Below are 144179 nucleotides of genomic sequence, written 5' to 3' on the forward strand. Positions count from 1 at the left end.
AGGAGGTACCTATTTAATATATATATTTTGTTTATTTAAATTGTGTTAAATTATTTTTAATATATTTTTATTACCTGTATAATATTATAATTATACTTAATATGATGTTAAAATATATATCTACTGATTGGCATATTACAGAATATTTATATAAGTATCAAACAATTTGAACACAAGGTTTGACTTATATAAGGTTTCTATATCATCGTACTTTGTATTTAGTTTTGACCTCTGTTCTAAAGCCATGCATAAGTATTGATATTTAGTTAGGTATAACAATCGATAGATATCTCCGTAGTATATGTTACGTACGTGCCTGTACGTCCGTACAATATTGTAATCGATTCGAAAGATTACCTTATATTATTATAATATCTATTTTTTAAACAAGGGTTATCCTCAATCCTAAAGGCTAAAGTAGACAAAATAATATGGAATTAACTATATTTTTAGTGAACAAAGATAGCGCATTCAATATAATTGGCTTTTGTACCTATGTATTTTGGAATTTATTTAAATCGTGTAGTTAGATAGTGTATTTGTTTAATTATAAAATTGAAAAAAAAAAACGATAATGTTATAATATTTCAAAATTATGAATATTAAGAGGATGTCAGAGCACTATTTGTTTTCTCTCTCTAGCCCACGCGCAATATAGACAAAATGTAATTCCGCAGAATCGTTTTTTCTATGTTTTTAAGTAATCTTAGAGTAAAATCACACATTACAAAAAAGATAGAGGATAATATTTTTGAGGGAATGACATATCGATTTCTCTAAATATTGTTTCAAAACGATTTAAACATAATTTAAATTTACAAAATTTTTTTGTTTATTTTGAAAGTCGAATACAAAGTCAAATAACAATGAAATATAAAACCGATATGTCATTCCCTCTAAAATATTATTTTCTATCTTTTTTTTTGTAATGGGTGATTTTACTCTAAAATTAGTTAAAAACATAGAAAAAACGATTCTGCGCAAATGCGTTTTGTCTATGTTGCGCGTGGGTCAGAGAGAGAGAAAACAAATAGTGCGCTGACATCCTCTTAAATTTTAGATTATACTGTTCCTACCTACTCTGTAGATTAAAATAATATTATTCTACATAGGTATTTTATACCGACTAATTGGACTATATACCTATGACGGTCTTGTAGAGGAAGTTGTACAGATTAGGTACCTACATCAATCACCCAATTGGCAATAACGTTTGTTATAAATTATAATAAATATAAATAATTAGACCGTCTACAGGCTGTTGCCGGCGGGTTATCGCAATATACGCAATAAAACATTATTATACATTAATTATATCCCGATAATACAGTATTATACATTAATACAACGTTGAACGCTATCGATTAATAAAAAAACTAATCGATTCCGTGCTACATATAATAATATCGATCTATTCGGTCAAAAATTAATGGGAGAACGTACGGGACGGGACGTCGTCCTCCAGATCGCTAGTATTCCGTGATTGTAGGCGGTAGACAGTAGTGTTGATAAAACCTTGGTCACGTGATGACTGATGGGTGATAGTGCGCGCCAATAACTGGAATTTTGTATTCTCCAATGTCCCGTCGGTCGTCCCGAGTAGGTATGTTGTATATATATATATATTATACTATTATAGTTGATAATTTGTATTTTAATACTGTTACGTAAGATACGTAAGACCGGTTGTACATGTTTGATCTGTTTCCATTATGTTTTTTGAATGCTTTTTCGTATTGTTTGTTCGACTTTCGTGAGTGGGCACACCGCGTTTGTTGTATTATCGATCCTAAGTATGTAAGGTTTGTTGTTGTTTCTTATTATACAGATTTCCACAATAATTACAAACCTATGGACCATTCAATACCTATAAAACCGTCAAAAATACATATATTCTGGGAGGCTTATTTGAAATGCAACAGCATCGTGGGAAATGAACTTAAAAACGATTTTGTAAGTACCCATCTACACAAAATTGTACTATAATATTTAATGTTTTCTCGAAGACTACCTATTATATTTTTCGAATAGGTAGAGAAACATTATTAATCTCAAAATAAAAGTGAATTGTCCTATATAAATTATATTTTTTTAATACAGAAAATTGCATGGTTTGATTTACTGCTATCCGAAATACTGTCTGTACATGAAAAAATAAAAAAAATTCCTGAAGATATTCAAAAAGCAAAGTAAGTTTTGGTAAAAACATTTTAGGGCTTTAAAGAAGATATTATGTTCTGTTTGGACCTAATTAAAAATATATAATCAACGAGCATAGAAGTAAATAAAAGTTTAGTTCTTTGGAATAGGGAAAGTAAAGCATATTTTATTATTACTTTTTTATTTTCGTAACATCTATTTATTTTTTTGGGCATGGGCATTGGTGAAAGGGATATGTAGTTTTGGGAATGCTATGATTATTAAGTTATCTTTGGTGATGAGTTGCAATATTTTGTTAAATTATGTTCCTACATTTTTAGATTACAATGTTTTAATTTTACAAGTACCTATACAAATCTTATAGACTTCTGCATTTTTTTTTAAATTAATACAATTTGAATGCAATTATACATATAATATTTTCTAAATCCATAGAAAATGCATCATTTATTTTTATTAAATTCTATATTATATCTCATGGTACAAAATAGACTTGTATAATAGGTGTTATTATGTAATTAATATTAGTTTCTGTTGTATGGTATATATATTCTATGCATAAAAAATAAAATGTTACTATTTGAAACCATAGTAAAATTGTTTTTTTTTTTAAATATGACTATTAAAAATTGTGATAATATATTATAACATTTTTAATAAACAGAACATAATATTATGTAATGGATTTTAAAGATATTCCTATTTTAATTTTGAAGATCATATTTAATATTTTGCCTTGAACTACTCATACATTTTACATAAATACAAAGAAAAATAGAAAATAGTAGAGTAAAATTATCATAGATGATCTAAACAGGCTTCTATCAATTCTGCCGATATAGTATTGATTCCTCCAGCTATGTTTATAATATTGATTCTGCCGGATCTGGTTCACTGTTTATATTAAGTACCTATTGAGTACCTACATTTTTTAAAATATACATAAAAATAAAAAACTTAAAATATGATACCAATACAAAATTCAATTTTTTAAGAAATATTTAATTTTTTTTTTCTTACAGTATTATGTAAACAAACATTTTCAATTATTTTAATAGTTATTGTAATAATGAGTGATTTGTCATTCATGAATTATGATAAAATTATGATAAAAATCCTCTGTATATTAATACTTAATATTTTTTTGTACATTTTAAAAAATGTGAGACTTAGTGGAATCAACAGGTATTTAATATGAACTGAATCCGGCAGAAATAATTTATATATTTTATAAACAGTGTGGAATTAATATTGACCGTTTTCCTAAGCTGGTAGTTTCAGCAGAATTAATAAATCCCCATCTAAACGTCATATCCATATCATTATAATTCATAAGAATCAATATTAAAAATTATAGTTGGTTCTATCAACAATATATGTCAGATAGTCCACTAGAGATTCAATTACTATAGTTCACATTATAACCATAGTCATGATGTATGTAATAGTGAAATAGTTGTTCTATTAATTATGAATTAAATTAAATTGATATTTCTTATAAACAAATGCAATGTTATATTGCCTTTGATTAATTTAAATAGAAGTTAAATTTTGTGGTTCATCGAATAACATTAAACCTTTGCATTGATACAAATATTGGTAGCAGTTAAACTTGTGATATACTATGTTCCATCTAAGAGTGAACCATTCGGCTAACCAAAACACATTTTTTCCGCGCATTCCCACCACACTCCGGACATCGATGAGAGTTTTAACACGGGCGCCTAAAGACGGCCAGCAATGACTGTCCGCCAATCACAGATCGCATGGGAAGTCAGGCACTGTTCGGCGGCTCAGTCTGCGTGCGCAAAAGCGGTTCACTCTTAGATGGAACAGAGTATAATAATATACTAATCATCATGATTCATATTAACCAGTAACCACCTATAATTTTCAAACCACCATGATATATTGATCATCCCGGTGTGTTTTTTTTCACACCAGTTTAGTTAAGCGAATTTCTAGTCATAAGCTTATAGTCTATTATGAATTTAGTTGAAGTTAAATAAGTAAGTGATAACTAATAAGAATTTATAGATATCATTCTTATCATAATATTAATCCAATTAACCAAGGAAATTTACATGAATTAAAATTAAGTGCTTGCAGTAAATAGTACTTAACAAAATTGTGGCTTTTGGATTTTTGATTATTTTCTAACTCAAATTAGGAACTTGAATTACAGTTTTTGTCATGTAAAAGAAAGATTAAAAAAACTTGTATTTAGGCATTTACATCAATAGAGATAGAAGTATCAAATACGTAGGTACAACAATTTACTGTGTTCAATAGAGGCTATTATAGCCACACTTGTAAGTTGTAGGTACTATGGTGAAAACTTTTGCAGAGTCAATGAAATACATTCCAAGCTAGGATTTGAAAAACAAAATACAACACCCAGTACAAATATTTAAACAAATTAAAAATAAAATGCATATCGGAATTATTAGATAATCCAAAATATTTTGTATATTTACCGTTTTTTTTAAATTAAAATGTATTTATTTTTATTTTTTGTATCAATGATTTATAATTTATATTCATCTATTCTTATAGACAACATAATCACTAAAAATATTTGTACGTTTAATAATTCTTACTTTGTAAGTAAGGAAGTGCGATCACTGGATGGCTTTTTCCCTCACCCTTTTCATGTTCAAACTTATTATAGCACATATTCTTATTATGCCTTTGTGTATAGATTGTATATCATCTAATAAAAAATTAAAAAAAAAAAAAAAAACTTTGTAAGTTACTTAGTACTTCAAATTAGTTTCTATTATAGATTCTGAGCAAAGCAATATTTATTTGTATTTATTTCTATTTAAATTTTCTTTTTTTTTTATTTTTTGTGTCTGTGTACACGATAGGTAGTCAGGCCCGGCTCATAGGCGACATAGGCTCACACCTAGGGCAGCACTTAAGTAAGAGGGCGGCATTTTTAAAATACTGATAATATTATATGGTTAGGGGCGGCAAAATTTGATTTTGCCTAGTTCACTATTTTTGCTTGAGCTGGTCCTGTAAGTAGTCGAATTAATGGTTTAATTTTCAACATCAGTATCTTGTTTGATTGGAAATTGAATTTAGTTGGTGCATTAGGGTGGTCAAAATCCCATATTCCCATTAGTGTTTAAAAGTGCCGAGAAAAAAAAACTAGGAATTTTTATGCAAAATCGGCTTTTGACAAAATCAATTTTGGTTTTTGGTGTAACTCTAAAACAAAAGACCGAAGATACTAAAATGTTCACTAGTTTTTTATATTAGCACTTTCTATACACGATAACATTTTCAAAATATTTGGATTTGTTTTAAGCTGTTTACAGAGTTTCCAATTTTTGTAGTATTTTTTTTTTTTTAATTTTATTTGTTGTGTAGAAAAGCTTGAAAATTTAATACAAGGCTCTTAATATATTGTTACAGTGACATTTAAAAAATATTAAAAATCCAGTTACAATTTTTTTTAAAAGCATTTAAATTTAGAATTTTGACAAAAGGCATAGAAGTCAACAAAAATATGCAAATTATTTTGTGTTAAAAATTTCTAGAAATTTTAGTTTCTGAGCGAAGCGATAGATGTATTGATTTTACAATGATGTGTATTTTTTTTTATATATTTTTGTGCCTGTCATCACCTTTTAGGACAGTAAAAGTGCTTGGATTTTCTTGGACAGTAACTTTTCTGATAGGAAAGTGAATCTAGTTGGTACTTTGGGGGGTCAAAAGTAAAAATTTAATGTAAGGCTCCTGATATAATGTTACATTAGGAGTTGAAAAATACATAGGCACAATTTTTTTTATTAGCATTTAAAGTTTGAATTTTGACAAAATTGAATGATTATTTTGTAGTTTTTTTTTTTTTTTTTATTTAAAAGCCGCTAGTATAGACTATGATAGCTTAACAATTACATAAAATTGTAGTTAAAAATTTATAAAATGTGAACATTTTATAGCTAGGGATTGAAGATTTAAAACAAGGTTCCATGTAAATAGGTTATATATTTTTATTTATTTTTTATTTTTTAGTAGAATATATACAATCTGTAAATTAGATTTTTTACAATAAGAATATGAGCTATAAGTAATAATAAGTTGACATGAGTTGCTTGATAAAAAGAGTAACCCAGCGGCTACACTTTACATTATGAGGTTATATATAAATTACTTTATTTACAATAATATCATCAAATATACTTAGTAATATCATAGGCTGACTGACAGTTTTCGCTCAGAATCGTTTTTCTTATACAATGATATTATATCATTGAATTCAAATTTAACACCATCCATACAGTAACCTTTTATACGGCAGAGCGACACCCACCTTTTTAATATTAAATGTGTTATTTATGATGACAAGTATTAAGATAATAATTATTTTATATGTATTACTTATTGCAAACATATTGTAATATTCACTTTCTTAATAATAATAATAATAATAATAAAAAAAAATATTAATATTAATTAGGTAGTGGTTAAATTAATTATTAAACAATTTTTTCATAATTATCTTTTATTGAATAGCAATGATTTAAAAGTTCTGTTTTTATAATTAAGTCTTTTTATGTTTGTAATTAGTTAAAAATTATTTTTAAGTTTTATCTTATTGATCAAATTATATCAATATTTTACTCATTACCGTAAAATGGGGTAACTCCGGACAGAAATTACTATTTTTTTTGAATATTTCTGAAAATAATGAATCTAAAATTCTGTAGAAAAATATTCAATACATGTTAGAAAAGAATTATAATTTCCTATAAATTATAATCGTCTTAATTTGAACTTTTATATAAAGTTCAAGATTGTCCGGAGTTAACCTCAAAATAGCGTAACACCCTATAAATTACCCATACAAATTCGTAGAAAAATTATGTTATTATTAAAGCAATTATCTCCGGATTATATTTCACTTTTTGAAAAACTATTTATTGATGTTGAACAATAAATTTTTTTGTTAAACTTTGTTAAACACATTTTAATAAGAGCAATTTACAAATTCTTATTAATATAAAATAAAATAAAAAATGGATTTATTAATTCCAATCATTAACAAAAACATTTTGAATTAAATAATTAAAACATTTAAGAAATACTAATAAATATTATATAACAAAAAAATACAATTTGTATTTATTATTACGCACTAAATCAATTTTCCTATGGTTTCCTCTATAGTGAGATTTCTTTGGACAAAAATAAATAATATTTGTCAGTCATGAAAGTAGTTTCCCCCCCACTCCCATATTTAACACAGAATATGAATTATTGTTTAATTTTTTAAACATTGACTTCATTTAACATTTTTATAAAAGTAAAATTTACTCAGATTTTAGATTTTAAATGAAAAAAATATGTTAAATGTCTATTAAATAAGTGTTAGGTATTTGAATGTTATTAAATAAAAAAAGTATTTAGTGTAGTAAACTGATTTAGTGATGGATTATTTTTATATCAGTATTACATGTTTTTAAATGAATTACAACAAATAATGTTTGTGGATAAAACTAATTAAAAATTAGTGTATGTATTGAAATAATAAATATGTGGTATGTAATATAGTTGTATTATGGTAGAATAATTAATAATTTTGTGTAATGAAGTAATGATATCAGAAAAGATAAAATTGTCTAAGGTCATTCACATATACAGATTAGTATGTATAAAAAAATAATAAATATTAAGCATTTATCTGTCTTTTGTTACAAATAATGAGGCTTTTTATTATGGCTTTTTCACTGGCTTTTTCAAATGTGTTTTTTTATACAAGTAACAATATAAATATTCTACTTCAATCTACTAAGTTTAAAACATTTTTATATTATCTTTGTACATAAGTTATTGAAATTATCAAAACAGATTCAAAAATATTTCTAATTTAATTAAATTTTCAATATATTTGCTTTTGTAGTATAAAATTTCTATAAAATACTATTTTAGATATTTTAATTCTTTTTTTTTGTTTTTTGTTTATTATGTATTATATTATTATGTATTACACAATCTTGTAAATAATTATCTTATAATAAGTGCAGATTGTATTAAGTAGTTAGGCTTGAGTGAAGTAATCATCCATGGAATTTCATTGCGTTGAGAGGTTAATTTTAGTTGCTTATAAGGTCACGACACCATTTGTGTTTTATTTTAGATATTATCGTTTGATAAGTACTGATCGCTGAAAATGATACACTAAGAAGTTTAGTACCTTTAATTTTGTATTAGATTTATCTTCGTTATTTATTGTACCTCTTATTTTTTAATTAAATAAACATCCTATAATTATTAAAAAGATCATTTTTAATCATTAATAATTAATATTTCAATTAAATAATATTTCATTTTAAAGTATAAACTGATATAGTCAAATAGTATTATTGAATCAGCATTATTTAAATTGTAGGTATGCTAAACTAATCAATAATTTTGTTACATTTTGTAATTTTTATCAAGTTTTTGCAAATAATAATCAAAAGTCCAAAGATGGCCAAATCATACTATTTATCTACGTTATTACACTTTTAAATGTAGCACAAAATATGTATAATACAAACAATTAATAGTAAATTTGCGTCTTTAAATTAATTTATACTATTCTCTTTCATAAATATTGATTTTAGTTATTTTAATACCTGTTATAAACTTAAGTCAGTAACGGTAGCCAGTAGGTACCTTGTGTTTCAGAATGATGTAGCATAGCATTTGTTATGTTAATTTTATTTACATGTAAATATATTTGATTCCCTTGGTCAACATTTCTTGGTAGGAAGTGATTTTAACGCTAAACATTCATAATGGGTCTGTATTTCAGAAACCTAAGAGGCAAAATACTCCAAAAAATTATCATCAATATACCATACAAGTTTATAAGTCCAAAAGACTCCACTTACTGGCCCCAACACCAAAACAGATACCCAGATACATAGGCGTATTTACAGCATAGATTGGGGATGGAATCCCCATGATTTTTTTTTTAGATTTAATTTTAGTGCGGTAGGCATTACTTTGCAATTTATTTAAGAAATAATGAATATATACACTGCTCAAGATCTTGCAACTTCAATACAATCTACTATATTTAAATCTATACATCCAAAATACTAGTCATAGAAAACCAATACAAACAATCAATCTCCACATCTTGCAAATATTATAAATCTAGTTTCTAAAAAACGGGGTGTGCGCTTTAAGTGGTTAAAATACTAGTATCCATTTGATAAAAAAAAAATTTAATCACCTAGTAAACACTTAAAAAAAAATGAATACTAAAACACAAATCTGAAGATTTTGAAAATAAAAACTTATATTTTAACCTAACAGACGGTTCTCTTTGGTAAACAACCAAAAATGTAATTATAATCAAAAGAACAAATCCCACCATTAACTGGTTCTTAGGCCATCTCCGATAAAATATTAATAAATATTCATGCCACATGCTGACATACTACCAAACACTGAACACTTAGAAACTATCAGACAATTCTGTCTATATCTCTCTATGCTTTCTCTCTATGGCATTACCTGATGAACATACCTCATCAAATGAAATATTATTTTTAATTAAAAAATTAAAAGATGATCTTATTAGGTACCAATAAAGTCCTCAAAAAACTTCCTCACAAACCATTATACTAATTACATTTTCAATGGTATGCTAAGACTGTCATATTTCCCATTAATATGGAAATTGTCAACTGTAATACTTATACTGAAACCAAATAAACCAAAGACTAGCCACCTCCTATAGACCAATATTTTCCGACTCAAGCTAAACTGTTCAAAAAAAATAATACTCAAAAGTATCAGACCTATAATGCAAACTCACAACAAGATCCCTAACTGTCATGAAAATCAAAGCTTTCAATCCTCACCAAACTTATTATGTATAAATCTATTTTGCAACCCATGTGGGCATATGCAATCCAAATTTGGGGCTGTGCTAAACTGTCCCAAATTTGCACTATACAAGCATTCCAATTAATGACTCTTTTTGTTAAGTACCTTAGCTTGGTTTGTATCTATCTCCACACTACACCTTGACCTTAAAATTGAATCAGTTGACCAAATAGCCACTAATCATTACAGATCTTTTTACTCCAAACTACATTCCCATACTAAACCATTAGTATCGCAAATTTCATCTAATACACAACTCATAAATCCCCCACCCCTTGAATATAGAGAACATATTGTAGAGATTTATTAATCTAAAGTGTATCACGTTGGGTTCCATCTCTGGTGGACCTCCCTCCTAGTATTATTCACAGTTAAAATGTATTTTAATTTTGGGGATGGCAAATGGGACGTAATTTTTTTAAATGCACTGCTTATAATGAATACATCTTAAATTTAACAACATTTTGCTCACAAGTATTTTTTTAGAAATTATAAACTGAATGTACTGAGGTTATTTTTGTACCAATGTAGTTCATGCAAACTATATATATTTCAATAATATATTTGTTTGCAAATAAGTTGTATATTTTAGATAATATATTAATTATATAATGTAAAATTAGGCAGCCAAACTTATATCTTGTTACATCTCTCTCTGATAATTGAAGTATGACTGTAAGTGCTGTAAATTTAAATAATTGTTGTTGTTTAGATACATAGACATTATTTTTAGGACCAAAAAAAAAAACTTGCAACATTATTTATTCATTTATATGCATCTAGTAGATATGAATATAGTATAAGATAGGTCACTAGGATTTATTTCTGAGTTATAGAGAATATTTTTGGCTTATGACTTATTGAAATTTCATATTTCTATAATATATATATATTTACTATATATTACATAATATTGTTTTTAATTAGATTGAATTATGCATAGAGATCAAAATGAAACGTTAAAATACTGTTAATATAATATATTTAGTTTAAAATAGTTTGGCTATATTATAATAAATAACAAATAACAATGTATTTAATTAGATGCATACAAATTTGTGTTTTTAGTGTATCCAATGCAATAGTAGATCAATTACTTTTGGATATTGATCATGTATGTTCTGTATCTGGTGAAGAAGATTTATCTAGTTTGAAGAAATATATTTTAATTGAACGAGGATGGAGGTGTCTAACAGTTTTACATTTGCTTGGCACTCAAGTATAGTTATACATTTTCATTTGTTTATATTATATTAAATAAATTATAAAATACAATACTATTATATCAGTTTTATAAAGCCACGTCTGGACTCCAGACCAGAATATATTTTTTGCTTGTATTAGATACGTATCCCTGCTTAATGTTCAAGATGGGAAATCAGAAAAAATTTTTCTTTGGTCAAGACACTGCTTAAGGCGCCCGGTGCCGATGCCTTTTTGACCTCAAAAATACACTCATTGGGAATAACACCGCCTTGTAAAACCAACCAAATTTCAACATTTTTTTTTTTTTAATTGCTAGAGGGAAATATTCTACAGCCTGCATCAATCTCTGTTTTTCAATATTCTATTCTCAAACTTAATAATATGTCTAAAAAAATACAATATAAAAAGCATTTTTCTACAAATTGTTTAATACAATTATTTGAAATAAAATACAAAATCAGAGATTGATGCGGGCTGTAGGAAGTCTTCTTCTTTCAGATAAAAAAATAGTCATCAAAATCCGACAATCCTGCAAAGCTTGAGAGTTATTCTTGTAAAGTCATTTTTTCGATATAATACACCCTATCAACCCTTTCTTAAAAAGCTTGAGAGTTATTCTTGTAAAGTCATTTTTTCGATATAATACACCCTATCAACCCTTTCTTAAATAAATATCGGGTAGTAGATTAGTGGAAAAGTCTTATAATTAAGGTGGCAACTAAAATATAAAATTTAATTTTCAAATTTTATAGAATTGTGGAAAAATTTGAAAAACTGGCACCAGGACCATTAAGAATAAATGAAAACACTTTTATGAAATTAAAGTTTCAAAATACTAATCAATATTTAAAAGAAAAGAAATAAATAATCACTTTACAATCTCCAAACCGTTTTTATTGCTACTATAGACAAATTCATACTTTATTAAATGATGTTCATTAATTTTTATACAATTTTTATGTTTTTATCAATAGTAAATTAAGTTTTGTTATCGGCGTTAATATGGATCAATTTTAGAATTTTCTAAATATTATAAAATATTTTTTAACATAAGATTCATACAACACTTCATTTAAATAATATTTATGAATTTCTAAAATTATTTGTCGTTCATTTTCAGGAAGTTCAACAACTAAAGGAATTGGCTAATGTCTTAGTATCAATTTTTACAATATTTAATGATGATGCTGATTGTAAAATAAGTTATGATGTTAAAAAGATCAATCCTTATATTTCTCCAACAGATGAAACAAATTTAAAACTTGATGATTTAATAAAGTTAACAAAATTTCAAGGGATGAAATCAAAATCAAAATCTCAACTTAATTCTATGTATGATAGATCAAGTCCTAGTATACCAAGATCTCGCCGAGTGAGCTCTGTGTCAGCAAATAGGTATGTTATTTATTATTTATAACTTAAATATATTAAAATCTTGTTATATTTTTTCATAGGATTAAAACTCATTCGTTGGAAGGGGATAAACCAAAAATGGTTGAGGAATCAAGCGAATCGGAAGCTCAAACTGCATTAGACATGATGAAATCGCCTAGTACACTACGTATTAGATTTAACCCAATGGACTTTGATTACTTCACAAATATTGTACGTAGTGAAGATGAACACAATGGGTCTGATGAAGAAGAAATTAACTTGTCCAAAAGAAGAAATTTGTATCCTGGTTATTTTTATGACGAACATATTAAATCTATTACCAGTCATACTTCAACTCCAAGCCAAATAAAGTTATTAGTATTAGATTTATTAACACAAATTGTATTGTTTGGTACACAGAACCCTTTAAAATATAATTTAAAAAGTAGTCACCAGTTTGTACCATTTATTGTTATGAAGTTTTCATTAGATAGTATATGTTTATCTCAGTTTGATGTCAGCAATAAAGATGATGATGTAATACAATCAAAAATGTTGTACAATATGGTTTTGGCTGTTAAAAAATTATATCAGTATCAAAATATCAGTGAAACAATTACTCAAGAAGGTATTGTACCATTATTGTTGCAAATTTTAGAAAATATAATGAACAAATCGAGAATAAACGAATTAAAAGAATATCCTTGTCGTCAAAAAATTCTTTTTGGTGTTGTGTGTGCACTACTGATGTTGTTCACATTGATGTTATTTGAGTGTAATTCATATAATAGTCATTTCCATTTTTTAAAACAAATTCGGGTAATGCTTGACTGCCAACGTGGCAAGCTAATTGAAAAATGTATTTCAATAATACTTAGTGTACGAGATCAAGACGCAGAACTTTCCACTAACCATGTTAAAATTGTTATAAATTTACTTGGTTTATTAGTGTTGAACATGAAGAAAATAAGACAACGTATGGTACATTTACAGCATTGTAACAAAATTAGACATAGACATTGCACTAAATCTATGTTGCATCATCATGACAATCTCTTTGGAGAAGTATATGTAAGTAGTTTAGTTCCATCTCAAGATACTGGCCAAAATTGTTGTGTTACTTCATTGTCAATGATTCTTATACGCCTTATGATCAACTTAGATAGTCAAGATAAAGAATTATGGTTTTATTTGGCTAAGTCAATTGGAGTAATAGGAATATGTTGTTGTGTGCCACTTTCTATAATTTTACCAAAGCTATTAAAAATGGTAGGTGACCATGACTATAAAAAGAGTTACATAATATTACAACTGATGGAGAAAACTTTATATCGAGATACAGGCGTTGCATACAAAGATAATTCTTGTAAGGTATGTTGTGATGGCGAAAACACTTCAGAAAGTAGTATGAATTCTTATGAAAAAAATAAGAAAAAGAAAGAACAAAAATGGATTACTTTTGAACTGTTTAGAAAATTATTAACTGGTTCAAGCACTAAACTATCATATACAATTGGATTACATTTGTCAAAAAATGCTTCAGTATTTATAAAGGATATTCAACATGTTATGTTGTTTCGTATATTTTATCCAGTATTTAAAACGAGTGAAAAATCATACAGGGAAAATAAGAATGATTCTGATCGTTTTTTAATAAATGTTTCGTTAAATATATTCAACATACTATTAGCTTCTCTAGATTTTACATCAGAATTTGATTCATTGAACGGTGTTAAATACTTAAAAGGTTTAATAACTGATCCAATTTTTACGAAATTGTCTTGTAATGTGTTGGAAACAAAAATCATGTCAAAAATGTGGACCTTGAATCAAATTAAAGCAACTCCAATTTTAATTACAGATAGTCAAGCAGAAGATTTAAATATTATTGTAACTGCAGTATTTAATTTAGTTGAATTATTTTGTGGCTATGTAATGAAACCACAGTCCATAAAAATTAATTTGAAATTTAAATACAGTTTATCAGCTTTGTCAGAATTCTTAAGAGAAGACTTGACTTTCAAAACTATAGATGAGTACCATGACTATAATAGTGTTATAATCAGATTGGGAGATTTATTTCAATGTTTAGCTAGACTATCATTGACATGTCCTCGAATTAGAAGTTATTTAAAAGTTTCATCTGTTGTATATCATTATGACACTCTTCTATCGGTTGTGTCTTTACTATTAACCAGGCCAATTAATGTGGAAGGTCAGTTGATTTTGTTATTTTACTTTACCTATTCAGTTTACTATATTTGTTTTCTATGTTATTATTTTCAGGTATGAATGTAGTTACACTTGAAGACAAAAATGTTATCAATTTAAAGCTTATTGAATGTTTACTAGTCTTAAATTTATCAATTTTTGAGGATAAAAGTAAGTGAAGGTATTAAACTGGACTTTGCATCTGAAATAAGGATTTCAGGCATTAGTATCGGGTATTTAAAACCAATATTGATACACTTTTAAATATTTAGGGTACCAACTACCTAAATTTAAACTCAAGTATTTTGTTTTGTTTGTAAGCATGTTGGGTATTATTTTTGAAAATATTTTTTATTTCACGTTTCATTGACTAATTGGTATAGTCCAGTAGCATCTAGTGAGTCCAGTGAGTCTAGATTGGAAGGACATTGAATAAAATGTGCATAATGACAATGTTATTAATATTCATATTTAGACAATATCATACCAAAAATAAACAAACCATAAATTAAAAATCACTAATGGATTGTAAAGAAACGGTAAGATAAGTCTCTCACAATAACCCTACCTGTTTTCCAATTCTACACACCACACTTGACAGAATTAAACAAATTTAACATTGTCTCATATTCATTTTTATATTGTAGGTATTTGAATGTTAGATTGAATCACCACACCAGGCACCACCAGCCTGCAACTAGTCTTTACTCTAAGAATACTAAAAAAATAAAAAAGATGTTGATAAATATATATTATTTATTATATTTTATTACATTAAAGTTCATAGAAAAATATTTTATTTAAATATAATTTAACCAAATTATTCGTCCATATTCTTAATGGGTAGACAATGTCTTCTCATTGTTTGCTATGACGTTTTTCCACTGGTATTGTCATTATTTTGGATACTTCATGGCATCTGTTTAATTTGGGTGCAAAGTCTCGGTTTCAGACATCTAAATAAATTATTGTTTTTAATATATTATTAATTATTTTTACCATCATATTTGTATGTAGTTACATTGGATTCTCATATAAAGGATTTGTTGATTGAAGCTTTATCTAAAGGACACATTGGAATTAAACAAGTTTGTAGCTCCTTAATTAAGTGTGCTACAGTATCTTATAATCGACAAACTTCAAATTCTCTAACGACTGATCAATCATTAACTAGGGTATATTTTTATTATTTTTTTTTTAACAATTGATTTACTTTTGTATAATATAGTATAATTATGTGAATTCTAAATAGCTATTGGAGATAGAAACACCAGGCAAATCTGAATGGTTACCATTTGATGAAGATGATGATTTTATCTCTGGTGACGAAGGTTATGAAGCAGATATTGAGTTTCAAAGTTGGATAAATATTGACTCATCTGACAAGTAAATATAATTTTTAAACTGCATAGATTATTTTGATTTTGTCTAGTAACACACTTGGGAAGGGTTTTGGGTAGAAAACCTGGTTGTACATGTTACGATTTGTAGTAATCGCTGATTAATTATTTTATTCAAAATTTTTTTTTGATTTATTTACTGGTGGTTAAGTCGGCTATTGATTTGGATAACAACAATAAAAATAATAATTATAACTGTCGACTGTTGATGTTGTAATAGTTGAATAAATTTGTATGCCCCCCTCGCTGACTACGTGCTTGATTATATTTTATATTTTTTATCTTGGCTAATAGATAAGTACCAATGCAATATACTTAAATATTTACCAGTTATAAATGCATTACATTATTATATTTATAGAACTGCAGATGAGACGATTTCCTATAAAAATATTCACCCAGACACAAAAAAATTGAATATTATGCATCCAGCATTGTGTACTTTGGCTATAGACCTTATGACTTTTTCCAGGTAAATTTAAATTATATTAAAAATATTCCATCTTTTAATCTAATTAAATGTACAATCTTATTTTCTTAAATCTAGGAATCTTGATAATTTAGATGGAATAATTTATTGTTTACAAAGACTAATTGCTATTTGCAAAGACAATGACGAAAGTTGTATAAAACTCGCGAAAGAAGGACTTATTTCTAAATTGTTAAACTGTATTGAAGAACATGTTAATAATAATGAACGAACTGAGATTTGTGAGTATATATTTTGTATCTATAATTTAGTTTTGCTAATCTTTTATTTGACTAACCTACCTTTTTTTTTTTATACAGATGATTCAATTTATTCTTATATGATGGAACTTATTGCTTTAATGGCTTGTCATTATATAGAAACTTTTGAACTTGAGATGTACTTGAACTTGTTTAAAACATCTAATCCACCTCTTGTAAGATAACTTTCTAGTATAATTTATGTGTAATAGTAGTTCATGAAGTCTATTATTTATTTATTTAATAATAGAAGTTATTACTCCTGCCATTAATTTACGTGACTGATCATATACCAATCGCATGGCAACCATATTACAGTATTCAATTTCCTGCAAAATTAATCTCAGATTTGCCAATCAGTGATAGACCTGCAGAAGCATTAGCAATTTTAATTCGAGAAAACCATAAAGAAATTAGTATGAAAAAACCAATTACGTTTTAAATAAATACTAATTATTAATATATTTTATTTTAGGATTACTGACACCATGGTCTGTATTTGCTCTAAGCTTACCTATAAATACAGATCTTGGGTGGTCTGTATTATCAACAGGCTTTTCATTATCAATGTGGTTACGTTTAGATCATGTGCATAAATGTTTAAGCATAAAGAGAAACAATTCTGCAGAATCTATCGGAAAGAGTAATGATATAACTTAATATTACTTTTATTAATATGGTTATAGTAGTATAGTATATTAATAAATAAAATGTATTTTAGCTCAACATTTGCAAAAAGAAACAAACAATTTAGATGATCTAACTCATGTATTTTCCATTGGATTTGATGCAATGCTTATAGAGTTTTGGTTGAACCCTTTAACCGATGGTTTTGTTGTAAGACTCACAAGACCAAATGAAAATAAATTTGAATTACTTTCTGAAGTAAACTTTAACAACTGTTTGGGTTCAATTGCCTGGCATCATGTTGCTATCAATGTAAATGGTATTAAAAAAGGAGACAAATTTATTGAGGTAAAATATTTAAAATTAAAATTTAATTTGTTCAATCTTCAGTAAATTGTATTTTTTTTAGATAACTCTTATAATAGATGGACTGTGTGAAAATAAAGCTAATCTATTGTTTAATGGATTTCTTATTAAGAAACCTCGGCCATCCAATGTTCTCTTAGGCGACACAAGAGATAATGCTTCCCCTTTTTCAATTGGAAACATTTTAATGTTCAGATTGCCTGTTCTAACAAAAGAATGTGCTAGCACTCTTGCAGCTTTTGGACCTGATTTAGAAAATTTGGCAGATTGTTCAAATAATCCATTAAAACCAAATTTTAGCATGTTGTTCAATGATTCAGTTTATAATTTAAATACATCTTTAAATTCTAATTTGGATTGGAATCAAATGTTGAAACAAAGTTTTGAAATCATTAAACCCCTGCAGGTAACTCAAATTAACTAAGATGATAGATTTGTTACGTTTGGAAATTTAATCTCAAGATAATTAATAAGTAAAATTGTTGGTATTTTGTTTAGGACGTGATATTATTGAGTTTCACTCCAAGACAACCACTCACAGTTTCTTTGTATTCTTTGACTCTTCCAAATCCCACTGGTAACATTTTTATTTAACTTTCATTTAACAAACAGTTAAGAATAATATAAGAAAAATAAATTTATAGCATTGAATGCTTTATATTATTTTATTTAGTAAACAGACTATTGATTATATTTTTTTTCTTTACTCTGCACGGAATAAGACTGACCTGCGCGTAGCGAACCGGTTTTGGTCTGCCACCTCGGTACATTGTTATTCCGCGCAGAGTATATATGGATATATTTAAATAATATTATACTTTATGCTTAGTAGGTACACAAACAAACTTATTATAATAAGTAATAAAATATAAATTATGAATAATTGATAATAAGTGTTTGATAATAGTTTTTGTATTATTTAGGTTCTTTATTTCCTCCTACTCAACCATTAATGTTCAAGATGACTGCATATGATTTACGTGCATGTCAGAGCCCGCCTCAGGTGATACCTACAGTAATTGTTAGTTCTTTTAAAGTGCTTGAGCCACATGGGTTACTGACTGTAGTCAATAAAATAGGAGGCATGCCTCTAATATTATTTTTATTTGCAAGGGTAAATAAATTATAATTTATATATTATTTAGTTCAAATACTTGGTTTTATGATAATTTATCATTATGTTTTAAACAGGTTATAGAATTTCATTCATCTTCTAATGATCAAGTAAAAGCGTTAAAAATTCTGTTGCATTTTGTACAATCTGATTCTAAATTATATTCAGAGTTTATTATACTTGATGGTTATAAACTATTAACAAAAGCTTTGATTTCTTCAAAAATTCAACCTAGTTGTCCAATGCTAATGGTATATATATTTAATACTATTTACAATATCATAATAGAAATGTAGTTAGTGCTAAATAATTATACTTACATTTTATTTGATGGACAGGTCCTCCTGGAAGCAGGTTGTAATAAAAAGGGATCATTTGTTTATGTAAATGATGAATGGATTGTGAATATGTTTTATGAAGGAGTTTTGTTAAATACTTCTTTTATAAAAGAAGTAATTTTGCCATGTTGGAAGATATGGACTGCCAATAATCAACAGATTATACAGTATCTTTTTAAATTTTGTAAACATCTTTTGTCGTTGAACCATCCACATAGAAAATTTAATTTGAAACAAATTCAATCATCTGAATTATTAGAATCAATTTTATTGCAAATTAAGGTAGTTTTTTTTATAAAACTAGTTTTGTTATATTTATATTTTAAAAGATTTTTACTATAATTTTTTTGTCCATAGTGTCAATTATTGTTAGAAGATTCAAATGAAACTGCATTAATAGGATGTGTTCAAAAAGATATGGTTGATTTTGTACAAAGTATTTTTGATTTACGAACAAATAAGAGTTATATTACTTTGATATTAGACTTCTTAATTGCTGTACATCCAAGTAAAAATTTGTACTTGCCTCATTTAAAAGCATCAGTATATTTTGTTCTATCTCCTCAATCAAGAATGTATGCCTCACCTGATCATCACATTCATGTATCGTCAGGTATTTGTTTACTTTTTATACTAAAATATAATTATTTACCTTTAATTTTACATGTATTGTTTTTAGAATCCGAAGAGTATGATAGGAAATTTAATTTAAACGATTACTCAGAAACTGACTTTTCTGGTTCTATTGATACTCTCAGGTTAAATACAGAATTATTAAAACTCCAGGTAAAATAATTCATCTATTATAATATCCCCTTGTAATTCCTTAATAAGTTTATAAAATGTTTTATATTATTTCATTAGTGCAAAATTAAATTTCTGATTTGTTATATTAATTTATATTTTTATTGTAGGTACGGCAAGAGTTGTTAAAAAATAATAAAATAAATTCATCAAGAGCTAGTGAAGAAACATCAGAAAGTAGTGACCATTTTGTTCCAGAAGAAACTGGCCAGGATTCTGGTATAGACGGTAGTGTGAATGATGCCATAGCTATTAAAAACAATGAAGGGAATTTGTCTTTAGACTATGGTAATGCCTGTGAAGCAGAAGTGTACTTTGGAGCTCAAGTAAATCTATCATCTATAAATATTAAGTATTTCAATTTCTTTTAATATTATTAACATATAATTATGTTTAATCCAGAAAAAAATTAATGAAAAACAATTTAAATCTTCTGATTCGGAAAGTCACAGTGAGATGATTGAAGGTTTATTTTCTATACTAAGAAATGTCATAATTAATATTTCAAATTGTGTTCCCGGTAATGTTATTGATAAAATGTTTGACGCCGAGAAACTGGTGGTTTTACTCAATAATCCTAGTCCCTCAATTAAAATTATAATTTTAAAAGTAAGTTTGAAGTTAGTTTTGTTGATATTAACAGTTACGTATTATATTCATTAAACATTTTTAAATCTTGTTCCAGATAATAAGTGTGTTCTTACAACGATGTAGTTTATCATATGCTAAGAAATTTGTCACTAAATTTAAAGGATTTTATCAAATGGCAAATATATTGGCATTACATCAAACTACTGTGAATTTAGTTGACACTTGTGCTTCAATATTTACTGGTAGTTATTGGCTTCCTTTGGATCAACAGCTGCATTGGGACCAATCTGTGGAAATGGGTTCTTTTAATTTTTCGGCGGTTCCATTATTACTCTCGCTGTTACCAAAATCTACATTTAATTTGACATTGTGTACAAACATAGTTAACTTCTTTCTCAAACTCGTAACCAAAGTAAGAATTTCAGTATCAGTACAGTTAAATTTAAAACAAAACTATGGTTTCATGTGTGTTTATAGGTTCCGCAGTGTTTGCATACTATTTTAGAGTATGGTTTGGTCGAATGTCTATTAAAAACATTATCAGTAATAGCTAGTATTTACCCTACTTCTCAAAGCCATACAGACTTAAATAAGCAAGATGTACTTGTTGATGATATAAATTCATTATTAATAACATTGATTACTTCAGCTATTCATACTCCTGGTATACAAAATATTCAAGTGAGTTTTAATATTTCATCTAATTATTATTATCATTAATCTCATCATTAATTTCATCTTATAATATTATCATTATTATTATCATTAATGAATTAAACTAAATTATTTTTATTATTTTTCAGATTTTAAATGATTCTGTTTACCAGTGTCGTTATTTACAAAAAGCAGAAATACAAACATCAAGTGAGGGCGTCAAGTCTAACTTAACCTTAAGGGAAACTCAACGTTTTATTTTAGAATCTGGAATGGACACAATTCAAGACCTCATACAGACTCAACCACCTTTAGTTCCTGCTTTATCCCGGTTGAAGAAGAACCTGAGTTCTGGTATTTTACTTATTAAATATTTAACCATTCAAGTTGATTTTGTTATATTATTTTACATTTTAGTGTTATCTTTGAACAACCCAAAAGAAACAAATAACGTATCATCCATGTCGAACAGCGAATCAAGTCTTTTTAGTATCGTATCTAATAGTAATCGTCAAAGGTCTCTATCTAAAGCGGAATTAGTTGAAAGATACAAAAATATAATCATTCGTTCTGTTGAGTTTATTTTTGCTTCAAGTAAGTCAAATAATGTTCATAAACATATATAAACAGGTTGTTAGTTTTTATTTTATAATTTAAAAAAATGTTGTATAGATGAAAAAACAAGTGATGAAGTTACTCCTGAAGTAGCTTTTGGATGTCATTTATTCACAATTCTTCTGTACAATCTTACTAGTATTACACAAAACACAAGAGAACAAAGGCATCATCCATGGGTGTCTATTTACGGTGCTGCTCGTGATGTTATAAGGTAGGTACAAGAATTTAGTTTACATTTTCAATTGTTTTTTAACTATAGAAACCCTATATAATATGTAAATATGTGATATTAAAATAATTTAAAACTCAGTGGCAACCTTTATTATGTTTACCAATTTTTCGGAGACATTAAGTTACCAGTAATATGTTTTGTATCAAATGCTAGATTATCAACAGATATCAACAATTTAGATTTTTAACTTATTTTGTAACAGAAATTGGCAAAATGCATGATTTGTGGAGAACAAAAGTTTCAAACTATTGCATCTATGCCCATATGCATAGTCAAGTATGTGTTACATAAGACATGTTAAACTATGCCTTATGTGACATACATTTACTATGCATATGGACATAAGTCTTTCAATTCATGTTTTAATACTTAAAAATTAATTAATTTCAATTATTTTATCTGAGTTTCTCTATTTTTTTAAACATTAGATCTTTATTGTACCTATATGTATATAAATAATTTAAGTTAAGTTCATATAGTTTGTAAAATAAGTATAAAATATAAGTTAAAAAAAAACTTTTTTTTAGATTGCAAGGTGCCAATTTATTAGTATGGCTTTTAAGTCCACATCAAACAACAAGGATACGTATTTTTGCTGTGAAATCATTATTAAATGAACCTAGATCTAAAGAATTGTTCAAAAACATAATATATATAAATCCTCAGGTATGTTATGTTTTTTGTTATTGATGTATATTGTGTACACAACGAGTGCTGGTTAACAACAGAACTTTATTGTCAGTACTGATAATAATAATTCAATATCTCTCTTTATCCAATATTGTTATTAACATTAAATAAATAAATTAAAGATTTGAAAATAAAAGAACACTAAGTCTTAAAAAAATCAAATAACTATATTTTATATAACTATAAAGTATCAATAAATTATTAATAAATAATACATTTATGACAAACGTAACATTAGGACAATGAATATATAACTATTAAGTAACAATATTAAACTATGAATTAATTGGTTAGGTTAGGTTGTTAGGTTAGGTGCTATGTTATGTACTTGTAAGACGGAGACAAAACATGTGAGTATCACTTTCTCTTAAGAGCTATATATTTTAGGTGATTTTACACACCTACCACTTCTTGTATAGATTTGGTCCTTACTATTTTATTTTTGATTAACTTTCTCTCTTACTTCCTGATGCCTCTCGTTCTCTGAATTTTGTGTTTCACCAGTTCCCTCTATAACATTGTTAGATGAATCATCACAATATTACCGCTTTTTTGTACACATTTATTTCTAAAAGGTCTTAAATTATATAAATTCCTTTTAATAATTCTCCCATTTTCTTGTTTTATTTTGTATGATCTTAGCGTTTCTGCCTTCTTAACTACTATACTCATATAAAAATGTATAAAACTAAATGTATTGATGATTCAAAAAAGAAACCTTTATATTTTATAGTATTACAATTAATATATCAAAAATGTGCCTTTAAAGATTGTAATATTTGTTGCAAAATAAAATAACTTCAGAATAAACTATAAAGATTAATAAGACAAATATAGGTACTATTCAACTATTTTTATCCCAATAATAAAAAAAAACAAATGTATACGTTATCGGCACCTCATACTTCTAAATACATTTTTAATTTGATTAAAATTTGAGTAAAATAATAAAATTTAAATTAATAATTAATTTAAACATAATATTTATATTTATTATTATATTATATTAACGGTGTTATTGATGATTTCATATTATACAAATTAATAATAGTTTCAAAGAATTTATATGTATTTTAATTTACATTTTTAGATTGAACAAAGGTTTTATATTTATTTGTATTCATTGATGAGTGCTGATTTAACAGTACCTCTTACTGAAGAGGAAATGTGCACATGTGAAGCATTGAAGGAACACTTGATTGAATTAGAATTATTAACTGCTGACAGTAATGGAATTGTCTATGAAAATGAATGGATGAACCAGATAGACAAAGTTTTAGGACAAATGAATGTAGAATTAAACGGAATGGATATTAGTCAAAATGATAATATCATAAAGTATGTATATATTATTATATTTTTAATTATTTTTTAGGTTCTTTAAAACACTTAGCTTTATGTAACTCTTGTTGTAAAATGTCAGTTCATCTAGCAATGTTAAATGATTCAATTTAAATGGATTGACTGCTTTGGTCCTGTTATAAAATATAACTTAATTCAAGATTTTCTTTAGACCAACAAAAATGACAAATTTATCATAGTTTTTAAATTTTGTAATATTTTAAAATTCTGTTATATTTTTACAGAAGTGTTTGTAAATGGGACAACACAATAAAGTTGATTTGTAACTCTGCCATAGCAATTACAACGATTGTGTCAGATGAACAAAATTCCCATAGGAAACTTGTACTAGAAAAAACTAAACATAATTATAGAAATACTATACAAGCCACAATACGATGGAAATCTATTATCAATCAAATGTCCCACGAAAAGGCGCCATGGTATTTTCCAGAGTCATATCCAACGTAAACAGTATATCTTGTAAACAATATTCTGACATGATTTTTCTAAAGTTTATGTTCACATAACATATATTTTTAGATCATGGGAACTTAATCCAACAGAAGGACCTAGTAGAGTAAGAATTCGCCTTCAAAGGTGTCATTTAAACATTTTAAAAAGATTCTTTAAACCTGAATATTCGCAAAAAGCTGGTTAGTATTGTATTTTCATTTGTTATTGAATTTGAATTATTGTTAAAACTTAAATTTATTTTAAGAAAAAAATAATATCAAAGGACCTCTAGACTACTTAATATCAGATGATATGGAAGTTCCTGTTTCTTCTGCTGTCGTTGAGAGTTTATTGTCTCAAGAAAAAATATCGTACATGTGCACTGCAAAATTAGTACACCCATGGCAAAAAATTAAATGTGAAGTTCTAATCAGTGAAAATGCAATTTACATTGTTCCTACTGAAAACATATCAAATGTAACATTTTACAAAATAAATTAAATGCACAGACATTTATTTTTGTTTATATTATTATAGTTTCTACAAAATGATTATTCACATGTGCTTAAATTCGACGAAGTCAAAGAAATACATAACCGCAGATATTCACTTAAAGAAAAAGCTGTAGAAATATTTCTTACTAATGGAAAAACATTTTTAATTGCTTTTCATTCTCAGAAGGTACCAATTTATTTTTATTTTTATGTATTTCATTATGTAAAATTGGCATTTGTTCTCAGGAAAGAGATGAATTTGGAAGTTATTTATTGAATTTTCCATTGCCAAATCGTATCACCAATGAAATACTGAGTGAAACAGTTGATTTATGGAGGACACGTCAAATCACCAACATGGAATATTTATCAATTCTGAATAAAATGGCTGCACGTTCTTATAATGATTTAATGCAATATCCTGTTATGCCATTTGTTTTAGCTAGTTACAATACTACGGAATTAGATTTGAATCAGTTATCCACGTATAGGTAAATTATACGATAATATACAATAAAGACTGATTATACATTCATCATAAATAATTTAAACTATACATGTATTTTTCAATACTAGGGATTTGAGACGGCCTATGGCAATTCAGAATAAAAAGAAAGAAGCTCATTATATTCAACATTACAATGTAATATTTTTGATCCTTATCTGTGATTTAAGTTTACATGTAATTTATTTCATTTCAGTATTTGAAAGAAGATATCCATCACTTTGGAACTGATCCACATCACTATAGTTCACATTACAGTAATTCTGGTACAATATTACATTTCTTGATCAGAGTCCCTCCATACACACAAATGTTTATTAAATATCAAGTAATACAGTTAAATGTTCTCAATAAAACTATAGTTTATCCTAACATTTTTTTTGCTACAGGATAATAACTTTGATGTACCAGATCGATCATTTCATTCAATGGAAATTACCTGGCGTTTGTCGTCTGACGAATCAACTACTGACTTGAAGGAACTTGTACCAGAGTTTTACTACTTACCTGAAATGTTTATGAACTTTGAGCAATTAAATTTTGGAGTTAAACAATCCGGAGAAATTGTTGATTCTGTTAAATTACCAACCTGGGCTCAAAACAATCCAAGATTATTTGTACTTATTCAAAGGTAAATTAAATTAAATGAAATATTTATTTATACAACAATTTGATTTAATATTATTGGGATACTAATTAATGTTTAAAGGCAACTTCTGGAATCTGAAATAGTTAGTGAAAATTTACCACATTGGATAGACTTAATATTTGGTTACAAACAGACTGGTAAAGCGGCAATTGATGCAATCAATGTGTTTCATCCAGCTACTTATTATGGATCACATATAGAAGAGACAGAAGATCCAGTTGCGAGATCTGCTTTTAAAACTATGGTCAGCACTTATGGACAAACTCCAAGACAGTTATTTCGCTTTCCACACCCAATGACAGTTGATGATTACTCTCCCAAAAATGTGACAAAAAACACAAACTGTCGAAATGTTATTACAGGTAAAATGTTTCTTAGACTCTTTGATCATGTTTATTTTCCATTTGTTTTATTTCATATGTCTTTTATAGGCTTAAAAAATTTAAAATGGGGAAATTATGTCGGATCACCAGAGGAAAATGTCCCCATGTATATTTGGAAAAGAAAACACAAGACTCTGGTTACTAACTTTGTGCCCTTACTTACCAATGATGTATTTGGACTATCAAACAACTCTGCTTTACTCTTGACATATTCAAAAGTAATTATAATAACCATTGTTAAGTTAATGTTTATTTGAAAAACTATTGATTTTTTAATTTAATTTTTACTTATTATCTTTTAGGAAAAATCATTAACATTACTAAATGAAGGAGTTACTGTAATGGCTGCAGCAATACTTACTTGGAGTGAATTTGACAGTGTGGTTAGAATTAAACAGCGCAAAGAAGCTCCCTCTAAACCAGCGTTCAAATTTTTTTCTACAGACAACATCAGTACTATAGTCACAGCACCACACTGTCCTTATGTTTGGATTGGTTTTGAATCTGGAATCATACATGTATACAAGTAATAAAATACTTGATTAAACTTATGTTTGATTTTTGTAGAGTCTGTTATAAAATAGTTTATTAACAGTGGTGGTTCTAGTGTACCTGTGTACGATCAGGGTGGGCGGCAGCTGCCTGTACCAACATTTCTGGTGACACTTATTGAAAAATTAAAAAATATACCCACTTTTAATATTATTGAGTATTTGTGGAAATAAACATAAATATTTTATTATGAAAATATTTGGAGCAGAAGGAATTTTATTCATAATTAAGACCTATTTATAACTGTACTGTTGCGCATATGAAACTTAAGTCCTATATTCTATTCAAGTTAAGTAACATAGTTAGCGGCTGACTTGTGCTTAAGAACGTGTATTACACGGCAGGTATATAGAATATAGATAGTTGACTCGGTGGGGTTACAAAAGTTGTTGCCTGACACCGCTAACTATGGTTCATAACAGAGTATAGAACCGAGCCTGCTTATTTTAAGTGGCAACGTAACTTATCTAAAAATGAAATATTGTTTAACTTATAAATTGGAACTTAATGTGTGATCTATTTCAGATTTTATTTTGACATAATTATTGGTAATGTTGAGATATTTAAAGAACCGACTGTTCTTGTTGGCCATCGAGCAAAAATATCTTGTATAGCGTTGAGTCCAGCATTTAGTATTGCTGTTAGCTGTGATAGCGAAGGAACTGCAATTATTTGGGATCTAAATGATATTGCATACGTGAGATCATTGGAGCCCATGACGTCCCCAGTAATAAAATATTTTGAACATTTTGTATTATGATTTAAATCAATACTATCGTTTTGTCTAGATAAATTTAGTTTCCATCAATGAAATTCTTGGTGATATTGTTACAATTGCCTATAACTATAATAGTGGAAAATCAATTATGACACTTCAAACTATAAACGCCTCGTATATTGGAAGTATAGAAAGTGATAAAAAAATTACAGCAGTATGCTTTTCCAATGCTCCCGAAGGAATATCGGTTAATATTATCGCAACAGGATTAGAAGATGGGAGTGTTAAGTAATTACAGCTGAAATAAGTAAATTTTACATGTGGTTTAATATGCGTTTATCCCTTATCAGATTATGGAGCACGTGGGATTTGTCTTTTGTTAACGAAATACCAATTATTCATTTTGATGGAGCAGTCATAGCGTAAGTTGTGTAAATAAACCTTTTAAGTTTCTATTGTTTAATTTGAATTTTGGTGATCTTGTAGTATTATCTATTCGAGTGATTCTCAACATTTATACATATCAACAGAAGATGGAACAGTGACAATTTGGGAGTCTGCTGGCGCTAAGCGAATTAGTAAAACGCCCAAATTTTTAAATCTTAGCATGCAATAAAACAAGATGGGTTCATGTATTGTGGTCTGAGGCTCTTCAACATAGTATTATAATAAGACTGGTGCACCTACAAATAAGTATAATATAATGAATATTTTACAAGCGAAGAGATTAAGAGACAGTTTAAAGTTTACGTATTGATATTGGTTTTTTAAAAAATTTTCCTATTTGATTTTATTGTAAATACATAATTGAATTGTAGATTTATATTTATGTTAAAAATAATTTTTTTTTTTTTTACTTTTGAATGTTTAGAAAAATTACACCTTTTGTTTTTTTTACAAAGTATTAATATAAACATATTACATTATTATTTATATTTTAAGAGTATTTTATATAATATACTGTTGATTTTTGGTTTAAGTTTCAAAGTGTATAAATCTGAATCGATTATTTACATATTTTTACATGAGAAATCAGGTATAATGATAGAAATTATCTTGTGGCCCCACAAACAAACCATTCATAAGTGCGTGTACTATAGTTTCTTTTCAGGATTTACGTGTAGGTACAAATAAGTGCTACAGCAATATTATAACTGACACATATAAAAGTTGTTAAAATGGTTTCTACTTTAATGGTATTTGTTAATTGTATCTAAACGTGTACATTCAAATTATTATTGTGTATGTTTTTAGTTTTAAATTAGACCATATTTATTTAAGTTATCTTATTTAAAAATATATACATTTATAAGGGGGTGGATTTTATTATTATATAATATATATATATTATAGTTATATTCCAAATTAAAATTTTTTTATTTGAGTTTTATACTTAATTTTAATTAAAATTTATGTTATTACTTATTATATAATATTAACAGAGAAACAATTTAATAATGTTTTAAAGTATTATTATTGAAAAATATATTTAAATTAATTATACTTATTTTATGTTCAATGTTTTTCTTTATTAATATTGGTTGTAGATGTATTTTTTGAGTGATTTGTATTACTAATTATGTGTGAAAACAGTTCTGTTTATAAAAAATTATTATATATTCTTATATGATTCTGTGGAAGTTTAACTCCAAGCATCACGTTTAAAGATTTAGGTGGCTCATTTAAATTCATAAATATTAAAATATAATATATTATACAGGTATCCTCTCAATTACAACTTTTCCTTCTTATGACGGTAAAAATGATAAATCGGCAATCAGTAGCCTACATTGATTAACCGTGCACATACATATAATATATATTATGGCTTATGGTATGACATATCTCGTATGTGATAATGCAATTTCTGTATAATAAAAAAAAAACACTCAACATAAAAATGATAAATACATTTTATTTTACTATTTATTGACAACTACTAAAATTAAACATATTATTAAACATTAATAATATATTATTATAATAAGAAGCACAAACTTAATATATATTACGATAGGTACTAAAAATGATTTAGATAAATCTGATTCCGCCGTCTATTCTAATAACTTCTCCATTTAGAAATGGATTATTGACAATGCTTACAACAAGATTTGCAAATTCTTCTGGTTGCCCTAATCTTTTAGGAAATGGTGTCATATCTGCAAAATAGTTTTTAACTTTGTCTGGTAAATGATTTATTAAAGGAGTGTCGAATAGTCCTGGAGCTATTGAACAATGTCTAATGCCTTGAGATGCCATATCCCTTGCGAGAGGTAATGTCATTGCAGCAATAGCTCCTTTGCTGGCTGCAAAAGCAACTTGGCCCATTTGCCCATCATAAGCAGAATATCCTGATGTATTGATCACAACTCCTCGTTGACCATTTTCGTCAATTTCGTTATTTCCCATCAGAGCGGCACCTAATCGGATAACATTGAAACTACCTACAGTATTTACCATAAGTACATCGGTAAATTCTTCTAAGCTGTGGGCACTGCTTTTGTTGAAATTAAATACTTTACGTGCAATACTTATACCAGCACAATTGACGATTAAGTTTAATTTTCCATGGAGTTTTTTACACGTGTCAATAGCATTCTGAACATCAGTTTCAGATCGTACGTCAGTTGGAACGAAATTAGTGTTGGGACCAATTGTTTCAGCAACACTTTTTCCTTCTGATGACTGTAAGTCACACATTATTACTTTGTATCCATCTTTTACAAGCCGTTCAACAGTGGCTTTTCCTAATCCGGAAGCAGCTCCTGTGACTAAACTTACAAGAGCCTTAGACATGTTGAATTTTATACTATTCTGAAAAAAAAAAAATTGTTGATTAAAATATTTATAAGGACATAATAATAATATTTTATTCAAATGAATTCAAATATATAGTGTACTATATAAATAAAAATGGGCCTACGCCTAGTGTTACAGAATATTTATATACATAATAGATTTAGATTATAGGTACATTACAACAAATAAATATAGAGTAAGAATATATAAAAACAAAGTAAACATACAATTAATTAGTAATAAGTAATAACAGCTTAAAAGTAACTGTTGGTATAGAGCATACCACAATACAAAATTTAAAATTTTGAATAGGAGCGCGAGGAAGTTGATGTTGGTGTTCTTGTTGCAATGGGGGAGTTAGTGGGATAGTTTGTGTAGTAATGTGGTATATAAACAATATGATTTTTTAAATTCTGATGAAAAGGTGTCAGAACTAAATCCTTAAACTTTTAGAGCTTTTATAATAGTGCTCTCTATATGTTGATTAAAATTATTTGAAAAGATAACACACTAAAATTTTTGATACATAAAACTGATTCGAGTTGATTATTATTTATAGAATATGCAAATTTTATAGGTGTTCATGACCCATAGAAACTTATCGAGTAGAATTTAAAAATGTTATAACTCATGCCTCGTTTTTGACCACAATCAAATAAAATATTCAATTAATTTTGTAAAATATAACAGTTATCAATTGAGGAAACACAAATATACATTTTTGAGTCTTTCACAAATAACAGAAATTGACTATTTAAGAGGGCTGAGGAGATATCATTACTACATATAACTATATTAGGAATAAAAGTGAAGATAAATAACCTTCTTCGGGAGTGCCAAATGCAACTAGCGCTGTGATAGAAAAGAAATATTGCGCTCCAGTAAATTGAAATCTATTAGTTACTTAAATAAGACTTGAGGGGATGTTACAGTGTACATTTGTTGTCTTTGTCTTACAATTGTGTAACATAGTAAATGTTACACTCTAAAGATCATGTTTAGCTCCGTTAGTTTAAAAATTAGAGTGAATTGAACTCTTATAACATTTAAAGGTAAGATTATTATCTAAGAGGTCAATTTGGAGAACGGAGCTTCCCATATGTATATGTGGACCCAAAATACATCCAAATACAGCGTAAAAATAGAAATAATAGTTAAAAAATAAATAAAAAAAATCAATTATTGTTAATAAACATAAAAATATCTACATCATATGTGGTAGACAGCATTAAAAAAAAATATTTCCCTTCCACGGTTAGGCCTATGAATAGCCTTAAACTATGATAGTAATGGGTCACTAAAGCCTACCCGCTGAAGTGCAATAAACAGTAGTTCATAATTCATAAATCATGATCAACCCGGTCGAAATGATTATTCTTATATATGAACAAAAATGTATGGAGAATCAGACAGTGTAAACGTGTAGTGTCACTAAATAATCGGGTTGTTGGGACTAAAATAAAAGACATGTCGGAATCCGATACAAATTTGAATAGAAACTTATTGATACTTCTAAAAACTTTAGATCCATTATTGTCTGAGGTTTTGGGCATGTGTGTGTGTGTGTGCTGCTATTGAAACAACTGACTAATTTATATTAGAAAGTACCGTAAAGCATCTATAAAAATCGTTGTTTTAATTTGAAACTGGACAAGGGTTTACGTTTGGGTTTTCGGTAAATTCGACCTTTGCATAAGGTACCTTATGTATATCACTAACATCAAACATTAAAATGTTTAAATTGGTACTCACATTTTGTGTGGGAAAAACAACTGTCGTAAACAAAAAACATTTGAGCAGGCATATGGTACGGGAATATAATAAATAAAATCTTAATTTTCAGTTAATGGCCATAGTGTATAGTATTTGCTATAAGTTATAACCGAGAACTCACTAGTCACTATACTATTCACAATTCGTTATTACATAGAAATACATCTAACGCACGTGACCAAGTCCACTGGCGGCCACCAAAGTGCCATTTCTTATCTACGAACTTATGATCGCCGGCACGGGGAAACGATAAGAAAAGAATTTATTAAATTCGATGCTGAAATCAGACTAGTAGAATGAATTATTTTTTGACTGACCGACTGGATTTAGGTTGGTAACGTGTGCCCGTCGTCCGTCGTGATCGGCACACTGCGCGTGTTCGCGACGAATCCGCGGTCGCAGACGCTCGGAAAATATTTTCTGTATTCACGGAAAACATTAATCGTATTTGTTTTTGTCGACGGCTGTTCGTGGATCGTCGTTTACTCGTTCCTTCGTCTTCCCTCTGCGCCTGGCCGTCTATTGTTATTATTTATTATTACTATTACTATTATTATTTTCTTTTATTATTATTACATTTGATTTACATTTTACAATATTACATCGAATACGAACACCTACATCGCCATTTCTCGGTTGTCACTTTCTCCGCCGTTTATTGAATCGGTTTCGTGTTTTATACTTTTGCGTTTTTTTTTCTAACCGTCGTGCTCCTTATTGTTAGTTTTCAATCCGTTCACCGTTTGTTGCGACACCGCCGCCACCCAGAAATGTCTTTTACGCGGTTTACCCCACATCTGTCATAGAAAATATGTGATATCCGGTCTCGGGACAACGGTCGTCCCCGTCTGAGTGGACCGGTGTCTCCCCGTTTTCGGCCTTTGTCGTCAAAGCGGACACCGGCCCGACCACCGCCGCCGCCGTCGGTTTCCATCTTGGGTCACGCGAGCCCGCATTTGCGCCCTCTGAGTGTGCCTAAACAAAAACTCGAGTGGACAGCCGTCATCGCCATCTGTCCACCTCGAGTTCCGACGTCAAAACTTCCCTCCAGTCGTCTTCTGCGGCACGTCTGTTGCGCTCAACGATAGGTACACCGTCGACACTCACCGGCGTTGTCGGCACGGTCTTCTCCACCCAAAGAAGAAAGCTTCAAAACCTATTGAAGCTTTCGAATCGGCATTCATGGAACTATGAACCTGGATTCATTGTCATATACGTTGTCGCAAATCAGCTATATCGTTGCTAATTTGTCGAAAAAAAATTACAAGTCTAGCGTTCAAGAATTAGTGGACGTAAGTAGTAGATGTTCAGTCTTATCGTGATTATAGTTACTTATTTATGTTATGTGCATTGCTAGCTGTATTGCATAGTTAATCTACAAGTACCTGTTAGTTAGTACTGTCTATATAAATTATATTACATTTTTTCCTTGTTCTCGATAGCTACCTATTTCGATTCAAACATTGTGACTAAACACCCTAGGTAGTCAGTCGGTCAATTAAATTAAAATGAATAATATAGTCATCATGTTTTGTCTCTAGTTTTTTTTACTAATGTTGAATATATTTTATTAATATTATCAACATTTATAACACAGTCTATGTGGAATATAACCTTATTCGGGACCTTATTAGTGTAATTGTTTTTAATGATAACCAATTATTACATATTTTTACTGAATGACTAGTTGACTTAATCTCCAACTTAATCGTAGTTTATATCAGTTTAATCCATTGTTTTCGAGATTGTTTTATTGGTCAATTTTCTTTGTTACATATTGAGTATGAGTGGGAGTGGAGAATCAGGAAATTAGCTTACTTTTATAAAATATAATAAATTATTGCGCCTTTGGTAATGCAACGCTGTAGATACGTATTGTCATCGAAATTATAAAACATGTTCTAAAATGCATTGCATTTTCAAGCTATAGCATTCTGAAATTCAGCGCACCAAATGCGTTGATGCATCAGAACATCGTAGTTTCAATGATAACTAAAACCTGATTGTCTGATTAATATGCGCTTTAAATCACTGATAAGGCCCGTTATCACTACGGAATAAATGAAGTTGATCTGAAATAAAGCGATTTTGCATACTGTATTTCCATCAAGAATTGCAGCGTTGCATTACCAAAGGCGCAATAAATTGGAATAGGTATCAAAAAAATTTAAGATTATTGTGCGAGTTATTATAACTTAAACAATTACCTTCCTTCACAAATCAAGTATTTTGACACTTTCACTGCAACCTGTGTATGCTACGTAAAAGAAATATAAAATTTTTTTAATTTAAATGTTGAGATCTATATGATATAATAATTTAAGTTTAAAATATTGAGATTCAAGGTTTCCTTAAGTTCTACGGTTAGTGGCAAATGTTAATATTATAAAATGCAGGAAAGTAATAATACGTCTGGAGCAGTGAAAGGGTTAATAGTTACTAGTTAGTACCTATTTACTTTACCAAGATATAATTGAAATTTGAATTTAGGTACTTGATAAGCATTTAAAAATTTTCATAGACAGTAGGTTTTTTTGAAGAATCATAAAGCTAGTCCTAAGTAGGAAATTGTGTTTTATTGTAACTTAGGTACCTTTTTTTAAATAATAAAAAACTAAAAAACCTTGTTTTGACTGCTTATTTCATTTGCATGTTATTAAATTGTACCTATTAAAAATAAGTAAACATAGTGTGAATAAAGCTTTTATATATTTTTTCAATAAAAAGTGGTATATACATTTGTGATTGAATCACTTTTTCAGACGTGAATACAATAAAAACTGTTGTTTTCATATATTAACAAACATTTAATGATTGCATATAAACCAATAAACCTCAATATAAATTATAAACCAAATCATGCATGTTATTGTTATATGAATATGAATAACATGTTTGTAAGAATGTAGGATGTGTTGACATTTTTGAAGTAGAATTTTATTTTTTAGGTATTTTCTTAAACAAACAGGTAAATAGATAATTTATCATCAAGATATTTAAACTGTTTTTAGTTAAAACATTAAATCTTAGTTAGCATGTCACTGCAGTTTATATTTATATAATAAATATATAGGTACCCTATATATTCTTGTACGAAAAATAATAAATTGGGCTTTTTAAAAAAAATAATTATTTAGGTAGGTAGTAGGTACCTATTATTTATGTATAATTTTTACACATACATGAAATAATAAATCATTCTAGGTGACTAGTTAAAAGTACAATTAAACAAATAATTTGTAATAGATTGTAATTGTTCAATTGTAATTTATAGTCAGCTAATATAAATCATGTCCCAAAAGCCCTGAATCACCCTCAGCAATTCCGTGGAAAATCAATATATTTAAATGCAGTTTTTTTTTTAAGTAATAAGTATGAAAATTCTGATTGAATAGCATAATATTTGATTTTTTTTTCAAAAATTAACAAATACGTTTTTTAAATTTCTAAAGTCACACTGGTATATGTGGTAACAAGATCGCTGATAATTTGGCTAAATCCACCTCCCATCTAATTTGTCCCTCTCTTACACATCTACCACAATCTGACTTTATTCCATATTTAAAATGTTACCTATCTAGTCTATGGTCTTCTTATTGGCATAACTTACCGGCTGAATTCGCTTCGAGATATAGACATACAACACCTGATATCAAAAAAAAGACCGGGTTTAACAACCTAAATTTACTAAGATCACATATAGTTTAATTTAATCGTTTACGTATAAGACATTCCTTATTATCTAGTCACTCTTTCAAACTTGGACTAAACGACTTGCCACTTTGTACACTTCATTCAAATGAGTGTATCTGTGACCTTCCTCATATTTTATTTAACTGACCTGCCCTCCGGCTTAAAAGACAAACTCTATTTAACACTCTTATATCTCTAAATATTCTTCTCAATCTTTACTCCATTTTAAACACCAAATCTTGAAACAGTCTTTATACTGGAGGCTGGCTTTATTATATAGTATATAAGAATTTAATATGATGTTAATCTTAATTTAGTATTGTTTTGTTTTTATTATGTAATTGTCAAGCTATATCATAGTTTTTACTAGAGGCTTTAAAAATAAAAAAAAATTAAAAAAGTGCATAGAAACATAGTATCATATAGTATCTTAAAATATCATGCCTAAACAAAATTATCACACACATTTGATTTTAGATTTTATTTCAGTTTAGGTACCTAATAATATTGTAATTGTTGCAAAGTTAAAGAAATATTTATCAAAAGAGTCGAACAAGGTATAACCCATATTGGTATATTGTGTGTAAAATTTGCATAGTTCTATGGTATATTATGATATAAGAGTGAGTGGTGGTGATCAAACAATTACTATTCGTGCGGTTTTGTAACCTAATCTCGTTTAAAATGAAAATAAGTTTCACTAATCTTTATATTTTTTAAAAAATGTTATATTTGTCTGCTCAGATGTTGTCAATAGCTTAATTGTTAGTTTATGCAGAAAATGTATTTTTTATGCCACCCAGAAATTCTTCAAAAATAGTTTTTGAATTTTGGTGACAGGATTTGCCTAGAAGTTGTTGATCTAGTAAAGACGACGCTCCATTTTTTAATATTGAACTTGAATTTTATAATCATTCACAAACTGTAACTAATGGCCTTAGATGCCGGGTTATTTTTGAGATCAATAAAAAAAAAATCATTCACAAACCTTCAATTTGTGTGCTCCTGGTTATGGGTTAATATACGGATTCACTGTTTGGTGAAGTGACTATTTAATGTTGAGTATCTACATTTATCGCTATGTATTGTTCCAGTTTTTATTTCATTTTTTATAATTAATACAGAAGTTCTTCAATTTCATTTTTCTACGATAAAAAATAGTATATACCTATATGTCCATAATGACAATTTCTACAGTTGAGAACCGGTAGGTGGACACAATTTTCTTGGTAGATCGACAAACTTGTACATCACGTATTGGACTGTTACCAGATTTTTTAAAGACTAATTCATTATTTTATATAAGATAATTAAGCTTTTAAAATTACCATGGCAGTATCTGATATTTGGATCTAGATTAAAAATAGTACCTATCTATTATAATTGGCATTTAACAGCCATCAAGGTTACTCATCGGTGGTGAAATGTTTGTTTTACCTACAAAATTTAAATATAAGTATAATGCATGGCTGTATAAAAAATTGATCTCCTAATTTAATGATTCACTAAAGTTTAATGGACTATACATGTTTGTAGGACCATTAGCTCACTATTGGTTAATCAAAGGTTTAGAGATAGTTTATACAACCATTCATAGGTATGTAGGCACAATTGTTTAACATTTTAAGTAACTGACTCTTAAAATATTTTTTTTTAGATTTTGAAAGTGAAATATTAATATGTGGCATAAATTGATATTGAAAATAGTCATACCCCACTGAATGTAAAGAATTCTTATGATCTTTTTTTAAATTTTTTATCTTTTTTTTTTTTATTTATTTAATTAATTTAGGTACAATCTAATATACAACATTATGTACAATGAGCAAATAGGATATTTAATATAATATAAAGTAACAGAATTTAACATTTATTTAACCAAATACCTCGGAGTTCATCTAGATAAAAGACTTACCTGGGCCCAACACACAAAACAGAAAAGAAAATAATCAAACACACGTCTACATCTCCTCCGTCCATTATTGTCTTCTTTAATGAATTTATGAATTTATTAATATACAAGACGATAATTACCCCCCTCTGGTCATATGGTATCCAAATCTGGGGCCAAGCTAAACCATCCAATATAAGACCCTTACAAGCTTTCCAGTCTATATGTCTTAGACAAATAACTGGAGCCCCATGGTATATGACCAACGACGCATTACATAAAGATCTCCAAATCCCAACAGTCAACGAAATAGCAACTCGTCATTACAAAAAGTTTCACTCCAAACTGCACTCGAACCAAAACCCTCTAATTTCCCGCATGTCCTCTATAACCATCCCCAACAATCCTCCGAGGAGGTTAAAAAGAAAATGGCCAAGAGACGCTCTTGCCTAACGGTCTCCATATTATATGAACCCATCAAATTGAATAGGAGGTACTGTTGATGGATGGTTTTCCCCCCTCAATACATTCAAGTCATTTTAATTACCTATGTTATCAAATTTACTTATTGTACAAATTGTATAGATTGTAAATATGCCTAAATAAATTAAATAATAAAAAAAAAAACATTTGTGGGCGCCACACTTAGCAGCACCACCCGAAATTTTTTTTTTTTTTTTTATCTATTGCTGTATTATTTAAGAATGTTGTGAACAAGTTGAAACATGATCATTTTATTTTATTTATATGATATTTTTCATGAATCGTGATAAAATTGTGTTTACCTACCAACTTTTATTTATTATTATGTTTAAATAAATAAATTAATTTATCATATTATGATATTCAAGGTAACAGAATTCTGACAGTGGTTCTTAAACTGGTCTGCAGCTCCCTGGGGACCATGAAACTCATCTCGAGGTTCACAGTGGCTCTATTTAAAAATAAAATATTACATTTTTATGGAAAATTATAATATGTATCTAATAAAAATAATTATAAATGTGTATGTTTTTATGTACCTATTTATGTAATTTGTAATGCAAAATAAGTATTAAAATATTGATTATGATAACAAAAGAAGGTATTTGATAAAAAATTTATTAGGGGTCTGCGATTTCAAAAAGTCTTCCATTGGGGGTCTGTGTTCACTAAAAGTTTAAGAACCTCTGGTCTACTGCATAATACGGTAGTCGCGGTAACCAATATTATAAGTACCAGACTTAATTTGTACATAAATAAATTAGTGTTTGTAAATTCTTATAAAAAAATTTTAGGTAGGTATATACCTATATACCTATATAACTTCGAGGAATCCACTTACAATAATTAATAAGAATTTTAAGTTTATAAGCACTTAAAAATTTGCAATGAAATCGAAATAATACTGAACTAGTTTGTGTCAAAAATTTTTGAACTGTTTTTATCTAGTTTTTTATATACATAGGCAATCCAGTTGCAAGGATTTGAAGCAGATCGACATTTATTGCGCTGTCTTCTATCTCACATAGATCTTAAAGATATTGAAGGACCGCGGAATATATCACACAAGGATTACTACCAAGTTCAATTGTTGGCACAACAGTGTACAACTCTTTTAAATAAGCCTTCACTCACTTCAATTTTGTGCTTTGCACTTGACAACCCACTTCATATACATAAGGTAATTAGATAAAATTATTTTTTAATATCTTAAGTTTTTGAATTTACTTTTATGAAATGTAATTGATAGCCTCTTAAATCATCAATACAGCCACTGAAACCATCAATACAGCTGTTTGTCCAACTGAGTAGGATATTACATCTTAGCCTTGTTCAAGAAGTTGTTTTTGGACTTGTTTGTTTGGAATCATCAAATTATTCAACATTTGCATTACAATTTGTTAAGCAAAAATTGCCAGAGCTAATCAAATCTTATATTAACTCAGGTATAGAAGTACTATTTATATAGTTTAACATTACTTAAAAATAATTTTATATTTATTTCTTTACTTAGATACTAATACTGAACAAGTTACTGGAGGAGGATTGCACGATTCTAGTCCTGAAGTTTTACATTTAATATTAAGTCACGTATTTGCTGTTGATGATCAAATATTTGGTACGTTTAAAAATATTTAAGTTAGGTTTATATTTTTCTTATTTGCTAATTAGTTATTATAGTTTTAAAATTTTTATTTTTATTGATTTTTGAGTTTAGGCATAAGCAAAGAAATCAAGGAAGTTTTATTAAAAAATTTACGCCGTGATTTTCCCCTTGAAGTTGCTCCTGTATTATTGGCTCCTTTAATATATTCTGATAACCCAGACCGTCCAATGGATAAAATAAATCAAGATATGTCATCTATTTCCAACTCAATGGTAACTTTGAAAAGATGATTATTTTGAAATCGACAATTACATATGATCTTAAAATATTTTATTTTTGTACAGTTGGATCCATCATTAGCTGATTTAGTTATGGAAATGGGCTACTCTATTTGTTCATCATTAGAAGAGTGTCGTCGAAACTTGTTATCTGTGATTAGTGGAAATGGTTCTTCTGACATTTTTGGCTCTTTATCAATTGCTAAAGTGTTATCAATGATGATACGAACACATACTGGGCTTGATACTCAATCTAATTTGACATACTGGCCTGGTGACAATGCAAACAATGATCAAGAGAAAAGCTCTATTAATTGCACAACCTGGAATGTTGAAATTTTTGTACAAACAGTTAAAGACTTGGTATTAATTTATTGCTTTTATTTTACGTTCCTTCAGAGTTATTATGACTTACATTAATATATTTTTGTATATATTGTAGAATCCGTCATTATCTTGGTCAGATGTAATCAAAGAACTTGACCATAATGATTTTATTATTAAAGATAGACAAGGTTTGGTTCTTCTTTTTACTGCTTTGCGACTTGGTTTAAAAGCCCAAGGATATCATGCGGATAACTTTCCTGTTGAAATGATCTATCGACATTGGTCAAATTCTGAAGCACAGGTAATATTTTCCGCTGTGTTTATACACCCAACCTTGTTATTGGGAACTTGTTATAAACTATGGAATTAATATTATGTAGTATGTACCTACATTAGGTATATTAACTAAGTTATAGTATCTGTTATGGTTACTAAATGCGTGGCGATATGTATTTGATTAAATTATTTTTATATAATCATGATGTTCTTAGTGGGCTAGACTATAATGGTGCTCAAGTGCCCTCCATAGTTGAATCATCTTGAGAAAACCCAATTAATCTAATACATTTTATATTTAACTTAACACAATGTACAAATTAAAAAAAAACATTGATGTTATTGAGGAAATATACCGGGTATATCTTATGTCATTGTACGTGGGGTTTATTTTTTAACAATTATATGGATCGATGAAATGGAATTTCGAAGAAAAAAAATCAATGTGTTTCTTTATTTTCAATAGGCAATTTTTGTACAATTTCAAAATGTTTAAACATGAAGTCGTACTAATAGCAAAATCAACTTTATTTTTAAAATGGTAACAACTATTTTTAATAGATTTTGGTAAAGCTATTTTTTTGAAAATGTTGACAGTAATAATTCATCAATTTTGGTTTGCAAGTTTATTAACTATGGTCCTCTAAAATGAAGTAAATGCATTAATACTTTTAATTTAAATAATTTGGTATAGGTTTAATTTACAAAAGCCAAATATTTTTTTCTTTTAACTATATTTTTATACACTTAAATCGGTAATCTAATGACACGCTCCCCTAGTTTGTATAAGTCCCCATGCATGCACACTTGATAACAATATGGTTGGGTGTATGTACCAGTGGATATTTTTATATTCTAATCTTTTATATATTATCTAATAATTTCCATTAAAATTTTAGATGTCTCTTGTCCAACTTATATTACAAAATTCTGATGTTTTCTGTTTTGCTGATTATCCATATCGTTCTGTGTCTATTGATTTGCTTAAAGTAACACCAGAAGCAGACAATAAAGATATTAATAATTGGTAATATCTCAAATTTTATTTTTATTGATATTATTTGGTTACCAATTTTATTTTTTGTAGGCGTTCGATTGAGCTTGTTGATTTAATGTTGTATTTGGCTGAACGTGGTCTTTATTATCAAGTGCAAGAGTGTTTAAAGTATCCAGCTCAAAAATGTCCCGATCTATTAGCCCTTGCTCTAATTCAGTCCAATGGTCCATTAAGTATGGTTAGACATGAAATGATAAGTGGCCTTATACCAATATTTCTTGGAAACCACAGCAATGCAGGTGTCATTTTGCACCATGCATGGAACCATCAGGTATCATTTGATTTTATAAATATCTGTAACCGTTTATAATTATTCTTTCATTTATATTTTAGAATGTCGGACTCAGGCATACTTTAGTGCAAGCTATGAGCGAATGGTATGTGCGTAGTGATCACGACCATGTAAAACTTTCCCGAATTTTAGATATAGCTCAAGATTTAAAGGTAAGAATACTTGTTTTAACAGTTATACATAATTGCATTTGATTATTAATTATTAACTTATTTTATTTAGGCATTATCTCTATTGTTAAGTGTTCAGCAGTTTGTATTTGTCATTGATTTAGCTTGTTTAGCTTCACGTCGAGAATATTTAAAACTTGATAAATGGTTGTCCGATAAAATTCGTGAACATGGTGAAAACTTTGTTTCGGCTTGTGTTAAATTTTTGCAGGTACATTTTGTTTAAATGTATGCATCAGACAAGTATACATTTTAATTTATTGTTTATTTATATAATGTTATTAGAAACGATGCCCTCAATTAGCTGGATCTTCAACCAAAGATGAACATTTGTCTAAATATACTCCATTATCATCTGAAACTGTTCTAACAATCTTAAATTGTCTACGCAATGTTACTGGGTGAGTTTTAAATATTAAATTCTGAGCGGAGCGATGGATGTATTGATTTTACATTGATGTGTGTGTACACGATAAGTAGTCAAAATAATACCTTGGTTTTAACTTCAGTATATTCCATGGGAAAAGTGAATCTAATTTGTGCATTCAGGAGGTAAAAATTTAAAATCCCTAGTAGTTTTCAAAAGAGTCCGAAAAAACAATTAATGAAAAATGGGAATTTTCGTGCAAAATTGATTTTGGGTTTTTTATGTAACTAAAAAAAATAACCGTAGGTACATTCAATTTTCACTGAATGTTTTCTATACTTGATAACATTTTCAAAATATTATGACTCGTTTGGAGCTGTTTATGTACATTTTGAACTAAAATTTTTTGTTTAGTTTCTTTTTCTATGAATGTTAATAAAATTTTATTTGTTGGGTCAAAAAGCTTTGAAAATGTAATACAAGTCTTCTCACACAAGATTATGTGAGTAATGAATACACTAAAAATACATACGCAAGGTTTTTTTTATAAGCATTTTAAGGTAAAAATGTACTTATTATTTTTCAGTTAAAAATTTAAAACAAGGTTCCACGTAAGTAGATCATACATACTGTAAACAAAAAATCTGAAAAATAGTTAAGCCCAGTTTTTTAAACAGTTATTATAAGTTCAAAATAGATGAAATTAGATATTTAAATGAATCATAACAAATCTAATCTAAAAACTGAAGAGTTTTATTTATCATTTATAAATGCTATCATAAAATTTGATTACAGAACAATTTCACAAGAACTTTCAGATGCCATTTTGCAAATGGTGACCAATTGTACCAATATGTATATGTCTAAAGTAGTATCCGCTCGTATTAATTCAACAGCTCCACCACCAGCTATCCTCCGTGCTTCACAACATCATCGACCGAATGAAGGCCCATCATCACAAGTACTAGTTGATCAGCTTACTGGACTGGCCACTAGTCTTGCTAGTCTTGGATTGAATTCTTCAGCTCAATCTGGTTCTACATTCAGTTTACCTGGTTTGTATTAATTATTCATAAATTATTCGTTTAAATTATAAGTTTAAATTGTGTACATTTTATAATTTTGTATATTACTTAGGCTCCTTAGGGCAGTTAGTTCAAACACCTGGATCACCATCCCGTAATAATATTGGTAATACATCTGGACATGGAGGCTTCTCTATCATGACTCCTTCATCTTCAAATGCTCCAGGTCCTGCAGTTTCCAGTCAATTGTCTGGACCATCCAATATGTTAGGTCGCTTACCACCTCACCAGATCACACCATCAGCAATTGGAAAATCTAATCATCCAAGTAAGTATTTTATATTTATAAAAAAAAAAATTGAATAATAATACAGTGTTTTATTTTTAGTTGACAACAGTTTATTTGTTGATGGTAACATGCCAGTTTCTGTACCTAAAGATATAGAAGATGAAGCAAATAGTTATTTCCAGCGTATTTATAATTTGGCACCCCATCACTCTCTATCAATTGATGAAGTTCTAGAAATGTTAAAAAGATTTCAAGAATCTCCAGTTAAACGTGAAAGGGTAATTGTTTTTATATAAGTGTAGTAATGTGTAATATAATTTTTATTTTGCCATGGTTGGTAATATATAGAGGAAACCAGGACACATTTTATAAATTATAGTTTCCATAGAAACACATTAATAAGAAGAAATATTTTATACAATATTTAAATACATTTTACAAAGTTTTCATATCAACAGTTACTATTAACATCATTTTAAATTTGGAAGAATAAATTAATATTGTTGGTCTTGTATCCATGTACAATATTTAAAGAATTATAGTTTATTTAATTTGTGTGATACAAATGTTTATCCATAGTAGGCTAAGAAACCTTTGTATTTGAAGCCTTAAATTAAATGAAAAAAAAAAATGTTTATCATTTGAAATAATTTTTGATTTAAAAAGGTTATTTAGGGTGATACAGTTATTATTAGTCCATGGAAATTCCCAATGTATCCAATATATCTCATCTTATTTATTTGGGCAATTTTAAAACAGTGCAATAATGTTCATAATATGAAGCCATTATAGTTAAAGCCACATATGTTATGTTAAGACATTTAATGTTAAAAATATAAAAAAAAAACTAAAATTTTAAATTAATTATAATTAAATACTAATATAAAAATTAATAATAGACTTATAATTATTAACCTAATTAACAAAGCCCATCAAGTAAATATTTTGAAAATTTAATTATTCAACCAAATTAATATACTCTTATTAAATATGAAGTAAATTTTTTGTATATTATTAGTTTTTTTTTTAATAATGATACCAGTGGTATTTTAAAAACAATGCTTTTAGTGTGTTTCATAGCAACTGCGACTCAATGTTAACGCTCTTCGTGGCGGTTTTGTCTCAAACCAGGGGTTTTCAACTAGAATCGAAAAAAACACCACGAGGCGCGTTAACGTTGAGTTGCAGTTGTTTTGAAACGCACTATAATAATAACTTAAATACTTAAATAATGTGTGATGTCTGAGATGTCTTAAAAAAAGGAAAATAGAAAAATAATTCAAAATATTTTTGATTTTATAGGAAGTATTTTGTTGTATGTTAAGAAACTTGTTTGAAGAGTATAGATTTTTCCCAGCATATCCAGAAAAAGAACTAATAACAACAGCTCATCTTTTTGGTGGAATTATAGAGCATGGCCTTGTTTCGTAAGTAACATTTCCTTAGTTCTATTAACTAACAATATTTGTATTTAGTATTTACTATTATTATTATTTTTTTTTAGAAATTATAAAGCTTTAGGTCTTGCGCTTCGTTTTATTTTGGATGCGCTAAAGAAAAGTCCAAATTCTAAAATGTATAATTTTGGTATAACCGCTTTGGATCGTTTTAAACATCGTTTAAAGGATTACCACCAATATTGTTCTCACATTTCTACAATCCCTCATTTCCAACAGTTCCCACAACATCTTATTGAGGTATGTTAATTTTTAAAGTTTTTATTAAGACTAAACTTGTAGACATATTTTTTAAAATACTTCAGGACACATTTTATAATGAAAACTGGTAGTTACACATTTATCAAATTATTATTTTAATTTTATTAATTCTCTAAATTAATTTATTATCTTAATAATATTTTTATAACTATTTTTATTCGTATTAATTTAGTCCTAAAATATCGTTGAAATATTCCTTAGAAATGGAGAACTTCTTAAACTACATTTTATTACTATTACAGTATGTTGAATATGGCAAAAATTCACAAGAACCACCATCTAGAGTGTCAGATTTAGCTGGAGCAAGTAGTAATACTATATCACAAGGATCATTCATGCCAAATCCACATAATGCTTTCAAAGCTCAAAGTATCACTACTACTACAACTACTACCACAGTATCATCTTCATCTTCTAAACTTACTACTACCAATGCTGTGTTACCATCCAGGGTTAGTAAATACTTATTATTAATTAAGTTACATAATTAATAATTTTTTTCATTTTCAGCCATCAATTGCAAACACTACAAATATTGATACTTTGTTGGTAGCTACAGAACAAGAGGATAAAATGATTGCACCAGCTGAAAATGTTCAAGATAAGATTGCTTTTATCTTTAACAACCTAAGTCAAGTGAATCTGCAAACTAAGGTTAAAAAACAATAATTTTTTTCAAAATATTTACAGATTGAACTGGTTGTTTTACCTTAATGTATTTGTAATATTTTTGCTTTACAGTGTGATGAAATTAGAGAAATTATCACCCATGAATGTTTACCATGGCTATCACAATATTTAGTCATGAAACGTGTCAGTATTGAATTTAATTTCCATTCACTATACTCAAACTTTTTGGATTGCTTGAATAATGAAGCCTTGAATTCTTTAATAATTTTGGAAACCTTCAGAAATATTAGAGTAAGTATAATAATATTCAACGAGATCATAAAAGATAATTAATGTATATTTGTGTAATATTTTTAGGTTTTGTTAAAAAGTGACAAAGGAATGGCCAATTTTTCTGATAGGTCACTGTTGAAGAATTTAGGTCATTGGTTGGGAATGATCACATTAGCAAAAAATAAACCTATACTATTAGACGATATTGACCTAAAAATGTTATTGGTAGAAGCATATAATAAGGGACACCAAGAACTACTATTTACAGTACCATTTATTGCCAAGATACTAGAATCATGTGCTAAAAGCAAAGTATGTTCTTATATTATAATTTTTTTAAGAATCTAATTGTAGTATTATTTTATGTACATTTTTTATTATTTATAGGTATTTAAACCAAGAAACCCATGGACAATGTCTGTAATGAACTGTTTAGCTGAACTTCACGAAGAACCAGATTTGAAATTAACTTTGAAATTTGAAGTTGAAGTGTTGTGTAAAGCTTTAAACATAGAGCTTAAGGCGAGTTCTTTTAAATATTTCTACTATATATTTTATGCAGAGTTAATTTTATATTAATTAGCCCTTTCATTGCTATAGATGTATATACTTGTCAATATGACAAAATATATAGGTATCATCACAGTATTTCAATATGTATTCTTTCACCTGTTTGTTACTTTTTGTGGGGAGGGGTGATCAGGCTAAAAATAGTTATACAGTTAAAATTTTGACCATAGAACATTTAAAATAATAATAAAAGTTTTAGTTATTTTCTTGTAACTCAACAAATATTTATTGTAAATCCAAGCACATTTTTGGAGTCCTGACTTAAAATTCAAATATATAAATTATTAAATTCACATAAAATGTTCTTATACAATAATTATATTTGATTATTATTTCTACAATTAACAGATAATACATAATGTTCCGTATAAAACTTAAAAAATTTAGTCTAATGAAAAATATAAGTCAAAATCAAAAAAGAAGGAATTATGATTTAAATTGTGGTTATAATAATTAGTATTGATTATAGCCTATAGGTAATCTTATGAGTTATGGAAGATTAAAGCATAGGTAAGCATGTAAGCATAGGTTTAGGCTAGACGGGATAAACATCAGACGGATATCCCTATTTCTGATGGATTTTGTTGAATTTTTATATTTTTATATTTTCATCTTAAACTCGACAGTTGTAATTGTATAGGAATAAAAGGAAATGAAATAAAAATCAATTACAATATTGTAAAAGAAATGCAATGGATCCATTATTCCACCCAATGGCAAATTACATTCAAAACATACCCTAGAGTATACTCTGTTCAAATTGAGACCAGTACCTGGCGGCGACCAGTTTTCATCTGGCGGAGGTTAGGCACTGCCTTCAACATCAATCATGTGACTAAGGCTCCAGTCGCCTGTGCATCGCTGCGCTAGATGATTGTGCAGGTGAATGTGCGTCGTGCGTTCAAATGCATTTTAAATTATTTGAGCACATCGGAAGTCGACTAATGCGGCGATCACAACAGCGGCAGGCGCGTCAGGCATTGCCACGGAACAAAGCCGGCGTGGGGCTCAACACAGCCACTGGGTACTGATCTCATTTTGAACAGAACAGACTATAGAAACTAGTTTCCTGGTTTTTAGTAATAGATTGTCAATAAAAGTGACATCTAATTGTTTATTTCCTTATATTTTAAAATGTATGTATTATCCAAATATTTTTCAAATTAACACGTATATTTCTATTCTGGTGCCACAAGCCGCGTATCTGCTGATAACATACGCTGGACAATATAAGCAATAAAAGTAAATAAAAAAAGCAAGAAACAGAAATCAACTGCAAAGATTTTGCTTTTTGTATGGCCGTGATAAATTATATAGCGGTGCCGCCTATATAGCCGAATTATTTTTAAGCAAATTTTCAATATGCACTAGTGACGATCACGGGTCGGAGGCGGCCTGACGGGGCCTACTACCAACACCGACCCGTGATCGGCATCAGCGGAGAACGTGTTAATAATATAAGAATGTTATTATCTTTAAAAAATCTCTTTGTAACAATTTTTATTATATATTTTTTTTGACTATTTGCCAACTTAAAATGTAGGAAACTAATATGTGTATTTATAATATCAGTTTATTTATTCATTAATATAACTAATAATACATTTAACATTTTAGGATTTGACTGCCGGATATGTTCTTAAAGATCCAGAAGTAGCAAAAAAATTAGAACCTCAGCTGTCTAATACTGAAAAATCTAAACCACAAAGTGCTCCAGAGCCACCAAAAGTTTCTGTTCCTACGCCCCAACGTCAAACACCTATTATTCAAAGTAATATATATTTTAAATGAATAAATATCAGCATTGCTTAATGTTTGTTTTACCTAGTTGGATAATGTTATTTAAAAATCATTAATAGCAACTAAATTAATTCCACGGTATTATGGAATATTTTGTAAAAGTTAAAGTTATTTTATAACTATATCCCAATATCTAATGAATCTTAAGTTGCTTATATATTTAAATTTTTATCTGATTTATAGACTGAAAACTATTTTTTTAAAGTATAAAGCAATAAAGTTATAAATCCAAATTTAATTCTAAGTTTTTTAAATTAAAAGTGAATTTTCTTTAATTAAATTTTAAAATATTAATACAGTATACATAGATAGTTAGTTTAAATGTTATCTGAACTCATCTTTTAATAGTGTATGAGTTTGTGAATTATTTAAAAATTACCGTGATTAGGGGTAATTATATATTGGAAAATGTTGTTAAAATTATTATTTAAACATATTTTTAATTGAACATTTTATAATGATGCAACAAATTATATTTTTAAAATTGTTAAAATATTTGTACTTATTTCTTTATTTGTTCGACTAAAAAGAGCGGTAGCACTAAAATATTTCCTTATTAGATAACAGGTTAAATTTAATTATTCTAATTATTTTTATAACTAATATAGATAAACATTTTAGGGTATAAACAAAGCTGTATCAATGTTGATAAAAAAACCTCATTTAAATACATAACTGATAAATTTTTAGCCAGTTAATCTATTATTCTCAATTAGTTAATATTTCATCTTTCTACAATTGTGAAGTAAAGGAAAGTGCATTGTACTATTTTTGTAAATAGTTACACCACATGACCACCGGTGGCTGTAAATTAATATTGTTTTATATTACTAACGTTATTAACGTTTCCATGGCGCTACAATAAAGCTTTAAAAAAAAGCTCCATGGCGTAGCAGGAATCATTAAAAAATTTTTAATGTAATAAGCCTATTTTAAAATTTTATTTTAAATATAAATAGTAAATACAAATTTGGAATGACATTGAAAAATATACTGGGCGTACCGATGATACATATTGTGTGACGGCCGGCGGTCACATGACAGTCAACGTGTTAAACACAGAAACACAGATAATGTTCTTACCTAAAAGATTGATAATAGGTCAATTCACTCTAATATAAAAACTAACAGCACACTATTTAAACTAGTGAATAAAAAATTGCTAAGTCGTTCTTGTATAACACTGGGACCACAAATGCATGGGTAACATCCTCTTAATACATGAGTTGTAAATTGGCTTCAACATTTTGATTTAATTTAATAATTACATGCTATTATCCGTCTACCATAGAATATTACCGTATTCCAACCAAAACGCGTCTGATTTCGCCCATCCCTAGTTTGTTATAGTGGGAATATTGTGCCTCGGACCTGTTGCTGTTGTCAGTATAAATGCGCGAAACAAATGTTTTCTTGTGGGTCAGAGTATAGCTGATGTACAAAACATGTTGCTATTATACTTATCATTATAAACAATCCATCTCTTTTTCTGTCAAACACCAAATTTCTTTATGGGTACCCAATTATTTAATCATCTACAGTAGTGGTTCCCAGTATATTTTCTCATAGCACAGTAGTAGCTACTAAAGATGTAGGCGGGTACACTTTTGATAAATATTTTGTAGTTCTCTTTTACAAGTACTTTTAGGTTTGGTAAAAATATATAATATTGTGATTGATGTTTAAATATTTCTATCATAGTTATTGAGTAATTTTATGATAATTATTGTGGTTTTGATTTGGTATCTACTGTGTTTACATTTGGTTACATACACCAATTTTTTTTTAAATATTAGAGGTATTAGTGTCCAATTAATTGTTTTATTAGTTTAAATTAAGAAAAAGAATTCCAACACTACAATACTTTTTAAATAGCAACCAATATTATATCTTAAGTAACAGTATTTAACAGTACTCTTGTTGACTTAAATTATTTATAGATTTTGTGGACTTCTTTCTCTTACTTTTTTAAGTATATAAATATTATCTTTGTTTTAAACTTGGTATTGTCTTTATAATTGCATGTGAATGTTTACAAAAGGTATTTAATATATTTATCATTTAAATTTAAAATGTATAACACTACATTATTGTTTTTTTTTTTTAGCAATAGTTTCTTCCCAAGCCCAGCAACAACAGAATAATAATTCAACTATTCCATCAATAAGTTCTAATACTCGATTCAATGATGAACTTGTTGGCCATGTAGTGGCTGCTGGTGGAGTTACAACATTGACATCTACTGGTAGCATGGGCATTAGTGGTACACCAGGCATGTCTCCACCATTACCTTTGGTTGAGCCTAAGTTTAACTATGTCACATTCAACACTACTAATTCATCACAGATAATGTCTATGATTGTTATTAATTCACAAGTAAATTATTTTCTGAATAATGTTGATTATTTATATACTAATTTTGTTTTTAAAAATATTTTATTTTAGATTCCGCTGTTTCACAGCCAACCAACACTAAAGACTTATGTACGTAATGCCATAGAACGGTCTATCCAAGAATGGATAAATCCTGTTGTTGAGAGGTCGGTAAAAATCGCAGTTATTACTACAGAACATATTGTTAAAAAAGTTAGTCTATTATTTATTTTAAATATTTAACACGAGTAGTTAATTTTATTCACAACTTTGAAAATTTAGGATTTTGGTATGGACCCAGATGACACTCATTTGCGAAAAGCAGCGCATTGTATGGTAAGAAACTTGACTTCTGGTTTGGCAATGATTACATGTCGAGAACAAGTCATTCAAACATTGACAACTAACTTGAAGCAACATTTTATGAGTGTTTTGATTGTATGTATTAACATTAACATTGTGCTATAATTGAGAAGGTTTCATAATATTTTAATTTCCCAATCAGTCTCCATCACAATCTCAAAAGGAAATGATTGATCAAGCTTGTACCATGTGTGCAAATGATAATTTAGAATTAGCATGTGCGTTTGTGCAAAAAACCGCAACTGAGAAAGCCGTGATAGAAATTGATAAATACTTAAAAATTGTAAGTAATTTTTATTATTTATGGTCTTGGTAAATAGAGTGTGGCCTAAATTAAATTCATGTAGATGTAAAATCATATAAAAATTTTAAGTTAAATAATTTTAAAAATTTAGGAATATGAGAGGCGCAGTATGTCAAGAATGGAAGGTCGTCGTTATTGTGATCCCCTAGTACTAGGTGGCCAAGCAGAATATCTGCCAGAAACTCTTCGTAATAAAGTTGGCTTACCACCACCTCAGATGATTGGAGTTTATGAAGAATTTGCTAGAAACATACCTGGTTTTCAACCATTAGATCGGGAAGCTGTTTCATTATTCATTCCTAAATCTGTAATTATTTTAAATTTAATTTAACTTTATTGTGCTTAACTGTTGTTTATGATGATTTTTTAGGGCTTTCCACCTGATGAGATGACAGTAGTATACGAAAAACTCATCAGTGAAATTGAGTCACTTTTACAGCTGTATATGGCCAACCAACGAATTCTATCCAATACAACTCAACCATCAAATTTACATGGTGTTATGGAAGCAATGACCACATTAAGAAGATCACGTGATATTGTTACTGCAGCAAATGTTGTTAATAAAGTAAATTATCCACTTAATTAAATATCCTACTTATAAGAAAATGTACTTAATTAAATAATTTTTACTTTTTATTAGACTGTAGAAAGTTATTTAGATGGGCTTAGTTCACCAGCCAACCACGATTTGGATATGAGCATCAGATACCGTGATATGCATCTCAGTATATTTAGAGCTTTCCAAGATCCTCGCGCTTACAATTTACAATGGACCAATAAAACTCTAACCAAGTATGTTATTTAAAATCCATTTGTTTTGCATAAAAGTAATATTTGTGTTTAATTATTCTTAGAGCTCTCATAGAATCTAGAGACGAGTTACGTTTTAATATTGACGCAATTGATGTTTTAATACGTGCCGGAATGGTGAATATTAGCATGTACGACATGCACTTGGCTATGTCTATGGATAATGGTGCAAATTATGTATCCATGGCATACATTAAACAATTTTTACAAAACTATTTAATAGATAATCGTTCTAATTCACCAATAACTGAACATAATCTCCAAGCAACTATTGATGCATTAAATAGCATTGTACTTAGCGGTCGCCCTGTTCCTGATGGGTAAATTATTATATTGTCAATATAATGGTATTATATTGTTTGAAATCTATTATTTTTTAACTTGTTTATTTGTCTGTTAGGTTGGCATCACTTATGGAAGTAATTAGACCGCCACAAGCAGAAAATAATGCTTCAGAAAGAATAGCTAGTGGCAGTAGTAGTTCTTCAGCACATATTCAACATGGAATGCTACAGGTGCGGTTTATCAACTTTAAAATATTAATAAATTATAAAGAGTAAAACATATTAATGTTGCTAAATTTTTAGGGTAGAGACTTTGATGATCCTCCTGGACTGTTGGAAAAAACTGAGTATTTGCTTAAGGAATGGTTGACTATTTATAGTGCTGCACCCAATAGGGATCCAGGAAAAACGTTTAGTGTATACATCCATCAAGTTAGTTGTAATATACTTGCTGTACTAATACATTTTTTAAACCATTTTGTTTAAATTTTTTATGCAAATATAGATGAATGTCCAAGGAATTTTAAAATCTGATGATATTATAACTCGATTTTTCCGACTCAGTACACAAATGATGGTTGAACTATGTTATAGACAGATACCTGATCAAACACAGTCTCCTTCCACTGTACGTGCTAAACTTTTCCATACAATTGATGCCTATGTTAAACTCATTGTATTACTAGTTAAACATTCTGGTGATGCAACTGCCATAACTACCAAAACAAATCTTTTGAATAAAGTAATTAACTTTTTTGGCTTTTAAAGTATTGTATTTTTTATAACCAAGTGTTTGTAAATTTTTTAGGTTCTTGGAATTGTTGTTGGTGTCTTGCTTCAAGATCATGATGTCCAAGCCACTGACTTTCACCAACTACCGTACCATAGAATTTTAATCACTCTTTTCCTTGATTTGAATGCACCTGATCCAGTACTCGAATCAATCAATTGTCCCGTAAGATTTTAAATCAAATTTAGCTATGCATAATCATGAATATAATATATATATTTTTTAAATTTTAATCTTATATTTAATATTAGATACTCGCTGCTTTTTGTCATACTTTTCACCTGCTACGGCCAAGAAAAGTCCCAGGCTTTGCATATGCTTGGCTGGAACTTATATCTCATAGGATATTCATCGGTCGTCTTTTGGGATTAACTCCGCAACAAAAGGTAAGCTTTAATGATATATTAGCTATTTAAGGAAAGGCTAAAATAGAGTTATGCAATTAGTAAATTATGCATTGCTTTTTAAAAGCCTTCCATTATTCGCTTTTCTATATGAAATTAATTACATAAATTTAGCGACAGCGTGCTTACGATCAAACTCCGGTCACTGATGTTCAGGGTTGGAATTTCTATGCTCAATTACTCATTGATCTGTTCAAATACCTGGCTCCATTTTTAAGAAATGCTGAACTTGCCAAGCCTGTTCATTTGTTATATAAGGGAACATTGAGAGTGCTCCTCATTTTACTTCACGATTTTCCTGAATTCTTGTGCGAGTTCCATTATGGTTTTTGTGATGTGATACCTCCAAATTGCATTCAGGTTTGTTCTTGTTAATTAATAAATAGTAAATGTAATATTGGTATTAATCAATTTGATTTTAGATGAGGAATTTGATACTATCTGCATTCCCACGTAATATGCGTTTACCAGATCCATTTACTCCAAACTTGAAAGTTGATGTGCTTCAAGAAATATCTTTGGCTCCAAAAATTAGCCCGGACTTCCAGTGTTATATCCAACCAGCCAGCTTTAAAAAAGTAATTTAATAATAAATGTTTAATTACAAAATAATGTTTTAAATGTTTTTTTTTGTTTAGGATTTAGATTTGTATTTGAAAACTCGAGCTCCAGTTACATTCTTGTCAGAGATCCGTACTACAATGCAACAGAGTTGTTGTGAACCAGGAATGCGATATAACCTTTCACTTTTAAATGCCATTGTTCTGTATGTCGGTACTCAAGCCATACAGCACATTCGCAGCAAGGGCTTAGTGCCGAATACCTCTACTATTGCTCATTCTGCGCACATGGATATTTTTCAAAATTTATCCGTAGACCTTGACACAGAAGGTATATCTTATAGTTTTAGTTTTATTTATATATATTAGGCTTCTTCAACGATATCGATATCGCAAACTTTTTTTTTCAGAAATTTAGGTATTGATAATCGAAATATATCGATAATTGATGTACAGTAAGTTGAACTGATTTTAATGCCAAAGCTCTTAAATAATATATTTTGAAACAATTAATTGTTAACTAATATCTACTAGTTACTACCTAGTACCTAGTCAATTGAGTATTGGCAATTATGATAGTCATATAGATATCAGAATATCGATACCTAAATTTTTTTTTCGATATTGCGTTTAAATATTACACAATTCAAAACGATATATCAATATTCAAAAATATATCATTGAAGAAGCCTAATATATATTATGTATATAATATATGACATTTTCTACAAATTGATTTTAATATTATTTTAGGTCGCTATTTGTTTTTAAATGCCATTGCAAACCAATTACGTTTCCCCAATAGTCATACACATTACTTTAGCTGTACTCTTTTGTATTTATTTGCTGAGGCTAATAGTGAAGCTATTCAAGAACAAATAACAAGGTTAGTATCTATTTTAAATATTATTTAAGAATTTTGTTTGGCTAAATGGGTTAATGGAATTTTTCCACTATGCTTAATTTTATTACAGAGTTCTTTTGGAGAGATTGATCGTTAACAGACCTCATCCTTGGGGCTTATTGATCACATTTATTGAGCTAATAAAAAATCCAGCCTACAAGTTTTGGAACCATGAATTTGTACATTGTGCACCAGAAATTGAGAAGTAAGCAGTCCTTTGTTATTATTATGTAATATTACATAATAGTATTACCGAATTTCATATACAGTGGAACCTCGATTATCTGGGGTAATGGTGGGAGGGGGTCACTCGGATAAATGAAAACCACGGTTAATCGAGACTTTTTATAATAATGAAGTTATACCGCACGTTACGTTCGGCGATAGCGAAGGCCTAAAGCGAACTGGTGATTCGATAAATATAATAATCGATGTACAATATTGCTTATCTTCATATTGTTATCGTCAAAAATTTCATTAATACGTTTGTCGATATTGTGTGTTATGTAATATAAAATGTTCGATTATAACTACATATATATATATACAGTCCATACTTATTTTTAAATTTTCGGAAGAGTGAGCACAGTTAATTGCGAACACGGATAATTGAAGTTCTACTGTATATTTTTATAACGCCTCTAATAATTTTAGAAAAAAATATTTTTATATTTTATACCTTATTATTATTGGTCTCTGCTGTTATATTATACTGTTTGAAGTTTTTTTTGTTTTTTTTTTTTATCGTTTATTTAAATATACACAATCTGTTAAAGTTGTTTTACAATAAGTGCATGTGATGGAGGTGATATGGCTTGAGTGGCTGGAGATAAGAAGCCACCCATTGGAGGCACTTAAGATTAGGATTTTAGGCTAGGATTTTAATTTGCTAGTAAGATAGGGTAGGATTATAAGATTAGGGGAGGTAGAGGTATGAACAATTTTAAATTAGTAAGTCACGACACCAGGTACGTTTTAGACGCCTTCTGGGGTCACCAGGAATAGCGTTGGTGGATAGCTGGGAAATCAGGAGATTATGATGGCTGTGGAACTTGGAGTGTGTGCGTTTGTAGAAAGTTTTTGCAACATTTTGAACTGTTGGGATGGCTAGATCTTTATGTAGAGTGTCGTTAGATACATAGTAGGGAGCTTTAGTTATTTGACGGAGACATTTTGATTGGAAGATTTGAATTTTGTTTAAGTTGGACTTTTTGGCTGCACCCCAGAGTTGGATACCGTGTGTCCAGATCGGTTTGAGTAAGAGTTTGTATAATAGTAGCTTGTTTTTTAAATTGATGTGTTGTGATGTAGGGGATATCGTAATTGGCGAGAGCGGTTATTTAAGGCAAGTCTCTTGTTGTGGGTGTGAGTTTCCCAAGTTAATTTGCGATCTAAATGTAGACCTAAGTATCAAACATTTTGGGCGGTTGGGAGAGGTATATTGTTGTTGTTTGAAGTTAAATTATTTATATCAATATTATTGTTAAACTTAATTTAATAGTTTGTTTAAAAATGAATTTTTAGGCTTTTTGAATCTGTTGCCCGTTCGTGCATGGTTCACAAACAACCCAATACTTCGACAGATAGCGGAGATTTACCGGATTTATAAACATTCAACTTTTATTGAATATATTTTGTTGAATAATGAAGACATATATATTTTTATGTTTTATAATTTTGTAAGGAAAAAGATGAAACAAATTTTTAATTAATTAAGAATATATTGTATTAAAGTAAGATCAAAGTAGCAAAAAACAAATCAAATATATATATCTATTAATGTATAATTATTTTCCTTTTTATATTGTTTATGCATGTAACATAATATGAAGTATACATATTTATTAAATGTAAAAATTAGAAACCAAATATATGAAAGGGTAGTGAATTTTTAATTTTAATGTACAATATTAGTATTACTTATTATTATAATTATAAATAGGATTAAATTAAATTTAAATAATATGGCTTAGTTTTGGTATAATTTTGTGTTCTATTGATCCCATTCCCAAATTTTAATTTTTCAATGATTTATAATGGCCAATAATATTAGCCTGTGGCATGATATAATAAACTATGTATGATATCAACCACAATTTAAGATGTACCATTGCATGTCCATTAGTGATAATCTGACCTACAGGTCAAAATTTTTGAATTGTAATCATCGTTCAAAGCGGATAAAATATTCAACCGTTACTAAGGTAGTACTACAATCATTATAGACCTATAAACTATGACTACAAGGGCCAAAAGGACAATAGTGAAGTTAGCCCCACCGACTCGTCTGATCGACTCCAAACCGGTATCAATATTTTACAAATTAATTGTAAATTGGATTTTTAGAATTTGCAAATTAAAATTGTAATTTTGGTAAATTTTTTTGTTAAATTTAGTCAGCCCCACCAACTCGGCCGATCGACTCCAAACCGATCTCTATATTTTGCAAATTGGGTTTCGGTGTTAATATTTTTAAATTGATTTACACCAGTTGGCAACACCACTCATTATCCGAAAAATATGATTTCCTGATGTGGGCGACAACTTCACACAGCATCCCTCTTTAAATCAATGAAAAATAAATAGTTTCTATAAATATATTATACGTAAATTATATGACACTAATTGAAGTACAAATGGGTATGCTGGATTTATACATGTTATGCTAAAAGCTTGACTCTTGTATCAGTGTTGTATAAAGATAATTTTTTAAATATTTAGATAAAGATAAAAGATAATTGCGAGAATAGTTATCTAGATGGAGATAAAAGATACATAATAATTTAATTATCTAGATAAAGATAAAAATCAACATTTATTATCCAGATAAAAAAAAATATAACATTTTCTTTAATATTATGTACCTACCAAATAATAAATTGCTTAAGAGGACGTGATACCCGTATTTATTGTCTCCGTCTTACGAGTGCGTAACATAGCAAATTTTACGCTCAGCAGAACACGTGTAGCTCCGTTATATAAAAGTTATAGTATAAAAATTGGAGCGAATTGATCTCTTATAAAATCTAAAGGTAAGATTATTATCTAGCCAACCTTATGGGCTTTTTATTATATTTTAATTTTAACGCGTGTTATGAGTATTTTAAAATTGTAAATTATGTTACGCACTTGTAAGACGAAGACTACACATGCGGGTATAAAGTCCTCTTAATTATTTTGAAATATATTATTCAAGAGGCTTTGGCATGAAAATCAGTTTAACTTGATGTACGTCGATTATCGATATATTACGATTAATAACGATATATTACGATTATCGATGGCTAAATTTCTGAAAAAAAGTTCGCGATATCGATATCGTTAAAGAAGACTATAGTTTATACTACTTACGCCGCAGATCAAAATACACCGATTAAAGGCATTAATGCCGATCGTACATTCATAATTATTAATAATCGATTACGTGTTTTTTATTTACAAATTTACTACGCTTACAGCTAGTATTTTTTCGTCCGTGAATGTTTTTAATATCAACTGAACGAAAATGACTTCTTATAAAACATTTATATGTAATAGTAACATTGATATTGATTATAAACATTGAATACATAATTAATACATGGGAACGTCAAACCAATGGTTGACAGGATAACACAATACAAATTAAAATAGTTTATTTGTCAATTATTAATCTTTCAATTTCATTAATTGAACGTAAGCTTCGGTGCCAGAGACCGTTAGGATTTATTGACTTTTGATATTGAATTAGTTCTAATTAATATTAACTGTCCAAAATAATACCAAAAATACAATCTTAATGATAACAATAATAAAAAGTAACAATGACTGATACAGTGATACCTACTGTTATTTAAAAATAATAATCAACAAAATATTATACGCGTACCTAAGCATGTTTATTGAACATTTCAACTATGAGATTTCTTAATATTCTTAATATGGTTTTATCAGAGGAATCGCTGTAACCCAAATTATAAACATTCTAGTAATGTTTACATATTATTATCATGGAATAAAATAGAAATTTATATAAATGATGAGTTATAAAGCTTGTTAATTTCCATTTTTTTTTTTATAATACTGAATTCATTTTAATTCTGATTTTTAAACCTTAAGTAGTTTTTATGACTTTATTTTGGAATACCTACTATTTTTATGCAATTTTTTAGAAATATTTTGATATTATACATAGACTTGTAAAACCATTTTTAAGGTCTGCTATTCTTAGTATTAACATTTTAGTAACCTTTCTCTTTACAGTATCTTGTGGTTTTTGATTTAGGTACATCATCATTTTTAAAAAATTCACCGGCTGCTCCAAACTTCAGAATAAAATAAAGGTTGTATCTATATCATTTGACAATAAAAGTTTGTATAGCCTCAGGAAACTAATATAATGGTGTAAAGTGTAGTTTTTTTAGAAGTATGGAAGTATAATCCTTATGTACTTGATTTAATAATTCAGAATTTAATTAATATCATTACTACTAGGCAGTATTTGATTATTTTTCGAGTGCTTAAATAAATGTGTATGAAATATATGTTTTTAAATATATTCAAATATATATTTTGAATACTTTAATACACATTTATTAGAATACGTATTACGAATACAAAATATCCACCATAAATGACTATGAAAAACCATTAAATATTTATTAGAAATATAGACAGAAGTGGGAAGTTCCTTACTATAGTTACTTCTGAGCTCATCTTGTTAGTTAAGGCTTTAAGAACAGGTTATTTAGAGTATCCAATATACAATTCTGGGTGCATGGCGAATAGTTGAACAAATGCAGTTACTAACCAACAGTATCGCCGACCGTTAAAGTCGTCAGATTGTTAGTTAAGCTCACAACTTGACCAATACGAAAAAAGTATACCAGCTAAGCTTAAGTTAAACTTGACAAAGGTAATATTTAAAAGAAATATGAAAGATTTAATTATAATTTTTATATTTTAATATAGGTTAGGTTATTAACATAAATATTATTATTATTTGCAAAATTTCAAACTTAAATATTTAATTTACTAAATACAATTATTATAAAAATGTGCTTCGATCAAAGCCTCTTATATGTTGTGAAAAATTAAAATATTTTTTCGGAATGCAAATCGAGGCAATCGTTGCAACGTTATGCTGGAGTTGTTTGAATAAAAAATAAACATTTTTTTCGTGATCAGAAAATTATTATCCGACATGTGCGTGTGAGTTCCCTCCAGTATACCGCTACCATAAATATAAACGCCGTCGCGTTCTAAGAAATTTAGATGCGGGTTACTGCCACTAACGATAATATTTACGACCAATGAAAAGACAAGGCGGACTGTTAAATGTATAACGAATTGCCTATAAAACGTTCCTTAGAATCTAGTAATATGGCCTGTAGTATGCCCCTTAAAAAAACATAATTTAGTAACTTATATTTGTATTGCTACATAGGAAACATAAATACTAATATTAGTGTAATTTAAACTACTAATTCTGGGGCCCATCAACAATCATTAAACATGCAATGAATCAATAGTGACCTAAATGTCCCTTTAACGAGATTTACTGGCCCATGATTGGTCCATTCAGTTGTATTGGACCATCAAATGAATACACATTGCATGCAATCCGGCATAATAACTATTGTAAAATATTAAATAATTCAACATTTAACTAGATGGCAATTAGATTCCAATTCCTTAATTTATTTAGATTAGACAATGGTCCTTATCTGGATAAGGCATCTAATTAATTATGTGTACCTTTCATTATTGTATTTCACCGGTCATAATATGAATTATTTGATGCATAAAAATGTTTTCTACACAGTAATTGAGTAATGTACCTATATTGCCTACTCATTGCGCCGTCCAACAAATTGTGTTAAATAGAAATACTGCCAAAAATATTTGTTGACTTGGAAACCTTAGAAGTACTAATACTTGTACTGCTTGTAAAACGAAATGAAAATACTATTCAAATTAATGAAAGTCTTATTTAATTACACTGTATTATAACCTAATAAATAGGGCCCGGATTTATATGCTCTAAAAACCTCAGAAATATGCACTATAAAATATGCGTTTGTGCTCTTATTTTATAGAAATATACCCTATAAAATTATACAATATTTTTTTGATTCATTTTTTGCCTACTAAATGTAGTTGCACTGATTTTCGGCATTTTAAATAAAAATAAATAAAATCGAATGAATTTTACGCGCGCTCGGATCACGACAAACACGACTAATGTATGATTCAATAAAACCTACTCAATAACAAATTATACTTGTCCCGATAGGCTTCAGATAATATAAGAAAACGACTTCGTCCAATTACATGGACTATAGTCAATGTAACTATAAATACATTATTTTAATTAAAAAAAGCAAAATATTACATATTATGCATTTAAAAACCGTATATATGCAATAAAAAAATCGAAAAATACAGAAATATGCAAAATAAAACTTTATATTTCGGATATATTGATTACAAATCAAACTTGTAGCTTACCTAGCTATTTTTTGGACTGTTCAGAAAAAACATTCTAATGCATATAAATCCGGGCCTTACTAATAAATAAAATATACACCGTGTCTATTTAAACAGTATCAGTAATTTTCCGAAGCAGAATAGGTCTATTATAATTTATATTATGTACGAAAATTGTATTATTATGAGTTATAACTTAGAAGTATTTAAAATATTGGCGAGTAGAGTGACATGGTACAAGGCCACAGCTATAGGGGTAATATCGGTCCATTCCCTCACGGATTCACTCATCTAAAATCTAAACTTTTAATACTTAAAACTAATAATTAATGCATTTCGATTCGTTTATGTACGCTATATTGAGATTATTAGAAATTGAGAAATTAATTATATATGTTGCTGTTCTAAACAAAAAGAAACTGTTTTTTTTTAAGATTTTTACCAAATTAAATTTTTTATCTACAATTATTAAAAAAGAACTAAAAAAAATTTCACATGTTATTTAGTTTTTTCCTTCAAATACTTGATGAATTATTTTCGACTAAATAATTTCTTTAATAAGTGTCGTTCACACAAATTATCGTCACTGAGCCAAATTCCAATGAAAATTGTATTATTTATTTTATATTTTGAGTATACTTACTAATCTTACGAATACAAAATACTTGAACAATGTATTTAAAATACAAAATACAAACTGCATTTCAAATGCATTTAACTGCCTGAAATAATTGTATATTATAATACACTGATGGTACCTATCTATATATAAATATGCCTATTATATTTTATATGACACTTGGCCTTTTTTTCAACACTTAGTATTACTTTTTTTCAAGTTTTCCTAGTTTTGAAAATGTTGATATAAAAATTTAACATTCCATCCATTCAGATTCAATGACAAGTATAAAAAGTGTTCAAAATAACAAAAAACACCCCCGTAAAATTAAAGCGCATACATCCGTCAAGGATCCAATCGGAATTTTAAAACAGATGTTATCGACATAACACTGTGAAAATAATATTATTTTCACGGTAATAATATTATGTGAATAAAACTCTTAATTACCATAAAATATAATTGGCCGAGGAACAATGCGACATGTTGAAAATCATGCAGTGAACGGGGAGAGGGGTTATAACTTATAGCGGGTCAAGTCTTTTCGTACCACTCCGGCACGTCATATCATGCGCATTGCAATCTACTTGACCTTTATTTTATTTTTAATTATTAAAGTTTTGCTTTACAACAATTCTATAATAAACCATGTATAAACTAATCATCAATGTCTACCTGGATAATATTGCGAAACGAAATTAGTTGGACTTATCATAATCTCTACATATTATTATATTTATAGGAACGGATATCACGGATATGACTAGTGTATTATACGGTTAAAACTAACTGTAAAATGCTATGCCTGAAATTGTTGTTATGAATTAACATAACACCGTGATAAACACTTATATACACTGTTATCGTCCGCTGCGACGGACTTTGAGTCATCGCAACACTTATAATAATATTTTGTACGAGAGGTTAGCGGACAATGTACTCATAATTGACGAGATGGCACAATTATTATCACGGCAATTCACTGTTATGGAATCGTACGATTAACGGACGATAATATTATATTATAATATATCAATTAACGGGCATGTCAATATATTATTACTTTGATTTTTTTTTTTTTTAATCGTATTATCGATATAATCAGATTTTAGGAAATATAACAAGATCAAAGTTTCAGCTGCATAATATTTTTACGACTAATCGTAGAAGACTAGTTTTATTACTACGATATTATTAAATAGGTAAAATTAACTTTTGCGTCTCTTAAATTTTACGTTTTATTAAATGGTGTATTTTTGTGTGCACGACTTAACTAAAACAATTATTATTATTATTTATCAGATATACGGTCCGTAACATAACGACGTATACATATTATATAGACACCTAATTTAGGCCTAATTTTTTAAGTGTTTGTGTACCAAAATGTTTTCGAGAAATCGTCGCGTTCATTACGATTAAAGACCGGATTTAACGTCGCAGGTTTTTATTGACATCGGGTAAATCGAATCTGATAAAATATAATATACGCTGCATGAAAAGGACTAATTACCGCAGTCTTCCTATTTGATTTTATATTTGCAATTTTTTTGTGATTTTCAACGATTTTCCAATTTTTGTATACTACAGATGAAATAAACAAATTATTTCATCTCAGGTAATTTTACAATAAAAACATAACTACGTTGTAAATTTTCACATTATGGTGTTTCCTAATATTAGAGACGCGTTCTATAGAAACGTTTATATTATTATGATAGTGTCGTGATATTATTATTGATACATTGATAATAATAAATGATTTTCCCAACGTATTCTAGTGCCCCATTGGGAGGATCAATTTAAATATATCAAAAATATATAAAATTATTGAAACTTACTCAGAGGTTATGTCAGGAAATCAAAATGTTAATTTAGATAAAACGCCAAATTGTTTAAATTGTTCAAATTACATTCACCGATAACAAGACAAGACAGTGTACGTTGAGTACTTTTTCATTATATAAACATATTTTAAGTAACAACGAAGATACGATTTTCTAAAACACAATTTAGATAATATGTAAATGTATTTTAATTTTAAAACAATTTTTTACAGGTAATATATATATTTTTTGATACGATTTTATAATTCTGTAATTATTTTGGAGTAAATATGCAGTCGTCCGAAAATATGAAAACTATAAATATTTAATATTAAAATATTATACATCTGATTAAAACAGCTATCTATATAGTTGTTCACCATATTGTGTTATTAAAAGCGCAGTTCTAATCATATAAAATCGATTTTATAGTCGACACCATCCATTAATATTATTATTTACTTGTTATTAAATACTTGTTATCTACACCATTAATTATTCCAACTTGCAGTAAGATATGTCTTGCAGTTTGACAATCGAAAGAGCATTTTATCTGACATCAGATCTTTTACAAATGTCTGATGCAAAAATCGGTTTAGGAAATCGGAGCCTAAAAAGTATACGAACAAGAATCATACGAGGTTTGTTAAAAATGTTTTTTCTATATTATTTTCTATTTCATTATTTTTAGCACAGTCTTTATTAGTACATTCGTTATTCACTCATTGGCACATCTGAACTCTGTCAGTTGGGGGCCCCGAGTTGGATTGACAATAACGCATTATTATATGTTATCACGATTTTTTTTTTAACAGTTTCATTTATTTTTATCGTAATAATATTAGGATATGATATTAGTCAATGTTTTATGGTGTTATACTTATATTATATTATGTCTCCTTGAAATATTGGCAACATGCATCGGTAATAGTTCAATTATTATTGCAAATTCAAAAATTATTACATAATATTATAACGACGCGTAGCACTAAACACGTGAGTTACAGCTGACTCGAAACCTGTCAAAAGTTTATCACAATTAAATCAACGCCTTCGCTGTACGAGAAGTAGTCGAGGTCAGGTGTGTGGTCGGCCGTTGTCGTTGCCAAATTATTACGCGTAGACTTTCGGTGGCCACTCGATGAACTTTCGGCGTCAAACGTAGAGACTTTCGTTGGTTGCTCGATGAATGTTGCGCGGAATACTTTCGTTGTCGGCTGATCGAACTTGGCACTGTGAAATAAGAGTTTTATTGGCGGCTCGTCGTACGTCGCCCATCAAACATTGACTTTTGTTGCCCAATCGGTGAACTTGTCACAGAAATCGTGGACGGTTTTTGGCATCTCGGCAATAACAAAAAGTTAAAAGTTAAAAGTTAATTTAACTCTAGGTTAACTCAGTTAAGTTAAAAACTAATACACACTTTTTATTAAGTTAAAAAAAAGTTAATTTGTTTATACCTACAACGCTAGCGTACTTAATTTTTTTCCAACCCAAAACTAAATTATAGGAAATAGTGTTAATACTTCACACAGTATTTCCATATAAGTTAGATTCGAATAATATCAATTTTTAACTTTAAACAATTTATGATACATATTTTTTGTTATGAAAACAAAATAGACTGAAATAGTGAAATATTATAAAATTAAAAACAAAATAAATTAACTTAACTTACTTCTTAAAATGAAAAATTAAGTCGTTAATTTCACGTTAATTAAGAAAGAAATTTAGTAAGTTAATAGTTAAGTTAATGAAAAGCCAAAAGTAACTAGTTAAGTTAAAAAGTTAAAATAAAATTAACTTTTTAACTCGTTAATTCCCAGCCTTGTGTACGTGGCTCGTTGAACTTAGAATATAGAAGTATAGATATATATATATAATATATATAGATTGTTGAATTTTACTTCTCGGTACAATTCATATGTACACGCCGATAAAACACACACAAAATAAAAAAGTCCGGTTGCAGGTAGCTTGAAATCCACAGGTTCTATAGATACTATCGCGGTCAGTCACGGGAATACCTGAAATACCCGAAATACCCCCATGCAAAATTTTATACGTAAGTAGATAAGCTTTATTTTTTAATTTTTCAAGAACTTTACACTTATTTTTTACTTACAAAAGTGGTAATGAAACCTTCAGCAGACTATCAGGTATAACAGTAAAACAATTGGTGACGATACGTTGAACGGTGTGGATTTGTATGTGTTACAAAAAATTGGGGCTTGCTTTTATTGTATAAATTAGAGCAACACATTGAAGGAGTTTCTGATTTGAATTTCAGCGCAGAACAAAATGGACAAACAATGGTCATATCTTCAATCAAAACCTTAATACTTAGACTTATTTTTTTATTTCTTAGCCTTTAGCTGACCCCAGATTAATAACCCCTCGTTGGCATCGCTGCAAATACATGTAATTAATTTCACTTTCAACTATACTGTTCCTAGATAAGCGCATCCTCTTGGCACCATTTCTAAAGTGGCCAAGGTTTGATTTTCTCTTTATAGGCATTATAAAACAATACATTTTGACCAATAAACAAAAATTAATCAAAATGAACAACTAAAACTATAACAATCATAACCAATAGCAACCTTACAATATACAAAAATATATTATTAATATGTTTATTTTTCTCCTGAACAGATGGCGCCACTTTTATATTTTTGACTTCCAGGTTCCTACTTTTCCGGTGGATTTTTCTAAAATTTTCTTTCATAAGAACCTTGTCCTGACAATTACGAACACAACAAATAAAGAATAAACAAAATCGATCAAGACGTTTCGGAGCCAACCCGTAACGAAATTTCTACTTCGCTTTTATAGCATAGATTATAATATTATGTTCCAAAAGTATATTTTCAGAAACATTGTAAAGACGATTTAATGACGATTTTTTTAATTGTTTGAAAAAAAAATCAAAAACATTATCATAATATTAATATTTCAAGTGTGTGGAAATGCATGGAACAATACAATATACTTGTGAGATAATATTATTATTACAATATTATTATGAAATACCTTGACTGATGTGTAGCTAAATTGCCTATCCAAGACGCCGCGTTACCATTTGAAATTTTGCTTTTAATTAAAAATGTTGCAAACTATGTTGTTTGAACATCGATTTTGATAATTTAAAAGAAAACTTGATTGGGATTATATTGTTATGACTTACTTAATATTTTTTTTACACATTATATACGTATGAAATAATAGTCACATCTCCAATAAATTAATTCGTAAATAAACCACGTACAATATGGTGCACCTCTGCATCAGGACCGTGCCTCTATAAAAGTTATGAACAAATTGAATTAAAAACAACATCAAATTAGACTGTAAGTGAATAGTGGCAAAAGAATTTTCGGTGTTTTTCGAAAAATTTGGAAAAGAATCAATATATTTTAAGTTAATTGTTCACGTTTGTTGTCAACGATGAACTAATGTGACACTCTCGCCGGCACCACGTTTGTTGTCCGTGATCATAATGAAGCCACGCCCCCTGAGCTCAAGTCGACCTATTGTTGCGTCACACCGAGCCTCCACCAATCAGCACGTCAGCAGCGCTACCGTTACGCAAAAAAGGTAACGCTCGAATAACGCTCGAAAAATAACATAGAATAATCTGATATATATTTTGTCACACTGAAAATGTGTCCAGCGATGCGTTTTCGCCGAATTGCTGTACGAACTGGTGTTTTCGACACTGCTACCATAGAACGGTGTTTACAAATAAACTAAATTTAAAATATTCACTATGATTTTATGTTTTTATTACACGTCTTACGTATATTACCCGTCTACACTACATACACAAACGTTTCATCACACCCAAGCCCTCCCCCCTAAATTGCGCCTATGGACATACTAAAAGTTATATATTTATTTAGATATTGTAAATCACGATCATGATTACTGTAGAATTCAAGATGAAGCTGGTAAGTTGATTATATATTTAATTGCATGTATTGAATCAAACTCACGTCTCACATAACACATTATTGTGATTTGTGTCTACCCAATAATAACTGTGTACTTGTGCGGTATGTATTCAATTGTTTATCTGTATATATGATAGTAGAACCTCAAGAACAATTAGTACTCTCTGTTCTTCCTATGCCCAATGTCCAGCCACATAGTTACACCATAGTTCATGGTACACAAAGGAACACAGAAGTAATTTGTGATAATTTGGGTAATATGTACTACAAAAACAAAAGTACTGAAAATAAAATGTGAGATTAAAATACATTTAAATAAAACTATTAATTTAAAGTTACACAGTAGCTTATGTCTTATGATTGTATTAAACGACGTAAATTAATATTTTTGATGATCAAAAATATGATGTTGAATTCAAAATGGTATGTTTTTAATATTAATATAATTTAATATTAAATAAATAATAAAAATAAAAAAATTGAATCGTAATAAAAAAGGCCGTAGCCAATTTCCTTCAATAACGAGATACCGTTTTCCCCCACTGTCCATTTTCCTCCAAAGATATAAAATATAGTTAATAATATAATATGTAAAATAAAAGATATAAAATATAGTAAAGTCACTGCAGTAAATAATATTAAATTTTTTTATAATTATAAGACATCTCAGCAACAAATAAATACCTGTTGGAAGAAAATAGAAATTAGATATAATATTAGGAAGTGCGATCACTGGATGGCTTCTTCCCTCACCCTTTTCATGTTGAAACTTATTATAGCACATATTCTTATTATGCCTTTGTGTATAGATTGTATATCATCTAATAAAAAATTAAAAAAAAAAAGATATAAAATGAATAATTATTTCACTTTTTGTAATTAGGCACATAGTACATACCGAGACATTTCTCCATTTTGTAATTTAATAATAGCATCGTCAATTGCTCCACGACGCTTGTTTGCTAGGTAATCCTTTGATTTTTTTGGTACATGTATACTTCTTATTTTACAATAAATATTAGTTTGAGTTTGCTTAATAATATTAAGCCACATAAATATACTAGGCTTTTCTTTATAAAAGTTTTCTTTGAAATGAGAGTGGAAAGACTCGCATACATTAGTGGTTCTTGATAACGAAGAAGACGATTCTGCCCAAATAACTGGTGGAAATATAGAATTTTCTGAAATATACGTATCGGTTAAATAATCAGCGTACTGACTCACTCTTCGACCGTTTGGTATAATACTCATAAAGTCTTCAATAAAACATTTGGAAACTTCTTGTGGACTTAGAAATGTGAGTCCAAACGTGTTTCTTATCCAAGACCCAATTTCAGAGTTTTTTTCTTTATAGTATTGAACTAAACCGAGATTTTGGATTTTCTGAAACCATGATTGTGTCAGGTGAAACCTACAGCCAACTATTAGTGTATCAGGCCATACTATAGAAACAGCATCATGAATAGCTTGCTCGAAATAAATAGTGATTGATTTTGGATTTATTGTCAATTTTAATTCAATACATTTAAGTAAAATATGATTAAATGTATTAACATATGAATCAGTGGATTTATTAACTAGAAGACAAAACACAACTGGTATATAATGTCCGTTTTTAAAGCCATGTATTGTAAACATTTGGTTAAAATGTTTAGCACTGTATGTAAATGTACCATCGCAATAAATATTTTCAGATTGACATAAAAATTTCAAGTTTTGGTAACAAGAAAATATTAACATATTTTTAGTATCATCATTAACGAGTAAAAATTGTTCTTCGGAAGAAGTTTTAATGTCCATATTGTTGATTGCTAAATGTACCTCTTCAATATTTTTCGGTAGGTTCGGCAGCAAAGATTGACGGGCTGCATAAATATTTTTCCTGATTTTATGAATATCGGTATCATCAAAATTTGAACAGTCGGCAGAACTTTGTCCTAATTCCTTAAGTATCACCTTTTTCGGTCGTGAGAATAAATCGTCAATTGCTTTTCGCTTACATGCATTCTTTACTATTTGTCGATTTACTTTTTTTGGTGATGGCAAATGATTATGTACATTTTTGTGTAATTCATTGGCTACTATTTCTACATTTTTATTAGTGTATATAACTGCTTGACAAGTCGTTAAACAACATCGCCAACGTGATAATTCAGATTTTGACTTATATGCTAAGAAATACTTGTAACTATCACGAATTATTAAAGGTTTTCCTCGAGAACTTTCAATAAACGTCGCTTTTTCAGACATTTTAAAAATTAAAATTTGCTAAACTATAAAACACACTATAGGCACTATTCGGCGTACGGTAAACTACTAAAAATATAGTCTTATTGATACGAGTATTTAGTATATTCGTGTGTCTGTCTATCTCAATGTGTATAATCATAATAATCAGTGACAATTTTATTGATGATACACAATATAACAATATAAGTATATACGTATATACCCGTATGTTGTATGTACGTATCTTTATTAGGCTTAATCAAAGTTACAATCGGCTGGTATAAACCGCGTGTGCTGTCGGACACGTCTTGGACTAGCGTATTTCCTTAGCCGATAAGAACGCGACTAGAATTTAATCAACAGATACGCGCAAAATGTGATCCTATCCATACTCTATTTTTATAATAAAAACACTGACTAAAATATTGGAGGAAAATAGACATAATTTTAGTCGAAAATAATGTGGAGGAAAATGGAAACCAACCTTTTTTTGTTTTGGGCGGAAAATGGACAGTGGAGGAAAACGGTATCTCATTTTTGGAGGAAAATCGTCCCGCCCATAAAAAAAGCGGGTAAATGGATGTCGCTTTCCTCTACAGTGGGTTACAAGTGGGTTAATGTATAATGAATTGTATTAAACTTGAATTCAATGATATAATATCATTGTATAAGAAAAACGTTTCTAAGCGGAGATGGTTTGTCAGTCTGGATATTTTATATTATTATTATTTATTATGGTTTGTAAGTTGAATTTATATCATAATATTATAATTTTCTATTTGTTCCTATTGTGATAAACAAAGCGTTAGAAATTAACTTCCCCTTTTTACCGTTTTTTCGTAATTTGTCGGTGGTTTTTTCTCGTAGCATTAAATATTAATTGAGAAATTTGAAAAATTACTTCTCTAAAGTACTATCTTGATCCAATTTGCTAAAATATAATATACTATATAATGTGGAAATCGAAGCACACCTTAGTCTCTTATAAACATAAGGTGAGTGGTTGGTGATGATTGATGATTAATTTGATTTCATTGATGTTTTTGTAGAATCCGTATTTTCTAATAAATATAAAGTTAATTAATGACAATTGCATTTAATATATATTGTAATATTTTAGAATATTATTTGTAGTGTTAACTGTGTACAAGATCGGAAAAATATTAAACGACCCAAACTCAACCAACTTGTACTGTAAATATTAAAATTATAAAATATATGGTTAATTATCAAAGTAAAAACTTCATAATAATTATTATTATTTATCATCAATTTATTTATTTTTTATTATTAGCTTAGTTTAGTTAGTTACCTAATTAATAATTGGTTACCAATTTTAATTTTTTGATGCACTTTGCCACCTTGCGTCCTCACCACCACTGCCGTAGTTTGGAACTTACTACTACCGATGCGGCGATGCCCGATGGTAAGTTGGTAATAACTAATAAGTAAAAAACAGAAAGTTGGAACAGAAGCACTATCAAATTGGTGGATTAAATAAGTACTAAAATGTCTTCTGATTGCGTGCAAAATTATAAGCAAAGAGTTCCGACCTTATCATCTAAGTTCATGCTATACATTAATATTAACCAACCTTAATTAGGTATAGGTATCACTACTAGTGTTATTATTATTTAATTAGTAGCATGTTAAAATTGTCAAGAAAAAAATTGTGATTCTGTAAAATATGTAGATATAGATAGTCTACATAGGCTATGAAAATCTTATTATATATAATAATAAGAAAAAAAAGCTCTAAGGCAGTTGATAAGGTATTTTTAAGAGATCGTAATTATTTAAATAGGTCGTCCGACTTGAAATTTGTCTCTTATAAGGTGAGTGGTTCCGGTGAAGATTGATGATTAATTTGATTTCGTTGATGTTTTTGTAGAACTCGTTGAGATTCCATTGTATCATTTTGTTGTGTTGTAGTTTCATATGTTTTAAAAAAATATTTATGGTAGGGATGTGATTTGGTGTATTTGTTTCATGGTTGAATAAGGGATTGGAATAAGAGGTTAAATAATTTGGTGAGTTTAGATTTAGTTATACACTATTACTTTCTTAATTATTATAAAATACTCTCATAAACCTAAACAGTTTGACTTAAGGTTTAATATTATTGCCACCTCATTACATTTTTTAATTATTAATTTAACATAGAAATTAGAAATGTATTAATGAGTAAATAGTTTCACGTGTCTACCGATAAATTATAAATAACACTTAAGTCTACATGTTGATTTAGGTTCAACCTTCACCAAATATAATCAAATATCAGAACTATAGAATACAAATTGCATTGAATAATATATAAATTAAGTATTAAGCATACATTTAACTAAATTATATTTGTTTTTGACTTCAACCATTTTTCGTAGTAATAATTTTTAATTCATTGTACTCAAATGTTGATGCATTAAAAGCTTAAAACAATCACTATAATTCAGTTAACATAAATTAAGGCCACACTCTATAAATCCTAAGAAACTAACTAAATTATCATTTTTTTTTTCACAAAATTTGTAAATAAATGTTATAATGAATGTAAGATCAGTATTTAATAAATTTAACAAAGGTTTTTTGATTTGTGGTTTTGGCAGTATAAAATTCAACCAGGGAAATTTTAAGACTTCAGTGTTGTTTTACGTGTGGCGATGTTTATTAATTTATGCTGGTTTGTATAACATGTACAAGGCCAACCTATGGGTAGGTAAAAACTTTTTTAGAATTTATTTTTTGATAGTTATGATAAAACATAAGTGATAAATTGAAAATTCATGACGCGGAACTATACTATCACTTTAATGTCACTATACTATTATTAATATATATTATTTTCGAGTACACTTTATAAATTCTTAAATTGTAAGAACTAACTTCTAATGAACATGTTAAGTGGACCCATTTTCTTTATCGAAGAAGAAATACAAATAATAAATATATATATAATAATATGATGTAATAATTGTAAATTGTACAGATGATACTTTATTTTATAGGCCAAGAAAATTAATCCAGAAATGTCTGAACTAACGTCTATAATAATGATCAGTTGTTTTGAATTAATTTACATTGGAAAATTTGTATCTCATATCTGGCGCATACTTTTTGATAGTCAACTATCCATTGTATTGACAAAACTTGAAACAATTCACGAAAAATTGATACACTTGAATGTGGTCGGTCCGATAAATATAAAAATTTATTGGATTTACATTATTGGATTTATTGGAAATGTCATGGGAGTTGTAACTCAAACCGTCAGAGTGCTAAATATTGTCGAAAATCTTAAAACACAAGAAATGGTAACATTATTATCTACAAATATCTTATGAGTTTATAACTAACTTTTAATTTTATTTATTAACAGTTAATATAGATAATTTAACTGTTGTGCCTTTCTGGGTATCCTAGTCTACTCATTTATCTAATGCATGTTAAAACTATTTGTTGGTGCCCGATAAGCTATCATGGCTGGAATACGTGGTTTTTGGCCGAGCAGGAGTCAAAGTCTCGTTGCTGCGACTATCGCTCTCCCGCGCGTCTGCTTGCCCTACCGCTCGCCGTGCATCATACGGCCGAGTCCCCCGCGACATTTAGTCTGGTCCGATTTTGCGAGCCGTTCGTGTCGTCGTATTTACTCTCGTGACGACGACAATTGATACAATACGGTCGAACGTGCTCCACCGGCGAAACTCGTGCACAATTCTGTATGACCGTTCCCCATACATGTTTATAAATAGGTGTAAAATATGAATTACTTCTGATTCCTTGTTATCAACTACAAACGTATGTCGTATTGACTATTGTGTATTCCCTACATTATTTATGGCCCTTCGTATTGCTTGTACATTACCAGTATGTAGTGTAACCACTGAAAGAACTTTTTCTAAATTAAAAATGATCAAAAACCGGTTAAGGAGCACTATGAAACAAGATCGTCTTGAGTCATTATTAATAAAATCATGCGAGTCCGATGTGCACATAGATAATGATGAAGACGTGGTCGATGTATTTGCAAAATACAGTTTAGTACTAAGCATTTAATGGTTGAAACTTAAAATGTAATAATTAATTATATACCTATACGATATACATATACATGTATTATATAGATAGATCATAGATGTATCGATTTATGTATAAAATAATATTGTTGACTTTGAACCTAATTGGAAATAATATTTTTGGGGGTGTCTAGGTAGACATCGGTGGGTGGGTGTTTAAAATTTGAGTTTGCACCATCTACTAAAAAGTATTTGAGCGCCACTGCATAAAGGTTAGGTGATAATATTATAATATTTATGTTCGACGTTCGTTATCGAAAGTACGATATAAGTACATAATTTGAATTAATAGCATATATTTTTTTTACCATCAACATTTGGTGTTATAATTATTTCTTTATCTAATTATTATTGTTTTGTAAGGTTCTCACATTCCTATATATTTTTTCCGTTCCCACCTTTTATATTTTTATACAGTCCACTGTCATCGCACAGCTAGTGCCCGTACATTGCCAGGGCAGTAACCGTACACCAGCAATCGCCCGTGAGCGGGCAATACCTGACGACAATTTACGCCGTCAAATTGCACGGCTGCTCAAACCAGGTTGACACACTATGTGGGGGACACACTATTAATGTTAAAAAACTTGAGTATAAGATTTGTATCATATGTAGTTTTCACATTACACTTTACAGCATATTCATTGGACATTCTGTAATTCACTACCGTCCATCTTTTAAGAGTACGTCATACCCACTTTGGTTGTTCCCATGTTACACGTGTACAACAAAACCTGGTTAATTCTCTGTTCAAAGCTATAAAAAACAGTTACCCCATTATGAAACAAAAATTTAAATACATTATCGGTGGAGGAATAACAGATATTCTTGTTTAATAATATATCAATTCATTCCTAACTTAACCTAATATTAAAATAGTGTTTTATATTGTATTTGTACATGGATACAATATAAGCAGTTGTGACGTCTGTATATCACTTATTTTCAGATTATTATATCGGTTTTAAATACTTGTCAATTAGTAGTATTTTATGAATATATACTACTAATATTATACACACAGTGGATAGTGTACAAGATAAATGAACAAATTCCTGAAATAAGGTCGTGCTTAAGTACATTCAGAGATATGTATTTGGAAGTTTTAGAATGCTTGAACGATGTCAACAAATCAATATATGGTTTACCGGTCATCATATTTATTGCAGCAAACGTTTCCGATATAATTTATGTAATATACAGCCATATATTATTTCCTAGAAACCAGTTTTCTGTATTGCCAGTCATAAGATTATTAGTGAGAGCATTTAATATTCTGATATTATACATGATTGGGAACGCCACGGAAAAAGAGGTATTTATATATTATTTATTATCCAAGTCTAAAGTCTTAAAGTTCTTTTTTAATTAATTATTTTATATTTCCTATCAATACTTAGAAACGCCAGTAATTAAAAACAAACTAAAATTTCATTTTTTTCCGTAGGTACCAATAATTAAACTTTCGAAGATATATTATAATTATGTCAATGAAGTTAGCCTCCAACTTTGTTCGATCAATTTCAAACCTACACAAATATTTTGCAAATACTTTGCATTAATTTGCAAATCACTTTTTAGAATTAGCAAACTTCGACTTTAGCTGGGAGTTATTTTAACATTTTTGGTGCCAACTTCACATAATAATTTGCGAATCAGTCGCTGCCTAGTAATTTCCGTTTTAGTATTGTTGTGGGGGGGGGGGGGGGCAACTTTATGTAGCCCCCAACCATTGTCCATTAATGTTTATCTTGTATAAACATAATCAAGAAAATTAAGTGATTATCTATTCGTAGGGATTTAAATAGTCAACATTGTGTTTATTGAGTATATTCAAAATATTTAAAACTTAATTTTTGAATTTTCAGATAAATCGGATGAGTTTTGTATTAAATCAACGATCCGTAATCGAAAGAAACCCTAGGATTAAACGTCAGGTATAAATATAAAACTATACTACTACATTTGATTCATTTCAAATTTAAATTATTTTTAATTCTATTTAGATCAAGTTTTTTTTACTACGAAGATTGCACGAGCACTTCCATTTTCAGTTGTATGGAATATTTTATATCAATATAAGACAACTACTTATCCTAACAAACAGTGCAATTGGTTATTTAGTAATTCAAATTCTGTTCAGATTGAATAAATAATAAACAGAGATATTAATTGGCATCCCGTGATATTTGTTTAACGTAAGACACTCGAACTACGATCATGTTTCATTGATAATTATTGTTATTTTATATTATCATAATGTATTATTGTTTTTAGCTAACCGACTTATTGATGGATCTTATAATTATATAGTAAATTGTTAATTATATATAGTTTAAATATTTTGAAAATTTCGTAGAGTTTTGAAAATAATTATATTATAATATGTGGTATCAACATTTTAATTTTTTTATTTATTTATGTAGTTTATGGCAGGGGTGGTTTATAACCTTAATTTTGGGTTCCGAAAATGTATAAAGCTTTTTTGAGGTGAACCACATCCTGTTGTTATCGTTATCATCAAGTAGTGGAAAATAAACTATGTTTTAATGATTTTAAAAATTGTTTATTAACTAAAAAACCAAAATATGTTAAACAAAATTTATTTAAAACTAAGAAACATGATATTTTTACTGTAGAACAAAATAAAAAAGTATTAAGTGATATGATGATAAAAGATTTATTTAGGAAAATGGTATTGATACCATTATCTTATATTATCTTGGAGACATTATAAAATAAATATAGATAGAAATGATTTTGTAAAACATCTCAATTCATTAATTAGAAATCAAAATAATTTAGATTGTAAATATAATAATATTTACATGGATTTTTTCAATAGAACAATTCTATTAAAAAACTGATAATGATTCATAAATTTCAAATAATTTTCAAAACATTTTGCAATTCAATTTTGTGAAAAATATTTTAATTATTAATACAATTCACGAATGTATTATTAATAATATATTATTATTATGCGAATGTAAAAAATATTTTAATGATTATGGCATTTGAATTTTGTGATCTTTTTGCACATTGTTTTCTTTGTGATCTTTTATTGATGATAAAATAAGGTGCGCCAGGAATGGTATGTATAGTATGTGATATCAACATTTTCAATTATTTATTTATTTTTGTAGCTTATTGCAGGGATGGTTTATAACATTAATTTTGGGTTCCGAAAATTTATAAAGTTTTTTTGAGGTGAACCACACCTGTTGTTATATTTATCATCGAGTTCTTAATTAGGTAACTAACTAAACTAAGCTAATAATAAAAAATAAATAAATAATACAAATAATATTCTAAAATATTACAATATATTAAATGTAATTGTGATTAATTAAGTTTATATTTATTAGAAAATCAACATAAACGAAATCAATAATGAGGTTAGGGTAGTATTTAAAAATGCTAAAAATCAGAATTTGAGTATTATATCGCCTAATTATTAAAGGAAAAATAAATGATGTGATATATGATAAAATATAATATATTGTGCGTATTTTCTCCGACTCACGGAAAAACGTTGAATCATGGATATGTTTTTGTGGATAGCTGCTTAATATACAATAGAATTCGTAATGAGTACAGTATCCTACTCGTCTACTCGTCCGTAATTATGTCCTGCCTACAGATACGATGACTCTCGACATCATATTATTTTCCATCAATTTCGTTGGTTTATTATAATCTCGTCGTCGAAGCCATTCCTCACTGCTTCAACGAAATCTTTCGTTGTCGTAGCTTCGCTCTCGACAAACTCGTAAGCTTTCGCATTTTCACACCTACTCTAAGGAGAAAATTCTAAATGTGTTTTTATAGGCTCCTTTACGCGAAATCGTTCATAAAAATTCGTGTTGAAATTAACGATGTTTACCAGTAGTGAAAACATAATGACATCCATGTTGAAATGGGGGTGTGAACTTGCTCGTATATTATAAACGATTTACTCGATTTTGGCGGCTGAGGAATATTATTACGCGATTGTACGCCCGTGTGGCGTTTCGCTGCATACACGCGCCACATATTCACAAACGATAAAATATTAGTCCGCGTAAACCCCCGGCAAAACCTATACACTGAATATTATTACATAATATTATGGTGTAATATGTACCACGTGTATTATAATTTATAATGCACTAGAGGATTACAACAACGCGTATGTAACAATAATAATTTATACTATAATATATACCCTCCGTCTGTCTGCAGTCTGTCTGTCTTTATCTAGTCTCTTTCGGTCCATGTTCAGCCATACGCGTGCATCCCTATAACGCGTAGATGTGGACAGGTGGTTGCTCTCTTTCTCACCGGCTGGTCGGGAATATAATTCCGAACATAACACACACACACACACACACACACACCATCACAATCATCAGCGCGGGAAAATCAAGTATTTTATCGTCCAACACTGAGGACAGTAGTACGGCCGCTGCATATAGTGTTGCGTACGTCGGCAGCCGTTGTTCCTATAATAGGGTTCCGATGGATTTCCGGACGAATCACTTTGATTCAAATTGTTATTTTCAAACAATGGTTTATTGGTGATTCGACTCATAAACGATTGTCTAATCCTATCAGTGAATCGGTTGTAAATACAGGGTGATTCAATAAGGAATATTATCCTTAAAACAAATATTTTAATAATAAGAGAGACTACTAAAACTAATTTTAAATTAGGTACATCAACATTTTCAAAATAATAATCCACTTAATAATTCATAGTAAAAAATACTTTAAACTAGTGAACTACTGGACCGGTGTAATTAAAATCGATAAAAATACCAAAAATAAATTAGTCTTACCGTTAAAATACAAATACGTCTTCTAACATTTATAAGTCATAAACAATAGTTGTACGTTATCTAAAGTTTGTTGATAAAAGTCAGTTTTTATACTGTGAACTCACCATCTGTTGACTGAAGGCTGGTATGGCCTTGCCGACGGTCTTGACAGATTGGATTTGTCCGACGACAACGATTGTTCATGGATACCTTTTCAGCCCCCATTTTTGATTTAATGGTTATTGGTTTTTGTGGGAAACTGTAATTGGGAAAATAAATAATTATTAATTTTAAATCAAAATTAAACAGTGGTTGTCTTTTTGCTCTCACCTGCAAAGAATATATCTGCACAAAAATTTGGGTTATGCCGGAATTGAGGTCTAGGACGCCTGCCGAGCTAATTTGGGCGACGTCGTTGCGTGATCTTCGTGATAATATTATAATATATGCACACATATAACGATGTTTTTTATCTAATGACATTTTAAAATGATGAGTGTTTTTTTTTTGTGTCTGAAGATCATTTTTTATATAGTAGTAAATATTCTTCGATTTTTAACTACTGGTAGGAAATGAAATCAAGTTAGTACTTTCACTAGAGGTCAGAAGTACAAAATTCCTAGTTCTTTTCATAATCATTTGGAAAAAAAATATGAAATAACGGCAAATTGTATACAAAAGTAGTTTTTGACAAAATTGATTTTTTTATTTTGTTTTAATTCATAAATTAAGTAACGAATAACCTTAAATACTTTACATTTTCACCAAATATTGGTAATGACAATTTTTATACATGTTATAATTTAAAAAATATTTAGACTCTTTTTGAGCTATTTATAGGCGTGATAAATATTGGATTTTCTAACATTAATTTTCAATAATAATATTATAAACATTTATGATGTTCACTTAATTATATTAACTATTAAAGGATGTAATATTTTATTACTCGTCGTCAAAACATTTGAAACCCAACTACAACTACAAACTCGTATGTTGTCTGCTTATCAAATAAATGTATGAAATCGAATGCATTAATGATGAAATCTTGTCTTAAAATACCCATCCGTGAACATATTTTTTTCTTGGAATACAAATTACCATTAAAAATAAGGACTCTGCTTTGAATACGCCACTGCATACAACCATATTAAGTATAGTAAGTGTATTGAACATAAATTGTGGTACACGACTATAATAGCCGTGGATGTTTTATAGTAAATGTTGAACGCTGGGTCCGGGGTAACTTGCGTTCGTTATATAGTATATACTATCAATATATAAATCAAAATGAACACAACCGTTGAAAACTTTTGAGTGTTTAATAAGGCGATGCGCGGATACGAGCCGCCGTTCGCAACATAAATAAAATGCGAATGGAAACAATTTAAAAGTCAATTAATAAGTTTTGTTTATTGCTTAAAGTTCGATGGAATATTAATACTCAAAAATATCGCACAACTTTTCGCCGGCTGAGCCATAATTATGAACTTGGTATTATTTTACCTATAAGCAAACAACTGCGGCGTTTGTACAGTATTTCGTAGTGTAATTATTATTAATATTATGTCGGATAGCGTATATCAGTGCTTATCAACCTTTTTTTTTGACGACGACGACGACCTCTTAATTTAGATCCATAACAATTTTATATGTAAGCGACACACTCAAAATAACTGAAAGATTTTTGAAATAGCAACACTCATAAGTCAGAAACCTAATTGTAAGTTCAGAATGAGACGATCATCACAATTGTTTTATATTGTCTTCGGTATTTACCATTACGTCGTAATGCCATAATAATATCATATATTTATGTTCCTATAGTGAGATAAAATAACGAAGGAGTGAGTAGGAAAGTCGCGGAAGTGCGGAGTAAGGCGGCAAATTACGAAGGGTATGGGAAATTGTACAAGAACCGTACTCTTGTATTGTTCCTTCTGCGCAAATTTTTGGCATTGATATCTGGTTATTTAACCGAATGTCGTACAGTGCGCATATGCGTACATTTTATATCGTATTTTGCACATTGTCGTTGTTTTTTGGTAATATTGGTACGAGAAAAGTATTTTGTATGTGAGGAGCTATCGTATTTTTCTTGTTGCGCATAGTTTTGGCACTGATATTTGGTTGTTGGACCAAATGTCGTACCGTGCGTGTAAATATTTTATGCTGTTTTTTGTATTGGTGTTGCGTAATGTTCTTTTATCTTTATTATTTCTTTACTTCCAGATATGAACATTTTTTTAGTGTACGTACGTCTCGTTATGTTAATGTTAAATTGTGGAGATGTGTTGTTTTTTAAATGATGATGAAATCGTTAAGGAATGTATGGTTAGTGGTTACCTAATATTATTTTATATTGCGTAGTATATTTTCATTTTATTTGAGTTTTAACACCCAAGTATGTTCGTTTTGTTATGTTCATTCTATACGTTCATTTAAGTAGGTATATAAGAGTATATTATTTATAACCTAACTTTGAACACTTTGGTAATTTTTTTTGACGATACGCATGATGGTAATTTACAACACACGCTAATGTGTCGTGACACGTTGGTTGAGAACCACGGGCGTATATAGTCAGTGCCGCCAGTGCCGGCTATTAGAAATTTGACGCTCCGGCCTAATAAAAATGTAGCGCCCTTACGCGGGTGGAGGTACCAGGTTTGATGGGTGTCGGGGTGTCAAACACAAAACAAAATGTGTAAATACAAATCAAAAAGTATATTAATATATTACAAAATCTGCAATAAAATGACCATGAGTAAATAACATATTGGTAAAATTGTCAAGCTTTATTATTATTATTTTCTGGATAATAATAATTATTATAATATAATAACCCAAATGTATTTACGTATTGGGTAATGAGTTTTCGGAAAGTTGTTTATGTTAAAGTTCAATGTTTGCTCAGTGACTAACCAAACATTTAAAAAATAAGTAATAACCTTTTTATAATATCAACTCGATAGTTCAAAACAAAATGTTTTAAATATCCCAACCACAATTAAATTTAAATAAAAATATATACTTTAATTTGCTAACCATTGGTTTCTGTTTTTGAAAAGAAATTGAGGGATTTCAATTAAAAACAAATCTTTTTATTTTTTTTAATTTTTCAGGACAACTTCTTTTTTCTTTCTCTAAATTTCTGATATTAAAAGTTTTCTTCTTAAAATGTTAACAGTATATAATATTTAAGTTTAAAGAAAGTGATTTTGGACAAAGCGTTCCTTTTCCAGGAATCCTTTTTAATAAAACACTGGAATAAGTGCCTTTTGAAAAAAACAAATCAATTAATATCCAACATAAAAACGTTCCTGACTAATATTGTCCTAAATCGATTGTTCCGAACATTTCCCCAAAAATTATGTTCCAACATTGACACCGGCCATGGGCAGCCAATTTATTACTAGTGTCAACCACGTGTTGGCATGGCGTTCAACGTGTTAAATAACGAATGACTGTGTAATAGGGTATACCTATACTGCATTACCTTTAATATTATAGTTTTACATGTTTTTCTTAAACAAAAATGCCGTAACTATGATTATTTATTCAGAATTTTATGTTCATAAGAAAACAATATTGCCGCAATAGTAATAAAATATAATCGGTGCTCAGCAAAAACGCCGTATCCACAGTTTACTTAGAAAGATTGCCGTAAGTTTTGCTTAAAATACGGCGTTTTTACTTAGCACTTCCGCATAATCTATATTTGCGGCGTTGTTGTTTAGGAAACCGGTTTCCATTAAGCCGTATCGCCCGTATCTTATAATATACAATTTTAAATTACTGATAATGTTTGGAAATTTTGATGTCATTATACATCGGACACATATTATTTTTCGTTCAGTTATCGATGTACCTCGTCGCGAATATTTTACGCACAGTTTTAATTTTTGCCGTAATCAAAAGCTGTAATCAGAATTACGTCATTTTTGCCAAGTAAAAAATTCTGAATAATTAATAGCTTACTTAGTATAAATATCAAAACAATGATATTTTAGTAAAAGAAAAATTGAAAATTAAATTGAATAGTTCCATTGCATTCATCAGGTATATTTCCATAAGAAATTATGTATTTTACTTTGAAAAATATTATATTTATGAAAATAAAACTACCAAAAACTACTAAACATAAAATGTAATTTTTCTCAAAATGGCATGGAGGGAAATTACGACGTTTTTTCTGAGGGCGGCAGTATATAGGTACCTATTATTATTTTTTGAAAATATTATGTTATGATTTAGACATATTATTTTATGTTCGTAACTTTTTTATTTTTCATAAACTTAAAAGCGCTTGATGCGCCATAACTATTATTATACTATATTATACAAAATACGCATAAGTATAAAAATGTAATTCATAATTCATTACAATTATAAACTATATTATATATTAGGGTGTCCCTTATTTAACTATAAGCATTTTTTTTTCGCATTTTTGTTAGTCCGACGCACAGAATTTGTGTGTATGTAAATAATTAATAAACGTCGATCTATTAAGATTAACCCGTGCCGAATTGAAATTTGAACACATTAATTCATTCATAATTTAATGATCTATATTTTTATAAATAATATTATTATGAATTTTCATTAATACATAATAACACAACTACAGAAATTTCAGATAATTTGGACATTATAACAAACATCGTGCAACTATACATACAAATATACAATGCATATTTTTGTCATAAGTTATTTCATCGTCGAAAATTAATTTATTATAATTTAATGAAAATGAATAAAATTGATATTACAATGGGAAATGTCAAGAACGCGTTCTGAATAAAAAATGAATCCTGTCTTATATATAATGGAAATTGTCGGTGCAGAAAATTAAATATGATTTTTTAATATCTGCAAAAACGGGTGAAAGTTGTTCCTGACAGTTATCACTGTTATAACTTATTGCAGTAATACAAGTATAATAATAATAATGCATTTTTATATGAGTGAAAATATCACATTAAAAACCAATAGAATAAGATGCCTTAAATAAAATCTCAAAGGCACAGATTCAAATTCAAAATTGGTCAAAAAATAATATCATCCTATAATTTAACAAATATTATCGATTAAAGTGTATAGTATATTTTCACACAAATCATCATTACCATGAAAATAATATTGTCATGACCCAGTCTACCCCACATCATATGCATGAATAATAGATGTATAAAAATTAAAAAGTTATCTGGATTATCGTGACAGACCACGCCATGAAGGATTATTCAGAAGCTGTCGACCGGTGCGTGGCGTGCGTGACCGCAGGATTGCCGAGAGTGGAGCCAGGGTCAGGTGCCTGCGCTGCCAGGAAACAGGAGGCCAGACCGAACACGCCACCGATTATCACCAAAAGCCCAATCAGCTGAGCAGGAGTCCGCCATCCGAAAAACCGCACCTTAGTTAAGTCATTTTCAAATGTAGTGGAAGGCAACTTTGGAGATTAGAGTCTCCTATTTTGTTTTGTTTATAATTGTATTATATATTGCTTGTAATAGCAAGGGAGTGGGAGACTGGCCCACCTCTGCTAAATGTTGTTGTAATTGTTAATTGAATAAACGATGGGGGCCGTGGGAGAAGTAGTGCTAACGCGGTTCCTCCTCAGGTTGGGTTTAGGTTAGGTTAGGTTAGGTTAGGTTAGGTTATTTTTTATTAATAAACGATGGCGGCGTCGCGGAAGTAATATGAAAGCAATTCCCGCGGCGCCGTCGGTTCAAACTGAAAAAAAAGGTTAGGTTAGGTTTTCAGAGGAAACACGGTGAAGTGTCATTCCACCTGTGCCAAGTGCTAACAAATCACGGGTGTTTCAACCATTACCTGTGCAAGTACGGCAAGTGAGAAACGGACGAGTGCGCACACTGAGGGGCAAGCCCCGACAGCGCCGAGCATGAAGTTTTTTCGTGCGATGCGTGGTTCCATTGGTGACGTGAAGCGTGCATCTACCTGGGGGTAGACCAGATAACTCCAGATAATATGTTCGGCATCAGAGTAAAGCAACTTCTCACAAAAATAATGATGTGCTGAGAGGAGGAGGAGAGACGGGTGCAGCACGGTGGAATTGCTGCAGACCGATGACAAGTAACGAGAGTCCAGACCGGCTGGTTCTGGATACCGGGTCGTGAAGTCGCTGCCTTGAAGCAGAAGCAATGGTGAACGATCCAAGGCATGTGATACCAGACCAGCTGGTACTGGATACCGGGTCGCGAAGATGCCGCACACAGGCTGAATTAACAAATATATTTATTAAAATTAGTTAAGTTTTATGTACTATAGACCAATCCGGTAAAAAATGGAAGAGATAGAGCTCTCCACTATAATGTGAGAATTTATCGTAGTGTTACAAGTTGTTGTTATGTAAATAAACGATGGGGGCCAGGAGGAAGCATCGATAACGCAGTTCCCTCCAGATTTTCGATACCACAGTGAAAAAAAAAAAAAGAAAAAAAAGGTTAAGTTAGGTTGCCCCTATATAGGCCCATGCACTTGAATTTGACATAAACAAATCGACACTTCTGAAACCACAAAGATTAATAGCTCTAAGAATCGCTATGGGTATAGAACGGTTTCCACACAAGCCATATTAGTGGTCACCGATATCATTCCTGCACATCTGATGGCAATGGAAAGACTGAAATCACACAAGGATAGGACTAGAAAAAATACATCACGAGAAGAATCGTTCACAAAGTGGCAAGACGAGTGAAATGAAGCGGAGGCGGGCAGATGGACCAGAAGGATGATACCAGACGTGAAAAAATTGTCAAAAAGGAAACATGGAGAGTTTAACTTTCACCTGACGCAAATGCTCACCGGGCATGATTGCTTCTGGGAGTATTTACACAGGTTCAAGAGAACGGCGGACCCTATGTGCGTGGACTGCTTTGCTCCGAGAGACGATGCTGAGCACGCAATCTTCCATTGCGATCGATGGTGGAGGCAGAGACGGACCTAGAGGCCAAGATGGAAAAGGCGCTGGAGCCAGAAGTGATGGTGGACTTGATGCTAAAGAACTGAGACAACTGGAATGTGGTCGGAGAATTTGTCAGTGGCATATTTTCAAAGAGGGAAGAAGAGGAAAGACCACGTCAAAGGACAGAAAGATACATGATATTACCATAGTTAGAAATCAGTTATAGGCCGAAGGCCACAGCAGGAGGGATAGAGACCTCCAACTCTTGTAAAATATTGCCAAGTTGTTATTTAATTTTAATCAATGATGTGGATGTAGAGGGAAGGATGACCTACAAGGCAAAGTTCCTCTCTACAGCGCCACGATTACGACACACAATAAAAGGTTAGGTTAGGTTTAGCCGGTATGGCAGAAACCTACGGGTGCCCAACTTGAAATTCTGCCAAATCTATAATTTTATTATACAATGGCACGTCGTAATAAACTCTATTTTGTTTGTTTGTGTTTTTAATCATAATAACAGAACTATTCTGAGATATTAATAATATTTTTTTACATTGTGCCGTTCCACTCATATTATATTGAATTTAATAATTTAATATTATGGTATTTTGTACGACCAAGTTTCATTTACGGCATCTTAGGAGTAGGACATAAATACCATTATAATTCGAGCACTGTGCAAACATTAAGCCCTCCTACTCCTACAGCAGCCACTAGTGAATAAATTACATTTGGAAAATTCGGCTCAGCACAACACGGTTTTTTCACAAATCAATTTTTTGACGAGTATGAAACGAACCAGGAATTTGCAACAAATACACAATGTTGTTTAAAATATTGTGTAAACATTGACATTATAAATTATACTATATTATGAAATCTTTAATGTTATATTTACATGAATAATAACAGTGGTGCGGTTGTCGCAGTTAAATCTTACCCTTGGATAATTTTTATCACGATAGGTGGAGGGGGTGGAAAGATTTTTTTAGAATCATTTTAATAACTTACCTATAACTACATTTATAAATTTAAAAAAAGGTGGGTAAGTGGATGTCACTCTGCTGTACAGTAGGTGACAAGTGGGTCACTGTAATGGATGGTGTTAAATTTGAATTCAATGGTATAATATCATTGTATAAGAAAAACGATTCTGAGCGAAAACAGTCAGTCAGCCTATGATATTACAAAGTATATTTGAGGATATTATTGTGAATAAAGTTATTTATACATAATCAATTTACGTGGAGCCTTGTTTTAAATTTTCAATCATTAGCTATAAAAGTTGAACATTTTATACATTTTTAACTACAAAATAATTATTACATTTTAAATTTGATACATTTTGTCAAAATTTGAACTTTAAATGCTTATAAAAAAAAATTGTGCCTATGTATTTTTAATATGTTTCAACTGCTATTGTAACAATATATAAGGAGCCTGCATACAATTTTCACGCATTTTTACCCAACAAATAAAATGTTATTGATATTTATAGAAAAAAAATTAACAAAATTGAAAACTGACAATGTCCGTAAACAGCTCAAAAAGAGTCAAAATAATTTCAAAATTGTATGGTGTATAGAAAATGAAAATATAAATTCAGTAAAATTTTCATGTATCTACAGTTATTTGTTTTTGAATATCAACAAAATAGCAAAATCGTTACATGATAAATTGAGTGAATATCAAATGTTGTAAAAATATGAATTTCAAACGCTCATAAAAATTTAATTTGACTTTCTTGTATTCTTAACTCAAAATAATTTGCCAATTTTCGTGATTTTACCGTATTTTGTCAAGATTTGAACTCTAAATGCTTATAAATAAAAACTGTGAATAACGATTTTAAATTTTTTTCATCTGCCTTTGAAACAATAACCTAGGATCCTTCTATTAAATTTTGAAGCTTTTTTAACCAACAGATAAAATGTTATTGATATTTATAGAAAAAAAAACTAAAAAAAATAGAAACTGAAAATGTCCGTAAAGAGCTCAAAATATGTCAAAATATTCGGAAAATGTTATGGTGTATAGAAAATTCTAATATACACATTCACTCAAAATTTGTGGCCATTTGTTTTAGAGTTGCACCAAACACCAAAATCGATTTTCTCAAAAACAGATTTTGTGTAAAAATTCCCGTTTTTCCTTAATTTTTCTTTGGTTTTTCACGTCGCGTTTGAAAACTACTGAGAAATTTTTACTTTTGACCCCACAAAGTAACAACTAGGTTCACTTTCCTATCAGAAAAGTTACTGTTGAAGAAAATCCAAGCACTTTTACTGTTCTAAAAGGTAATGACAGACATTTTAGCAATAAGCACTAAAAGTACACTTCTGTACTGATTATTCCATAAAAGCATAAAACAAAAATTTGAAAAAGTATTATGCAATGAAACATTTATTTCTATATGAAACTATTTACCTAACTTTAGTATACTGTAAGAACAACTAACTTCAAATGTTTATAACTTCACTTATGGCTTTACTATCGATTACAGCATACCAAACTGATAACTGTAACAATGTTCAATAATTGTATATATAGATATAGTTAAGAATCATAACTGTAATTATATAATCATATTGGATCTTAATGTCCTATTCTAATTCTATGTAAATATAGTAAATCAAATATTTATGATTTTGATTGTTGAATAATTTAATCAAAGGTTAAATATTGAACATATTTTGTTAAAAATAGTTTATTACAACTACAAATTAAATGTAGAGAAATCTAAACTAATTAAATAATCGTAGAAAATAAACTATCGTATAGTTATAGATGGTTGTATGTAAATTTGCCGTACACACGTTTATAGCTATTTTCGTTGGGAAATGTAATAAAAAGTTTACTACTTTCGGATGTCAAAAACTATTATACAAGTTTATTGATACGCTGCAGTGACGAGTAATCATGATTCCCCATCCTTTTAAATAGGCATTTGAAAAAAAGAAATCGAAATCAAATAAGTTTGTTTATGTAGGTCATATAGGTCAACTATGTCATATATATATATGTATTATAGTTAATAAATTATGTATAAGTCCTACTATTAGTTTAATAAATTATTCTTATAGTAAACGGTTTCACATTATTTGTACACAATATTTTATATTTTGAGCGGAGCAACAAATGCATTTGGTTTATAATGATCCCTGTGTGTTTTTTAAATTTTTTGTCCAAAGGCACATTTTACAGCAGTAAAAAAAAACTAATACAACTAATAAATCTAGACTTTATGAGAACATTACTAAATCAGAAAACGCAGCTAATAAGAAATGTTCACCGAATATGTATAAAACACTTGCTAGAAATTATGCAATTTTAAAAATATGTTGTTCCATCAATTCTATTAAATTCTATTTAAAATTTTCCACTTTTTTTCCGAATGATAACATTTATATTTTTTAATTGTTTAAATTTGAACATTTGACAACTCACGAAATTCGCAAATAATTTTGCTGCAGTTAAAAATGTATCGTATCCATTTTCAACTTTAATACCTTAAGCTTGAAAATGTATTTCAAGGTTTCTCATATGTAGTATTATAAAAAATAAAAAAATATACATAGGTAGGTACATATAATTTTTTTTAGACATTTTAAAGTTCAAACTTTGATAAAATTGGATTTTTGATCTATGTACAAATAACGATTTAAATTTTGTTTTTGTTTATTACAAAATGTTATATTCGTAGGGACTCGAAAGGTTCCTTCTTGGCCATTAGGAATATGTGTGTCATCCTTGTATGGCCTATTCGCATATAGCGTACACAAGAAATATTCTTAGATTATATAATATATAAAGCCGCGGTTACGCCGCGATACACTGGTAGACAGAATCGTTGCCGCTCGTATATCGCTGAGATGACGAAATCAGTAAAATATTATTAGTAAAACGAAACTTTTCTCGTTTCATCGTGACAATTGTCGTGCCTACCTATAAGATTTTGACTATATCTATAGGCTATAGGCATTACTAAGCAGCAGTGTTAAGGGAGTTACAACTTTACAAGTCACTTGTTTCTATAACGAAATCACTTTTTAAGTCATTTGATAGTAATTTAATTACATTTTATTGTAAGGGATTTAAATTAAGTTGGTAACTTTAATTGTTACTTTTTAAACACAAAATTAATGTAACTAGACCAAATAAAATTGCAAAATAAATATATAAACAAACGTGTCGTTTCATTTTTCGTTACGACTTTTTTTCCACCCAGACCTCAAGAAAGAAGTTTTAATTCGAAAAAAGTAACTTTAAAGACTAATTTAATTACAAATTTTTAAGGTAATTCGTAGCTTAATGTAATAATTACCAAAAAGAAGTAACTATTCCCCAATAGGAACTGGCTGCAGCATGTAAGTTATAACAAAAAAAGATAAACTCGCAAAACTACAAAAAAATTACCTAAAAAATTCAAGTGATCTATAAAAATGAAATTAATTAAAAATTAATCGTACAAAATAAGTCGTATTATTATTATTATTATTATTATTATTATTATTATTAGATTCTTATATTATTGAAACACATCACAACAACTAAGACATCATTCGTTCTAAAAAAAAGTCTTAACTTCCGGTTTCCAATAAAAAAATTATAATTAATAATAATTGAGATATTTTTAAACGCCATTCGCGAACACGCATCCGACATACATATTATTATTACGATGCCTTGACATGTTTTCAGTCGATAATAAATCCGGAGTAATACCTATTAACGCAGCCCGTCACGTGTGATGTTTACATATTGTTATGTTATTATAATACGCATATTACCTATTTTGACGAATTTGACGGGAAAAAAGCGTAAACGATTGCGTTAAGATAAATAATATAAATAAATACTATAGTAAATATAATTTGCATACAGCGTGCCATGCGTGGTTTAACTGCAGTTTATATTATTATGGACACGCGATATTGATAGTATATATAATATTACTACGGGTTTATACCTGGTTAATACCAGGTTTATAGGTATATATATATATACAAATTCGAGCAACCAGCTACGTGGTACCTATAATATAATAAAAATAATATTATGGTTATGGAATGCGGTTTATAAATTGTATAATAACAACTACTACCTAACCTAACCTTTTAGGACAGTTGTAAAAGTGCTTGGATTTATTTCAACAGTAACTTTTCTGATAGGAAAGTGAATCTAGTTGGTACTTTGGGGGGGGTCAAAAGTAAAAATTTCCCAGTAATTTTCAAACGTGATGTTAAAAACAAAAGAAAAATTAAGGAAAAACGGGAATTTTTACGCAAAATCTGTTTTCGAGAAAATCGATTTTGGTTTTTGGTGTAACTCTAAAACAAATGACCGTAGGGACATGACATTTTGACTGAATGTCTGACTGAATATTAGCATTTTCTATACACCATAAAATTTACAAAATATTTTGACTCTTTTTGAGCTGTTTACGGCCATTGTCAGTTTTCAATTTTTTTAGTTTTTTTTTCTATAAATATCAATAAAATTTTATCTGTTGAGTAAAAAAGCTTGAAAATTTAATAGAAGGCTCTTAGGTTGTTGTTTCAAAGGCAGATGAAAAAAATTAAAAATCCTTAGTCACAGTTTTTATTTATAAGCATTTAAAGTTCAAATTTTGACAAAATACGGAAAAATCACAAAAATTAGCAAATTATTATGAGTTGAGAATTCATAAAAATTTTTCTTTTTAAATCTAAGATTTGAAAATGTAATATAAGATTACTCATAAGTTTGTCTACCTTTATCAAAAAAAAAAAATGTCTACAAGAAACTTAAATTAAATTGTTATGAGCATCTGAAATTTATATTTTTACAACATTTGATATTCACTCGATATATCATGTAACGATTTTCTTATTTTGTTGTGATTAAAAAACGAATGACTGTAGATACTTGAAAATTTCACTGAATGTTTATATTAGCATTTTCTATACACTATAAATTTTTGAAAATAATTTGATTCTTTTTGAGCTGTTTACGGACATTGTCAGTTTTCAATTTTTTTAGTTTTTTTTCATATGAATATCAATAAAATTTTATTTGTTGTGTAAAACCTTATTTTTGGGTAGACATTGTCTATCTTTCAGAGGTCATCGAGAAGGTTGGAATGAAGAAATATGTGGTAACTTTAAGGATCTGGTAGTTTTATGGGCCAAGTACTCGCCTGTATTAGCATCTCATATTACTGAAATCCAAATCAAAGGTAGAAAAGTGAATAATTTTCTTTCGTGGCAGCGTCAAAATCAGCTAATTAAAGCCATTTCAACAAACATATTAAATGTTATTAAAAAAGAATTAATTGAAGCTAAATATTTTAGTATTTCTTTAGACACTACTTTTGATGTTTCTAGAAAAGAACAAGTTTCATTAATATTTCGGTATGTTAATAAAAATACTTATATTGTGCATGAACGTTTAGTAGCTGTTAAAGAAACCATATGTACAACAGGTCTACATTTATTTGGTATGTTTGAAACAATATGTCAAGAAATGTCTATAAATTGGAAAGAATTTTTAATTGGCCAATCATTTGATGGTGCTGCTTCTATGAGAGGCGAATATAAAGGTTTTCAGAGTTGTATTAAAGAACAAAATCCATGTGCAACATATATTTGGTGTTGTGCCCACCGCTTAAGCTTAGTCATTGTAGATGCAGTTTCAAGTTGTACAGAAGCTCGTGATTTATTTGGAAACATGGAAACTCTATATGAATTCATAAGCTATAGCAAAAAACGAGTTGGTTTGTATTCTGATTATCAAAAAAAATACTATCCAAAAAAGCAACTTCGTCGATTAAAAAGAGTTGAAACAACGCGGTGGTCTTCACACGCATCAGCACTTCAAACAGTTTTTGAAACATTTGATGCACTGATTGATACATTGTTTGATCTAAAAGATGATAAATTTACTGATCGCATTTGTAGTGTTAAAGCAGATAGTTTAATAAACTATATGTTAACAGAGCGTTTTGTTTTAACAGGTCTGATATTCTTGAAAATATTTGATATGACAAATCCATTAAATAAATTTTTACAGGGTAAAAATATAGATTTATTAGGTGCTGTCAATTACATTGAAAATGTGTTATTTAATATAACAGAACTGAGAAATGACAGTAAATTTGAATTAATTGTTTTAGAAAAAGACAAATTTATTGAATCAAAAAAAGATAATCTTTTGTTTACACCTTTGGTGCGTTCTAGAGTAAAACGCATTAAAAAAATGCCTGGTGAACTTGCATCTGATGAAGAATTTGCTGATCCAGTTCAGAACTTTAAAATAAAATCATACTATGTCATATTGGATATTGTTTCTATACAGATTCAGGAACGATTCAACGAAAGTTCAACACCATTACTTAAAGATATTTCTCTTTTTCAGAGAAAACGTTTAAAGGATGTTTCAAGTAATGCTTCAAGCCTTTCTGTGGATGCATTCCAAGGATTCGAAAGTATATATGGAAAATTTGTATCAGCCATAGATCTAAGACGGGAATATGTTCAATTTTCAAAAGCATATTTTAGTTTTGAAAAATTTATACAACTTCCAAAAAGAATTCACAATGTCTCAGATCATATTTTTCATGATACTGACGATGAACAAGGTTTTGAGGAATCTGGATTTGGACCTTCTGAACAATATAAGGATTCAACACCATTACAAACAATATATAACGTATGTCATATGACCGGCTTAAAAAATATTTTCCCTGCAATATCTATAGCATTAGAAATTGCTCTAACACTTCCTGTAACCAGTGCATCACCAGAAAGAGCATTTTCAAAGTTGAAATTAATTAAAACTCGTTTACGTAGTACAATGATCGAAGATCGTTTGGAAGCGTTGATGATAATATCTTCCGAAAAAGACATACCAGTTGATAACACTGAAGTAATCAATATTTTTTCATCCTATAGTAGTGTACTCCGTAAATTACTTCATTAATTGTTTACGTTGGTAATTATTTGTTACATTAAACTTAACGTTAACTTATTAAATAACATATTGTTTACATCAGGCACCGGCAACCCGAGGCCCACGGGCCGCATGCGGCCCTCGGAACTTTTTGCTGAGGCCCTCCAAATATAATTCATGGAATTTAAAATTTTAATTTTGTAGCTTAAATTGTTATAAATATATAAATAATATTTAATCAATGCGAGATAAGCTATGATCGAAAACGATTTTTACGTACAAGAGAATAAAATCAAATTGTTTCAAAACCCTTTTTCTGTCGACATTGACCATGTTGAATCTAATTTACAGATGGAAGTCATAGAATTGCAAAACAACGATATTCTTAAAAATGCTTTTAAAGAAAGTAATGACCTAAAAATATTTTATTCAAGTATTTCTGAAATAGATTTTAAAGGCATTAAAAGTTTTGCTAAAAAAATGATTACTGGTTTTGATAGCACATATATTTGTGAGCAGACATTCTCAATACTTAAATTCCGAAAAAATAAATATTGTTCACGGTTAAGCGATGAACACTTGAACGCTGTTTTAAGGATATCAACATCCAATTTAAAAGCGGATATAAATGAATTGGCGGGAAAAATTCAACCTCAAAAATCACACTAGTAACTTAATATTTGTATACTAAATTGCATTCAAGAATTAATTAATAATTATTTTTAAACTTTTAAATTGTCTCTACTAATGTATTTAATTAAAAATTAGTTAATAAGCACAACTGAAATATTAAATTCATAATATGTTTGTTGCTATCTGTAAATATATTAGTATTATTTGTTAAAATTATATTTTTTAATATTTTAATTTTGTATGCGGCCCTCCATTAAAAACTGAAACAAATTATAACCCGTGTAGGTAAAAAGGTTGCCGACCCCTGGTTTAAATGGTAAGCTCCATTATGGTGTAGTACGTACTCGAACCAATAGTTGACCATTTCTGGTGGTCCTTGAAGCGTTTCGAAACGATTTTTACATGGAGAAAGTACCTATATAAAGTAAATACAGACAAACAGTAATGTTGTAGTTTAACCTTTTTTTTTAAATTAGTATAAATCAAAAATATAAAAAAATATAAAATGTACCTATTGGCTATTATAAATGAAGTTGGAATTAAATATTCATTAGTTTAAAGATTTAAGGTGCATATAAATTAAAAATAAAATAAAATGTTTAACAAGATTGTAAGTTGTAACCATTATTTACTACACATTTTAAGATAATGTATGGTCGTAAAAGTTAAAAACTCGATTATATATTTAAATTTGAGCAAATAGACTTAAAGTTGAACGTGTTTATTTTTAGGAGCTATTCAAAATTCAAATATAGTGTATTTGGGTATGTTATATTTATGTGATCGGAATTTAATTGTATTTAACTATAAAATAAAGTATAATGCGATTATATTATATTATATTATTGTATATTGATACAAGACTAAAATAGTTAATTTATATTTGAGAAATAATACGTAAGTAATAATGTAATTTAGAAATATTTAAGTCATAAGCAAATATGTTCTTTGATCCATAAACAATTATAATAATATAGTGGTTAATATTTACAATTAAGATCTTCAACGAATAACATAATGAATTGTTGGAGTACCTATTGGATTATATTATATAGGTAATATCCATTGTTTATAAGGATCATGTTTAAAATAAACAACTGTTTCAAGTCTTACTGTCTATTGATCAAATAAACACAATCGGTGTTTTATCTAAATTATTCTTTATTTTGAACTGTAACCAAAAAGATTATTTTTATATTGAAATTAAAATTAAGATAAATATTATATAAACTATGTGTTTATTTATTATTTTATATTAAAATGAATACGACCTGTTATTGATTTATTAATGGTACCTAATTATAATGGTAATTGGAACGAACGACTGAATATTATTATATAATAGCCATTATAGTAAAACCATTCATAAAAAATATAAATAATGTATACAAAAAGAATCCACTTATAGAACTAGGTGAGTAAGTATAATTAGGGCGATGATAGTGTACAGATCAAAGGGGAATTCATTTTATTTTATTAAATTCACTTACTTTATATCATTTATGAGCTCGTTCATTTTCTCCAAAAACGCAATCTTATTAACAGTCAATAAGTCCATCGATAACGCCATTCTTGCGTCCACCAAATTACCCACATTTATTGGTTGGTCATAATAAAGAGGGAATCCGAGAACTGGGACTCCAGCGTCTACGGCTTCGTACACTCAGATATGCCACCGTGGCTTATAAATAACTTTACATTTGGATGAACTAAAGTGTAATTATTATGATAACTTATATTTGCTTTGATGAATTTAATATTTTGGTAACTTACGAAGAATATCTCGTTGAGGGAACCATTTTCTCGTCATTATATTTTCAGGCAAGCCACTAATTTCACCGTCATACTTCCACATCACTCTTTGAGGAACTTGTGAAAACGCTTTAATGAATGTTCGTTGAATGTGCTTTGGCAGGGTTGACATTGATGACACGGATCCAAATGTAAAGTATATTACTCCATGTGGTGAATTTTCAATAAACTCTAATATGTCCTGAAGTATAGAAATTATATAATTAAAAAAACTGATGAATAACAGTGTATAATAATTATAAATATAAATATGTTACATGACACATATGTATATAATACAAACTACACATTGATATGTACGATCAACTGCTTACCGTCACAATAATATTAACACACACATAATAATTGTAAGGCCTATGGCCAATATACACCATGTATAAGTACCTACTAAATTAGTACCAACTTCACACCATTTTCTGTTTAAAAAACACATCCTCAAAGTTCTCACCCTCTTAAAGTTAGCTGCATAACCATAACAGACTCTTATGGGATATATCCAACAAATTTGTTGACAACTTATTGGACATTGTTTGATCCTAAAACTCCTAGACTTTGTTGGATTTTATTTTCAGTGGTTTTTTTTTTTTTTTATCTTTAAGCCCGGCGACTATGGCCATTAGCTGATTGTGGGATTTTTATGATTGTAGGTAGTAGGGCTTGTAACAATAGGGTTTTTACACGTGTGTGTTGTGTTTGGCAGAATTTCTAATGGGGCACCCGTAGGTTTCTGCCATGCCCCGGTCGGAATATTTTAATATGAAATTTTATTTTTATTGTCGATTAATAGACAATAGTTTAATAAAAACATAGAATATATTTTAACGTTTAAGATTGATAATTTAAAAAATGATTAAGATAATATTAATTTAACATTTTTTTTTAAAATTCTTTATTACAAAACTAAAAACAAATTAATTCTATACGAAAATTATTAAAAATATATATGTATACCAGTTTATGTACTTTTTTTTTTTTTTTTCAGTTTATAACCGACGGCGCCGCGGGAACTGCTTTCGCATTACTGCCGCGGCGCCGCCATCGTTTATTATACATAAAGTTAATACAATTTATATAATGTTTTACACCTGTTTTTTTTTTTTTTTTGGGTCCCCTAAGGGCGCACATTTAAATTAATTTTATTATATTTTATCGGGTAAGGAAATAACATTTTGACTGAAGGCCTGCTGATTTCGTTTGTCTGTTCTCGACCCGGCTTCGCTGCCCGCCAGTCTTGACTTCTCGTTCGTCGCGTCTTCTCCTTGAGCTGTTGTGGAGTTCGCGTGTCGCCGTTGTTGGTTTCCTAGTTTTCCTTCTGTTTCCTCCGTGTGTCTTGCTACTGCTGCTCGGTGCGTTGGGTCCCCGGTTCGCGGAGACTTGAGGCGTTCGGCCCGAGCGCCCTTCCACATCAATCACGATCACCCGGACGGTGACCAAGCCGTGCTGCGGGTGTCCTACTAATGCCCCGGGGCGCACCTGCCGCTGTGGGGCAGTTTCGGATGATGGTACTGAGGCGCTGGGCGATCTAACCGTTTGGTCCCCGCTTCCCGGTTGTCTTCGCATCGAGCCTTCGGTCTGTTGTCGGTGGTTGGAGGGCGATGTTGGCCCTCTCTGGTCGCTGGTGTTGACCCGCCGGTGTTCGGTTTTATACAGTTTGCCTTCTGTGCCTCCCCCGTTGGCCGGAACAGGAATTCCGTTTCCAGTCGGCACCGCGTGGAGGTGGGGGTAGGACTCTGCCGACCACCAGTTTATGTACTTACCTTAATTGTACAGAACGCAAAGAATTAAGAAATACAAAAATTAATTATGAATCGAAGTATCTGGATTCTTGAATGAAACACTTGTTCAGTGGAGTATGGACGAATGTCAAAATATTTAATATGACTTGAAATGAAACATTAAACGTAAATAGTGTAGGTACATACTAAGTATATAAGATAAAAACAATCAACCGATCAACGTGCAAATCTTAGTAGAAATCTAATTCAGATAACATTACTTATATATGTATAAATGTATTAATTTATTGCAACCAACAAAAATGCTGGTCAATGAACCTACCTAAACCACTATCATAATATTGGTATTAATATATTTTCTATTAACATATAATTAGAATAAACGTATTTACTTTTTTTCCATACAATTGAAATTTCAACGTTTAAATAAACTTTTGCCTATACGTACAATGTACACAATGTTTAAAATAAACTATATTTATTTTATATAATTTAATGTAATTTTACTTAGCTAACTGAATTGCTACATTCTTGATGGAATTACAATCTTAAGATATTTTATTAAAATTAAATTTTGGTTCTACGTCTATGCGTATTTCAATTACATACTTGATAACACACAAATTAAATAATTATAGGTAAGCTAGAAATAATATAAAAACAATTGATTTAGATTTCATAACTTTTGACTTTTGAGTTTTGGCAAATCTATCAAAATGTATTGCAAAATTGTCAAATGTTTAAAAAATTAACTGCACATTATTTAGTTGAGAATATATATAGTACATAGAGTAGTATATAGAGTTCAATAATTTTACCTAGGTAATAGGTATATAATATTAGGTAAACATATATGTATAATATAGATTCAACTAGATATTAATTAATTTTCTGCATGTCGCGTACTCACGATTAGTAATTACCTACTAATTTTCAGAGTTGGTCAGTATCATGATACATACTTTTGAAGTATCAACATATTTGTATTATCACTGAGAAGAAATTACCATTCCACGTCAACATTATTTGATAGGCGCGTACTTGCAATTGTATTAAAATATCTCGTATATAATATTATGCTTCTAAAATATCTACAATTAATAATAAATATAATTGTTTAAAAAAAAGTTTGTAGATATTAAATCTAGACTTCATTAATCTAAATCATGCATAGCCGTATTATAGGTACATGTAAAAATGTAATACGATTCCGATTACGCCGAAACCGGTAGCATTTTTAAGACATTCGTAGGTTTTACTTGATAAAACTATATTGTTTGAGTATATGATTTAATTGTAACTATTTGCTACTTACTAGCTGGCCACAAGCAAACTATACTGGCCACAATATAATACTACTGTCAACTACTATAGTTTATTTTTTTCGGTAACAAATAGTTTGATGAAAACCGTCATTAAGTGTTTGGCTCTCATCCTTTTCGCCCGTCCGTTTACACGTCATATAATATATACAGAGATGGACGCCACATCGAGAACTGTCGTATGCCGACAGTCGTATGCAAATAACGAGGGTCGATCCATAGTAGATGTTCTGGATTTGGCAGTTGACCCTAAGAACACAGCCGCGGTCGAGACATCGTTACTGCACAGCGGACACACCGCAGAGAAGAGAACGCGGTCGTCACCGGAATTGAGAATAATTAACTCAACCGTATACCAGCAGGACGATACAGAGATGGACGCCACATCGAGAACTGTCGTATGCCAACAGTCGTATGCAAATAACGAGGGTCGGTCCATAGTAGATGTTCTGGATTTGGCAGTTGACCCCAAGAACACAGCCGCGGTCGAGACATCGTTACTGCACAGCGGACACGCCGCAGAGAAGAGAACGCGGTCGTCACCGGAATTGCGAATAATAAAGTCACCCGTATACCAGCAGGACGTAGTTATAATTGCACCATCATCGGAGCCTGCTGCAACTTTTTGTGTGACATCAAAGACGGACGCACCCGGGGAAATCTCATTGATTGACGCGCTGGACCTGGCCGTCGATCGTAGGATCACTCCCACGCCTGTCCTGCAGCTACCGATACGGCGGCGCGAAAATTTCCGGTCGTCTACTGAGCTGCAAATCCAGTCGCCCGTGTACGGTGGCGTGAAGTCTGACCCGCCGGTACCCGCGGAATTCCCGGCAGCGCGGTCTGTTGGTCGGCGGAAGTCTGCCTGGAAGAGAACGAAAAAATTCGTTTGGAAATCCTTGGTGAACGTGGCACGCAGGGTTTGCTTTTGTCAAACCTTCGTGGACATAGAATAATGTTCGCCAAGTTTTCCCCTACCATCACCGTTGTACGCCACAGTGGTACCTGTAGCAGTTTCCGCCGTCAGCCGCCCGTCAACCTGCAGTTTTTGGCGTACCACATGATGGTGCCAGGCCGGTCAAAACGCACCACCTGTTGTTTCCGCCGGACAATTCGTCCGACACCGTTAAAACTAGTAATTTATTATTGTGCGCGTTCGCCAGTCCGTCCGACGTTTTTCGCCCCCGCTTTTAGGTCCGTTCGTGCACGCTGTTTTTCGCATACGTACTTTGTATTACATTGTAGGTACTCTGCCGTTCTCCTCCGCGTGTTTTGTTTGTCGGGCTCCGTCAGTTCTTCGAATAAATATTAAATTGTATTACTTCTCGGCGCCTGATTTTTTTTATATGTTAGTTTTGTACAGCTTTCGGCTCCTTTTCGCTTCGTTTTTTCTTGCAGCTGAGTCAGCGTCTTTATGTTCCTGTTGCAGCCCTCTCAAACCACGTTGTATACCTATGTGATTTAGTGAATATCGTTTAGTAATTATCGTTCATTGCAATATTGCATTATAGTTTGCCCTCATTAAATTTTTCTTTTCTCCAGTTAATATGGCGGTCAACTAAATGTGTAGTTCGACTGTCGTGTAAGTCAATTATCAATTATTCATGTTTATTCTGGACGACGAGCCCTAGGTTTATATTATTATCACGGTCCATGGGAAATTATGTTTTATTGTGTATTGTTATATGGGACTGCTGTCTAAAAATTATGTATTGCTATATGAGACTGCTGTCTAAAAACCATGTATTATATGAGACTGCGTATTATGATTCCACACATTATGTATTATTAAATGAGACTGTTGTCTAAAAATTATGTATTGTTATATGAGACTGTTGTCTAAAAATTATGTATTGTTATATGAGACTGCTGCCTAAAAACCATGTATTATATGAGACTGCGTATTATGATTCCCCACACATTATGTATTATTAAATGAGACTGTTGTCTAAAAATTATGTATCATTGTATGAAACTGTTGTAAATATATATTTAGCCATGAATTTATTATTGTTTATTTGTTTATGGTAATACGCACAAAGTTTTGTATTTCGTTTTGTGTAGCTAGCGCCCTAGCGGGTACATCATATTATTATACCACGGTATAAGTACTGGCATTGACTTTTTATTGATTTGTTTTTTTTTTTTATTAAAGAAGATTTTTATTATATTATGTTATTAACAATAAATGATACAAAGTATTAAGGGAAATAATAAAAATTACCTACACCTTTAAGCTAAGCTTGTGGTGGATGAAGCGAGTCACGTGATTGAATTAAACTACACAATTAAATAAATGATAATACGAATAATAAGAACAAAAGAAAAAATATACAAATGTTACTTATACTAGATTTTGTAATACAGAATCATAAACATAATCACTGACTTATTTCACTAAATAAAACATTTCTTGATGTTGGTATAAAAATATTTCTTTTCACATCTATTAGCAAAGATTTAAAATTAACAGGGCCCAGATAGTTAACGAACTTTTGTCCAAAACTCGTTTTTGTATATTCCACTTTAATATTAAATTATCTTAGTTCCCCGATGGGCTTATTATTTTGTTCAATAAAGAAACAACACATTATGTGTGCGCTCACATCGATATGCAATAATTGAAGTAAATAAAACAGTAAGTTCATTATTCGTATATTATTATATGACTGAACTGGACGCCCACGTGAGAACTCCAAAATTCCAGCAGAAAGTCAATCTACAGTGAACGATGGATTTCACCGCCGTTAAATAAACGTTGAATTCAAAGCGTACCTACTGTATGTAGTGGTAGGTAGCAACCTACTGTAATTTTATTATCATTTATTTTTGTATATTTAATAACACCTTCGCCGAGCCGACGGTGAGATGCCTGCTGGATATACACACGCACACCGTGCATTCACATCGATCAAAAAATATTTCAGGTAATGACTAATGTTTGGTGTGAATTGTTAAGTTAATTGTAGTACAAGATTATAACTTCATCTGAATATGATGGGTACCTATTTAATAATAATAATAATAATAAAACCAAAAATTAGTATTATATCAAGTAGTCAAGGTTAGGTAGGTAGGTCGTTCGAAAAATGAAATTAAAATGATAAAATATTTCACTTCGCCACGCCACTGACTGTACACAACGTAATATGCGTATAATCCTATAATATTGAATGTATTATATAGGCACAGCAGCATTTAATTAAATTGTTTTAACATATATATTATATAATATTAAGACATAAGTTTTCTGTAACTTTTGCGGTTTTATTTAAAAATGTTGTAGCATATTTTTTTACACAATTTAAACTGAAGTATATATCTGAATTAAATACCTAGCCTTATAAGCACTTGGAAGTTCAGATAAGACTATTTTCTATTGGCATCATGATGGACTATTAATTTAACTATTTGTGCAGTTCAGCGAAAATGTAAATTATTTTTTTTTTATTGATCTTGAGCCCGTTAGCTGAGGCCATTAGCTATTTTTTAGTTTTTACTGTAGGATATTAAGTCGATAGGGGGAGGAACACGTATGTGTTTAGTTTGGCAGAATTTTTGATTGGGCACCCGTAGGTATCTGCCATGCCCGGGTGTGGGATGGCGACAATTTTATTGTTCTCCGGACACCGTGACTTGTCCGAAGAAAAACGCCGCCCATGGCCTAGGAATCGAACTCGGGTCGACTGCGTCGCAGCCGACCCCTTAGTCCGCTCGGCCACTCCGTTCCCCGTAAATTATTATGATAGTTTAAAAGCATAAATTATGTGTTCAATATTAATTGTTGTTGAATCAATTAAAATTTTAGAGTACGGAAGACGACAAAAACATTGGTTACTTATACCTAACCGATGAAAAAAATTCTTGAAACATCGGTAAGTCTTACATAGTAAGATTAATATTATTTAAATATAAGCCACGTGTATAACTGCCCGGGTGTGGGATGGCGACAATTTTATTGTTCTCCGGACACCGTGACTTGTCCGAAGAAAAACGCCGCCCATGGCCTAGGAATCGAACTCGGGTCGACTGCGTCGCAGCCGACCCCTTAGTCCGCTCGGCCACTCCGTTCCCCGTAAATTATTATGATAGTTTAAAAGCATAAATTATGTGTTCAATATTAATTGTTGTTGAATCAATTAAAATTTTAGAGTACGGAAGACGACAAAAATATTGGTTACTTATACCTAACCGATGAAAAAAATTCTTGAAACATCGGTAAGTCTTACATAGTAAGATTAATATTATTTAAATATAAGCCACGTGTATAACTGCCTCGTACGTGTCTATACTTGCACCCTAATTTGCATTGGTTCATAACCGATCAAATTAATTCAAATAAACAAATGAATATAAAAAAGGTGTAATATATTACAGAGGACAAACAAACAAATATTCATTTCATAGTATGTACATATTATAGGTATATTATTATATTATAATATTGATACATTATATTTTTGCATGTATATACACACACGATACACATTATGTTCGTGTCGCCGTGACATTTACGGTTTTTTATGTTTACAAATGATATAATATTATATCGTCTGTACGATATTTGTATGAAAAATGCGATCTAAATATTATAAAAATGAAAAGAATCAGCGGCGTTAGTAGTTGTTGTTGCGGTCGTCTCTCGTCCGTTGTCGCGTGGAGACTGCTGTGCGGTGGTCATCTTAGTTCGGAACGTCCTTTACAGGTAAGCCGGAGCGGCGTACGGGTAGTAACCGTAAGGAGAGGCCCTGTATGGCGACGCGGCGTAAGGAGAGGCCACGTAAGGAGCCGCGGCGACGTAAGGTGCGGCCGCGTAAGGCGAAGCGACGTATGGTGCCGCGGCGTATGGAGCGGCGGCCACGTACGGAGCGGCCGGTACGACCGGGGTGGCTACGCTGTGGGCCACGCTGTGTGACGTGAATGAGCTAGCGTATGGCGTAGCAACAGCCACTGGAGCGATGGCGGCGGCGGGCACGAGTTCAGTTGGTTTGGCAGAAGCGGTCATCATGGCGGACGCGAAAACTGCAACGGCGGCTAATGTCTGCGCCAAACACAAAGTACAAACATCATAAGTGTTCATTTGTGTTCTAAGAGAACGTGTAAATATGTATAATAACGTGGTTTGTAAATTCAAAAATATTATTATTTATTATGACATTGTCGTCCGATTCGCCGTGGTTTGTTTAAGGGATTCGGTATAGGCAACTTTTACGCGAATTGCGTAAGAAAAACTAGGAAATCGAAGAATGTAGAACCTCCGAATTACAGAACAATATTATTATTTATTAAGGCAGAAATGTTTGTCATTTAAACACATGATAATATGATGTGTGTGCCTATTATACCGTGTAACGATCGAGTGGATTGCTACTATTTTGTAACGGTCACAATTCAAAAAAATATTTATACTCGAGTTTGTCACACCTCACAAGGAACAAAAGATAAGCTCTGCACACCCGCACAAATGCATCATATTTCTAACGTCATCAAATTGTATTATTATTTTCTCAAAAACGGCATAATTTAACGCTCATGAAATTTAAAATGTTGTTCCTATAAATTGATTATTTAGTTTCCAGATACAATTATTGATGTAATATGTGTTTGAAAAGCACCACTCATCGTAAATGAATTTTTTCCTTTGATAATATAAGAAGCGAATTAAATTCACAAAATGTGTAAAAACTGTAATGAATCAACAGGCTTCCTAACCGATTTTTATTATTAATTGCTTAGTAAAAATGAATTGTGATGTGCAAGTTATTTAACCAACCGCCATTGGATTTAGTATTAAATTCTAAATGTCATACACGCAAACATGTCTTAAAAAGTAATTACTTCACAAAACAAGTTTGATCATCAAATCAATAGTGTTTTAGTATCTGAATATTATAGCAGTGGCGTACGCAGGATTTTTCAATGGGGGAACTTGAAAATTAGTTACAATTTGATTTTTATTTTGTACAGTTTAATAATTTCAGACGTTTATTTGAGGTATTTTAAAATGTTTGTAACTTCACATCATAACAATACATAGGCATCATGGTTATTTTTATAAGCAAATTTAAATTCAAATTTCGTCAAAACCACAGTTAATTTGTAGTTCAAAACTTATAAAATATTAAATTTGTATAAGCTAAGACTAGAAAATTTAATACAAGGTCTTTCATACAAATAGTTCATACTTTTACTGAAAAATTACAGATAATTTTAGGAAAATTGGTAGGTATGCAAATACAATGTTTTTTTCAAAAATGAATTCATTGTGGTAAGACGTATATGCAATTTACGTCTTGTTTACTATAGTTGACAGTTGAAACTTGATAAATATTTTTTTTTTAAAGTAATAATAATACGGGCAATGGGGGGGGGGGGCTTCAGCCGGTTAGCCCCCCCCCCCACCCTGTGGACGCCACTGTGTTATAGGATTATAAATAAATAATTGCAGCTGTTAAATACTTGTACTTACGATTTTCATGATGGCGTTCATTTTTGGTTTTTATTTGGTTTGGTAGGTTAATGAGTTGAAGGAAGTCGATATTGTTTTACAAGCTGTTATGCGAATGATATTTGTATCGAGACGGACTTGCGCTTATATACGGACCGATGACACTTAAGTGTCCCACCCATCAAGTTTTGCAGGTGACCGTATTATTAAATCGTCCATATAATACCTACATTGAATTTCGTATTTTAAAATTAAGTAATTTGGCATTGATGCAAACAGAGTTACAACAAAACGTATAGACATATAGGTATTAGGTACCTACCCAATATTATATAATCCGGACTACGCCAGTCGCCAAGATATGTATGGATACTGAATATTAATACAGAATCGGGTTATAACCTATAGGTATCTACTGATCAAATATTCTAAAAGCACATTTGTTATAAGGTCGTACCATATTTAGATTCTACGATCGAAATAATTACGTTGGTCAAAATAAATTACTTCATAACTACTGTTTTGGGAAATACAATAAATGGGTACGTGTAAATTCCGCTCAAAAAAAGTTAATTGTTACAAAAGAGTCCATGATAAATTCTGTCGAGACATTTTGTAGGTACAATTTAAGTGAGTGTAAAATGTAAGTACCACACAAATTATAAATTCGATTTAGGAAAATAGAACTTCTAATAAAATGTTATGATATTTTAATATTATTGATAATATTGTGGTTTATTTATACACCTACATAATGATCTGATTAATAATAAATAGTTCGAAAACATAAAATATCAAAATTCATTGATTTTGAAAAAGCTAATAGAAGTGCAATCAAAATATGTTTTGCCAAATATTCGAATTGATGGATTGTCGTTTGATTAATTACTATCTTAGTATATGCATGTTCATAAAGTGACACTACAATTATCTAATTAATAAAATTATATTAGTCAAGAAATAACCTTTTATCTAGGTATGGCTGCTAAAAACTGATATCAAACCATCATTGGATATAAAACTTTTTTTTATTATTAGCATTCAAGTTTTAATAATACTCATCTTCAGTTTTTGCACTCACATAATATATACTTAAACTAATTCAAATAGAAATGTGCCTATATAAAAATAATAGTATGAATAGTATGAATAATTTATCAATTAATATATAAATTTAAAAACTCAAAATCAAAATAATGGGATAAAAGGGGGGCAAGTGGGTGTCCCTCTGCTGGACAGTATGTCATAATTTTGTATAAGTACAAATGGGTCACTGTAATGAATTGTGTTAAATTTGAATTCAATGATATAACATCATTGTATAAGAAAAACGATTCTGGGCGAAGACGGTAAATCTGGAGACTACGATATTACTTAAATGTGATGATATTATTGTGAATAAAGTAATAAATTTATACTTAACCTATTTACGTGGGAGTTTGTTTTAAATTGTTAATCCTTAACTATAAAAGTTGAACTTTATATACATTTTCAACTACTAAATAATTAGTAAATTTTTCAGGCGTCTTGTATTAATTTTTCACGCTTTTTGACCCAACAAATACAATTTTATGGAAAAAAAAACAAAAAAGTGGGTAAGTGGATGTCGCTCTGCTGTACAGTAGGTTACAGTGGGTCACTGTAATGGATGGTGTTCAATTTGAATTCAATGATATAATATTATTGTATAAGAAAAACGATTCTGAGCGAAAACGGTCAGTCAGCCTATGATATTACCAAATATATTTGACAATATTATTGTGAATAAAGTAATTTATATATAATCTATTTACGTGGAAGCTTGTTTTAAATTTTCAATCCTTAGCTATTAAAGTTGAATATCTTATAAATTTTTAACTACAAAATAATTATTAAGTTTTAAAATTAATAAACTTTGTCAAAATTCGAACTTTAAATGCTTATAAAAAAAATTGTGCCTATGTATTTATAATATTTTTCAAGTGCTATTGTAGTATTGTAACAATATATCAAGAGCCTTGCATTAAATTTTCACGCTTTTTTACATAACAAATAAAATTTTATTGATATTCATAGAAAAAAAACTAAAAAAACTGAAAACTGACAATGTCCGTAAACAGCTCAAAATATTTGGAAAATGTTATGGTGTATAGAAAATGCTAATATAAACATTCAGTCAAAATTTCATGTACCTACGGTCATTTGTTTTAGAGTTACACCAAAAACCAAAATCGATTTTGTGAAAAACAGATTTTCCGTAAAAATTTCCGTTTTTCCTTAAATTTATGTTGTTTTTCACGTCGTTTTTGAAAACTATTGGGAATTTTAAAATTTGACATCCCGAATGCACCAACTAGATTCACTTTCCCATCGAACAAGATACTGTTGAAGAAAATAGAAGCACTTCTACTGCCTTCCCAAACCGTGATGACAGACAGAAAAAAAAATAAAAAAATGGATCATTGTAAAATCAATACATTCATCGTTCCACTCAGAATCTAAAATTGAAATTTTAAATTGTCCATAACCAACTTAAAACGAATAAAATCTTTTCTATGGTGTATAAAATAAAAATATAAGTATTTGAATAAAAGTATTCTTTATAAATTTCTTTACAACACTGGTTATCTCCCGCATAGTTAAAAAGTCCCAAAAAAAAGCGTTAATTGAAAGCTGTATTAACAGGCAATGTTAAATTTAATGTTAGTATTTTTATTGTTTCTACAAAAGAATATGAGAGCTTAGATAGAATATCTGTTAGTGTTATTATCTCAGGATTAATTTCTTTTGCTTTATGTAGGTTTAATCTATATTAACTTCTATATATAATTTGTGATTGGATGATTCAAGTGAACAATATTATATTTTTTATAAGTTGTAGTGACTGGTGAACGGCAATGGTATAGTCAGGGGGTTTTTCGGGTGTTTTTTTTTATTTCATGAGGCCAATATTCTAGATCTATGACTGCTAGAGCCTAGAGGTCGACCACCACCCATTGACCCATATATATATTAATATATTATATTAAAGATAAATGGCCTTATCCATTATATATCTATGCCACCACCACTTATATTTTACATTTATAATACAAAACCGTATGTTGTATGTAAGAATATGTCATATTTTATAGTCGAATAGTAGGTACTATAGGTATACCAGTAAAGTGATCGGCAATCAGCCAATAGTCTCATGAAATACCCTACCACGCAATCATTGCAAATTCATACCATATTATATGTATAGGTATACAGAATACATTGAAATTAAAGTAAAGATAACATAATATATTTTATGAATATGAATTCGTTTTACATTTACATCAAAATTTAAAATTTAAAACTTATACCACTATTGTAAATATAGAAGTTAGTATGCCATAGGTACACCATACACGTGGCATGTAATACCAGGTAAAACATCAATATTAATTGACCGATATCTACTACATAAAACTGGATTATTAAGTACATTTTATTTTCAAAGCACCACGCTATATATTTTTTTTGCACTGGGGCCCTCAGAGTTCAAGATCCGGCACTGTTTGCGTAATGTCTATCACTGGGTCGGAACCTCTTAAATTGTTTTTATTTACACTTCGCTATAGCTGTACTATGATATAAACCAGCGATTCTGGTGTTTTGTGGGACAATTTCAAGGATTCCACTTGATGTAGGTATTTGAATATTGAGAAAATTATGTTAGAACTAACCTGATCACCTGACTTTGCCCGAAAACAAAATTAACACACCCAAAATGCGGTGCTACGTATATCGGCATATCTCGATATAATAAAAAAAGTCATAAAGACAATACATGTTAACTAATCGTTTGGTATGTAAAAATTGAAACTAAATTATTATATTATCTAAGTATATTATATATTTCTTCTGTCCGTGGGTAAGTATTCCTCCTATATAAATTACTGCACCGATTTTGATGACATTCTTTGGGCAAACGTAAATTGCGCCCAACGAAGAGAAACAAATGTAAATTGCGCCCGATATTTTTCAGGTACAAATTTCTGTGTAGTAAATTGCGCCCAATAGAAATATTATTTTTATGATTGTCATTTAGCGACTCAATATACGTGTTTACACTATATCACCACTTTATTTCACCCGGAGACAACTCATGTTTTAATTTTGAAAATGTTTAAGTTTGGTAGATTATAACATCATTTTCTTTCTGGCTAAATCCAGTATGTATAATATTATCCATATTTCACTGTTGAGCGCAAACGGCTTACCTACTAAAATATTACCTATACGGCTATACGTTAAGCCGTTGTATACGCGTAAAGACATTGATATCGCTAATATCATAACTCATAAGGATTATAGCGATAAACGTTTGGCTTATCCACCAATAAATGAACAACAGTATTTTTGAAATACACATAATAGGTAACAATGAATTTAAGGTCACTTAGATACTTAGATACTATGGGCATTGATTAAGTATATTTAATCAATGCTATGGGCGCAATTTACTATATCCATTTTAGACCCCGAAAAATCCCGGGCGCATTTTATTATAGTATTTTTATTACCTACTTAATGTGGGCGCAATTAACAAGCGCCCCATTTTTTGAGTGTGCTTGAGTGGGTCCTTGAATGGTTTGGATTCACAATTGGACCCGGTAAGCCTAACCCGGGGAGGTGCTCAAACAGAGATTTTGAGATTTACGATGGAACTTTTTGTTTATAAATGGTTGTTAATTGTTATTGGTTATAGGAGAAATAATTAGTAGAAATTAGTATTTATTTATTGTTGGATGCCATTGGTCATTAAGTTATTTGTTATTAAACATGTATAAAATCGAATTTTCACACATAAGTAGTTGAACAATCAAATTGTTTTTAAAATTAAGAGTTATTTTTTTTTACAGGCAACGAAGTGTTAGTATTATAATAATGCGTGATTCTCGCATCAATATGCGGACATTTTCAGTTTTCATTTTTTTTAGTTTTTTTTCTACAAATATCAATAAAATTTTATTTGTTGGGTAAAAAAGCTTGATAATTTAATACAAGGCTCCTACTATATTGTTACAATGACATTTGAAAAATATTAAAAATCCTTAGTCACAGTTTTTATTTATAAGCATTTGAAGTTCAAATATTGACAAAATACGAAAAAATCACGAAAATCAGCAAACTATTTTGAGTTGAGAATTCATAAAAAATTTTCTTTTCAATCTAAGATTTGAAAATGTAATACAAGATTATCCATAAGTTTATCTACCTTTATCAAAAAAAAAAAATGTCTACAAGAAAGTCAAATTAAATTTTTATGAGCGTTTGAAATTCATATTTTTACAACATTTGATATTCACTCGATTTCTCATTTAACGATTTTCTTATTTTGTTGTAATTAAAAAACAAATGACTGTAGATACTTGAAAATTTCACTGAATGTTTGTATTAGCATTTTCTATACACGATAAAATTTTGAAAATAATTTGATTCTTTACGGACATTGTCAGTTTTCAATATTTTTAGTTTTTTTTCTTTAAATATCAATACAATTTTATTTGTCGGGTAAAAAAGCGTGAAAATTTAATGCAAGGCTCCTGATGTATTGTTACAATAGCAGTTGAAAAATATTAAAAATACATAGGCATAATTTTTTTTTATAAGCATTTAGAGTTCACATTTTGACAAAATTTATCAAATTTAAAATTTAATAATTATTTTGTAGTTCAAAATGTATAAAATGTTTAACTTTTATGGCCAAGGATTGAAAATTTAAAACAAGGCTCCACGTAAATAGGTTATATAAAAATTACTTTGTGGTTAGACATATTATACCATTTCTGTTTATTATATAATATACAATTTTCCAATGACTACGATATGTACAAATCAACAATCAAAAAATAATGCGTAACTATTGTATAAAAAAATGTAAAGATCGTACATTCGTACCTATCTTTTTTTTTTCTTTTTTTTTATTGAACTTATGCCCGGCGACTATGGCCATTAGCTGTTGTAGGGGTTATGAACTGTGGTAGGGGTAAGGTTGGTATGGTAGGTTTGGTTTTACGATTGTTTTTTAACGATTGTTACGGTAGGTAGCAAACACGTGTATGTGTGGCAAGGTTTTTAACTATTATGAACCCGGGTGGTCACCCATCCGGGAGCTAGTAGCTGTGGCCGTTACTTACTCCCAGTCGCATTCCGCGACTGGTAGCAGCCAACGCGCCACGCCAAGCCACTTGTACCTATCTATATTATTACCTACTGGCTACTAGTGATGGACAATGATGTAATTTTGTGTATCGATATCGTTCCGATTTTTCAGATATTGTATCACTTACGATATCATATCGATATACATAATACACATTTTAAATATCACCTACTAAAAAATATTTGGTATATATGGTATATTATTTATTATGCGAAGCATAATTTAATAACTGTAATAACTAAACATAAATTTCAATCAACGGTAGTATTTGTTATTCACTTCAACAATGATTTTGTTCTTAGTATTTATTATACATTTTTAATTCCAAGTAAAATTATGTAAATCTAATCGTTTAAACATAAAAAATAATGAGTACCTAATGTTAATCTGGTAAAAACCAGCGAGGGTTCATATTCACAAGAATCCTAATAAACTAATAGTTAACATCTAATTGAATACTAAATGTATAAATAAAAGGAATAAAAATAATTATGAGTGTGAGATCAATATTAAATGCTTTTAACCAAGTTTTTTTTAATTTTCGGTATAGGTAGTATAGACTACAACCAGATATAGCAATAATTTTTAGACGAAGGTGATATTTTATGTCTTGAGATATTCAATAATTTTAGTTGGCCTTCTATAACAATATACGATGCCAACATATGGGTAAACGATATATTTAAAATTATTTAAATACATAGTTTATTCTTTATTATTACAATAATAAAATTGTTTTCTAATTTTTTTTTTTTTTTTTTTCCTGGTTTCGGCCTTTAAGACCATACCGCTAAATACAAATCTTGCCATCTGTCCCTATCCTCTGCAGTTTCTCTCCATCTGATTCCTGGATCTATCATTTTTAAGTCCTTTTTAACACAGTCTTCCCACCTCAGTCTGGGTCTTCCTAGAGGTCTTTTACCTATTGGTTCATTCTCTATTACCTGTCTAACTAGGGATCCTTGTTTACGCCAGGCATGGCCCCCCCCCAACTGAGTCTTCTTTTTGTGATCTCCTTAACTATGTCAGGTCTCTGAAACTGTCTTTTTAGTTCATCATTATGTAACTTTCTCCATTCATTTGTTCCACTGTCAAAGACCGGTCCATAAATTTTTCTTAAAACTTTCCTCTCGAAAACCCCTAGTTTCTGTTCTTCAGCTTTCCTCAATGCCCACGTCTCAGAGCCATACAGGACAATAGGTCGTAATAATGTCATATACATTCTTATTTTTAAATTTTTAGAGAGTGTCCTCGATTTTAGTATTTTTCTAATCCATAATATCCCTTGTTAGCTAATTGTATTCTTGACGACACCTCTGTCTTAAGTTCATTATCTTGGGTGATAATCGATCCTAGATATTTGAATTGTGCTACTTTCTTAAATTTATGTCCTTCTAGCTCAACATGTTGTTCTAGTCTATAATTTCTGTTACTTCGACTGACAACCAAATATTCTGTCTTATCATCATTAATAGTTAAGCCTACTTTCTCCGCGGTCTTTATAAGTTTCTTTCCCAGACTTTTTATCACCTCAATATTATCTCCTAAGAGAGCAATATCGTCTGCGTATGCTATGAGCCCTATTTTTACCTGACCTAGTTCAATTCCTTTCGAGATGTTCATTTCTCGAACTATTTTTTCCAGTACCAAGTTAAACAGCACTGGAGATAGTGCATCGCCTTGTCGGAGACCTGTTGTCACTCCCATGGGCTGTGACATTGTGTTTGCTATCTTGACTTTTATATCTGTCTGGCTGATGGTAGCTCCAATGAGGTTTACGATTTTACTTGGAAATCTGAATTCTTTGAGTATATTTACTAGGCTTTGCCTATGAATAGAATCATAAGCTTTTTTAAAGTCCACAAACAATATGTTATATTCCCAGCTTTTTTGGAGGATCTATCTTATAACGAAAATCTGATCTGTTGTGGATCTATTCGGCCTAAATCCTCCCTGGTAGTCACCTAGTAAATTCTCTGCTATAGGTCTTACTCTATCCAGTATACAATATGCTAGAACTTTGTACGTTGTATCTAGTAATGCTATACCCCTATAATTACTACACTCTTGTGGATCATTTTTTTTATGAATAGGGCAGATTAATGCGGTGCCCCAGTCTTTAGGAAGTCTTTCTTCATGCCAAACGCTCTCTATAATACTATGTATTTTATTTATCGTTAATTCATCTAGGTTTTTTAGCACTTCTCCTTGGATTCCGTCCTCCCCAGGAGTCTTATAGTTTTTTAGCCTGTTGAGTTGTTGTAATATTTCATCTCTGCTTGGAGGCGGGCATTCAGTGTCATTAGGTTCCGTTGGCATCCATGCAAATGTCTCCACTGGGTTTTCACAGTTAAGTAGTTGTCCAAAATAGTGTTTCCATTTTTCAAGTATTTTGTCCTGTTCTGTTACTAGGGAACCATCGTCATTTTTTAGGAACTTATTATGTTTTTTGTATTTTCCTCTAATTGAATTTATCTTCTGGTATAGTTGTCTAGTCTTATTTCCTCTATGATCAATCTCGGCTTCTTCTAGTACATCTTTTGTATATTTCCGTTTTTCATATCTAAATATATTACTAGCTTCTTTTTGGCGTTCTTTGTATACCATGGCTTTCTCTCTATTAGTAGGATCGTTGAGCAATTGAGTCCTGGCTTCTTTTCTTCTATTAAATGCTTTCCTACAGGAGTTGTTGAACCACGGTTTCCTTGTTCTCTTTTGTTTTCCTATTACCATGTCTGTAACCGTTTTTATAGTATCCTTTAACATTTTCCATTTGGTATCAATTGTCTCTTCTTGATTTATGTTTAAGCTTAAGCTGTTCATTGTTTCATGTAATTGTTGCTTGAAAAATTCACATATATTGGTGTTCTTTAACTTATTCACATCAATTCTATCCACTAACGTTCCTTTACTATGTACTAGTTTCTTGAGTTTGACTTTCGGCTTCCCTTTAATTAGATAATGGTCTGAGTCACAGTCGGCACCTCTTACGGTTTTAATATCATGTATACAATTTTTGAACCTAGTATTTATCAGAACACGGTCTATCTGACTGACATATCTACCATTTGGTGCCTTCCATGTACCCTTATAAATATCTTTATGCGGGAACATCGTACTCTTTACAATAAGCCCTCCACCACTTGCAAAATCTATAAGCCTGACTCCATTCTCACTAGTTACATCGTGAAGGCTATGGATACCAACCGTTGACCGAAATATGATCTCCTTCCCTAGTTTGGCATTGAAGTCCCTTAAAACAATTCTAATTATATTTCGTGGAATTTCGTTTAGTGTGTGCTCCAGGTTATCATAGAACTCATCCTTCTCCTCTTGCGGTTTTTCTTCCGTGGGTGCATGCCCATTCACGAATGAGATGTTGAAATATAGTGCTTCTATTGTTAATACTGATATTCTTGGATTAATGCTTTTGAATTCTCTTACTGAAGGCACTAAGTTTTTATGTATTGCGAAGCCCGTTCCAAATTGACGATGTTTATTACATTCGCCGTAGAAAATCGTTGTATCCTGGATCTCTATCGTTCCATTACCATCCCACCTTATCTCTTGTAGGGCTACCACTCCTAGTTTATATTTTTCTATCTCCTCAACTAAGCATTTTACTGCTCCAGGTTTAAAAAGTGTGCGAACGTTCCATGTTCCAAAAGATAATCCATTTTTCCATTTTCCATTCTTTTTTTCCAAAGCTCCACGGTTCCGAGGCAAGTTTGTTGTTAGTTCCTGAACAATATTTTTTTTTTCTAAGGCAGGGTTGTTAGCCCAGCGCTAAACCCCCAACCTGGAGGACCAGTCTACTCCAACCAATTAAGGTCAGAGTAGGGCTATTGCAGTGTACTTACTAAGTACACTGGGCGATGGGCACTCCACTTTCCCTACGCCTGAAAAATTGTTTTTTTATAGAGGTTTAAATATGATTGGGTCTACTACATACGTAGAGCTCCTACTACGTTAGTTATATATAGTCTGTATAATTTAATTACAATGTTTTATAACCATATTTTTTTTTTAAATTTTAAAACTTCTATAACTTAAAAGTCAACTTTTAACTAGGTTTCGTACGGTTAATTTATAATTTGTTTACAATTTTTAGTACAATTTTATAGTATTGACTAAATTAGAACGAATTCACGAAAAATTGATACGTCTGAATGTGGTCAGACCGATGAAAATAAAAATGAATTTGTCTTTCATTATTGGAATTATCGTACACTTTATGGCATATCATATATTTCTGATAACATGGTATATTATTAGTTTCAGAGATAATCGCCACCTTTTTACAATCGTAATCATTAACTATTAGTATCTAACAAAAAATTAAAACTAATTTATAGATGATTTGAAGTACATTTTTCGTTGCCTGCCTTGGCTTCACTTTTCTCAAATAATGTATGTCAAAAATTAAAAATATTATTTTTAAGCAACCGGATGGTTAAATTTATAATGCACCTATTTTTATCTACATAAACATTGTATTTGGGAGATTAGTAGTTGTCCGAAAAATGATAAGGAGCTGACGACTGATAACAGTTCGAAAATCAAAAAGTGTTGCCAACTATTACATACAAAAGTCGGTATACATTTTAATTGTTATATAGACATATAAATATTTATATATATATATCATATAATATAATACAGGCATTTTATTAAATTAAGGTTAAATTAAGAGGACGTTATACTCGCATGTGTTGTCTCCGTCTTAAAAGTGCGTAACATAGCGAATTTTACGCTCAGAAAAACACGTGTAGCTCCGTTAATTTAAAAATTAGAGTGAATTTACCTCTTATTAAATCTAAAGGTAAGATTATTATCTAGGCAACGCATGGGATTTTTAGTATATTTTAATTTTAAAGCGAGTTATGAGTATTTTAAGATGTATAAAAAATTTACAATTTTAAAATACTCATAACTCATAACACATCACATGCGGGTATAACGAACGTCCTCTTAAGAACATTTACTGTTCTTTTCTGGATTATACTAGTTGAATAATTTTCATTTTCTGTACTTTTCTAGATTTTACAACGTTGATTGATTTTAATTTTGAACCATGTCTCTAGAACAAGTCATTACTGTGGAATGTGTTATGTATTTAACAACTTCCTTTGATTGCTGAAATCCCATGAGAATTAATATTTATTAAAGTAGTTCAAGTATTAAGTCCAAAAGTTAAAAAGGTCGAGTCAAAACAACCCAATACAAAAATGTCTGTTATTTTTCTTTATAAAATAATTTTGTATTCATAAAAAAATTAATATTTGTTAAATTATTAATTGAGATGTGTATAGTGAAGTAAAATAGATATATACATTGCACAATAGATATTACAATTATGGTTAAATATAATTGTTTTTTTTTATAATTTAGGAAATAAGAAAAACGCGTGATCCACATACTAATTGAAAAAAATAGATAAATCGTAATTTTTTTCCATATTAACTTTTAACTTATCGATTTTGTGTTCTCTTAACTTAACTTGAGTAAATTATTTTCATTAACTTGCCCATCTTTGATATGTACTTCATTCCAAATTCCAAATCAATTTTCAATATCTAATCCATTAACTTTGAGTCCACAACGTACTCTGGGGCGCAATTTCAATTAAAAAACTAGGGGTGCTGAAGCCCCTCTATTTTTTTTTTGTCATATTATCATATGTAGACTTATACAGTTATGTAGACGATAAATACAAGCAAATAGCAATTCGAAAACATTGGTCACTACTCACTAGTATATATAAATTGAATTATTTACTATCATTCTCAATGATAAAATTATAACAGTGGCAATAGTGGATTGGGGTTTGTCCATAGAAACATGGAATAATCTGAGTAATATATTTTGTCACACTGAAAATGTGTCCAGCGATGCGTTTTCGCCGAATTGCTGTACGGACGGGTGTTATCGACACTGCTACCATAGAACGGTATTTACAAATAATCTAAATTTAAAATATTCACTATGATTTTATGTTTTTATTACACGTCTTACATATATATTACCCGTCTACACTACATACACAAACGTTTCATCACACCCAAGCCCTCCCCCCTAAATTGCGCCTATGGACATACTAAAAGTGATATGTTTATTTAGATATTGTAAATCATGATCACGATTACTGTAGAATTCAAGATGAAGCTGGTAAGTTGATTATATAGTTAATTGCATGTATTGAACCAAACTCACATAACACATTATTGTGATTTGTGTCCACCCAATAATAACTGTGTACTTGTAAGGTATGTATTCAATTGTTCATCTGTATATGTATATGATAGTAGAACCTCAAGAACAAGTACTCTCTGTTCTTCCTATGCCAATGTCCAGCCACATAGTTACACCATAGTTCATGGTACGCAAAGGAACACAGAAGTAATATGTGATAATTTGGGTAATATGTACTACAAAAACAAAAGTACTGAAAATAAAATGTGAGATTAAAATACATTTAAATAAAACTATTATTTATTTAAAGTTACACAGTAGCTTATGTCTTATGATTGTATTAAACGACGTAAATTAATATTTTTTGATGATCAAAAATATGATGTTGAATTCAAAATGGTATGTTTAGACGTACCTTTTAGTGTAATTTAATATTAAATAAATAAAAAAATTAAAAGAAATTGAAGTGCAATAAAAAAGCGGGCAAATGGATGTCGCTTTCCATTACAGTAGGTTACAAGTGGGTTAATATATAATGGATTGTATTAAACTTGAATTCAATGATATAATATCATTGTAGGTATAAGAAAAACGTTTCTAAGCGGAGACGGTTTGTCAGTCTAGATATTTTATATTATTATTATTTATTATAGTTTGTAAGTTGAATTCATATCATAATATTATAATTTTCTGTTTGTTCCTATGGTGATAAACAAAGCGTTAGAAATTAACTTCCCCTTTTTAGCGTTTTTTTCGTAATTTGTCGGTGGTTTTTCCCGTAGCATTAAATATTAATTGAGAAATTTGAAAAATTACTTCTCTAAAGTACTATCTTGATCCAATTTGCTAAAATATAATATACTATATAATGTGGAAATAGAAGCACACCTTTGTCTCTTATAAACATAAGGTGTGTGGTTGGTGATGATTGATGCTTAATTTGATTTCATTGATGTTTTTGTAGAATCCGTATTTTCTAATAAATATAAAGTTAATTAATGACAAGTGCATTTAATATATTGTAATATTTTAGAATATTATTTGTAATGTTAATTGTGTACAAGATTGGAAAAATATTAAACGACCCAAACTCAACCAACTTGTACTGTAAATATTAAAATTATAAAATATATGATTAATTATCAAAGTAAAAACTTCATAATAATTATTATTATTTATCATCAATTTATTTTTTTTATTATTAGCTTAGTTTAGTTAGTTACCTAATTAATAATAATTGGTGACCAATTTTAATTTTTTGATGCACTTTGCCACCTCGCGTCCTCACCACCACTGCCGTAGTTTGGAACTTACTACTACCGATGTGGCGATGCCCGATGGTAAGTCGGTAATAAGTAGTGTTGGCCAACGATATCGATAATTCGATACGATATCGATATCGTGGGTATTTTTCAATGATTTCGATATTGATATCTAAAAATAATTATCGAAAATATCGCAATATCGGTGTGATTAAACACTAAACTGAGTAAACAGTATAAAATTAAATTTAAAAAAAATATCTGTCAGATATAATAAAGATAAAAACGTAGATTATGATACGAGGCGATATTAGAAAATGAAGAACATTTTGAAACACACTCTCCTCCTCGTAAGAAATTACGATCATTAAATCATAGATAGCGATGATGATGACGAAGACGATTATTCGGTAACTCAAAGTCCTACGATGAAACAACTTGAAGAGTATAAAAATTTGAAAATCAAAGTTCCCTACGATCAAGATTCTTTAAATTGGTGGAAAGAAAACGAATCTAAATACTCAGCTGTATCATTACTAGCCAAAAAATACTTAAGTATAGTGGCCACTAGTGTTCCCTGTGAACGGTTATTTAGCGAAGCTGGAACAATCATTTCCAAAAAAAGAAATAGATTATCTCCTGAACGACTCAATCCACTGTTATTTTTGAATTCATATTTCAAATCGAACCCAAGTTCTGAAACATTGATGGAAAAACTACTCGAAGAAGAAATTTTTTGATTAAATATATTGGATACTTTTCAGTTTATACAAAATAATATATAATTGTTAATTAATAATTAATTTACACTCATAATATAATATGCATTCTATACTTTTAATGTTTTAAATTTTTAATATGCTTCGATATCGATATCGGTATTTTTCCGATATCGCAATACGATATCGGGGAAAAAAATACGATATCGATATTGAAAATTATATCGTTGGCCAACACTAGTAATAAGTAAAATATAGAAAGTTGGAACAGAAGAACTATCATATTATTGGATTAAATAAGTACTAAAATGTCTTCTGATTGCGTGCACAATTATAAGCAAAGTGTCCCGACCTTATAATCAAAATACATGCTATACATTAATGTTAACCAACCTTAATTAAGTATAGGTATCACTACTAGTGTTATTATTATTTAATTAGTAGCATGTTAAAATTGTCAAGAAAAAAATTGTGATTCTGTAAAATATGTAGATATAGATAGTCTACATAGGCTAAGAATATCTTATTAACTTAATAATAATAATAAAAAAAGCTCTAAGGCAGTTGATAAGGTTTTTTTTAAGAGATCGTGATTATTAAATAGGTCGTCCGACTTGAAATTTGTCTCTTATAAGGTGAGTGGTTCCGGTGAAGATTGATGATTAATTTGATTTCGTTGATGTTTTTGTAGAACTCGTTGAAATTCCATTGTATCATATTGTTGTGTTGTAGTTTCATTTTTTTTTTAAAAATATATATGGTAGGGATGTAATTTGGTGTATTTTTTTCATGGTTGAATAAGGGATTGGAATAAGAGGTTGGATAATTTGGTGAGTTTAGATTTAGTTATACACTATTACTTTCTTAATTATTATAAAATACTCTCATAAACCTAAAAAGTTTGACTTAAGGTTTAATATTATTGCCATCTCATTACATTTTTTAATTATTTATTTAACATAGAAATTAGAAATGTATTAATAAGTAAATAGTATGACGTGACTACCGATAAATTATAAATAACACTTAAGTCTACATGTTGATTTAGGCTCAACCTTCACCAAATATAATCAAATATCAGTACTATAGAATTCAAATTGCGTTGAATAATATATAAATTAAGTATTAAGCATACATTTAACTAAATTATATTTGTTTTTGACTTCAACCATTTTTCGTAGTAATAATTTTTAATTCATTGTATTCATTGTACACTCCACAAATCCTAAGAAACTAACTAAATTATCACTTTTTTTTTTTTACAAAATTTGTAAATAAATGTAATAATGAATGTAAGATCAGTATTTAATAAATTTAACAAAGGTTTTTTGATTTGTGGTTTTGGTAGTATAAAATTCAACCAGGGCAATTTTAAGACTTCAGTGTTGTTTTACATGTGGCGATGTTTATTCATTTATGCTGGTTTGCGTAACATGTACAAGGCCAACCTATGGGTAGGTAAAAACTTTTTTAGAATTTATTTTTTGAGAGTTTCGTATGATAAAACATAAGTGATAAATTGAAAATTCATGACGGGGAACTATACGATCACTTTAATGTCACGATATTATTATTAATATATATTATTTTCGAGTACACTTTATAAATTCTTAAATTGTAAGAACTAACTTAAATGAACATGTTAAGTGGACCCATTTTCTTTATCGAAGGAGAAATACAAATAATAAATATATATATAATAATATGATGTAATAATTGTAAATTGTACAGATGATACTTTATTTTATAGGCCAAGAAAATTAATCCAGAAATGTCTGAACTAACGTCTATAATAATGATCAGTTGTTTTGAATTAATTTACATTGGAAAATTCGTACCTCTTATCTGGCGCATACTTTTTGATAGTAAATTATCCATTGTATTGACAAAACTTGAAACAATTCACGAAAAATTGATACGCCTGAATGTGGTCGGTCCGATAAATATAAAAATGTATTGGATTTACATTATTGGATTTATTGGAAATGTCATGGGAGTTGTAACTCAAACCGTCAGAGTGCTAAATATTGTCGAAAATCTTAAAACACAAGAAATGGTAACATTATTATCTACAAATATCTTATAAGTTTATAACTAACTTTTAATTTTATTTATTAACAGTTAATATAGATAATTTAACTGTTGTGCCTTTCTGGGTATCCTAGTCTACTCATTTATCTAATGCATGTTAAAACTATTTGTTGGTGCCCGATAAGCTATCATGGCTGGAATACGTGGTTTTTGGCCGAGCAGGAGTCAAAGTCTCGTTGCTGCGACTATCGCTCTCCCGCGCGTCTGCTTGCCCTACCGCTCGCCGTGCATCATACGGCCGAGTCCCCCGCGACATTTAGTCCGGTCCGATTTGCGAGCCGTCCGTGTCGTCGTATTTACTCTTGTGACGACGACATTTGATACAATCCGGTTAAACGTGCTCTGCCAGCGAAACTTGAGCACCAAACCCGACAAAACAGTGCGTTACCTAATGTCGTGTACCGTTCTTGGGCCTCATCGTGGTCCAGTCACCATTTTACCAGCCAAAGTTCCAGCCAATTGTCATCATACCAGCCCGAGTCTCAGCATAAAGCCGCAGTGGTGCCGAACACGTAGTTAGCATTTGCACCACCTACAACTGGTGGGTGGGTACTGACCACTGGGTGTCTGGGTCCATAAAGTTTTGAAAAACTGACACTTAGTAGCCAGTAGGTATTAGGTAGTAGGTGCCTACTTAATATGAACTTGTTATTACTTTGATAATTGATGGCCAAGTAATTGTAGAAAGTTGAAACAAATGGCATAGATTAAAATAATAATATATAATATGCAAATAAATAGAAGACTGTGATTATAGTAGATAAAATTAGTTCACAAACCGTGTAATGTACTAATGTATACAAATTAAAACTATTTATATTTTATTTATATAAACGTCAGTGGCGTATTTAAGGGAGTAGGGCGGCGATGGGGGGCTATTGTTCCGGGGTGCCAAATTCGGATTCCTCAAAGGGGTGACGTCGCTAAAGGTTATAACAAAAAAAAAAATTTTTATTTTATTGGATTTGTTGAGAAATTATATTAACGATAAGACGTGATGACCTGTATCTTTCTTATAATATCTTTTACATTTCTAAACATATTTCTCTATATATAATATATATCAATATATGTAATGTATTTTATTATATTGTCATACGTAGATAGGTAAAATTTAGAAAAAAAAGGCTAAAATCTAAAATTATAATTTGTTTTATTTGATTATAAAGGTTGATTTTTTATTAGGAATAAATGGAGTGGTAATGGTGAAATAAAAGTGTTCTCTAAATTAGTTGAGGCATAAATGCAATAAGGGGAAAATATACATTTTGAGTAATCACATTTTACAGGGCTTGAAACAGATTGAAAAAATTTCGATTTCGGTTTCGACTTTGCATACATGTTTTTATTTTTTTCGATTTTAGTTTCAATTTTTCAATACTGGTATTAGGAAATTTCGGTTTTGGTTTCGATTTTGTATACTGATTTGGAAGTTTCCAATTTTTTTTGGTTTTGGTTTTTAAACGGTTTATACAAGTTTCTAAAATCGGTTTCAAGGTCTGGACTATTTACGTTCATTCTTAGTTTATTAATTACTTTGAAAAACTGGATCGAGCGTTCGCGTATCGCCATTTGTGTAAAATAAACTTTCCAAAATGTCAAGATACAAAGATTTTCACAAAAATATCGTTTTTTAAATTATATTTACGTCTTTGTTTTTTTATTATAATACCGCTGTCCAATTTTTACCGGTTTTGGTTTTGATTTTGTTATTGAAGTAGTGGGGTCTTAAAAGTTTTTTGTGACAACGAGTAATAGGAAACTGAGAAAAAAAAGGGGTGCCAAAATCGTGAATACGCCTCTGATAAACGTGCTATTGCCCTTGCGGCTTGCCCAATGTGCTAACGTACCGTGTTTTCGATAACGGATGATGACAATTTTATTTTGATAATAATATAAACCAATAAACCAATAAATTCTGTACGACCGTTCACCATACATGTTTATAAATACTTGTTATCAACTACAAACGTAATATGTCGTATTGACTATTGTGTATTCCCTACATTATTTATGGCCCTTCGTATTGCTTGTGCATTACCAGTATGTGGTGTAACCACTGAAAGAACTTTTTCTAAATTAAAAATGATCAAAAACCGGTTAAGGAGCACTATGAAACAAGATCGTCTTGAGTCATTATTAATAAAATCATGCGAGTCCGATGTGCACATAGATAATGATGAAGTGGTCGATGTATTTGCAAAATACAGTTTAGTACTAAGCATTTAATGGTTGAAACTTAAAATGTAATAATTAATTATATACCTATACGATATACATATACATGTATTATATATATAGATCATAGATGTATCGATTTATGTATAAAATAATATTGTTGACTTTGAACCTAATTGGAAATAATATTTTTGTGGGTGTCTAGGTAGACATCGGTGGGTGGGTGTTTAAAATTTGAGTTTGCACCATCTACTAAAAAGTAGTTCAGCGCCACTGCATAAAGGTTAGGTGATAATATTATAATATTTATGTTCGACGTCCGTTATCGAATAAATGTTCGCACGATTATGTAATATCGTCATCGCCGCCGTATTATATAATTTGTACCTATTATCAATAGTTTTTTGTTCACCTGATTAGCGATATATGTTTATTTATTATCACTACGACTAACACTACACCATAAGCACTATTTTGTTGTCATTATTATTATTATTTACATAATTTGAATTAAAAGCATATAATTTTTTTACAATCAACATTTGGTGTTATAATTATTTCTTTATCTAATTATTATTGTTTTGTAAGGTTCTCACATTCCTATATATTTTTTCCGTTCCCACCTTTTACATTTTTACACAGTCCACTCTCATCGCACGGCTAGTGCCCGTACATTGCCAGGGTGACCTGACGACAATTTACGCCGTCAAATTGCACCGCTGCTCAAACCAGGTTGCCCCCACACACTATTAATTTTAAAAAACTTGAGTATAATATTTGTATTATATGTAGTTTACACTTTACAGAACATTCATTGGACATTCTGTAATTCACTACCGTCCATCTTTTAAGAGTACGTCATACCCACTTTGGTTGTTCCCATGTTACACGTGTATAACAAAACCTGGCTAATTTTCTGTTCAAAGCTATAAAAAACAGTTACGCCATTTTGAAACATAAATTTAAATACATTATCGGTAGAGGAATAACAGATATTCTTGTTTGATAATTGTATATCAATTCATTCCTAACTTAACCTAATATTAAAATAGTGTTTTATATTGTATTTGTACATGGATACAATATAAGCAGTTGTGACGTCTGAATATCACTTATTTTCAGATTAATTTGACGGTTATGAATACTTGTCAATTAGTAGTATTTTATGAATATATACTACTAATATTATACACACAGTGGATAGTGTACAAGATAAATGAACAAATTCCTGAAATAAGGTCGTGCTTAAGTACATTCAGAGATATGTATTTGGAAGTTTTAGAATGCTTGAACGATGTCAACAAATCAATATATGGTTTACCGGCCATAGTTTCTTTTATTGCAACAAATGTCGCCGAAATAATTTATATAATATACAACCATATATTATTTCCTAGAAACCAGTTTTCTGCATTTCCAGTCATAAGATTATCAATGAGAGTATTTAATATTCTGACATTATACATGACTGGTCAAGCCACGGAAAAAGAGGTATTTATATATTATTTATTATAGTTAATATTTAAGTAAAGTCAAAGATCTTTTTTAATTAATATTTCTATACTTATAAAATCCAAATACCACTCACTCACTGATCACTGTATCTCAAAAACTACTCAACGTACAGACTTGAAATTTGGAATAGGGGTTCTTCTCATATTTTCACCGTGTAATAAGAAAGGATTTTCAAAAATGTTGCGTTTTAGTGGAGTAATTAACAATTATAGTTATTCACCGCCAATACGTATTGTGCGCACGGCGGCCCGCGGGTTTCCAGCTACCTGCAACCTAAGGTAACGATAGTATTATTTTATTTTGGTGAGTCGCGTAGTCTTACGCGGATATCGTTCGCAGTCGTAAAATATTTACGGTGCCCGTAAACACATGGAGCTCATCGACGTTCGCGGTGTCATGGTACCTCACCGTGCTCTGCATGTGGAGGGAGACGGTTCATGTTTCTTTTATTCACTTTCGTATCACATGTATAGCACCGTCTCTCATGCGAATAATTTACGGTCAAGTGTCGTACAATACGTTTGTAACAATTGGCAACGGTTTGAACTGTACAGAATGATGCCGTGTGGTAATATTTACAGAAATATTAACGAATATCATGCTCACATGTCCCTTCCTACCACTTATGCCACCCCTTGTGAAATTCACGCTGCTTCTGAAATATACCCGTACCATTTAGTGATATACAGAGATGGCGATGTTATTTTACAGCCGGACGAGTACTTGGAAGAAAAGTTAATATTTCATTTTAAGTGTACTGGTCCTATGATGAACGCACATTTTGAACCACTTATTCCTCTATTTGCCCCTACTCCTCAGTTGTCATCAGACAACAGTTCTATAGTAATTAATGAAAAAAGTAGAAAAAGAAAATGCCGCCCAAGGGTAAATGACAGAATTAAGACACAAAAACATAGAGAAGCCGTGAAAAAGTATACACATAAAAATCCTGAAGTTAATAGGAAGGCTGTTAAAAGATATAACAACGCAAATCCTGATATAAATAGAGCTTCTGTTTCTAAGTATTCAAAAAACAATCCTATGATTAATCGGGATGCTGTACAAATGTACAGTAAAAAAAGACCGACGATTCCATGGAAATCAAAGTGTTTATCAGGTTTTAAATACAGCAGCACAATAGACTACTGTAATGACAAAGTTGTTTCTATAGGACAGCCAACAGAATGCAAGTGGTGTCATGCAAAGAAATGGAAGGAAGAAAGCCCCGGTATTTGTTGTAGTAATGGTAAAGTTGTTCTTCCTCCAACTGAAACACTTCCTGATCCACTACACAGCCTACTTTTAAATAATCATCCTGAATCTCAACATTTTTTAACGAACATTAGAAAATACAACGGCTGTTTCCAGATGACGTCGTTTGGGGCTAAAACGGTAAATGTAGGTGGCAATGTAGGTGGCTTTATGCCAACCTTCAAAATTTACCATAGAATAGGAAGTGTTTTACCTTCGCATGCAAATGAACCATCATTTGTACAAATATATTTTGTTGGTAACGATGAAAAAGAAACGGAACTTCGGTCTAATCTTTTTCCTGCCGTAAAGCCTTGGTTGGTTGGCCAACTTCAAAAAATGCTGCACAACCACAACCAGTACGTACGAGATTTTAAAACAGCTATTGAATGTGTTCCTAAAGGACAGGAATTTAAAGTTGTGATTCATGCCGATAGAAAACCTGTAAATCAACACAGGGGTCGGTATAATGCACCGTCAACAAGCGAGGTTGCTTTAGTTATTGTGGGACAGGATTTTGAAAAAAGAGATATAATTCTTCAAAGTAGAGACACCAAGTTAGTGAGAATAAATGAAACCCATCGTGCTTACGACGCTTTTCAGTACCCTCTTATGTTCTGTCGTGGTGAAGATGGGTATTCCATCAAAATACCTCAGCGTGACCCAAGTTCTAAGATATCTCTTAAAAAAACAGTTTCTGCTTCCGAATTTTACTCTTATCGAATTATGGAAAGACAAGGGCAAAATAACTACATGTTACTATACCGTAGTCTTCTCAATCAGTTTTTGGTTGATATGTACGCTAAGATAGAAACAGAAAGGCTTAATTTCATTAGACACAACCAAAGTAAACTGAGAGCTGAAAATTATGTGCATCTCAAAGACGCAATGTGTAAAGGAGATGGACAAGTTTCAGAGATTGGCAAAATAGTTGTGTTACCTTCCAGTTTCACAGGAGGACCCCGTTATATGCACGAGAGAACTCAGGACGCCATGACATATGTTCGCCACTATGGCCGTCCTGATTTGTTCATTACGTTCACATGTAATACTAAGTGGATTGAAATTGAATCTTCCTTACACGATGGACAAAAGCCTCAAGATAGGCATGACATAATAGCTAGGGTTTTTCACTTAAAAGTTAAAAAAATCATTCATCTTCTAACTAAAGGTTCTATTTTCGGTTCCTGTAGGTGTTACATGTTCACAGTAGAATGGCAGAAACGGGGTCTGCCACATGTGCATATACTTCTATGGCTACATGATAGAATTATGCCTTCTGACATTGACAGTGTTATAAGTGCAGAAATTCCTGATCCCGAACTTGACCCTCTCCTTTATGACATCGTAAAATCTACTATGATTCACGGGCCATGTGGACATTTGAATAGAAAATCACCATGCATGCTCAATGGTTCATGTAGCAAGAGATATCCACGTCCATTTTCCAAGGATACGCACACTGCAGATGACGGATATCCCCAGTATCGAAGGCGGGCTCCATCTGATGGCGGATTTTCGCTTGAAATTAATGGAGTAAAAATTGATAACCAATGGGTGTTGCCGTATAATCCTGTTTTGTCCCGTACATTTATGGCTCATATTAACGTTGAACTGTGCAACTCTGTGAAGTCCATAAAGTACATATGCAAGTATGTAAATAAAGGAAGTGACCAAGCAGCGTTTTGTTTAGAAAACGAGCAGGATGAAATATCCAAGTATGAAGCAGGGCGCTATATTAGCAGTTCTGAAGCTGCTTGGAGAATCTTACGTATCCCCATCCATGAGAGATTTCTTCCTGTTTTGCATCTTTCTGTTCATCTAGAGAATGGTCAAAGAATTTACTTCACAACTGATAATGCCTCAGAAAAAGTTCAGAACCCTAATAGTACTACACTTTTGGGATTCTTTGAGCTATGTAAAAATGATTCTTTTGCAAGAACGCTTTTGTATAGTGAAGTTCCAGCTTATTTTATTTGGAAAAATAACAAGTTTAGCCGAAGAAAGCAAGGAAAGGGTGTCTCAGGTCATCCAGGAGTCAAACAAGATCATGTGATTGGTAGAGTCTATACTATACACCCTAACAATGCCGAATGCTATTACTTGCGACTATTACTTCATGAAGTACGTGGACCGACTTGCTTTAATGATCTCAAAACAGTGTCTGGAGTAGTTCATCCATCTTATCAATCAGCCTGCCAAGCTCTTGGGTTGTTGGAAGATGACACTCATTGGGACCGAACTCTAGAAGAAGCCACTATTATTGATTCTCCACAAAAAATCCGTCAACTATTTGCTGTTTTATTAGTGTCTTATCAGTTAGCTGACCCGTTAAAACTTTGGGAAAAACATAAGGACAGTATGTCGGAAGATGTGAAAAGACAATTGGTAAATGATTACCCAGAGATTGATATTGAAACCATTGTGGACGTTGTTCATAACAAATGCTTAGTGCTGCTAGAACAGGTCGTCTTTTCGATGGGTAACCATTCACTTCATCAGTTTGGACTTCCTTCACCATCTCACGATGCGAGTGAATTAATTGTTAATCGTGATTATCTGAGAGAACTGTCTTATGACGTAGAACAGCTTTCTAAATTAGTTTATCACAACATAACAAAGCTTAATCCTGAACAAAGTCAAGTTTATTACGAAGTTATAAGAAGTGTTGATTCAGATTCTGGACGTGTTTTTTTCTTGGATGCTCCTGGTGGAACAGGAAAAACGTTTTTAATGAATCTGTTGCTAGCTAGCGTAAGAATGCACAAAAAAATAGCGATTTCTGTCGCTTCCTCTGGAATAGCAGCTACTTTGTTGGATGGTGGAAAGACCGCTCACTCTGCTTTTAAACTTCCTATCAACTTAAATTTTTCTGAAACTCCTTTATGCAACATTTCAAAGCAAAGTGATGCAGCACATGTACTTAAGGAATGCAAGTTAATTGTTTGGGATGAAGCTACAATGGCTCACAAGGGAGGAGTAGAAGCATTGGATAGAACTCTCCAGGACATCAGGAGTAGTAATCGCCTAATGGGTGGGATGACCGTCTTACTGGCTGGGGACTTCAGGCAAACACTACCTGTTGTTCCTCGAGGAACTCGTGCTGATGAGGTAAGGACCTGCCTTAAATCATCCTACCTATGGCCTAAGATCCAAGTCAAATCCTTACGAGTCAACATGAGAGTGTACCTTAGAGGCGATCCTGAGGCAGAGGATTTTTCCAACTTACTCCTTCAAATAGGAAATGGAGATTTACAAGAAGATGATGGTAGGAAAGTGAACATTCCAAACAATTTGTGTTCAGTCGTCAAGGATCTAAAAAGTTTGAGTGAGCAAATATATCCGAATTTAAATATTTTACATTCAGAAAACCTGACTTGGCTGAATGAAAGAGCCATTCTTACACCAAAGAATGACACTGCAGCAAGCATCAACGACTCCTTATTGGACCAGCTTCCTACTGAAATGGCGAAATATTCATCTGTGGACTCTGTTGTGGAGTTAAATGATGTAGTTAATTACCCTGTAGAGTTCCTTCACACTTTAAATCCACCAGGAATTCCACCTCACAATCTATGTTTAAAAATTGGAGCTCCAATAATGCTATTGCGTAACCTTATACCTCCAAAACTTTGTAATGGCACACGACTTCGGGTAAAGACCTTACATAAACATGTAATTGAAGCAACTATCTTTACAGGCTGCGGTAGGGGAGAAACAGTTTTTCTACCAAGAATACCTTTAATTCCATCTGACTACCACTTTCAATTCAAACGGCTACAGTTTCCCATCGAGGTATGTTTTGCCATGACAATTAATAAAGCTCAAGGACAGTCTTTGAAAGTGGCTGGAGTGGATTTAAGGAATGACTGTTTCTCCCATGGCCAATTATACGTAGCCTGTTCACGTGTAAGCTCTCCTGATAGTCTGGTAATACTGCTTCCCGAAGGAAGAACCAAAAATATTGTATACAAGGAGGTACTATAAAAAATACGAAAACAATCGAAAAGAAGAATGTATTTTTAAATGTAAATTATATAATATTTAAATTTGTAGCCACAAATTGTTGAGTGCTATATATTTGTTATGCTTAGTCAATTGTTTTTGCTTTTTTTTCAACGCTACCAGAGTGTTTTACACCTCATAGGAGTTTTTCCGGGCAACGCCGGGTAATTCAGCTAGTTATTTTATATCTCCTATCAATACTTAGCAACGCCAGTAATTAAAAACAAACTAAAATTTCATTTTTTTCCCGTAGATACCAATAAATAAAATTTCTAAGACACAATCTATATTATAATGATATCAGTGAAGTTAGCTCCTCAACTTTTTTCGATCAATTTCAAACCTGCACAAATATTTTGCAAATCAATTTTTAGAATTAGCAAACTTCGAATTTAGCTGTGGGAGTTATTTTAACATTTTTGGTGCCAACTTCACGTAATAATTTGTAATAATTTGCGAATCAATCGTTGTTCGTAATTTCCGTTTTAGTATTTTTGTGGGGGGGCAACTTTATGTAGCCCCCCACCATTGTCCATTAATGTTTATCTTGTATAAACATAATCAAGAAAATTAATTGATTATCTATTTGTAGGGATTTAAATAGTCAACATTGTGTTTATTGAGTATATTCAAAATATTTAAAACTTAATTTTTGAATTTTCAGATAAATCGGATGAGTCTTGTATTACATCAACGATCCGTAATCGAAAGAAACCCTAGGATTAAACGTCAGGTATAAATATATAACTATACTACTACATTTGATTCATTTCAAATTTAAATTATTTTTAATTCTATTTAGATCAAGTTTTTTTTACTACGAAGATTGCACGAGCACTTCCATTTTCAGTTGTATGGAATATTTTATATCAATATAAGACAACTACTTATCCTAACAAACAGTGCAATTGGTTATTTAGTAATTCAAATTCTGTTCAGATTGAATAAATAATAAACAGAGATATTAATTGGCATCCCGTGATATTTGTTTAACGTAAGACACTCGAACTACGATCATGTTTCATTGATAATTATTGTTATTTTATATTATCATAATGTATTATTGTTTTTAGCTCACCGACTTATTGATGGATCTTATAATTATATAGTAAATTGTTAATTATATATAGTTTAAATATTTTGAAAATTTCGTAGAGTTTTGAAAATAATTATATTATAATATGTGGTATCAACATTTTAAATTTTTTATTTATCTATGTAGTTTATGGCAGGGGTGGTTTATAACCTTAATTTTAGGTTCCGAAAATGTATATAGCTTTTTTGAGGTGAACCACATCCTGTTGTTATCGTTATCATCAAGTAGTGGAAAATAAACTATGTTTTAATGATTTTAAAAATTGTTTATTAACTAAAAAACCAAAATATGTTAAACAAAATTTATTTAAAACTAAGAAACATGATATTTTTACTGTAGAACAAAATAAAAAAGTATTAAGTGATATGATGATAAAAGATTTATTTAGGAAAATGGTATTGATACCATTATCTTATATTATCTTGGGGACATTTTAAAATAAATATAGATAGAAATGATTTTGTAAAACATCTCAATTCATTAATTAGAAATCAAAATAATTTAGATTGTAAATATAATAATATTTACATGGATTTTTTCAATAGAACAATTCTATTAAAACACCTGGAGGAAGGTAATAGCTTAATTTTACTATTTTAACCTCTGATTTTAATATAAATATCGACAGGAGTCGTATTTATATTCGTATTTTTTATATTTATCTTATTTCTAAGTTATTGCAAAGTGGCGCCCAACACAAGTTCAGTTTATTCAGATAAATAAACTGAGAATTGATCAAATACATTTTACAAAATTATATTCGTTATATAAGATTATAATATTTCAATATTAATTTTAAGAATTTATTAATAAAAAAATAAATTATCAATACAAAAAAATATTAAAAATAAAACTTAGAAAAACAATCATAACAAAAAGTGATTTATTTATTAATAAAACATACTAATTTAACGATTTACGATTTAACATAGGTATCATCATTTATTATAAAAACAAAACCAATTAATTTTATACTCATTAAAATAAAAAATTTACTTATTTAGTAAAAAATATATTAATTAAATCTATTAAATTAGTTGCAAAAATATTACAATTAAATAATTGTACATTACTTATTATAAAACTATTTTTTAAAAATAATACAAATAGGTAATAAAATATGGGAGACAATAAAAAACCTTACTTTGAACCCGGAAAATTCACGGGAAATAATTCTGAAAACGTCGATTCTTTCTTAAAAAATTATCAAAAAGCTGCACTTATTAACGGATGGTCCGAATCTGAAAAAAGTCTATATATTCCCGTATTTTTAGAAGGCACTGCTCTCATATTTTATGAAAATATTATGGATGCCGTTGAAAACATTAATTGGTCCGATCTAAAAAAAAAATTTATACTAGAATTTGAACCCATTTCCCAAAATCATATGCTTCGAATAATGCTTGAAAAACGCAAACAGAAACCTGATGAACAAAGTGTGTCTTACATTAATGAAGTATAGTCATTGTGTAAGCGAATTGACAAAGATATGTCACAAGGAGAAATGGTACGAAGTATAATGAAAGGCTTAAAACCCACAATATTGAGATGTATAGGAATATTAGGAAATGAAACACTTAATGAACTTAAAAAAAACGTTCGCAAATATGAACTTATAGAGTTTATGACAGCAGATAGTATAGATAAAAACCCATATGAAATTGAAACAGAGATAATTGAAAATAAAATCCAGCAAATAAATACAAACTACAAACTAAAAACCAACGAAAATAGTAAATTACGAGAGGAAATAGAAAATTTAAAAGAAACTATAGGTCAGTTAAAATTATCTCAGATAAACAATGATAACAATTATCAAAACAATTTTACTAAATACGACCCAATTTTTAGATATAACGAAAATAACAGTAATTATAACAATAATAATAATAATTCAGCACACACAATACAATGCTCGATATGCTCGAAGAATAACCACACTGAATATGAATGTTACTTTAAAAACAAACTTAATATAATATGTCAATTATGCAATAAATTTGGACATTCCGCGATCACTTGTCGTTCAAGTACAACTAACAAAAAGTTAGAGATATAATATATAAGCAACTTGCACATAGTTTAGTTATTAATACAGAAAACATTGTTATTTATAATGTAGTTCTAATAACAAATACAATAAAGTAGAACATTTTACCTACATATTATGTTACGTGAAACTGGTAGTTAGTACAATAATAATGCAAACTGATAAAAATACTTATGATTGATTTTGAAAGAATCCATGAGAATATTATAATATGCGGTTACGCGCATGCCACATTGTATTCTAGGAACTTCCCACTCTACTGAATTGTACAGACGGCTTGGACTGGGATGAGTACATGGAAAAGAGTAACATGATGATTAACTCTCGATAATATTAGTAAAAACGACGTCGATGTCCATTACTCATTAGTCATTATTTCAATGATTACCATTGCTAAAATTACGCGAACGTAATATTGATAATGATCTCGGTCGTCCAAACACTGGCCGGCCATACGACTACCACCGCCCGACCAATCACGTCTCAATAACCCTGCGGGTAGTTGTTGTTTACCAAGAAAATATTACTATTTTTAAAATTATTTAAAATGTGATTTATTAATAGAACCGTCCAATATTATTTTGTATTTTTATTTTATTATAATATTATATTTTTCATACTTATTAAACAATATTGGATCTCGTATCGTATATTGTTGCTCGTTTTAGTTAATACGTTGGATCTCATTTCGTATTAAGAGTTACGTTGTAGTATCGTACCCACATGACGTGTTGTTTCCACATACTAAATTGCTAACTTATAACGAAGCTAATTTGTACGTTGATTCAGTGGCTCCGAAGTGTAATGTTGACAGTAGATACTTATTTGTGGAAGGTGTTAGCAATAATTCAAAAATATCGAATATACAATTATTTAATAATAAACATGTAGTGGTAGGTACACGCTATACACAAAATAAATTATACAGGAAATCCATGTTTTCGAAAACAGTTCCAAGTGGTCAACTATGGTCAAGTTACTCACTTTTACGTTACCTATACATACAACATAAATAAGAACATTACGAGTTCTGCTGACCACGGTAGTATAAACTTTGTGTATTAATATGTAAGAAGATTGTATTACAATTCGTTAAGAGATCTGTTTAAATATAATAATTATCATTTTAAGTCTCACACACACAAGGAAGCTAAAGTATTCTGCGAGATCCACATTATAGAAATTGATTTATTTTTAAAATCGCTACACCGAACGTTACAAGATCCGTTGATCACAGTAGCATAAACCTTGTGTATTGTATTATTATGTTTGAAGATTGTATTACAATTCGTTAAGAGATCTGTTTCTATATAATAATTATCATATTAAAAGTCTCACAAAAACAAGGTATCTAAAGTACTCTGCGAGATCCACATATTTATTTTTAAAATCACTATACACCAAAATATAAAATATATATAAGAACGTTACGAGATCTGTTGACCACAGTAGCCAGTAGGTATAGTATAGTAAGATTGTGTTTTATTTTAACAATTCGTTAAGAGAACTGTTTAAATATGATAATTATCATATTAAAAGTCTCACCATACATAAGGTAGCTAATGTACTCTGTGAGATTGACATTATATTAATTGATTTATTTTTAAAATCACCGTACACCAAATACCAAAATATTAATAAGAACGTTACGAGATCCGTAGGAGTATAAATGCATAATACACTTTACGTATTACATTCAATTTTATAAAAATGTTGTGTTAGATTTCGTTACGAGATCGATTTAAATATAATTATAATATAAAAAAATTTAACTAGTCCGTATTACTCTAGATCCACAGCCGCGGACCCATGCAGTACCCTAAGTAGACACCCCCCCCCCATCTAAAAAATCTTCTATGGCAGATGTCATGGATAAATTAGGCGATCGATGCCACTTTTGATATCCATCTCAACCTTAGATAGTTTCAAGTATACAGATACATGTGTTGACTACGAGGACATCTTACTACAACTGGCAGAGTGGAAATGAACAGGAAGTGATATGTATTATAATATTAATGTATATCATACGGCCGATTTGAGTATTTCGAGGGCATGATGTCATGATGAAAATCCAGACTGTATTATACTATTGTTAGTATGTACTTCATATTATCATAAACTATCCAAAATATTGTACATAATATTTATTGTAAAAATTGTAAAATAGACAACTCTCACGTGGTTTAAAAATTATTAAACATTTGCATGGCTCCAGTTGTGCGTTCTCGAGTCTACTACGAAGCCGATGTAAATGATGTGTTAGTTTAAACGATATTGTAACAATATGGTTTTGAATCGATTATATTAGATCCGGATTAATTAATGCGACGTTGCCGATACCTAGATCTCGGAGATGGCATAAATATCCACACACACACACACACACACACACACAGGCCCTTAAGATCCTCAAGCCTTTTATATATAGATTTATAATATTATCATAACTGTTGTAGAATCATTATATTCTTGCGTGTTAAATATTATGTCGCCCGATAATTGTTGATCATTAGCACAATAACAACTATCAGTACTTTGCCATTCTTATAAAATATCGGTAAGGGGGACGGAGTGGCCGAGCGGACTACGGCGTCGGTTGCGACGCACACCGACGCTGGTTCAAACCTCGGTTCATGGGCGGCATTTTTCTTCGGGCAAGTCACGGTGTCCGGAGATAAGTGCCGCCATCCCCCATCCGGGCATGGCAGATACCCACGGGTGCCCACTAAAAAATCTGCCAGAACTCCACACACGTGTTACACCTACAGTTCCCTCCCCTACAAACAAAAACAAACAGCTAATGGCCATAGTTGCCGGGCTACACGATCAATAAAAAAAAAATAAAAAAATATCGGTAAGACTACGACCGGAAACACCAAAACAAAATAGTGTACCTGAATTGCCTATCTATATCGCCGTGGTACTAAAAACAATAATTTTACAGTCGAAATGAAAAAATATGTTAATAACAGGCATCAGAGCACAGTTTCAACTTCGTGGTATTTATGCTATAACCTATCCATACCATCCATGCGTTGTACAGATACCTACTATGAAATAATGATATCATCGCACAAGCAACACACTTACGGCTCGGGGGTCGAAACGACCATATTTATTTACTGTGCAGGTAAAATAATATAATATTATGGATATAGAGTAATAGAAGATGGTAATTTACTGAATACTTTCAAGCCTTCGCAAATATTTTTTAATTACAACGAAATAACTAAAACTGTCCTCATTTATTTGAATAATATCCAATTTTGTAAGAAATTGAAGTAATATTTTTAAAAATACAAATTAAATATTAGTACACTTCTGCTTACAAATGTGTATTTAAAAAACTAATAGAAAATGTAATATTATTTTTGCAACAAGTACCAATATGACGTTACAAAATGTGGTTTTATATTTTCAAATTGGAAATTTTTGTGATTGTCGCGTAGCATAGATTTATATTTCGAGACAAGCAGCACAGTCACTTTGCCTCTTCCGTGATCAGAGTGGGAAATTCAATTTAAAATAAAAATATATTTTGTTACTTAAAGCAAGAAATAAAAAAAAATTCACTGACCATCTATAAAAAATTCAACTTTTATGCAATTATATAGAAATATGCAATTTGTAGTCATTTTACTCAAATATGCAAAATTTTTCAAAATAATAATTTAATCATAAAATCATAAAATCTATTTAAACTAAAAAACGTCAACATTTCGAATCAAAATAATTCTTGGTGAATTGTAGAAAAATGTTAATTTGCATCAAAATTCGGTCAGAAATGTCAGCATTTACGAATATATCAAACTTTGAGTAAAATTAAAAATATTTACCTAGTATATTTAGTAATTATAAAATATACAATTATTATGTATTTTAATGCAAATATGCAAAAATATGCAAATAAAAAAGTTAATAGCAGAATCTACGTATTCGTACGTATACGTCAAGATATTTAATCTGAATTATTATAAGTTAAATGTAGAAGAATATGCATTTACATAAAATTACGAGCCTTATATGATAATATCATAGTTTGTGACCATAGCTGTTACTTGTTTTTATTGCAATTTGCAGAAACATAAACATTTTAAATGTATATACAATTTTATCGTTTGACATAACAATATATACCTTGATTATTTACTACAATCGTATTGTTAATAGTTTAACATACGCAAAGTATGAGTAACTGTAAGTTAATTTTATTTTAGTAGTTTCATAAGGTAATACATAAAATGATACAACGAAAAAACATTCATCATTTCCAATGTATCATGTCCAAATTTAAATTGGTCAACAGACGTGTATACTCCTACAACGTTAATTTAAATCATAACACATAATTTGACTAATGTATTTTCTTAACACTTAATATTTGAAATTGTACGGTTTATATATTATAGTACAATGTACTTTATTTAATTGGGAATTAAACGACTGTGAATATGAACTAAAAATAAAATATTTATAATATTATAGGTACCTTAATGTTAAATAAAACACATTTATCAATCTATACTAATATTACAAAGAGGAAAGAGTTGATTGTTTGTATTGAACAGGCTCCGAAACTACTGAACCGATTTAAATGAAATTTGGTACATAGCTAGTTTGGACACTGAGAAAAAACGTAGGATACTTTTTAATACTAAAAAAGGCTGTAAGGGGCTATACTGGTTCGAATTGAAAAATTATTTTTTTGTTGGATAGTCCATTCATCGAGGAAGGCTATAGGCTATATAACATCACGTTACGATCAATTAATAGAAGTGCTCAAACAGGGATTTTGAGATTTACAATGGAAATATTTGTTTATAATTGGTTGCTATTGGTTATAGGAGAAATAATTAATAGAAATAGTATTTATTTATTATTGGTTGCTATTGATTAATCGGGCAGATCAGGTACAAGCATGCATCAAATCGAATTTTCACACATTGCCAACCAGGGTGGCTGAGTTGCACTTACTGCAGTGAGTTACACCAAAAAGGAGTTGAACAATCACAATTTGTTTAAGAGTTGTCATTTTTTACGGGCCACAAAGTGCAATGTTTGTGTGCAGATCTCTGGAAAGAAGATAGGCTAATTTAAAAAGGGTTAAATTTGGTTTTTTTATTTATCGGAATTTAGTACGGTTAGGTTAGGTTAGGATTATGTATTAACTGATTACATTAATACACCGTATTATATCAAAATAAACTTGGTATAACTTTGATACTTTAGAGTTAAACCATACACTTACGTACCAACCGCACTGGGCCCGCGATTTACCGCAGGTAGATTGCCTACCTGATAATATACTGCTGCGAATCAGAATTTTTATTCCAGGCAACAGAAAAGCCAAGATAAATTTTGAACACCGTACACCGAATATTAAATAACGAATTATTGAACAAAGTTTGAGTCATAGAGATGTTGGTACATTTAACGGGCAACGAAGTGCACAGGATCAGCTAGTTTATTATATAATTTTTTTTTTTTTTTGTGGCTTGGCGTGGCGCGTTGGCTGCTACCAGTCGCGGAATGCGACTGGAAGTAAGTGGCGGCCACAGCTACTAGCTCCCGGATGGGTGACCACCCGGGTTCATAGTAGTTGAAAACCTTGTCACACATACACGTGTTTGCTACCTACCGTAACAACCGTTAAAAAAACAATCGTAAAATCAACCTACTGTACCAACCTTACCCCTACCACAGTTCATAACCCCTACAACAGCTAATGGCCATAGTCGCCGGGCTTAAATTCAATAAAAAAAAAAAAAGTTTTTTACTGAAGTAAAAATACAACCTTTTTAATAATAGATAAATTAATTTGTATTGTAGATTTTCTATATTTATAATAATATGTTCAATAGAATAATATCAAAAAAAAAAATAGATATAAGTACATTGTATTCAGTTTTAAATTTAATTATGTACCTATATTAAAATATACAATTAAGTATTAGATTAAGAACAATTTAGTACAAATACACACAACAGTAAATTGGTTTAATGTATAGGTCTGCTGCGTGGCGTGATGTATTATATTATGTAATATTTCTACAGTTAAAAATAATGTTATCTACCTTATCTACCGTGACAACACGTATCTGTTTTTATGAATTTCTTTTATTATTTAAAATAATGAAGGTTAATTACATATTATGACCTTATATATATAATCTATTCAATAACGTTTAAATAAATATATTCATACATAATTACAATATAATATAAATGTTTATTTTGTGTGAAATAATAAAAATGTAATAATAGTTAGTATTATAATATAAGTAATAAGAACCAATTTTATTTATAAGACGTTTCTTTCATGAAGTAACGTCTTTGGTCACTGGGCTGCTTGATGGAAGGGGAGGGGGTTTCCATCAAGCTGTTAATTCCTGTATACTTGTACCCTCCTCCCCCATAAATCACCTATTGCATACATTACAGATTGTTTATACATATTTATTGCTTGTTAGTTCTACATTTTAATAAAAAAAAAATTTGTTTCTTCAGAATTTTATATCATTATAATTATTATGATTATGATTACCCATTATAAACACCGGCGTAAAATGTTTCAAAATTATTTTTAAAGTTCAATTCATCAACACCAAAATATAGCATATTACATGTACAGGATACAGTTATTGTATGTTGTCTGCATCATTGTTAGAGCTCTAATTTAAATAATCTAAAATTGTACCTAAATATTATATGCATAAAAAAAAAAATAAAAAATAAGCACTTATTATTAGGGATTATTAGATTCTGAGCGGAGCGAGGAAGCTAGTGGTTTTACAATGGTGTTTATTTTTTTTTATATCCTGTATACAAAATTCCTACCAGAAGAAGTGCTTCGATTTAAACATATAGTACCTTATCTTTTAGCAAACTGGATCAAGATGGTACTTTAGAGTGGTCATTTTAGAGGTCATTTGAGAAGTCATTTGATTTTCTCAATAGTTATTTAATGCCATGGGAAAAACTACTGACAAATTACGAAAAACCACTTAAAATGGGATTTTAATTTCTAACGATTTGGTTATCACTGTAGCAACGAATAAAAAATTATAATATAATATTAATTCTACTTAAAGGCTATGATAAATAATAAAAATTTAAAAAATCCAGACTGATAACCCGTCTCCGCTCAGAATCGTTTTTCTTATACAATCATATTATATCATTGAATTCAAGTTTAATACAATCCATTAAAAATTGTCTCACTTGAAATCTACTGTACAGCAGAGTGACATCCACTTACCCGCTTTTTTTTTTATTGCATTTGTATATTTTTACACTGGACATTTTTAAGGTTGGCTATTTTAAATTTAGGTACATACACATTTAAATTAATAAAAAATATTGGAACAACTCGGTACTCTTTACGTCTAAGGTAATTGCACAATACAATATTACCGTTTTATTAATTGAGAGTGACAAAAACTATAATTGTCAAAATTGTAATGGTTCACATATGGCAGAAACTGTTCTGATTTTCAGAATATATTCTATTCTGCGTATCTAACACTATTAGTGAGTACTAAAAAAAATGGAATAAATGTATGCAAATAGTGTTCAATAGTGTTATTACTATTACGTTAAATTCTATATTGTTTTTTCGTTTGTGATATCTGTTCCGATTGTTACAATATAATAAAATGTGATATTACATAATATTGTGGGGGATATTGAAAATCTCTCATCTATGAAAAGACCGATTTAATATTAGTTACTCCTCAGTCCTCGTTATTATGATTATTATTATTTCATCTGTGTTAATTATTATCCTTTTAAAATTTTACACGCGTAAAATCAAAAACTTTCTTTTATTGGTTTTGAGCAAAGCGTGCGTTATCTGATTTGTATATTTTGTTTATAACCAGTGCTCAATACAAACACTATGCAATAAAAATATAAATATATTTATAAAATTGTACCATAATTTTCTGATTGAATAGAGCCAGCAATGCATATTTTGATCGGTCTCCACATTTCCAAAAACCAAAAATGGGCGCTGAAAAAGTAACCATGGACATCGTCGTCGTCGTCGGACAAGTCCAATCTGCCAAGGCCATCAAATCGTTCGTCAAAACCACCCCAGCAACCAGCCAATTGATGGTAATTAGTAATTACATAAGCTGAATCCATTGACTTTCCAATATCGTTAGATAATTTTATTGCTTTTCAAATTGTTATGATAATATTTCTTAATATTTATTCAAACTAATATTATATTAGTTCATATGGTATTTACCATTTCGGTAATTATTTTATTTTGTACCGTCGGTTTATATATAATATATGCCTATATACTATATGTAATTTGTACGTTTAACCGTTTATTATGCATACTACATAATACTATTAGTATTTATAATCAATAGTATAACGTATTTGATTGATTGTTTCATGACTGCGTAAGCTTATAATTTTTAGATATTTAAATCAATTAAGAAATGTATTAATCTTATTATATTCATAAATAATACTATTCTTCGATTTAGATGTTTTATGAACGTTAGTCGTGCCATTACTATTCATATGCGTTTAACAAAACCAAATTAAATATAAAATTAAAAGTGACGTCAATGAAGAAAACATACCTATTATATCTCAGCGTGAGACTAAATAAAAGACTAAATAAAAT

General features: G+C 29.9%; 7 protein-coding genes and 1 pseudogene across 9 annotated transcripts; 5 read left to right on the top strand and 3 right to left on the bottom strand.

The window, feature by feature from the left end:
* Positions 1-1467: 1467 nt before the first annotated feature.
* Positions 1468-29605, top strand: LOC132944519 (lysosomal-trafficking regulator-like). Of its 2 annotated transcripts, XM_061013907.1 has the most exons (46): positions 1468-1603; positions 1829-1953; positions 2101-2189; positions 11125-11275; positions 12383-12657; positions 12717-14851; positions 14923-15018; positions 15865-16022; positions 16100-16233; positions 16609-16719; positions 16795-16958; positions 17037-17152; positions 17227-17392; positions 17452-17619; positions 17698-17951; positions 18013-18375; positions 18468-18546; positions 18893-19083; positions 19161-19334; positions 19422-19703; positions 19779-20034; positions 20101-20207; positions 20336-20551; positions 20628-20834; positions 20911-21228; positions 21294-21497; positions 21620-21824; positions 21888-22064; positions 22143-22299; positions 22848-22986; positions 24101-24348; positions 24597-24818; positions 24895-25007; positions 25073-25284; positions 25345-25488; positions 25548-25792; positions 25878-25944; positions 26003-26134; positions 26196-26437; positions 26516-26817; positions 26887-27056; positions 27141-27364; positions 27916-28117; positions 28179-28396; positions 28459-28530; positions 28595-29605. In XM_061013907.1, exons 1-46 carry the CDS (start codon positions 1579-1581, stop codon positions 28722-28724), a joined length of 10185 nt encoding a protein of 3394 aa, XP_060869890.1. In that variant the 5' UTR covers positions 1468-1578; the 3' UTR covers positions 28725-29605. The 2 variants fall into 2 exon arrangements, with proteins under 2 accessions (XP_060869890.1, XP_060869889.1); XM_061013906.1 differs by lacking the exon at positions 1468-1603 and having other exon boundaries at positions 1665-1953.
* Positions 29606-30003: 398 nt separating this feature from the next.
* On the bottom strand, positions 30004-32894 carry LOC132944132 (3-hydroxyacyl-CoA dehydrogenase type-2-like). Its single transcript, XM_061013315.1, has 2 exons — positions 32660-32894; positions 30004-30922 (listed from the first exon to the last, which is right to left on the bottom strand). Exon 2 carries the CDS (start codon positions 30902-30904, stop codon positions 30140-30142), a length of 765 nt encoding a protein of 254 aa, XP_060869298.1. The 5' UTR covers positions 30905-30922; positions 32660-32894; the 3' UTR covers positions 30004-30139.
* A 149-nt stretch (positions 32895-33043) lies between these two features.
* Positions 33044-58011, top strand: LOC132944131 (CCR4-NOT transcription complex subunit 1-like). Of its 2 annotated transcripts, none has more exons than XM_061013314.1 (42): positions 33044-33972; positions 39712-39927; positions 40018-40192; positions 40261-40365; positions 40465-40625; positions 40698-40994; positions 41074-41259; positions 42134-42261; positions 42322-42562; positions 42625-42735; positions 42806-42964; positions 43039-43154; positions 43916-44175; positions 44258-44473; positions 44534-44712; positions 45737-45861; positions 45939-46131; positions 46395-46604; positions 46663-46806; positions 46894-47073; positions 47140-47367; positions 47443-47577; positions 49243-49396; positions 51533-51801; positions 51871-52011; positions 52081-52236; positions 52304-52444; positions 52557-52772; positions 52836-53033; positions 53109-53260; positions 53323-53598; positions 53679-53793; positions 53866-53994; positions 54068-54304; positions 54371-54517; positions 54604-54738; positions 54877-55116; positions 55179-55334; positions 55395-55647; positions 56070-56202; positions 56291-56425; positions 57745-58011. In XM_061013314.1, the coding sequence occupies exons 1-42, from the start codon at positions 33871-33873 to the stop codon at positions 57827-57829; spliced, it is 7335 nt and encodes a 2444-aa protein (XP_060869297.1). In that variant the 5' UTR covers positions 33044-33870; the 3' UTR covers positions 57830-58011. The 2 variants fall into 2 exon arrangements, with proteins under 2 accessions (XP_060869297.1, XP_060869296.1); XM_061013313.1 differs by having other exon boundaries at positions 33047-33972; positions 39997-40192; positions 54871-55116.
* A 16327-nt stretch (positions 58012-74338) lies between these two features.
* Positions 74339-77541, top strand: LOC132944090 (uncharacterized). Its single transcript, XM_061013261.1, has 4 exons — positions 74339-74623; positions 76335-76700; positions 77254-77322; positions 77392-77541. Exons 1-4 carry the CDS (start codon positions 74339-74341, stop codon positions 77539-77541), a joined length of 870 nt encoding a protein of 289 aa, XP_060869244.1.
* Positions 77542-94354: 16813 nt separating this feature from the next.
* Positions 94355-95077, top strand: LOC132944751 (uncharacterized). Its single transcript, XM_061014235.1, has one exon. It carries the CDS (start codon positions 94355-94357, stop codon positions 95075-95077), a length of 723 nt encoding a protein of 240 aa, XP_060870218.1.
* Positions 95078-104897: 9820 nt separating this feature from the next.
* Positions 104898-107160, bottom strand: LOC132945107 (cuticle protein 16.5-like). Its single transcript, XM_061014752.1, has 2 exons — positions 107020-107160; positions 104898-105591 (listed from the first exon to the last, which is right to left on the bottom strand). Exons 1-2 carry the CDS (start codon positions 107038-107040, stop codon positions 105250-105252), a joined length of 363 nt encoding a protein of 120 aa, XP_060870735.1. The 5' UTR covers positions 107041-107160; the 3' UTR covers positions 104898-105249.
* An 8442-nt stretch (positions 107161-115602) lies between these two features.
* On the bottom strand, positions 115603-118321 carry LOC132944759 (craniofacial development protein 2-like; annotated as a pseudogene).
* A 4796-nt stretch (positions 118322-123117) lies between these two features.
* On the top strand, positions 123118-133569 carry LOC132945916 (uncharacterized). Its single transcript, XM_061015739.1, has 4 exons — positions 123118-123402; positions 126738-127106; positions 133051-133119; positions 133189-133569. The coding sequence occupies exons 1-4, from the start codon at positions 123118-123120 to the stop codon at positions 133336-133338; spliced, it is 873 nt and encodes a 290-aa protein (XP_060871722.1). The 3' UTR covers positions 133339-133569.
* Positions 133570-144179: the final 10610 nt, after the last annotated feature.

Source organism: Metopolophium dirhodum, chromosome 5, assembly GCF_019925205.1.
Source record: "Metopolophium dirhodum isolate CAU chromosome 5, ASM1992520v1, whole genome shotgun sequence".
Taxonomy (NCBI): Eukaryota; Metazoa; Arthropoda; class Insecta; order Hemiptera; family Aphididae; genus Metopolophium; species Metopolophium dirhodum.

What these genes read in the sequence shown, in the direction of transcription:
- LOC132944519 (XM_061013906.1), top strand. Translation starts at nt 1,693, where the DNA reads ATGTTTGATCTGTTTCCATTATGTTTTTTGAATGCTTTTTCGTATTGT. An exon ending in GACCTTATGACTTTTTCCAG is followed by an intron (nt 16,720 to 16,794) that starts GTAAATTTAAAT and finishes TCTTAAATCTAG; the next exon opens with GAATCTTGATAATTTAGATG. An exon ending in GGAATCATACATGTATACAA is followed by an intron (nt 27,365 to 27,915) that starts GTAATAAAATAC and finishes GATCTATTTCAG; the next exon opens with ATTTTATTTTGACATAATTA.
- LOC132944132 (XM_061013315.1), bottom strand. Translation starts at nt 30,904, where the DNA reads ATGTCTAAGGCTCTTGTAAGTTTAGTCACAGGAGCTGCTTCCGGATTA.
- LOC132944131 (XM_061013313.1), top strand. Translation starts at nt 33,871, where the DNA reads ATGAACCTGGATTCATTGTCATATACGTTGTCGCAAATCAGCTATATC. An exon ending in TTAGTGTATACATCCATCAA is followed by an intron (nt 53,995 to 54,067) that starts GTTAGTTGTAAT and finishes ATGCAAATATAG; the next exon opens with ATGAATGTCCAAGGAATTTT. An exon ending in CGTAGACCTTGACACAGAAG is followed by an intron (nt 55,648 to 56,069) that starts GTATATCTTATA and finishes ATATTATTTTAG; the next exon opens with GTCGCTATTTGTTTTTAAAT.
- LOC132944090 (XM_061013261.1), top strand. Translation starts at nt 74,339, where the DNA reads ATGTCTGAACTAACGTCTATAATAATGATCAGTTGTTTTGAATTAATT. An exon ending in GGAACGCCACGGAAAAAGAG is followed by an intron (nt 76,701 to 77,253) that starts GTATTTATATAT and finishes TTGAATTTTCAG; the next exon opens with ATAAATCGGATGAGTTTTGT. An exon ending in ACCCTAGGATTAAACGTCAG is followed by an intron (nt 77,323 to 77,391) that starts GTATAAATATAA and finishes AATTCTATTTAG; the next exon opens with ATCAAGTTTTTTTTACTACG.
- LOC132944751 (XM_061014235.1), top strand. Translation starts at nt 94,355, where the DNA reads ATGCCTGGTGAACTTGCATCTGATGAAGAATTTGCTGATCCAGTTCAG.
- LOC132945107 (XM_061014752.1), bottom strand. Translation starts at nt 107,040, where the DNA reads ATGAACGCCATCATGAAAATC. An exon ending in TGAACGCCATCATGAAAATC is followed by an intron (nt 105,592 to 107,019) that starts GTAAGTACAAGT and finishes TGTTTGGCGCAG; the next exon opens with ACATTAGCCGCCGTTGCAGT.
- LOC132945916 (XM_061015739.1), top strand. Translation starts at nt 123,118, where the DNA reads ATGTCTGAACTAACGTCTATAATAATGATCAGTTGTTTTGAATTAATT. An exon ending in GTCAAGCCACGGAAAAAGAG is followed by an intron (nt 127,107 to 133,050) that starts GTATTTATATAT and finishes TTGAATTTTCAG; the next exon opens with ATAAATCGGATGAGTCTTGT. An exon ending in ACCCTAGGATTAAACGTCAG is followed by an intron (nt 133,120 to 133,188) that starts GTATAAATATAT and finishes AATTCTATTTAG; the next exon opens with ATCAAGTTTTTTTTACTACG.